A 139,200-nucleotide genomic window follows, 5' to 3' on the forward strand; every position below is an offset into this window, starting at 1 on the left:
TATATATTATTTATTCTTTCTTCCTCTCTCTACAACTACAGGTGTATGTTTAATTTATTTTCCTAAACGTTATGTACAAGTTCGTACTTTCCTCTTATTTATTATTCGTTCAAAAATGTACCACTTCATCGTAGAAATGGACTTACGATACAAGTTGTGCCCTGCCGTGATCACCGTTCTTATATATATTTTGTATTATATTTTGCATGCGCGAAACGAAGCCATCTACCGGACAATTCGACATCTGAATGTTAAAAATGATATATAACATAGACAGAATATGCAAATATTACAGTTATATAATATTGCATATTTCAGTTATATTACTGTTATATTATTATAACCAATGTATAACAGAGCAATATAAGTTTTATAACGCAGTTATATTGCAGTTACAAAGTAAATTATGCAACCTCAACATTAATAACATATAACAGTTGTTATATTACGTGTTATTTCTGTGTTATATAATAGTTATATTTTGTGTTTACTGGGTTACTGTCTTGTAAATGGATGTAAAATAAAAGTTTTTTATTGTTATCTGATTGGACATGTTGGAATAATTAATTATTCATTATTTTGATATATTGGATTGTAACAAAAGTTCGTAGCGTTATTTTAATGAAATTCCAAGAGAAAATTATTATAAATATATGCATAAATATTTATTAAATTCAAATACATATGCGTCGTCTTGTTCTACTAACGTTTGTCATCTTTGTGGTAGCTTTATAATTCCATTTTTTTCAGACACACACCTTGTCATCCTTTTTTTTATTAAAAAGATTAAACAACGCAACGGAGTTTTGTTACAATCCAATGATTATTTGAAGCATACAATTATTAACACAACAAATTTTCAAAAGGGAATGTATAATTTATAAAGTAGAGATAAATTGCCAATTTATATTTACACGATGTTAATATTCTGCTGAGTGGGTTTATTTATTTTTATTATTTATGACTCAAACTCGAAATGTCGGCAAGCCGACGAACATGTAACTATCAAGGTCTTTGAATCAATTATATTTTTTATGTATTGTATTTTTAAATATAACTCGAGACATTCCATACATTTGCACAGTAATCGTCAAATTTAAATTTTCATACAACATTAAATTCAATACATATTATGATCTCGATATTTTAGTAATTTGAGATTATACTTCAATATTTGTAAGTAATCTGATCAACAGTTGAACATACTTTATCCAATTGTAACAACTTCAATTAATTCACAATTTACTTGTCAATGACAAAGGATTAAACATATGTATTTAAAAAACAACTTTATTCTGATGACAATGTTTACAATATTGCTGAATACAGATGCGGTCTAAGTTGAAACGCTACAACATAAAGATCTGATAAATAGAACGTTTAGGATCTATTAGGTCTCTCCCATGTGTATTATAGAGCGCGTGAAGACGTTTAGCAACGCTCTGTTACTTTCAGAATAACGGTAGTCTAGCTAAAGGTGCTAGCTGTCGGTGGAAAAGCTTGAACGAGGATTCTACAAATTCGCCATGGGTCTATCCTTGGGTCGCTAAACGCTAAACGATGTGTGCATATTACGTACACGCAGGTTTCCGAACCGCAAGGATATTAGGGGTGGCGGAGGGTCGTCGTGTGACGAATCCGTTGATTTGCCGTGAACGTCCTGGAAGTAGAACCCGAGATAATTGCGGAACACGTCTCAATCCATTTCCATTTAGCGCATCGCGATATTATATACCCTCGCAGGTATCGCGTCTATGATCTCTTTATTAATAGATCAGAGAGTCTATAAATATCAAAGTTCTATCACGAGATAATTATTTATCAAAATGTACGATAGCTATCGTATAATTGTTCATTATTTTCCATCATTCCATTATTTTCCACACCATAATTTCTATGAAATTATGTCACGTTTGCTGATTATCCAAATTGTAATGCGTTATACTTGATATTCTTAATTTATTCAAGAAAGATATGCACTTTCCAAGAGACGTGAATAAAATTAAGAGACAAATAAAAAAATGTTCTGAGACGGAATGTCAAGAATCACATCAAAGCACCTGCGGAAAAGGCTGAAAAGCGATATCCCGCGACTAAATTTGCACGGCACTTTTCTGCCATCGGTCAGAAGGGTTGTTCGGCCTTATAAAGCAAATGTGCTACTTCACAATCGTGTCAAAGTGACCGGCATTCGCTGTCGGGTATTTGTAGCGGTTTCCTGACTTAACGTGAACATTTCCATACGTTTGTTCGTTAGAAAATGCTCGTAGTCCTGGCAACCAACGCGATGGTCGCAGATGTATCGAGATGGCTAACGCATGATTCTGCACAAGCGAACAGGAAATTTTTGCTAGTTCTAGAAATAATTTAAAAATGTTAAGAAATTAATCGAGCCTTCTAGACATAATAAATTATATATATTATTTACATTTATGATTTATTTACAGTTCAATTAATATTAATTATTTTATTTTCTATTAATTCCTCTATTAATATTATTAATATACTATTCATTCCTATTCTAAAAATAGGTAAATATTTTTTATATTAATCTGTAAAAACATGAGAGAAAGAGAGAGAGAGAGAGAGGTGTGATAAAAATACGAGACAACCCCCAAGAAAGTCATGGGGGAAGAGGTATTACGATCTCATATTAATGCTCGCGGACACATATGCCCTACAGAGTGTGAATCCGTGAAGAATGCCACGTTCTCTCGTGCTGGAGAACATCAAAAGGAAAGACTGAGGTCGATCAAAGGAAGAGAAAGAGCATATTCGAGAGAAAAGACAGGAGAAAGAGAGAAACCCTCTCTTTTGGTGCCGGGCACGGGCCATCTGGCAGAACGATCTTTTATTATGGTATCTATCCTCCCGTGGCCCTTCGAATGAGGATGGAAGATTCACTGACGCGGAAGTTGGATCTTTGATTAATGGACGACGAGATAAACCGCATCGATTTCCCGATCGATATCGACAGCGAAAGTGTTGACATTAGAGGCATTATGATTGTTTTGCCTTCCACTAATCTTCGTTCATTTAAATAACATTGATTTTATTTCCTAAGCACCTAAGGAAAAAGTTGTATGTACGTACGCAGTTACTCTCTTTTCGGTGAAATTTCTTTTATGAAAAATACAATCTTGTGCAAGATTTATTTTATAACGAAGAATAACGTTTCTGCGGTGCGCAGCGTAAGCGGCGTGTCACGTCATGTCAGCAGCTCACGTTACGTCACGCGCAATTGTCTGGTGGCTGCAGGATGGTCGGATGACTGGCTGACACTCTCTGGGAGTATCGCACCCCATACTCATACGGGGTATCTACGGGAGAGCCAGGGTGAGCCCCATAATAGCCCTCGACCAGGTCCCACCCTCTTGGCAAACAGAAATGCCTTGAAAGTGTGCACGACCGCAGAGTCGCCGCCCCTCGCATGGCGGGGCGAAATTTGATTATGCCCCTTCCACGTGGATGAACCCGGTGAGATTCATCGGCGGGTACCCGCCAATGATTTATGCTGCTTTTTTCTCCTTACCGCAACGCACGCGAGACAAGTTGTCTTTGTCGTCTTCGACTCCCGTGTGTGCCTGCGTGAATTTCTGTCATTTTTCGTCACTGTGTCACGAAGAATGCTTCAAAGCAGAAATAATTCTATTGTTTCTCTTATTTTTACTGGCTGTCATTTTGGAGCTTCTTATTTGCAGCATATCAACGTTATCGCTGAAGTTACGAAAATGCTGTTCTATCAAAGATACTCGCAACTTGCGAGTTAACTTACAAAGCTTACTTTGTAATAAATTTATATATATTATTTACATTTATGATTTATTTACAGTTCAATAATATTAATAATTTGATTTTCTATTACTTTCTACTCTAAAAGTAGATAGATATCAAGCGACGCGGTAGCGTCACGATGCCAAGTACATAAAAAAACAAGGTTCCGAACAATGAGCATCACTGCATAGACGTCGAACGTTGCCAAATTCATTGCATACATGTCGAGCGCTACCGCATAGCTTTATCCGGAATTTCACGTCACACAAACTTTCGATTAAAATATCTCAGGAACTACAGCCTTATTTAAAAATCTAACACTTTTATAATATAATGTGGATGCAAGCTACCGAGTGCGACCAATTCGAATAAGATTAGTGCAGTCAATCCTGAGATATTGTAATCGTATGCTAGAATTGTGACGTTGCGTTTTTCTTGTTCAGATTATTCAGGTTCAGACTCACGTACGTATGTTCGCACGCACCGAGCAAAGCGATTTTGTCCCTCAAGGTGCGTTCACATATGCACGACTTACTTAATTTATTAGGAATTAAAAATGATTTTGATATATGAGAAATGTTTTATTTTAATATAAATAAATAAAAATATAAATTGCAAAAATTATAAAAAGTTTAAATGTAATTATTTTAAATTCAACGACGCGGTAGCGCCACGATGTTAAGTAGATAAAAAAATACATTAAACTACGCAAAATTCAAGCGATCCGATATAATAATGCTACAAATCTGTTAAATAAAGATTTATTTTGCAAGTTTAACTTGAAATTATTAAAACACTAAAAAAAACCTCACAAAGGTGAAGAAATGCGCCAAGTACATAAAAAGTCCCAACTTATATACAACAAAAAGTTTAACAAAATATTTATTATAAAAATCAAAACTAAATATGAAATCAATTGCTAACTAATCAAGTACTTAGAAGCAATTCAGTTTGAGTATTTTATTTAAATATTTCTCATGCATGTTCTCTTATCGCATGACGACATTGAAGTACTTGGCGTGCCCGGGTCGCATTAAAATATACAAAACTGTCCTACCTATAATCTGTACTTTACATGTAACTTATTTTTATCGACTACTGAAAAGAGATATTTATAATCACTTTGCTAGTCTGTACAACTATAAATGTGTTTATTTTAATATTTCCAACTAAAAAGATTAGTGAGTCATTATTGAAAACCAAGATACAAGATAGAGTACAAAGCAAGATACTGTTACTTAAATTTATAAGAATTTTGTAAGACATGTCCAATGTGACCCGGGTACGCCAAGTACTTCAATGTCGTCATGCGATAATAGAGTATGCATAAGAAATATTTAGATAAAATACTCAAACTGAATTGCTTCTAAGTACTTGATTAGTTAACAATTGATTTCATATTTAGTTTTGATTTTTATAATAAATATTTTGTTACACTTTTGATATGATAGCTTGTCACGAGACCATTCCTTTCATATGCTACCGCATGCTATCGTGACTGAACAGAATCTGGTATCTCTGATTAAACCTATATAATCGAATTTGTGTTTTTCATGAATTACCCCTCCCTCCCGGGGTCCCGCGTTTTAAAACGCTCCAAAAATTAAAAAAGGAAAAGATGGACATAAAGATTAAGAATTATCATCGAAGAAATAGTAAGAACATGCTATTATTACTTACGAGAGAATACTTCTAGTATACGCCATCTAGCGTCAGAAAGTGGGTTTTAGTAAGATTCTATATCTTCTTAGCTTCCAATTCGTTCGTGTTCCAATTAGGTTTTTGTTGTAAACATTTATTATAGATGCATTAATTTGTATTTATAAATGGATGCTTTAAGTTAAAATAAGCATATTACGCAAACTTATAAAATCTGATATATTAAAACTCATCATTGTATCGCGAGGGATAAAATATAAATATGCAACATTAAATGTACATTTTACATTTTTAGAAATACATTTTTAGATTTTTCAAAGGTAGCCAAGTACTTCAATGTCGTCATGTGCGATAAGAGAGTATGCATGAGAAATATTTAGATAAAATACTCAAACTGAATTACTTCTAGGTACTTGGCTAGTTAACAATTGATTTCATATTTAGTTTTGATTTTTATAATAAATATTTTTTTAAACTTTTTGTTGCGTGCAAGTTGGGATTTTTTAATGTACTTGGTGTAGTTTTTTCACCTTTGTGAAGTTTTTTAAGTGGGATATGTTAATCTGTCAAAAACATGAGAGAGAGAAAGAGCAATGTGATAAAAAATTAAGACGACCCCCAACAAGTCATGAAAGGCTTTCTTTGACAATGTATTGTGATATAATATTGAACAATGAAATATTAAGTGCGGCGTACACGTTGTCGCATCATATTCGTTGGAACACTCTTGTATAATTTTTTGCCGATTGTGAGCACAATACCGTTCCAAACCACACCAATCCGCGAGGAAAATGTGCTCTCAATATATTCAGTAGAATTGGGCAGAATCTGCGATATTTGTACGTACCTGATCCATCATCGCCTGATCCATCGGTCAATTGACGGATGCACAATGGAACTTCAGGAAGCGATAGAAAACGAAAGCGGTGCACCCACGATCGCTCATGTTTTTTGTTCTGTTTTTTATTTCAATCGAAATAGATCAATTTCTGGCGATTTATGTATAATACGCAAAACTACCACGCAAAAAGCACCGATTTGATGGATATCTTATTGTTAGCACACCATTTTTTAACACGTGCCCTTGATTAAGCGTGTCGTTCCTTTCTTTTCTTAATTTTCCTTTGGCTGAGATTATTAAAACAAAGTAAACCATTATCGATATTAATATCGATAATATTTTCGAATTGCTTACAAATGTAAATCGCAATGTAATTGATGTAATTGATATATATATATATATATATATATATATATATATTTATCATAGAATATACTTATAAAATTATATTATATTATAAAAAATATAAAATATATTTCTATATTATAAAACATTTATAATATAGAAACGTTGACTCAAGCCATCAGCGCTTTCGCATAAATCGAGAATTTCAGAGATGGCAAATAACGGCAAGTGAAAGAGGTTCCGATGTTATTGGTTCGCAAAGATCCACGATGTATCATTACAATAGTTGAGCCAACAACACATGCCTTCGTTTCGCTTGTTGCTGGAGACGCAACTCAACGTTGACGCACGAATGCCGATAGTCGTAACTGGTGTTGTGACCACTTCCGTCGCCCGAAGTAAGACGGATCGGAAAGCCCTCATGAAGGAAGATCTAGGTAACTTTGAGGACCGATCGATCCATCATCAAGCTGACACAAACTTTGCGTCTAAACGCGAAGCGTACACGAGAGGAGAAGGGAAGTATGCTGCGCGCAGAATTTCCAAGGCGTCTCTCAACTCTTTTCGACCGCAAAAGCCAGCCAAAGCTTGTCGTCAGATTGGTAGGTCCGGGAAACAATGATATGAGAAAACAGGAGAAAAAATATAGACGCAACGTTCGTACAAGGTAAAAATTGGAGATTTGGGAGGTTGAAATTAAAGACCAAAAAAGTTCGTACAAAAAAAAGAAAGTAATAGCGTAGACGTATTTTATTCGGATTCATCGGGATGTAGACGATGAAGCTAACCGTTTTCGGGAAAAACCTGAACCGGAGTTTACAGTTTCTAAAGCCCGTATTAAGTCCGTTTTAGACTATACAATATATTGCGCTAGATTTGACGCAATTTTTAAAGCCAGAAATATTGCAGAATATCATACACAAATTGCAAACAAAGCAAAAACATGAATTTCGTAAATTGCATAAGATTTTGAAAACGATCGCGCACAAATTACCGACAAAAATACTATTTTCTATATGTTACTCACGTACAATGACGTTTTATAGATAATCGGCAAGGAAAACTTTATGTACGAATTTATGACGGACATAAAGATAAAAAGAGACAAAAATAGATAAAAGAAGGAATAATACAAATCGTGATAAAAAGCAATATAGAATAACCAAAGAAAATGGTAATAATATCTTTAAATGATAATGCAACATATAAATACGAATGATTTTCCACTAAACTCCCACACAGTAGACAGGAGTGGATAGCTGTCCAGGTAACGATCAGGAAAGGTAACATGGTAGGATTTTTCAATTTACTATCTCTTGCCATATTGGCAGGAGTCTTTATTAGCGCAAATGCGGTAGACTACTGCAACCTTGCGTCATGTTCCGACGTTGGCGAGGTTCACACGATGTGCCAGTATCCCGTAAGTATATAAATATGCATTTATACAATTTTATAAATATATGCCGACGTCAAGCATTATATATCTACGTCGATTTACATCGTGTATTATATACTTAATTGTTTCTATATTGTTAAAGTCATCAGAACCAGGGCCAAAGTGCCAGCAAGCGCATGATGTGGGTCTGACCGATTCTGAAAAGAAGTTCATAGTGAAAAAGCATAATGAATTGAGGCAAAGAGTTGCGAGCGGTCAAGAGACAAGAGGAAGTCCTGGCCCACAACCACCAGCGTCTAACATGCAAGACTTGGTAAGATTAAAAATTAAAAATCAAATGACACACTCGCACATCTTGATTACTTTCTTAGGAACAAATAAGTTCTGTAAAAACGCGAGGAGCTTAAACTCTGCAACTGTTTATTCTGCGACAATTATTCTGTATGAATAATTGTTTTACATGTATTTTCTTGCAGACTTGGGATGACGAATTGGCAACAATTGCGCAAAGGTGGGCTAATTAATGCACTTACGATCATGATGGTTGCAACAACGTAGGTAAGTAGTAATCTATGCAAGCACATTTATATATTTAAAAATTACACGAAAGATACGCTTTATTTATTAATAAATAATGAATATCATGGCAGAAAGATACCAAGTCGGCCAAAACATAGCCAGAACTTCCACTACAGGAAAGGAAGCGCCAGGCATAGATAGAATGATCAATGCATGGTACAATGAAGTAGCCCTGTTTAATAATGCTGACGTTTCTCCATTCAAGTAAGTACTTCAAAAATATTCAATATTATAATTATATTAACTTTTTACATATTGCTTTCTACATTGACTATGCATATAATATACAATTTAATTCAATTATATTGTATATATTATCTTTATATAAATATATATTCAATCTTTATATAAATATATATTCAATCTTTATATAATCTTTATATAATATTTCAAGTATACTGTATATACATATCATCTTTTTTGTCGTGCGAGATAATTTGTACGCATATTACAAAATGGGAAGATATTTGCACGCAATTATTATAATATATTAGCATTGATTAATATATGTAGCATTGATTAAAAAAATTACCAGTTTCTCAAGAATGCATTCATGAAAAAGTTGAAAAAGTATATAATGTATTTGTAGATACTTCGAGGAGACTGGTCATTATACTCAAATGCTCTGGGCTGATACGGTCACGATAGGTTGTGGATGAATAAAGTACAAGAACGAAAGAGGCTGGGAGACGAATTTCCTGGTCTGCAACTATGGTCCAATTGGAAACTGGAAAGGCAAGAAAATGTATGAAATCAGACAGTAAATCTGCCTAACAACACATTAACCAGCGATGATGAATATACATTTTATGTGTTGAAACGCGTTATAATGTATGTATGTAGATATGTCATTCTCTTTTATTGTCTTATATTTCGAAAATCACGTTACAATACAAAGAAAAAAGTAAAAGAATATTGTGAAATATAATTAAGTACAAAATGTGTAGATCATACCAACAATATAAAACGGATATAAATAAAACTATGCATTCTAAAAATTGCACATACTCTACCTCAATAAAATAAATGTATACTTCACACTCTTCCGCGTTTCTTACAATTCTAAAGCCCGTTTTACGCAAGGTTCGCGCAATATGTACTTGTATGTGTACTTTTATGTGTACTTGTACTTGTATGAACATATGTAACAAAACGAATAATACAGAGACGAGTAGCGAGGCGATTATCATAACGTTACACTAATCATAAACAAACAAGTAACAAAAGTTTGTTCTTTTTCTAAGTTTTTTTTGCACTAGTGTAGGCAGCTAAAATGAACAAATGTATATACTTCTTGTATTAATGCAGACAGTTCAAAAGAATAGATCTCGAAATGTACAAATCATAGCGCATACGAGCAGACCAAAAATTGCTCAGGAATAGAACACATTTTCAATACTTGCACAATTTACGAAACACATGCAATTTGTTTGCAATTTGTGTATGATATTCTGCAATATTTCTTGCTTTAAAAATTGCGTCCAATCTTGCGCAATATATTGCATAGTCTAAAACGGGCTTATTGTGAAACAAAGAAGTTGGCGTGCCATCGCGCCATTGTCAATTTCAAAAAGTTCACTTATTTCAAAAAGTTTGCCTCATAATCTGGATAAATAGGCAAGCGACGAAAACAAGTGCGGACATACACAGAGACAGACAGTTAGACAAAGATACAGAAGTGTGCAAGCTGCGTATACCGAGTGAACGATAGCGAGCGATAATCTGTGATTTCCCGACGCATGTATACTGAACTGAATTATATCGATTACAAATTAAAAGTGACGGTAGTCTTATCGGTTTCAGTATACTGGTGGACCATTCTGTGCGTGTGTATGAAGGAAATAGAAAAATAAAGAATCCTTACAACTCCTCTACAATAGCATCTCCTATAATATAGTAAAAATTTTTTAGGAAAAGAAGTTGTTTTATATTGAAAAAATGAATTACTTGTAGAATAGAGTAGTCTTTATTGATTCCTCTCAGAGTTACAATACTTCCGCTTTCCTTTCTTACATTATCTTATTTTACTTTAATTCTAGTCTCTTACCTCTACTTAATCCTTAAATCTTTAAATCCTTAAATCTATGTAATCCTTAAATACTTAATACTTAAATCTACTTATACTTAAACCTATTTCTTATCTTCAGCGAATTACTTGCATAAGTCGTAATAAACGCGGCACCATGGGGAACTTGTACGATTGCACTCGGGCAACGAGATCGTCGCAAAACGGGCGGCGATGATGTCGCGACGAATGCGACAAAGGGCACAGGCCGGTATCAATGGCCCCTGACCGGTTTTGTAGAAACATCGTTTTGACAGAAGAAGAGTGTCGTCACAGTTGGTAGAAGCGAGACGGCCGATGGATGAGAGGAGGGTGGGTGGTGTAGATCGGTGAACGCAACCTTCCGTTTCTCGAGGGTAGCGCGACTCTTCTCTCTGTCTCTTTCTCCCTTCCTCTTCGAGTGTTACAATAAATCAACGACGTGCTTTTGCGAAGCTCCACCCTCGGGGACCTTTGCCGTATATAGGCAGTATATCCCATACATGATGCGACACCCCGTATTACAGTCCGACTCTGACTGTCCTGGTCCTCATTGTGTCTAAAGTGGCCTGTCCTTCGATCTCGGGGAACGGATCAGCTTCATAAACAATTTATTCTCTCAACTATAAACGATCCGCGTCGGACGAGATAATCGGCGAAATTAAACAGCAGTAAGTATAATATATATAATTATATACATAACAATTATTATAATTGTTTGAAAATAATTTTTGTCTTAGTCAACAGAAACTATCATTGTCATAATATTTTCCTTGTATTATTATTAATATTTATTTATATATGAAATTAAGGAAATATTAAAAATATTCAGAACACACAGATGGAGACAAAAATGCTTTATTAAAAATAATAGTAAATATTATTTATAATATTACGTCGTATAGTAAACTGCATTACACGAGGGATACATTATTCCACCATGTTCTCCCACGCTTGCGGGAGAATCGCCGAGAATCGCAACCCTTCCGCGACCAATAACAATCAACGTCGATACCAAATTTCGTGTTACGGGCGTGCCCAGTGAGAATAGGTCAAAGAAAGCGGCATGTTCGAGCGAACGGGGTTGGTAAGCCTCGCGATCCTTCAATATATCGTTCACTCATATCGGTTCTGCATCGAACTTTCCCTGCCCGTGATCCGCATTGACTTTCCACGCCGATCGTCCGTATCCCTCCCTCCAGCCGCACTCGTGCTCCCTCATGACAAAAGGGGCGAGAGCCCCGTGGCCGCAGCGACCGATTAATTCACTACAAAGGGGCTGCGTATCGCGCATCGAGCCCCTCGACAGGCCCCTCTAAACCCACCTTCGGCCCTACTGCCAAGAGTGTCTTTGCACTTATCCTTCTCCCACCGACGCTTTTTGGGGGACGAACCAACTCTCCCTTCCTGAAGAGGATTGGTTCGTCCCCCATAGGCCGTCGGCAGTGGGAAATATTTCTATATAAGCTTGGGGTGAGCTTAGATTCCCGTGTTCAGTGAGTTTTGGATGGTCCACTACACTGTCGTGCCGATTGTGCCATCCACGAACGAGCGGTCATCGTCAAGTCTAACGCGGAAGCAGCCGGAGAGTATTCGTCGCCAAGTGATCCTCCGCCAACAAGAAGATGTCCGAGCTGAGGACCAACGTCTTCTTCCGACCTTGGCACATGCCGGAGAACGAGGCCTCCGGAATTGTAACCGTCGACAACACGCTCGACAGCGTGCCGTACAGCAAGCAGGAGGACGACAACGAGAGTGTCGTATCTTCGACGACGTCGACGGCCTCGACAGTCTCGACCATCGTGGAGATACCAGAGAAGTATGACGACTGTCTCTCGGACCAGGATACGGCAGACTCGACGTCATCGGACGTCGCTCGCTGCACGAGAATGCGTCGGCGGGGGAGCGAGTCCTCCGACGACGTAGCGACCAGCACCACACCTTCCTTCGAGGATGTCGAGAGTAGCGTGCAAGGTGCAACCAACAGATCACGTGTCTTCCGTTCACGACGACGATCAGCCGACGCAAAGATTTCTCGGGACTCGAGGGAGTACAATGGCTCTACCGACGCTTGTTCGCTGAAGTATCTCTCGTCGCTCCACGAACTTCCAAGGACGTCGGAGAACTTTGCGTCAAGAGGCGAGAGGACTTATTCGATGGCAGTCGCAAGCACGGATGTCGCGGGACCCTCATCGGTTGCGCACTCGATGATCCCCGAGTTGTACTATGGTTTTCCCGAATTTCATCCTGGGATCCATCCCGGAGTTCATCCCGGGATACATCCCGGCGTCCAGTCGGGAATCCATCCTGGGATTCAACCGGGGATCCATCCCGCAATCCTTCCAGCGGGATTCTACACGCGTTCCATGGAGGAGGCGGTGCAGATGGTGCATCGGCAGGACGCCGCGGTCAAGCAGATGAAAAAGATGCGCCCGAAGAAATTTCGCTGTCAGTACTGCGACGTCGCGTTCAGCAACAACGGCCAGCTCAAGGGACACGTTCGGATACACACTGGTTAGTTGAAGTTCTCGCGGGTATCTACATTAATAATATACTAACTGATATATACGAACAAGAACAGATAGCGATACCTTGACAATATTTTGAAGCGCTTATTCTGTAAGGCAGAAGAAATGCTTCAAGCGTATCTCTCTTCAGACATGATTTTCATTTATGAATCCTTTTTTCTCCAATTAGCTTCACTCTTCTCCTCAATTTTTTTTTATTATCTTATCAAGATATATTCACTTCGTCGCAAATCACTTGCAACCGTTAATCACATCGATAAATTATATGACACGCACAAATGAGCAAATAAAAATATAACATTCCTTTTCATCATTACAGGTGAGAGACCGTTCAAGTGCGACGTTGAATCCTGCGGAAAGTCCTTCACCAGGAACGAGGAACTGACACGACACAAGCGGATTCACACTGGTGTTCGACCTCATTCTTGCGTCGTCTGCGGCAAACGATTCGGGCGCAAGGATCACTTGAAGAAGCACACGAGGACTCACGAAGTACGCGATCCGTATCGTCTCTCGGCGGCGGCGCTAGACATGTTAGCTCTGAGCCATCCATTTCAGCAAGCTGCTGGGCTCGCACCGTACGTCTACCAGATTTGATGCCGCGACATCATGGTATCTGACTGAAATCGCTCTACTTATTAGATTTCAGATTTCTGTGACATTCACCATAGATAACTGCATAGTTATCTCATGTACATATGATGTATATAAAACATTCGATCGACATATTACGGAATATTACATGCGCTGTATTTTATGTACCCAAAATATGGCGCCCTGATTGCCTTGAGAGCTTTAAATCGCATTTAAGTATTTTTGATATGATCATTTACACATGGAGAAATATTTCTTACAAGTCAATTTTCTTACAGTGAAAAATAAAATGTTAAAGTCGGGAGTTTGTCATGTTTTTACCAAACGCTCGTGTCACTTTTGCCTCTCGATTGCACGCATCTTCTTATGATATGACACTAACATAGTATAATGTAGAATAATGTAAATACTTACACATAAAATGTATAAATATTCATAAGATGTAAAATGTGTAAAGAATGTATATATTTTATTATATTTATTATTATTATATTTGTTACATTTGACGAATTATTGTTATAATTATATATGAAATAAAGATTTATAATATTATAAATTAATACCTCATTGGCTCTCGAACATTTACTGCGTATCTATCCTGCGTCGAGTTTAGCAATAATATCACAAATATTTCAAATGTTTCTATATTTATATATAATTTCGTTTTTCTATTTAATTAGCACTCATTTAATTAACATATATAAATTACATGTAAATATACGGTATATCTTGCACGAATGTAAATTTAAATCAAGCTGTAATGTGCGTTCATCATCACTGCCATCAGAACCACCACCATTTTCCCGGCGATTGAATTCAAGATGGCGTCACCAGTCGCGTCAATTGCAACCCCTCGCGAGTAATAGAGAATCCCCCTTGCCCGTTTCTACGGAGCGTTGCAAAGGACGCAGGGGGAACAACGGTGGGTTGCGCCCTTTCGCCCTCGGGAACGCACGGTTACCACACGCCTGTCTGCGTGCTCTTTTTCCGCCTGTTTTTTCATTACAATACGTTTTTATGGGATGTTCCGCGGTTGCGTATGAATCTGTGATTCTGGGGAAGCACGAAAGGGTGGCGCTCACGTAAATGAAAAAATTAAAAAGATCGAGGGTAATTAATTTTCTCACAAATGTTCACATGTTTTAATCTGAATAATTCAAAACGTATGGTTTATGAAATATTCAGTTTTTAATGTGAAATGTTAATTCCACATTAACAAAGTCCAAATAAGAGTCAGTCGAAATGTAATCCTGATGAAGAAAATTCATATGTTTTCCTGATTTTTAATTCGCCAAACAACTATGTACTTCCCTCACAGAATTTGTATTCGTTGACAGTGACTTCATACTAGGATAGCGACAGCTATTAGGCGGATATTAAAATAATTATAAAATAATATTTCAGCTGAGTTCCGAGTAGCTATTACAAGCGACCGATACTCGCGACATGGTATTCGCGAGTCCAGAGGAAAGCTGTAGGAAATATATTGATCATGGTATAGTACACACAGCATGATATAATAGACACACGTAACAATTAATTCATTTTACATTATAAATAGAAAAATGATACGCGTAAGAGACATGCTGCATCTTGACTTTAATACGTAAAGCTCAAAGGAGCTCATGTCAGTCGGAACAACTGACTTGTCTTGTGTGGACAAATACAACGGCGGCAAATGACGTCTTCCTTTGCGTCAAACGGTTTAAATATCCCAGATATACACACACCAGTGAGCAACGAGTATGAATGTGTGCGAATTAGGAGCAGCGCGCCAGATTAGACGGTGACGTTAACTTTCGTCCGAGATTTAACGATCCAGACACAGTCCTGACCAGCGAAATCGGATAATCCGAGAGTCGCTGCGGTAACTTGGCGTTAAGCGAGCTTTAACTTCCGCTCGAGACGTAGCGCGGATAAAATCGCGGCCGAGTGAGATTGAATAAGCCCAGGGCTGATGCGGTAGCTTAGCGTTAAGTGCGCCAGATTCTCACACGGAGAGTTTCGGTAGCAATCCGGGTAGCGGAAACCCCGCTGGGGCATTCGTCGGAGCTCGTTGACACCCTCCTGCCGTTCTACAGATATATGACCGCGAGCCCTCTACAGTTCTTTCTCTAGAGCACGAATCTCTGTCTATCTCACACTTTCTCCTCCCCCTTTTTCTCTTTCTCTTTTTCTCCTTGTCTTTCTCTCTTCATTTACCATCCTGGGCTACGACGTCTTCTCGAGGGTGCGAAACTTCGTTACATTTCGGACATTTTCTGTCCTTAATATTTTAATTTTCATACTTGTATGGAGAAGACACTCTTTATTAAAATGTAATTGTTAAAGAAAAGCATTAAAATTATTCTATATAATTCCAAGTTTGAATATTTCTTTTCGCATATCAATATTTCTCTTTCTTGTTTCTCTTGAATCTCTTATTTTCTCTTCTTTTTCTATCCTGTTTTCTGTCACCCTTCTCAGGTAGCTTTCCCTCTATCCCGCCTGTTGCAATCCTTATTACTGAAGGGTGCCTTTGCCTCCGTAACGGAGGCTAAACGATTGCTTAAACGCGCCTGGATTACAGCCCGAATACGCCTACCTTAATCTCAGATTACACTGGCAGTCTGTCATTATTAAGCCGTTTGACACGAAAGGAGACGTTTGTCGTTTCTCACATAAGACAAGCCGGTTGTTCCGGCTCCCTTGGGCCAAAGAGGCTTCACATATATTAAACTCAAGATGCATCGCATCTCTTACGTGTATCATTTTTCTATTTATAAAATGAATTAATTGTTACATGTACCCATTACATATCATGCTGTGTACTATGATCAACCTACATGTGTATTTCCTACAGCTTTCACCCAGACTCGCGAATACCGGTCGCGAGTATCGGTCGCTTGTAATCGCTACCGGAACTCGGCTGGAATTTTATTTTACAACCGTCTCAATGCCCGCCTAATAGCTGTTGCTATCCTGGTACGAAGTCACTGTCAACGAATACAAATTCTTCCGTTCCTTCGCCGTTCATTCTTCCCGTGTCTGCTAAGGTAGACGCGCGTCCAAACATCACCTGCACGCGGATACGCCGAGCGTGTCATAGCTCGCGTCCCTCGCGCAGAATGATGCGCGCTGCGGGTGGGCCTGTATATCGGAATGTTTGCCCGCGTCATTGTTGCACGTCCGACACTCGATACGTTCTCTCCCCTGCCGATCCGGTTTTAAAAAGCGTTTAGAGCCCCTAATAGAGAGAAAAGGAGATCCGGCCATCCACCCTCCCGCCTTACGCGATATCCCGTCCGGATCGCGCTTTCTCAGGTGTGCCCGGGGTTGAGTGCGTCCTCGCAATCACCGGGGTAACCCCCGGGCACACCCGGGGCGCCGCTGACTTTCTGATGTATGAATCGCTGGTATCCATTCGCAATTCTCTGCCCGACGACGTTGTGTCTCCGCGCGATGAATGCGCATTGATGCTCCTTCGTCGTTGCGCGTTTCTGAAAGGCTCGGACCGCTCGCAGGACAGCTAAGCTAAGCTGCCTGGGGAGACGAGTAGTTTGTATATGATAGAAGGTACGACCCGTGTAATTCGTTAATTGAAGGAGCTAACGGCCGACCAGGTTACGAACGTCATCGCGAAATGTCGCAAACGTATAGAATTGTAAGAAATGCGGAAGAGTGTGAAGTATAGATTTGTTTTTTGGAGTAGGGTATGTGCAATTTTTACGTAGATTTTTATAATGCATTGTTTTATTTATATATCGTTTTACATTGTTGGTATGATATACACATTTTGTACATACTTGATTATATTTCGTAATACTTTTTTCCTTTTTTCTTAGTATTGTAACAAATTTGAATTAAATTTAGAAATATAAGCCAAGAGGATGACATATCTACATACATACATTATAACCCGTTTCAACAAATAAAAAGCGTATTCATCATCGCTGGTCAATGTGTTGTTAGGCAGATTTACTGTCTGATTTCATACATTTTCTTGCCTTTCCAGTTTCCAGATGGACCATAGTTGCAGACAAAGAAATTCGTGTCCCAGCCTCTCTCGTTCTTGTACTTTATTCGGCCGCAACCTATCTTGGCCGTAGTAGCCCAGACCATTTGAGTATAATGAGCAGTGTCCATGGAGAACCTACAAATACATTGTTTTATTTTAAAAATATTTCAATAATGCATTCTTGAGAAACTTGAAATTTTTTTAATCAATGCTACAATAATATATTATAATAATTGCATGCAAATATCTTTTCCATCTTGTAATATGAGTACAAACTATCTCGCACGACAAAAAAGATGATATGTATATACAGTATAATTGAAATATTATATAAAGATTATACAAAGATTAAATATATATTTATATAAAGATAATATATACAATATAATTGAATTATAAGTGAATTAAATTGTATACTGCATGCATAGTCAATGTAGAAAGCAAGATGTAAAAAGTTTATATAATTATAATATTGAATATTTGTGAAGTACTTACTGATATGAAGAAACTAGAGAATTATCAAACAGTGCTACTTCATTGTACCAGTCATCGATCATTTCACCTACACCGGCCGGTTCCATTCCTGTAGCAGAACTTCTGGCTATGTTTTGGCCGACTTGGTATCTTTCTGCCATGGTATTCATTATTTATTAATACATAAAGCGTACCTTTGATGTAATTTTTAAATATGTAAATGTGCTTGCATACATTACTACTTACCTACGTTCTTGCACTTATCATGCTTGTAAATGCATTGATTAGCCCACCTTTGCGCAATTGTTGCCAATTCGTCATCCCAAGTCTGCAAGAAAGTACATATAAAAAAAATTATTCATACAGAATAATTGTCGCAGAATAAATAGTTGCAGAGTTTAAGCTCCTCGCGTTTTTACAGAACTTATTTGTTCCTAAGAAAGTAATCAAGATGTGCGAGTGTGTCATTTGATTTTTTAATTTTTAATCTTACCAAGTCTTGCATGTTAGACGCTGGTGGTTGTGGGCCAGGACTTCCTCTTGTCTCTTGACCGCTAGCAACTCTTTGCCTCAATTCATTATGCTTTCTCACTATCAAGTCCTTTTCAGAATTGGTCAGACCCGCATCATGCGCTTGCTGGCAGTTTGGCCCTGGTGCTGATGACTTTAACAGTACAGAAACAATTAAATATGTAATACACGATGTAAATCGATGTAGGCATGTAATGCTCGATGTATGTTGGCATATATTTATAAAATATATTGTAATTGTATAAATTCATATTTATATACTTACGGTATACGCGCACATCGTGTGCATCTTGCCGCGACATGACGCAAGGTTGCAGTAGTTTACTGCATTTGCGCTAATAAAGACTCCTGCCAATACGGCAAGAGATAGTAAATTGAAAAATCTTGTCATGTTACTTTTCCTGATCGTTACCTAGACGGCTACCCCTCTCTACTGTGTGGAAGTTTAATGGAAAATCATTCGTATTTATATGTTGCATTATCATTCGAAGATATTATTATCATTTTCTTTGATTATTCTATATTGTTTTTTATCACGATTTGTATTATTTTTTCTCTTATCCACTTCTACCTCTTTTTATTTTTATTCCCGTCATAAATTGGTACATAATGTTTTCCTTGCCGATTATCTATAAAACGTCATTGTACGTGACTAACAGTAGAAAACAGTAGAAAAGAGTTTTTATCGCTAATTTGTGCGCGACCGTAAATTTTGTTTAGTAGCTCTTTAACAAAATATTAGTGTATAATAAATTAATTTAAATGAATGCACATGTATCATTATTTTTTTATGCTAGTAATTCCAGAAAACAAGATGTATTTTATCATGTTTTAAAACATAATGATTTTACGTGATAATTATAGAGACTGGTGGTAATTATAAAGAATAACTTTATATCGTTATTTTCTTTACATTAGAATATTTCTCACTTGTGTAGTTATTATTTCTCACTTGTTTATTATTACCTTTGCAATTCTCTCTCTGTATCATTTACTTTTACATAAGATTTTATATCTTATCTAATAAAACAAGATACGATGAATACGATGGTGATTACGAAGGCGGAAGTAATAAAATGTATTTGGACGTGCATTTATGCATTAGAAATAAAAGATTTTATTTGTTAAAACATAAAACATTATCGTGAGTAACGTGTGAGTACAAATAATATTATAGTTAATTCTTATATGATAACAAGTGTATGCTCTTATCAGCTAATAATTAAAATTTATTGCTGATCTATTTCACTTTTCGGGAAAAATGTGGACTTTAAGGAGCTAAACTGTTATTGTAATAATGAACGCTACAGTAAAAGTATTAACAATAAGATACACCGTAGTAAACCAGAATGCTTATAATCCCTGATTTATTTATTTATATTTTAATCTTGAGTTATATGTTTAACACACATATTACGTATGTACAAAAATCTTTCTCTTGTTTGATCTCTCTTTAGTTCTTAGTAGCCTACACACTATCGATGTCGACTGACATAAATAGACAAGATTACTTTCTGATTTCGTAAACTGCTTCACCAAGATAGTTTCCAGCCTTACCATAGTTACAAATGAAGTAATGGTTATTCCAGCCGGATCCCGTATACTTGATGCGGCCACAACCGATCTTGGTCGTCTTAGCCCAGACAATTTGCGTGTAGTGTCCCACGCCATTGATGGACCTGTAAATTTACGGATTGATTTATTAGAAACACGCGTGAGTATAATATTCAATATGTGGAATTCAGGTGCAACTGCAAAAATTGTAATATTTTAAATACTTACGTAAGTCTCCAGACTTGGCGATTGTCGAACAGAGCTACCTCATCGTACCACATTTGGATCATGTCCTCCACGGGGCTGTTGTTCGGTCCTGAATTCATGGTAATGGCCATGTTCTGTCCAACCGCGAATCTTTCTGCGATCAGAAATTCGTTTGGTTTGAAAAAGAAACATTACATAAATAGCGATTACAGAAGTGACAATATAAATAATTACTTACGCACGTTTCTGCACACATCGTGTCCCGGTTGGCATTGGTTGACCCATCTTTGTGCAATCATTGCCAATTCATTATCCCAAGTCTAAAGGAAATGTACAAATTGTTAACAGAATTTTATTATATTTTTGAATATTTCAGAATCTATTGTAATCACGATTTTATTGATTATCGTGAATAATTAATTATACAAAACTGAGATAGATACGGGATCAATTATTTTATTCGATCTATTAGCACGTGATAATATTTGTTGCAACTTATAATCAAAATAAAATATAATAATTTATACCAAATCCGGCATATAAGCTGCTGGTGGTTGCGGCCCGTTTATTCCTCTGGTTTCCTTGCCCGACGCGACTTTTTGCCTCAGTTCATTATGTTTCTTTACTATACGGGCTTTCTCATCATCGGTCAGACCATTGTCTCTCCAATTGCTGCACATTGGTCCCGGATTAGGATACTATGACATAACATCAAATTTAATTAATGTCAAAACAGATCAAATATATCAAATATCAAAGCAAAATATACATATTAAATCTGTAAAAATCGCAATATGTAAAAAATATTTTGAAATTCATATCGCGTGTGAAGACGTGAAAGCGATTGTAGCGTCATATAATTCATCAATTGCTGTCTTTTGCTGCAAACATTTTCAATTATGCAATCAAGTATGTCAATAGAAGCCAGTAGAAGCATGGTACGTTCTTCAGTATTACGCGAAAATTTGGAAAATTATTTTATTTATCATATCAAAAACTTCATTTACGACTGTTGATATATTAATATACTATTTAATACTTACGGGATACCTGCACATTGTATGCATATTGGGGCATGACTCTAAACTGCAGTAGTCGACCGCGGTTGCGCTCACGAACACTGCCGCGATTATAGCAAGGCAGAAGACACTACAGCTTCCTGCCATGATTCTGTCTTGACTGTTTTCGAATCTGCAATCGTCTACTTTAGTGACTCCTTGCCAACTGCTGACAAGTTCAACGGAACAGCTAATTTATATGCCGCTCGTTATCAGTTAACGCCATTATCACGATAATTACCATAATACATTACGCGATTCGCTCATTTGTTCGCAGTTTGTATAAATATTCCTTTTTTTATTTGACTCCTAACCATCATTATTGTACGTGATTTTGTTAAGAAAACATTATTGCGTTAATAAAATTCTATAAATACTAGATTATCAGCGCTATTACAGGTATCATGTAATGTTTATTAAAAGGCGAGAATTCTATTAATGAATTACGAGAGATTTTCTATTATAAAGATGTATATACACATTCTTTTTTTCTTTTCTCTCTTTTTCACACACTTTTATTTTTACAAATATTAAAAATGTATAATAATTGTGCTCAGATCTATATTTAAATATAACGATGTTATATTTTTTATTTTGTTATACTATTGTAATATTATTGTAATATTCTAAATACAAAATATAACAGAGAATATAATATGTACATCTTGATATATCAAGCTTTGCAATATATAATGTTGATGCTATTATATAAATCGCAAAAAGATTGTAAATGCTTTAAAGCTGACTTCTCTTTGTTTTCGAGATTATGGCTCAAAGCGGAAACGGAATACGTTAGAAAAGGAAATAGATATTATTCAGAAACTTATTATGAAAACATTTGAATGGCTATACATAATCATAAGCAGTCGCTAAGCTCAACTGTACTCTATTTAAGTAGTTGTCTAGTTGTTTTTGACATACGGTTTTATAATGGCATTACATAATTACGCATAAGTGTGCTATTAGAGGCCACTTTGGCGTACATCATTGAGGTTTGCATGTGATCGTATGGGATGCTCGATAAATAGTATCAGCTCCAAGATAGCGAGGAAAAGATTTTCGCAAAAATAAAGACAATTCCATACGATGGAATAAATTTTTTTTATTTATTGCGTGATGTGCAGGAATAACGATTGTGAACGTAAGAACAGTATGGCTATTGATATTGCGCTATTAATATTTGCGTGATTGCGTGAGCTATTGGATGATCAGAAACATCTATTACGTGACCTTAGAATCTCTTTATGTAACAGTGTATATTATCTGATATCAGTGTATATCTGATGAAACCAATTAATACCGTTATTCGATATTATGTAATCTTTAGAAAAACAAGACAACATATTATTGCAATCGAGATTATTCTGATGTGAGTTTCGCATTAGAATCTTGATAACACACTCGTTCTCAATACCTAATGTTCACAAAGATCCATATTTTACTCTTACTCTACTTAGTAAGTTCCATATATTAAATATATTAAATTATAATAAATGAATAGTTTTATAGGAATAAAGAGAGGTAGCACATTACTTTTATCTAGACGGTCCAAAGAATTTTTCATGAAACAATAAGAGAATAAGTGAATGATATAATAAGAGAAACTTGTATATATTATATCGATTTCTGTTACAATTACTGACACCCATGATAATGCATAATTGTTAGCGAAAACACGTGTCACATATCAAAATGACCTTTACCAACCGCCTCGTGCAGTATTACGCAATTGCACAATGTGTCTTGCAATTAATACTTATAAAATGTTATGTTAAACACACATAATTATTTAATGATTGATATGTTCATGTACGGCAAGTAAATATTTTCTCTCGTGCGGCAGATATCGGGTTTATTTTGCTTGCTGAATGTTAACCACCACCAATCGTTGCTTTATTTCCTTCCCTGCTTATCTCTACACCTGTACTAATGTTTAGGGGATCGTTATAATGAAATTTATTATTAAAAAATATGTGTCACACACATTTTACTCATATGTAGTGGAAGCGAAATCAGCAAATATTAATTATATATGTATACATCTGATGTAAATAATTGATAAAGTTTTTTGTAGTAAAAAAATTAAAAAGGACTGCAGCAGGTCGATTTTACAATTTATCAACACGCGGTTATGTGCTACGTTATATTTCCCAGAAAATTTCCCATCAAAAAATATTGGGAGATATACATACAAATTAGATACTATTTTTTTACATTTTATTACCTTGGAATTTGATCGTCTCAAGTGGATGTCAATAAAAATGGAAATAATGATATATATACATGATTATGTAACGTATATTAGATTTAGATTACGTAGATTAGATTTAGATAACGTATATTAGACGTGTATTAGATAATTGCAATCTACTAACATAAGATAAAAGTAATCTTCTTCAAATTATCTCACTTTGAGATTATTTTAATATATTATTTAATATTTAATATATATTATATTATTAAAATTATTTAATATAAAAGTTTATTGTATTTCTGTGCGGTCTCCTAACCGCATGTTAATTTATAATATAATATAAAATGTTACAATTCCCTTGTTACATCAGACAATTCCTACTGCTGAAATCACACGTTCCTCATTTAAATCCGAGCATTAACACATTCGTGACCGTAAATCACGATTAGATCAATAGAGAAATTGCGTTTCTCGAAATCTTCGGCTTATCATTATACGCGCCAAAGAAACAGAATGCCCCAAAAACGGCTTGATTTCGAGCCGCGCACTTCACTGAGAGAAATCATCTTTTTTTTTTCTCTATCCACCCTCTTTCCTATTCTTCCGAGACTGTCGGGCGTCAAAAAATGAGGGCCTTAGTGGGCGGGTGGCTATTCGGATCACCAAAGAGGGATGAATGGAAGCCAGAAGTCCATTCACGCGCGCACCTGACTCCACGCTCCGAGTCGTGAGAATCATCCCGGAGATCTTTCAAGATCTCTTTCTTCCGCGCTCGACATCGTGGACGCTCCGCACGAATATCTTCGGGAAAAAAAGTGTGATGCACAGCGATTTTCTCCGCGGCGACGTTTCTCAGGATGCCCTTCGATTGCGATCCACGTTGCCAGATCTTACGTGCATCGCACGTAATGTTAACAAGGAAAATGTGCAGAAAAATTCGAGCGACTCGCGCAGGATATCGATTTTTCATTTCTTTTTTAATTTTAATTACTATGGCCGGTATTCATAGTCGAATCTTATATTTAAGACCGTCTTAAGTTTATCTGAATATGCTGTATGGATCATTTCATTGGCTATGGAGTATCTGAAGATACACTTAAGACGGTCTTAAATATAAAATTCGACTATGAATACCGGCCTATCAAATTCATTCTGGACAATATATCATAATTACGTATGCAAATCTAAGATTTAGTTAATGAACTCGATTATATGAAATCTCCCGAAACACACGGTGGACATATGGAATTAAAAAAAAAGAATGGAATTGATAAAAAGTTACATTTACTTAAGATTATGCGAGAGCGGGCAAGTGGGGGGATCGTTTCAAAAAGAGTAACGTTCAGCACCTGTCGCGCTGTTTCGTACAAACTTACACGTCCCTCCTATTCTGCGTCGATATACCTGTTCCAAGACGAATTCAGTACACGCATCGAAGAATCCAGCACAGCCGCTGACTACTGGATTCTCAGTTCCTTATTCTAGCACGTTCCGGAAATTCAATTCGACGCGCATTAATAATTATCTGCACCTCGCTGGAAGTCTAAGAGAGATCGCTCTCGTGAGAATATAATGGATCTTATTATACTCCTTCCTGGAGTCCATGTGGAAAATGATGATGCAGCCATTGTCCGTTTTGTATCTCTCACGCAGGCAATGGAAATAGAAAATTATTATCTCACTCTAATTTGCGCGAGATCTCAGTCGCAAGTTCCTGTGCAGTAATATAAAAAATATTATTAATTTATTATTGCAATTGCCATAATTGGAATCGAAATTAGTAGAACAGTTTTACATACTTGATTTTTATCTTTTTAATCTCGTTGTTACTTTTCTTTTTCATGCTTTTACTTATCATCGATTTTATTCAGAAATATATTAGTGTGATATCATTATATACGCAGATGACAGAATGATAAATGAGATTAAATATAAAAGATATTGAGAGAAAACGATTTTACATCGTGTTATCCCAAATTGATTCCTCCTTGTCATTCTCCTCATAAGTATCTAAGTTCATATTTTTCTAACATTTCGTGTTCCTCTAATCCTTCATGTGCCTCCAATTTCCCGTGCTTCTCCAATTCCTCCGGTTTCTCCAAATCTTTACGAAGCTTCTTATCCTCCCGCGGCAGCCAAGGTCGCGGTGCCCGGAACTCAAGATCGATCTTCTGCTTCTTATCGCTGTTATCGCCGTACTTTCTGATCCTCAACACGAATATATTTGGATTCTTTTCAAGATCGAGCGGCCGTTTCTCCCTCGATCTGTCGTTTCTCGCTGCAGGATCGTCGCCATCTTTCGCATCCGCCTGAGGATACAGCGTCACCGTGCGACATCCAGTCTCCTCGCAGATCTTCTCTGTCGATGATGTGGCTCCTCGTGGAACGCGATGGAGCTCCAAACTACCCTCGGCCATGTCGAACGCGACACCGTCGTCGCACTTCTTCAAGCTTAACGTCGATTCTTCATCCGCGCGCTGACCGATGCACTCGCACGGGGGATCGTACTCTTGTCTCATCGGCTCCTTGTGCATCCTGACGATCACGCGATTGTCATTGATGACAGCTTCGATCTCCTTGTACGGTTGTCTCTTCCTCACGATCTCCGACACGATTCTGTCGCTTCCAGTCTCCTTCGCGTTTGACACTCTGATTCCTCTCGACTTTGACTCGCCATTGCCCCTCGGACGTCGCTCGCTGATGATCTTCTGTGATTCGCGAGTTGAGACAGCTGGTTGTACTTTTGGATACTGTGTGCTGAGTGGACGCGGACAGCAGGGTGAACAGGGTGCTCCTAATTCAACTGGTTCAGCGATCGATGAGGGTACAGGGCAGCCGCACTTGTGAGTCGCCACGATCATCCTTGTTGTTTCTGTTGTCTTACGTGTGTGGATTACGAGATTGATCAGGTATCATGATGCCACGAGCAAATTTGTAGCACGCTCAAATCGGATTATCCAAATGGTGACATGCTGTTGACCGTGGTTGATTGTTGTTGACAGATTTGTCGGGAACGGAGGAATCCGTGAGGCCGCGACGTGAATTGTTTTTCGATGCGCAATGAAATATGTCGGATGTGCTGAAGAAAATCGATTTAAGTCAATCGCATGCAGCAGCACAACTGCAACGTCACAAAAATGGGGAATTAAATAAATAGTTTAATTTTCATCATCTTTCAAATCTCAATCTGCTGGCGAAAATGCATTTTTCTCGCGACAAAGGTAAATTGGCTATCAAGTAAATTAATAAAAATGAATATAAAAAAGGATGAATTTGCTCAAATTCAAAACTAAGAATAAAAATTTACTGTCATGCCTAAGGAGATAATTTTTAATGAAACGTAAAGACACCTATTTAATGTAAAAACATTTTGAAATGTTTCGAGAAGCTGTATGCCTCTGTCCATCAGTATCCCAACCGTCGTCGCATTTGCCACTCGCCGAGGATGTTTGTCCAAAATATTACCAAGAGATTGGAGCAGAGATGATTAGCAATCAGCTAATCATTCGACTAGAGAAGGATAGGAACAGAAAACGGAAAAAGAAGCTGGAGGAATGGGATCCGCCTTGCGACTGCGTGGAGATTCAAAGACCAACGAGCAAAACAGGCCCCAAGATCATCAATGCAGATTACGACGACCGCATTGTGTTCCGCGTTCACTGGGCATCTCGTTTTCCAAAAGAGGATCCTGCTTACAGATCGCAAACTATCGCCTACAAGGTTCGTTCAGGGGCAAATATATAACTTTTATATTTTTTTATGTGCATGTAAAACATAGTAGCAGGCCAATCTGTAAATTTGCGGAATAACGAAGAAAACGTTTAGTCATTCTCTCAAAATTGCCAAACCAATGTCATTAAAAAAAATGTCATTCTGTAGATCGACTCGTGCAGGGAAAAAGAGGGCAGCCATCAGTGCAAGACTATCACGGTTTACCCTCAATTTATCTCCGGTTCTCAAGAAGTGTATAGTGATCACATAACCGAGGGTAATCAAGACATCTTCTTACTGAGGATAAAAAAGAAAGCAGAATATTCCGAACAGAGCAATAGAAACGTCGAGCTTGAAGTGAGAACACCGAAACCACCAACGCCAACGTCATCGCCTGCAATTGCACCGCCGCAACCAGTTCGCGATTTGGTTGTGGAACATGTTGTAGAAAATGAAGAACCGAGTGAGAATACAGACGACAAACTGGATGAGAAGCCGGTGAAGAAAAGTAAAACACAGCCAAAGAGAAAAAAGAAAAAAAAGCAATTGCCGATTTAAAAGTAATAATGCTTCTCTTTCCTTATATTATGTAAATTATATCAGATAACTAAAAATAAGAATCCGATGTCACACTACAAAATTATGCAAAATATGCGAAAAATATAAAGTATCATCATTTTAACATCATTATACATTCTTGTAACGTTATTATACTTTTTTATGCTTCATATTTTATATTTCTATAATTTTCCGTGCTTTGTGTACGCTTTTGCAATATGTAATTATGCTTAGCGGTAGCGATAAATGGCGATCCATGAATCAGCGCGATTCGGAATTCTTCCTAGGAATTCTGCGCAAAAGCATGAGTATCATGACTCTAAATAGATCCTTCGGTAGCCGATGACATCCCGAAAGCAAGGCTAGCGCTTTGTCAATAACCGTGCGGACTCGCCAATGAAGTGCACAAACTGTCGCACGTCGGATAGGCGTGAATGCGTGAAAATGCAAAGGCTCAGCGTGCGCCTGATTCATTGATCGGCCGACCGGCCGTGCAAAACTGCTTCGTTACGGCCGACCAGATGAGTTTTCCCGTTCGGGACCATTTGCTTTGGACTCCTTTGCTTCGCCTAAATGGATCATCGACGTCGAGCCTCAATGAATCCCGCGACGATCGATGACGACGGCGAAGGGAGTCGGCATTGTTGAATTCTCTACTGCATTATCGTAATTGCTTTAACTCCTTCCTCGGCCATTGTGTCGGCAACATTTTGACGATTGCCAAAGCCAAGCTTTAGTTCGTCTACTGAAGAATAAGAGGAAGGCTACGGTGATTTCTCGCGTGTCCACATTTATGATCCCTCTAATCTTGCAATCATTGTAAATCACCCTCGTGATTAGGTTAATCAGTTATCGGGTTATTAGGTATCGGGGATATACACGTGGAAACACATACGGCAAGAAATATTTTTGCACTTTAAGCCCGTTTTAGACTATGCAATATATTGCACAAGATTTGACGCAATGTTTCAAGCAAGAAATATTGCAGAATATCATACACAAATTGCAAGCAAATTGCATGTGTTTCGTAAATTGCGCAAGATATTGAAAACGTGCTCTATTCCTGAGCAAGTTTTTCTCTGCTGGCATGCGCCATGGTACGTTTCGAGATCTGTTCTTTTTAGCTGAACTGTCTGCATTAATACAAAAAGTATATACATCTGTTCGTTTTAGCTGCTTGCACTAGTGCAGAAAGAATCTCGAAAAAGAACAAACTTTTGTTACCTACTTATTTGTTTATGACTAGTGCAAGTTTGTTTATGATAATCGCCTCGCTACTCGCCTCTGTATTATTCGTTTTATTACATATGTTCCTATTAATAAGCATGCTATTCCTACACAGAAAACAGTAAGTGTCAAATCAAAACTTATATACTCAAATTAACGCGTTCATTGTTTCGTATATACGCAACAATCTATAATCTTCTTAAAAGAATTTAATAAGCTTAAATTTCAACTATATTATAGTCTTATTTTAATATTATAATTGCCACCTCAAGAATACAGTATAAGTTTAACATTATAATCTTTGATTTAAAAATATGTTATTTTTTATATCTAACATTGTTTCCTCTTCATTCAAGAAAATTATTCTTAAATAATAAGACTATCTATATTTTTCTTGATTGAATTATATAAAATTGCTTTTTTCAATCAAGTTTTCTTCGTTTAACGTAATATAATTTTAGTTGAAGATTACTACATTGAAACTAAAGATAGTTTTAAAACAAGTACTTTTTTTCCGTGTACATAGCTGATACATTCTCCATGGAGAATATACAGGGTGTCCCGGGTTTTAACCGACAAACTGCGGGAGCATATTCTACTAGTGGAAATAAGAAAAAATTCTTATATCGAGTTTGCTTAGAAATGCTTTATTACAAAGTTATAAACCAATATTGAAAAGACATATCAGATAAGTAACAACGGAATATAGTGTAGAATTTGGAAGGTCGAAGATGTTTATGTTACGTGTATTCACATGTATTCATGTTCACTATGTTCAAACGATTCAGTATGATTGTTACTTTCACAACAGTAGCTGTTAGATTTCAATCGTCGTGTGAACTAGTAATTACTATCAGAATGCCAAAAGTGTTTTCAAATGGGGAATACACTGATATTCATTTCGTGTACGGATTCTGTGACGGAAATGCACGAGCTGCCGTACGAGAGTATCAACGTAGATTTCCTAACAGGAGAGTACCAGGTAGATTTAAAGCAACGAATTACTAATTCAGTTACTGAGATGCAAGAAAATTTTCAGGAATGTCGTACTGTAACAAATTCTGTACTACGTCGATGTCTAGCTTGTATCGATGTGCAAGGACAACATTTTGAAATGCGTCACTAAATCATTGCGTAGATAATTTTTATTTTTGTGAAAAAATCCGTTGTTACTTATCTCATATTTCTTTTCAATATTGGTTTATAACTTTGTAATAAAGCATTTCTAAGCAAACTCGATATAAGAATTTTTTCTTATTTCCACTAGTAGAATATGCTCCCGCAGTTTGTCGGTTAAAACCCGGGACACCCTGTATATGGAGAATATTGCATGAATCTTGTGTCAAATAAAATGTACAGCATAAAACACAATACAATTTAACGGCAAGCAATTCTTGCAGCAAGAAATTGCGTCAAATCTAGCGCAATATATTGCATAATCTAAAACGGACTTTACGAATAAGAGCCGGAATACATAATGTGTAATGCGTATATTCAATCTAGTTTTACGACTCTTTTCTTTTTTTTGGTGTTGCTTTGTCTAGTACAGCATTCCTTGCTCCATGAAAAATGCGTTTCTCGTTTCGAATGCACCATCCAATAAAAGTACGATGCAAATGCGACGCCATCGAGTTTATTTCGCGCGGTGTCAAATCGCTGGCGTGTCGCTTCGTGCGGCTTTAGGAGTACTCGAGAAATTTCAACTGTCCCCATATTTCCTCGGCATTGTCAGCGATCCTCTCGAGGCCGTCACAGTCGATGGATCCCGTGTGTAATCCCGCGAACGTCGTCCAAGATGTCGGCCGAAGGCATCTATCTGACGTATAGAGCTTAAACGCGCACAATGGTGGATGGATGTCGCGCGATTATCGGCGTATATAGAGGGTGGAAAGGGGGCAGTGGGGTTGCACAATGCGTAGACGCGGGGTAAGAAAATGCGTGGGCGGTTACGTAATCGCTGAATGGCGTGGGAGTTCATAAAGGTGTCGTTCGCGTTCTGTGTGGTCGCGTTTAAGGGCGGCGACAATGGGGTGGGCCAATAAATTAGGACGCCACGAGGGAAGGACACGTTCTCTCGATACACACACGCGGGAAAACAGCGTGGCCGAGCACGGTCGCGGCAGTCTCGGCGGTCTCGGCTGAAAAGCTACTCGTTTTTCCTGGCTCCGGCTAAAGAGGAGCCTGCGGTCGCAGATGAATGGGACGACAAGTGACCGCGATATTATATACACGTATACGTGAAACGCTTCTCGAGCCAAGGAGATACTTGACACGCGGAGACCAGACGTCTTCGAGGTGAAAGAGCGGCGATAATTCACCGACCACTTGAAAACACGCGTGAAATCGAAACTTTCGCACGGTGAACAGAAGAATTTTGATAAATCTTTATTATAGCGGACAACATATATCAAGGTCATCGGCGAGGTGTCCGCTACAGTAAAGATTTATACAGATATTTTATATGTAAAGTATAATAGAAAATCTAAATTTATTACGCATATATGTATATAAAATATTTTATACGTAAAGTGTAATAGAAAATGTAATTTGTATTACACATATACATATATAAAATATTTGTTTTTTTTCATGCGTAATATTCTTTACTTTCTGTTGCAGCTGTAAGAATATTGTAATTAAATACATTATAAAACTCCACACTTCCGAAATAATATTGGAATCATATAACTCAGAGACGTACATGCTAAATGATCAGCTCGCGCGATCTTTTTACCTGCTGATCCGCATCAGCCCGCGTGCGATCATTCCATTATGCTAAACCGCGTTTTAGGGCATTGCGAAAGCTGTCGCACCGGGAGTGCCGTATTTTCGCAAGTGCAATCAATCAAGGACTGAGAGGAGGAGGAGAGTCAGGAAGAGCATGAACGATGCAAAATCGAGCGGAAGGTGAGTCTACAAATCTTTCGGATGCCTGTCGAATTACTGTCGAGAAGAATTACATTTGATCATTTAATTGGCGCGGATATCGTGTAGTAAAAGAAACGCGAGCGAGTAACGCGATCAAGTACTTTATATCGAGTGTATTTTTTGCATCGTATCAGGCATACGCAATTGTACAATTATGATATTTAATAAAAGAATTTGTTCCATTGTTGCATATACTTTTTACATTTTTGCACCTGTACGCTCAGGCATTCGAGAGACAAAGAGAAAGAATTTTTGATATGCGAATGTAGAAAACATTTTTCATTTCTCCGTAACTCAGTGATAACATCGTTAAATCAGCCCTTCATTTCGTCGTGAATCGCTGAATTTAAAGTCGCAAGCTACACGTTTTCCGTTAATAGCGCTAATTGTCGCCGACAATTGTGCGGAGGGATAAATAAATCAGCAGGTAAGTTCGCCACAGGTGGTAGTGCTTGATCGTGCAGGGTGGTCCGTCGATTCCTCGCATTGTGGTATCGAAAATCGCAACCGCGGCAGCTTGATCCGAGATAAACCAGAGAGGGGTAGGGGGAAAAAGCCGTAATATCATCATTATATTATGTCACAGATGCGCGCATCGAGGGATCTCGAGACTAACGTTTTTATATTGTGGTTACGGCGCCATTGTGCATCCCTCCGTCCACAAAAGGTCCCAGGAGGACCCCCGCGGAGAAAAGACCTACGACATAGTGGGGTTGCTGATTGGCCGGTTCCCCTGTCAACAGCTATGGTAAATCTGTACGTACTTCCTGCATATCTTCCCTTTCCGACCTCTAGTCGTCACCTGCCAACTCTGCAACGAAACGTTTTCGTCAAGTCTGGTTGCGGATTTACAAGTTATTTAATGAAAGTTCTTTCGTAAATTAATTATTACAAGCTATTAATTTATTAGGACGATCCGGTGTGAATGTTGCTGCGCTTTTAATGCGATTGAAAATGTCAAGATTTTAATCGAATTTGCATAAATAGCCATGTTATGTTGTTGAAATCAGGCATGCAAAAATTATTTGGTTCATTTTCAAAGAAGGTTTACATAAATTAGTAGCGGTGGTGGTGCGCAATGCGAAGAAACCGGATTGGATAAATTATCTCTGCAATCGGCGAGGGAAGATACTAGCGAATCATGCTGGAACCACTGATAGTTCTGACAGTGCTGAATTGTATTTTCATGTTCAGTTCTACCGTCACAACCTGCGCATTATGGTAATTATTTATTATTTATAAAATTGCTTTCTCAATTTTGCCGTAGACAGATCTCTTGGTATTATTTCCATTATACGCATCAACGATAATTATGTTTTGATGACAACATCAGGTGGCAACATCAGAAGCATCGTTGTTGCGCAAAAGTGGATGTTACCCAACAGAAATCTGGTTCTAAGAGATCGAAAAGTTATACTTTTGGAGCCGTCAAGAAATCAAGAAAACCAAAGATCAACGGTCACGTAGAGATCAAGTCTGTGAACGATAGTCCCAAGCAGAAAGATGAAAGAAGCCCGAAGAGAAGGTCCAAGAAAAAGTTGCCATATCTGGCAGAATATCAAAAGAGAAGAGAAGAGAAGATGTTAACGTCGTCGTAATTGCATTTTATTCTCTGTTATTCCTCTTTTCCTACTCTATTTTCGCAATAAGTAATATATTTTTTATTATTCTCGCAATTCACCGTTTAATAAACGTGCGTTTTAGGGGCGGACTGGAAGCAAGGAGGCTCGAAGAGAAGACAAAGCTGTCGGAAGCTTCGCAGACAGTAAACGACACGAAATCGACAATCGTGATGGAATTCTCGACGGTCCAGAAGGTCGTGCAAATCGTCGATAATGATTCTGAGATTAATCCACCGCGAGTATCTCTCAAGGATGTCATCAGTCGGAAGAACACGGCGAAGAACAAGAAATGCAATGATAATGTTGAGCAGAGTTTCGTGACCAACGGCAACAGTTTCATGGTCACCGGCAAAAATTCCTGATAAACAATTACGAAACGACAGATTAATAAAATCGGACGATGCAAACTTGTCGCACGCATGTAAAATGTCAAATTCTACAATTATAGTATAATTTTAAAATAATGTGTAAAGAAGCAATGTGTGTAATGCTCGACGTATTCCGCTCGTCTTGCATCCATTTTAATGCACAAGTGCAAATGTGAGCAAACAGCTGCTCCCAACAAACACTATACGATACCTCAGAGGCAACACGCGCTTCCGCTCAATAAACAATTGTTCAACAATCGTTCGTCATTGGTTTTACTGAGGAAACCATTCATTATCATCTCACGATACTTTTATTTTGCTTGCACATTCCACTCGGTTCGCGATTCTCGGAAACGAACAAAAGGTCTTGAAATATTCAAGATCTTCTACAGATGCGATACTCGCTGCTGTCTGCTCTGAGGACGGCGTTGTCGCTCTTCCTGCCCAAGGAATCACCCGACCCCGCAAGGATGTTGCAACCATCCGCGCATCTGACTCCGCTGCATGTCGGCGAAATTGTTTCGTCCTCCTTCAAGCTTCCTCGATGGGATCCTCTTATTCGACTGCACGTTTTCTCCTCGCAACGAGATCGGCGTCCTCGTCGGTCTTCGCGATTGCGTTCAGAGCGTGAACGGTCCTTGAATCTCCGTCGTGCATGAACTGCGTCAGCTTTCCCGCATCTCGGAAAATCACGCGAGTGTGCCTCCCGATTGCGCTTCCGAGCTGGCTTTCCGCGTATGCAGCACTCGCTCGAATCCGCCTTCCGAAGGTTCCTCGAGAAATTTGGAAAACTAAGAGAAGGAAGAGACATACAATCTATCTTACAGGCAAGCGCAAGATATGACAATTACGCTTAAGCTATGCGCGATTCGTAATTCGTATATTTGTGAATGGTGTGGAGGGAAAATTTGTCGATTCCTTATGTGCGATTCGCCATTCGTATTCGCTAGCCGAGCGGTTTTTTGGCGAAACTTAAAGGAATCATTATGCGAATCATTATGAATCAATCCATTCGAATTATGAATGATACACTACGAATCGCGAATTACGAATCACGCATAGTCTGGCGCTAGCTTTAGCGTCCTTATCGACTAGTTTGTGGACCACTCATGAATCAGCTCGTACCATACCGAAAAGAGGATGCACCAGATGCATGCTATGCAAGCGGTGTTGCATATAGTAATGCAGTCCACCATCGCGCGAATTGATGGCAACTTGGCATTTTGTGGCACTTCAGGACGACGTTGGCGAGTCTTCTAACAGCGCTATAAATTTGATTTTTTTTTCTCCTGGAAAAAAACGACAATGGGATTTTTTATAATGCAGCTGTCAATAATAGTGTCAACGTCACGAACTGACTGCACGATGACAATGAAGTATGCACATGCAAAAGCAAAACGAGTGACAACTCGTCGTTTTAAACGACCATCGGTTATTGTGTAAGAATATCACGACAGATGGATCCGCAAATCTTGCGGAGATCGTAACGTTCAAAGCGCGCTCGTCAAACATAAGCTCAAAGTTCAGCAAAAATTTCTATTTGTGTAATCTATGTAATATTCATATCAGGGACTAAGATCATTATTCTGTAGATAATATTAGATTTATTAAATTTTCTGCTGTAGTTGATGTTGATAACAATTAATTATTAACAAATATGCGGAAGGCATATAATAATAATTATAACTATCGTAGAAATAATTTAGAAGTACCTAAAAAATAAATTATGTACATATACGTGTCTGTAATTGTATTGGATCTTAAAATTATATAAAAATGTGAATTTTTAGAATACATTTGCATTTATAAATGTTTTAGTGTTTTCCCAATAACTGGGATATTGTTTGAAACACGCCGAATACAGCCACGCATCGCAGCTATTTTTTTCCTGACGATTCTTGCATAATTGATCGTGCACTCACGGTTATACGAATTTTACGACTGCTCGGGCAGCATAAAGTCTATGGCCTTTACAATATTTATACCGAAACTTATAATTTCGTAGACATTCCCGCAACCGGATGCAACGATTACTTTAATCGCAAACTGCGCGCTACCGCTGGAAAGTTCATGGATATGATTCAAATAAACAGTTGCGGATGATAATCGCGATTTCGATCCACTTTGTGAGTTGATAATTAACTTGATTATATATGACTGTAAAGCATTTAACAACATTAAACAAAATTCCTTCGTAATTCCTATTATCCTTCTTCAGCTAATACATAATTCATTCCTCAAGTAAATTTATTCGTCCAGGCTAACAACCTTTAGCTAATAACCTTTGGTTCCTTAAAATCCGGAAAGAGTACGAAGGTGAGATTAAGATGAAGCTCGAAATATCGAATAAGAGCTAGTGACAGTTTCATCTAATAAATATTAATGAAATCGATCGAATCGATTCTCCGAGAAGCTTGCCGCGACACGCTACTTTCGTACGAAATATACGTCGATATATCGCAACCCGGTCACGTCAGTTCAGTTTCGTTACGAAAACGTCGGGGCCGGTGTATACCAGCGATCTGTGTTCCCTGCTCGATGTCCATGGTGTATTATGTGTATTGGTATTACACGGCGTGTGTAAGACGTAAAGGTTCTTCCTGTACGAGATACGTTACGTATGATGTCCCCGTGGTGGGGAACCTGGTGTACTACTAAGCTCGAGGAAGAGAGGAACCGCATTCTGTTCCGAGTAGATGGATATCCTGAGTGACAGGAACCGCGGAAGGCTCTCCTCGATCGTCGAGCTCGGCTGCGCGGTGCGATTTTTTACGAACCGGTGAACTTGCGTGATCCACTGTCCACTGTTCGTCACGGCGAGCAAGCAAGTATGAGAATTTCTTAAATTAATCCTTTTTATATTGATCTTTTAGCTCGTGGTTGATTGCACGGAAAACATTGAAATTGATTTAAATTGCAATCGCAAATATACGTTACATAAGTTACAGGCTACAACTGCAATTAAAATAATGTAGTGTCATTTACAGACTTTTTTGATGGAAAATTATTGTTTACTTATCGTTATTATCTTTTTAGTCAAATATTTTAAGGATTAAATTATGGAAGGATTTTATTCTAAAAATTAATTAATCTTAATGAGCTTTATTATAAGATAGCTGAGGTTTTATTTTTTAAATAACTTTAAATGAATCTCTTTAAATATCTTTTAATTTAATTAAATACCTTTAAATCAATAAAGCTTAAATGATTAAAAAGTTATTAATGGAGACTTAAATGAGAAAAAGGAGTCTCTGATTTAAACTCAATATCGTGCAAATTAATGAAACAGCGAGATTTCAAATATCGATGTTCTCTTTCTTTATGAATATTATTTAATCTGATAACAATAATGAAGAGCATTCGATCGATCGAATAAACTACTCGGTATTCTACGAGCAGATCAACTTTCGAAAAAGATGCGTGTTCGAAATTTAGGAATAATTAGAAATGAGGTCGCTTGCAAGATCGAATTCACCTCACGTTCGCGTTCTCTCTTTTTTGAGGTTTCGCTTTACTTCCGGCGCTCCTTAGGCAAATATTTCGAAGATAAACACTATGTCAAACTAAGAATGAGCACTTTGATATTTGCGATAAATGATAAATTAGAGTAATTAGACAATATACGATTAATGTGCAATATACGTAGCTTTGTGTATAAAATGATGAATTAAATACAAAAGGAAAAAAAATGAACTCACGAATGTTAGCAACAGAATCTGGAAAATATTACATATTTTCTAATTCAATTATTGTATGTATTTTTTTCTAATATTTGTAAAAATCTGTTTAAAGCAAAGTCTGTGTTTATCATATGACACTCGGAATTTCCAAATATTTGTTCGCTAAAATAAGAAAATCATGCTTCGTGGACTTACGAGCTAATACTAACTTTATATATGGAAAAGTGCAAAAGTAAACGAAAAATGTAATTTCGCACCGTCTGGCAAACACATTGATGACGAAAGAAACCGTGTACTTTTAGACATAAGAGTTGTGACAGCAAAATCCATCGTTGTAAGTTATCTTATAGTTTCCTGCAGATTTTGCTAAAAAACTTTTTAAGCTAGTTTTTTCTATTTTCTGCACAATATTTCACTATACTATAACATCTACATGTTACACCAAATTTAACGGTCCTCGCATCAAAGCTAGACAACAATATTCATTTGGTTGTTCTAGAAAACTATGACGTTACTACCACCAACGGCCGCGCAACAAAAGCGCATGGATAAGGAACTTCCATCTGATCCAGAAATGAGGAAACAAGATGTCAGAGCGCTCCGAGAATGGCTCTCCAAACAGCCGCATCTGCCAAATTGCATGGGTTCGTTTATAATCTACTCGTATCGTCAAAAATAGAAACTCTTAGTTTGAGCAAAAATAAAATGATATACTTGGAAATAAATCAATTTTAAATTAAACAGAGAAAGAGAGAGAGAGAGGGAAAGAGAAGAACTTGCTATTCTATTTTATATAAAGAACCATAAATTGAGGCTTTATTCTTTACAGACAACGACAAATTGGAAAGATTCCTTTACGGTTGCAAGAACAGCATTGAGAGGTGTAAATTGATCCTGGAAAGATACTACAGCGTCCGGACATCCCTGCCAGAATTTTTCGCAGTCCGCGATCCGCTGTCTCGGGACATTCAAGATTGCGTCGACAACATGTAAATAAATCTTACGTTTTTCTATATATAATCTAAAATAAAACATTCCACGAAATAGTGTAAAAATAACTTATCAAAACATCTTGCGCAATTTTATAAAGAACGAGTTCGGTCCAAGTTCTCTCATCGTTATTTATTTATTAGAGACTACTTCGTTCTGCCATCGTTGACTGAAGAGGGATACCGCGTCACCATTTTACGAATGCGTGAAACTGACCCAGACAAGTTCTCGTTGCAAGCAATATGTAGACGTGTCTTAATGGTGCTTGATATTCGTTTGATGGAGGAATCCTGCCTGTCCAACATCATGGTCATTGATCTGAAAGTACAAACTTGCGAAACTGTCATCATGTATATCTACATATACTTTGGCGTCCTTTATTAGGATTCATTTAATTATGCATCTCATGAATTGATCACACTAAAATCATAATTACTTATACATTCGATGTTCCATGACAGGTCTATTGGTATGTTAATGAAGTTTAAATGTCAAGCCTCGTAATCAATCATTTGATACACAGATTCGTGCCGGCGTGCGTCATCTCTTACATTATTAAACATTTCCAGTTTCTTATTTTGATTTTAAAAGTGTGCATGAATTATTTTATTAAATAATAATATGCTTGAGGCTACTCTATCTCTCGTCTCTTCTATCCTATTTTGATTCCAACAAAATATGCATCTTGCTTTTTACATTCATATATTTCAAAAATATAATTTTCATTTACATGAGTTAATTGCAGATAATTAAAATCTGAATAAAATTATGCAAGGCTGCATAATAAACGCAAATTCTATTATAGTAAAGAAAATTAAAGCAATGGCATAAAATTATCAAAGAACGTTTTTCATTTTCATTACTTCTTTTTCTATCCTTTTTGTTTCTTTTCTAGGGATGCAGCGCAGCTCATTTTGCAAAATTCAGTCCAACGCATTCCATCGTAAGACGAGCGATGTTGGCGGTGCAAGATAGCATGCCTTTCCGCTTGTTCAGCGTTCACTACCTCCATGCACCATCGTTCATCACCAACATCATTAACGTATTTTATCCGTTTCTAAAAGAAAAATTGATCGAGAAGGTATCAAGAAATATAAAATTAAGAATTGAAATAAAATAATAAACACAATCTGAGAATGGATTTCTTATACTTGTAGTTTCACATCCATAATGGAGGCGGGGAGGAATTACACGCTTACATGGATAAAGACATACTTCCCAACGAATGGGGTGGCAAAGCAGGCACTTTTCGAGAACTAAATGGTAAATATGATCTCTTTTTCATTTCGTGTCATCAATTTCTTTGCCGTTTTATTGTGAAATTTTGACATTATGCATACACATAACGCATCTGAGCAATATCACGAGAATGAAATCCAACTAATAACATTAGTTCTTTTTTTGACGTCAGTAGGATTCGCGCACAGATTGTTTGATATATAATATTACTTCTTACACACACGCAGCTGCATGGAGAGAGAAAATTGAGAAGAACAGAGATTGGTTTCTGCGAGAGGAGAAACTCAGCCGTATAGATGAGAAGGCTCGGTTACCGGAATCGAAGCCGTCCTGCCTCGTAATGGAACTCGAAGGAATCCAGGGTTCATTCCGAAAATTGAATATTGATTAATATTACTCTCACTGCCGAGACCATAAGCTTCGGTAAACCGAAGCTTTCATTTCCACGGCTGTCCTTTAATTCGATTAAAGCATGATCAACATGCAGTTTTCGTAGAAATGTATTTTCAATGTGTTCTTGAAAAAGAGACTCGGCAAGAGAGAGAGAGAGATCAATTTATTATTTAGGAATTTAGCTCAATATCTTTGGTGAAAGCAACTCTTGCACACAATTATTAGCAAAGTTTTATTTCTATTTATCAAGTTTGTATATATATATATTTTTTAAAGTTAATTGTTCTATATTATTTTATTATCCAACGAACAAACTTACTCTTGTCGTTATTTCGTGATACCACTCTCAAGATAGCGCCACGTAATACTTTGATGCTTGTCGTTATCAGATACGTGCTAAGATCTTGATCTGGCGGGTATCAAGCAAACGCGTGATCTTCTTTTATGAATCGCGACGATACATATTTACATTTATATTTATATAATTCAAAATAATCTGTAAAAGCGAGATAGTGACAAAGTATTCTTAAATGTACTGTATTATTAGTTAAGAACATAATGCACGCAAATGTAGGAATAAAACGCAAAAAATGTTAAATCAATGCTCTGCGCTCTGCAGAATATCAGAAGTGGCACGCACGAGACATCAATAGACGATTTCAGTTTTTAACATGACCTCAATGTACAAACGTGTCACGAACGGGCGATAATACGAAACGGAATTGTGCAATTTTCAGTAAAAACTGTAATTCCTGCATTATCACATAAAACATCTGCACACACAAAAAAATAAGAAAAAATCGCGCGCCGTAATTTGTATGACCTAGATATGATTATCGATGTGATGGTGGGCGTCTAATCGCCTCGTGCTAGGTTGGCGGTTAAATCAATTTATTCCGGCTTGCCGATACACTTTATACAACGTAACAGAGGTCGTAAAGCGCATTTATGCCTCTCGTTATAAGCTCGTTTACACACGTGCTCGCGTACGCATACGCTCGCGAGGCGAGAAAAATAATGTTGGCGCCGCTTGATATATTCGCGTCCGATATATGCTCAGTCTCATTGTCAGTTAATCGTCCAGATTTATTTACGCTCTCAGTTATGATGGACGGCGCGTCTGGTCGGTGAAAAATAGCGACGGAGAAGATTCCAAAGTAAAGTAGCATTTTTACGCGTCGCGGAAGTGTCGTCCGATTACGTTATTTATGATGCGACTGCTACACGTGTCTCCTAATTGCGGTAGAAATGCACATTGCGAGAGAAAAGAATTATCATACGTGATACGGAAGGCCGCGGCGAACTAACGACGTCTGAAGGCAAGTTTGCCTTCGCGGCCGCGATACACAACGATGCGCGTTGGCTTCTTTCGTCCTCGCTCGACGGACTTAATAAGTTAATGATGCCCGACGATGCCTACGATGTGCATCGAATAATACCTTCGTTGAATCTGCTTTGATTCCTCATGTCGAATGCGACGCTGGTATCGCTTGTTTGTGTCGCTTGTGCGCTGCCAGAAACAGCGGTACCAATTTGAGGCCGCGCAACGTACGCACACGTACCCGGCTGCTGCCATGTGTGCGTACGTTGCGCGGCCTCAAATTGGCACCAGTGGCCAGAAACCCAGTCATCTTACGCTTAACATTGTCGCGTCGTCCATGTATGAGTGACGCGTGAATTTCCGTATGTATGGGTCCATGTATGGCTGCACATGATGATTTCAATGACTTTGTATATGGTAGTTTAATAAGTTTGTATATCATGATTTTTTAATAACTTTGTTACCACATGGTTGGGTCCGAATTCATACCGAAGTAGAATAATTAATAAAATTTTATTAATTATTTCTAGATAATATTGAAATATTATCTAGAATATGGAATATTATTATATTGTATTGAATAATAATAAAATAAAATATTCAATAAAATTATTCACTATTATCTAGAAATAATTAATAAAATTATATTAATTATTTCTAGATAATATTGAATAATAATAAAATAAAATATCATTTATAATACATACATATATATTAATGAAAGAAAATTAATATCGTTGTTATTTGGCTGGGCGCAGTCCAAGCGTTAAATCGCGTCTGGTCGCGTCTGACTTCTTCCACTGCTCACGCCTCGTTCTCCTTCAACGCTGGTTCTCCTCATCCTCCTGGTGCCACGGGGATGCCAATATTCGGGGACGTTGCCAATATCTTCTCCGGCACAATTTAATCAGGGAGGTGCGCGGATGTGGACGTGTGTTTGCGTGCCGCCTTCGCAGGTCTATTGTTGATTGTCTTTTGTTTAACCACTTGGCGCCTATTCCGACCCATCTCGCGTATCCGTCTCTCCTTTATCTTGACGTATCGCCACGTTAACGCGCTATCAGATGTAACTTTCAGGGCGACAGCCGGCGACAGTCGCTGCTTTTTATTAATCGTATTGTTCCGTTTCATTGTATCGCTGTTCGTCACGGCCGATCCATCATGCTCATTCGTAATTGAATGGATATACGTAACTGCATGCGAAGACAGCCTCTATAATTGCCCGGGCAATTCTACGTACGTGCGCACGCCGCGAAGTCTCGATCTGCGGTACTTCTTGCTGCGCAACATGAAGAATCTTCAACTGCAACGCAATAAAGACCTAGACCTGACGTATAAATAAAAAATAACGCGCATACACACACACGTACACATATACGTACACAGAAGCTGCGCCGTCGCGGAATTGGACGACGCGCAAAGTATCGCGATTCGAATTTCAGCGCGAGCGAGAGCATTCATCGCGCGATTAACGGAAGATAAACAAGTCAATTTTCCATGCAAACGACGCAACGTTCGCCGTGCGTATACGTTCGCCGTTGCGCATTTTTTTCAAGACTAATCGCACGCATTATAATAGCGCGGCCGCTAATAGTTATCGGATATCAATGAGGCGCGTCTGGTCGTAAATCTCTGTCGTACGGAAAAAATTGTTAAGCACTGCACATATGTATATAAATATACCCAACGTCGTTGTTTACACCGCGGTTATATAAGCGTCCAAGTGGCCGATCGATCGGCGATGTTATACGTATGCACTTTTGCTATTAACAGGAAATTGTCAAGGGCCATCGGAGTGCGTGGTGGAGACGCAGAGAGACGAAGAGGAACCGGTCGGGATTTTTATTTCCCCATAAAAATGATAAAGGGGATCTGGGGGAGAGGGCGGCCACGTGAATAATCAAGGCAGAAAGGACCAGAGTCGTGCACTTATTACGTGCAAAAATGAAAATCACACGTTGCAAACGTATTATGATGCAATGCACGTTTACGGAATTTCCGCTGGAGTGAATTCCGCCAGCTGTTTCGCGATGCAAACGGACGACGCTGTCTATTAATAGTCACAGACATTGAGACGTGGCGCATGCAATATTGTCCCAGCTCTGCCTCTCTCTCTCTCTCTTTAGCTCTGGCTGCCGGTTGCATTTTGCAACGTGTCGGAAAACGCAGTCCCGTTGACAAAAACATGCGTTATCGTCATCGGTATATCGGTATCATAATGTACATAACGCGCGACGGGCGACCATGGATTACTTATCAATGAGCCGCGTGTTTGTTTCCCGTCGTTGCAGAGTCAACGCATTTAAGGCGCCGGCTCCAACGTCGCGATTTCAGTTGCAGCTGATATTCCCAAGCGAGGGAATCCCGCGCGGCCTGGCTCGGCGTGAAGAGAAAAACAAAAGAACATAAGAGAGAGAGAGAGAGAGAGGGAGGGAGAAAGAGGATACACCAACTTGAGGCTACGTGGGTGGATGCTGCACGTTGCATTTGATTGCCCCACGGAGTGTTTGTCGCCGTTGCTCGTTGGTACGTGTAAGTACATAAGAGGACACGCGATCGTCATTACACGCGTGTCCGCGTAATTTCGCGTGTCCGACTTCCGGGCGGCGAGGCGCATCGCCGTTACGTAACGTGTAATTCGTGCGCCGATCGCACAGCTGCGTACGTACGTAAGTACGTGCGTGTTATGTGTCTTGTCGTCGGTATACGCACACACGCGCGCGCGCACACGACGCCGCCGTTGGCGATTAATTAATCGGTTAAATACCACCGTTCGCGCGGATGCGCACCGCGCGCAATTGCCATCGCGCGAGGCCGTCAATTTTGCAGCGGAAGGAATGATCGTCCGCACGCAGTTCGAAGAACCTGCGGAAACGTTCCCGCGCTATTAAGATCTCGCTCGCTCGGAGTAGCATCCGCGATTTCAGCGGAAACTTGAGTGACTCTTGAAGTCTCCACTTCGCGAGAAGATGATAAATTCATCGATTGTCCTACTGACGATTGTAAGATTCGATTGTTACCCCGGCGCGGAGGGTATCAGCGGTGGTGCACGTGACGATTGCGATTGATCCCGTTTGCGTCGCAGCGGGTTGTAATTGAGCGCGAGTTTCCGCGTCAATCAATCGGCGACCGACGTGACACGCGCTTACGCACGTCGCCGTTAAATTGCTGAAACCTCACAAGAACGTTTTATTGTCCGGCTATTATGCATCCGCGAGCGTGACCGCCGTGACAATTAACGGGGTGGCTGGGACGGGTGGTGGCGGGCACCGCGCGCACAAACCCCGCTCTGCCGCACGCCACAGTGCGGCGGCAGCAAGGTGGATTGATTTTTCGCCCCCTGACGTCACGACGAATCCAGCATGCGCATGATGGTTAAACGCGGCGCCGATATCGGCACCGGTGCACGCTCCCGTGTTGCCTGCTGTACCAAATGGGGATGAAATTTGTTGCTTTACGCTTTGTTGCTTCGTGAGGACCGAAACCTGTCGTCCATTGGCAGCAAACAGTATTTGTTTTGCATCGTGTCTCTAATTAGTATTGAAGAAGACGATGCTGGCGATATATCGCGAGACAAATCAGCAATCTGCCTCATTGCGGTCGATCAGTTTGATCGTTTAAGAAATGGGGATAATTGATGCTTAACCCTTTGCCTGTAAACGTTTTTATGGCACCTTTATCCTGTAAACGGGGGTCATTTACGTCCACCTCATTACAAAATAGGTTAAACTGTTTTAAAAAATCTGAAACAATTCGTATAGTTATATTGACTCTTCTATTTTGTAAATCAATCGGAAAACCAAGTAAAAAATAGTTTGTTTAAACAATGTGTTTATGTAAACAAAGTAAAACACGGAAAACGTACTATTTTGTTTAAAAAATTATAATTTGGGGACAAATTATCGAAATAAAAAAAATCAAACGGGAAATTAAAGCGTAAGGATAATACTTTCAATAAAAAAATATTGCAATATGGCACAATAAAAAAAAGCTTAATTTTTGAGCATGAAAAAAGCATTTTTAAAACATTTGTTTAAGCATGCAAATACAAGTATTTTACAAGAAAATCAATACTTTTTTATTTTAATGTTATTTTATTCACAAAAATAGTTTGAGTAAAAAATATTTACATATAAAAATTGTTGATATGAGAAAAAATAATTATTAAAATAATTATGTTTTACTGCTAAAAAGTGTACTTACACTAAAGATTTTGTCTTGAAACTTATTTTCTAATAATATATATTACAAATCTTTATAAAAAATGTAAAAAGAGTTGATGAAAAAGTCACTCACCTACACACTTGGTATACGTTAACTGTAAACGAGGGTCGTTTACGTCCAGACGCAATTCGAACTGCTTGCTATACTGGCTGTATGTGGACTAAGCTTACTAAACTTGGGGAGTGTGTACACTTTCTGGATACAATTTTACACGACATAGTCCAAGGCGGCTCCCTTCCTCCGTTTTTAAGGTATCGAAGATAGTCGCTTTCGGCCGGACACAAACGACCCCCGTTTACAGGCAAAGGGTTAATATTTGCATATAAAGAAAGCAGTGGCATATTTATATAATCGAGTAGAATCTATTTAAAACGATACGTATTTATATCTTCTTCTATATTTTTTGTAATTGATCTCAAGATTTATGTCGATCGATACTATATCGCTGACGTAGAAATCGTTTTTCAATATTAATTAGCAATTACGCGCCACTTGAATTTTCCAAGAAGTTAACGTGAAATTGAAAAAAAAGATTGATATACATTATGTAAACAACTAACAATACTACATGCATATGTCTCTGTGTGTGTATGCAAAAAATGAGAATGATTAGATGAATGATTATACCGGAAACAAATGCCAGCTTATCGTTCCATTTGAGCTCGATGGGACTGTTCGGAGATCCATCCAGCAAATTTCATTGACGGTGATCAAACCCTTTAAGTGTGATTAACAGCTATTGGCTGTTACCGACAAGTAATAGATATAGAACGGTCATATAACAGTGGGGAAGGGAGAGGAGGAGTCTGACGCATGCAGAATACATAGCGCGGCGAATCCCAATATGAGTGTTCGAGGCCGTCTTCCACGTATCTCCTTTTTTTACGAAAAAGCAACTATGCAGGGAAGAGCAGAGCTAGCAGTAAATGCGGCATTACCAGAACCATTTATTTGATTACAAAGCAATTTCCAAGAGAAACGGAACAAATGAAGAGCAACGAGCAATAAAGAGCAATGAAGAGGATCCAAAGATTATCGTGGAAGAGGACAAGTTTAACGAGAAGAACTCGCTTATGGAAATGAACGAGAGGCGTCATCGTGAACTCGAAGGGACAAGCGAGAGGGGCAGGACGCATTTATAAAATATAACATTAACCATGCTGGTTCGGCGGGACGGGCAAGGGCGGAGAAAGGGCGAAGCGGGCAACGAGAGCGGGCGCACGGGTGGTTGAGGCTCGGGGGCGCGGAGGAGCGTCGGGGTCACGGCGGGTTCATTCAGCGGCGTGCAGTTGGCCGGGTCGGACCCGTCTTGTCAACCGTCGTCGTGTCTCTCCCCGTCTCTTTCTTTTTTCTCCTTTGCGATTGTACCGCACCCGCTCTGTTCTCTCTCTCCGTCCACCGGCGCGGCGCGACGTGCGCGCTGGGAGGGACAGAGAGAAGCACCCCCCCATTCTCCCTACTACCCTGAACCTACCACATACGTTTCCCTCATTGTGCATATCGTCCCCGTCGCTCCTGCCGACGGCCACCGGGGCAGCATCGAGCGAGACACCCGTCGACGACGACGTCGACGACGACCACGGCGACCGATATTTCCGTCTCACCCCTTGCGATCTGGCGACTGAGCCTGATACCAACGCCGCCGAGGTCTGTTCACGGTTGTTCACGGCGCAGTACTCCACGTGTCACGAGGTACGAGACACGTGCTCGTGACGATGGCACCACGTCCGTGCATCCTCGTTGCCCACCTGGCCGAGGCACGAAGGTAGCGCGCGGTGGCGACAACGTCAGCACCAGGCGCGGCGGTGGTGGCGGCGACGGCTTCGATCGACTGGCAGACCTCGTAAACGGAGGTAGGTCAACTCGAACTGGCGCTCGGGCGGCCAGTCGTTGACAGGTGGTGCGCGGGTTAGCTCGACGCGCGCGAGAGAGTACGAATTTTCCCTGGTCAACGTAGCCGCGCCTGTCACCGCGAGCGGAGACTCGCGTGTGTCGATTCGAGCGGATCCTCGGGCCGTCGGTGCGCAGACCTCGTGGCTCGTGCGTGCGAGACAGCAGGGGTGGCGAGAGAATCATACCGGAGAGACGGACTGGGAGAGGGTAGGGATCGTAGAGGGGTGGATGATGCGTTGCGAGGCCGACTTAAAGGGATGAAAGTGGCACGATCCTGACCGTGACGATTAATCGCGATCGCGCCAGATCGGGGAACCTTGCAGAACGAACGCGGGAGCGAATCGTGAAGCTCCGCTCGGTGAAGCTCCGCGGCGCGTGGCCTCCGTCCGGAAACGGGAGCGAGGTCGTCGGGAGCGACCGGGAGAATCCTCATCCGCGAGGGATCCGCGAGTTCACCGAGACAGGGTCGGGGGAGACGATCAAGCGCGCCGTTGATCGAGGTCAGGTCAGGCGCGCAGGTCAGAGGTCCGATCCAGAGTACGGTCCCGCTCCGGAGTACGCGGGCGCTTCCTTCCTCCGGCCGTCTCGGTGGAATGCCCCTCCTCGCTCGCTCGCCCTGCCAGGACGTCAGCTGGAACTTGCGTGGAACGTCCTGGTTGCGCGATGTGCCGCCGCTGCAGCTTCTAGTCCGTCGCCGCGCTCCGATAGACGACGGCGGCCGAAGACGGCAGAGACGCAGCAGCGCCGATAGCTAGGCGATCTCCTCGTCGTCTCGCGATTCGCGACGTGGTGCAGTCTGCTCCTGTCCCCGGCTCTGCTCCCCTTGGAAGGAGAGAAAGCACCTGCCCTCGCCGCAGGAAAGGGAAACGTTCGCCCGAATACGCCCCATCGCCAACAGGCGGGAGAGTGCACGCGGGTAATTTTTCGTGCGTCGACTGCGTGTGGGCTTTGCCTCCTCTCGTTTCTCTTTCTCTCTCTCTCTCTCTCTCTCTGTCTCTCTTTGGCTACGCAGTCGAGATTGTTACATATATATATATACGTGCATATTGCCCCCAGAGTATACACACACATACATATATACATCTTTCGCCTTACTCGTGCTACCTCGCCAATCTCGTCGCGTGTACTCGCGTAGCATGCGTCAGCGTCAGCCGGAGTGAGCGAACCGGCGTGCGACTGTCATCGCGAGAGCGGAGTCCCATTCGCAGTGCGGTTCTCGTGCAATTTCGCCGGTGTCGAGCTGCGGTGTCCCACGAGCGATCGTCGAGCCGAGAGTGCACGTCGCGGGACAGAGACGTCAGCGGTGTCGAGAGACGCATCACGTAAATTGATCACGAGTAAGTCCACCGCGCCTCGTCGCCAGAACGGCAGTCGACGTCGACGTCGACGTCCGAGTCGTCATCATTGTTCTTTCGTGGTATCATCGCGGATTGTCGCGATCGCCCCAGCCGGAGATAGTGATTTTTCCGAGAGGCTCCATCGCGGGATGCTGCCTCTCTTCGCGCTTCTCTGCTGCGACACGCCGTTTCGAGAAAAAGCAGACGATGGTCATGAAGCAAAGCGAGCTTTGCTGCGAGTTGCTGCGCTCGGTGTCGGTACGTTTTATCATCGCGTGGCTGTTGACTATCATTCCACCTATTTATCCATCTCTCTCTCTCTCTCTCTGCTTCTACTTCTCTCTTTCTCTCTTGTTATCTCTGTCCTCCCCTCTCTTTTCTTTCTCTATCTGTCCTTCTCCGTCTACCTCCCGGTCTCGCTTTGAACTTATATAAGAGAGCACTGTCTGCAGTACGAGTACGAGCGTCCGCGCCGCGATCCAGAGGCGAGCCTCGTCCTCGCAGCACCCTGGCCTTGCGGATGTTGATGCCTGGCTCGCGGCTGGCATTAATATCGACGCAACGTACGTACACATTATGCGTACCTGCACCACGCGTTCTATAGCGTACACAACGCATCATCGACGCGTACCTCACGCACACACGCGGTCCGGTTGTTGAGTGAGTTACCACCTCCTGCCTCTCGCTGTCGCGAGTGGTCAATATATTCCCGTCGCGGCATTATGCTCGTTGTCGCTCCGGTAACTCCATCGCACTCTCACAATGCTCTTGCACATTGTAGATCTATCCTCATCGTTATCCCTCCCCCTCCCCCTTCCCCCGGAACGCACGCGCTTGAATCTACATATCAAGCGCGCCTTTCCGGTCTACATGCTCGCGAGGTCACGATTGGCAGCTTCTTCGGCAGCGAGCATCCACGAGGAACGCGCAGGGTGCCGATGGCCAGAGATCGGAACTCGACCGTCGACCCAAAGCCGCGCGGCATAGTTAAAGATTGATTTATCTCTGTCCACCCTCGGAACGTTGTCGTGTCGCTCATTGGCGTTGCGTGGTGTCGCAATCATTCGCCCTAACAACCGCGTCGATTGCCGCCGCCTGTGTCGTGATATTTAAGCGGCGCGTGCCGTTAACGCTTGATGCTATCGTTGCGCCTCGAACTCCGATAGCGGTTTCTGATACTGGAAACTGCGACAATCACGAAAGCGATAGCGAGGAGCGAGACCAGCTCAAAGCGGAAACGCGGGAAAGACAGATAGAGGCATCGCGTTAGCATCGACAGATACACTTGACGCGATGCGACGGGCATTTCCGGCGGCGATATGAAACGTGACTCCGGTTCCGCTTCGCCGTGCTTCGTGTACTGTTCATGAAGGAGGCGGGTCTTCTCGTGACCGCGCGTGCTCTTGCAGCACGATGCGACGTGATTGCACACTCGCGCGAGTCCACGCCGCAGTTTCGCGATTAGCCGCTGAAAGAGGTCGGCAATAAGAACACCGTTTACTTAATTAATGCGGCCGACGAACGGACGGACGGACGGACAGATAGATAGATGGACTGATGGACGCTCGGCCGTTGCGCGGCTCGTTGACCCCGCGTGCAATTCTTGGACTTGGACGGCCCTTCGCCCGGATTGATTTGCACCGCTCGGCACGACGGCTTCGACTCGAGAGACGAAGGAGGCGAAGAAGACGACCAATAACGACGGGATCGAATCGAGTGAACTGCTCTTCGGAGACGCATAATGGAGAAACGCGCGGAGGGTAGCAGTACGTTGAACCTCGTACCGCCGCCTATTCGACCTTTTTTTTTCTCCTGGCGATAACGACGACGGCGACGGCGACGGCGGCGGTCCTCTTCTACTTGCTCGCTTGTGGCTGACCTCCCCGTGACCCGCGTTCTGCAATGCGTCAGCAACGATGTCTACGCGTCGCAATGCACGGCTTCTACCGCTGCCGCGGCGTATCTACACAGCTCGCTCTCGCAGCACGTTCTACATCCGTTCTACGTCTGTCCTTCTCGCTCTCTCGATCTATGTCTCTGTCTCTTTCTCTCTCTCTCTCTCTCTCTCTCTCTCTCTCTCTCTCTCTCTCCCGACCGCGGCACATTAGGGTACATTAGACGTTATATATGCCTCAGCATTTACCAGATGCATTCTCTAGAAGCGTACTCAGATAATCACGTGTCATGATTGTCCGTGGAGGAGGCTACGTCAAACAATGACTGACAGCTGGCAGTTTACGTGTGTCAATATGAATAATGCTACACGCATGTCAGGATACATGCGTGTTGGTACGACAGGCAGAATTTCACGGTGAAGAAATTGATAAAGAATATTATATAGAGGAGTTATGTACATGTAAATACAAAATCCTGACTTTTCATTTAAGATAAAAATTATTTTTTCACGCGGAATTTTTGTAAGAAAAGTTTTGTAAAATGTAAAAAAAAATTTAGTATATATATGTTAAACATTTTATGATACAGAAAAGTTTGTATTGAAACGGAGTTCTCAGCAATCTAAACTGATTACAAAAGTCGATTTTAATTTGCAAATTGACGATTCATAATAGAGCGGAAGGAGCTGTCTATGCACCGCGTATTATCTTGACTTCACGAGCCGAGCGGTTCGAATCGTAATACGGCTCGTAATATGCCGGATTACACACGGAAAGTGCAGTACTAACAACCCCGATGGGAGAAATTTCCATTCGATTGGATCCTAAAATATCGCTCGCCACGGCAAATTGCACATTTGGTCGTCATCTATTTATCCATTTAATATGCCGTTATAGCTCGGCATAAGTCGTTCGACAAGGGAAACGATTATGCTCACAGATCGTGCGATATCTAAAAATACGAGGTCAGATTGACATGCGAAGCAAGTTGTACTAATTATCCCGCAGTGTTCGATCGATATTTTTACATAGGAGAGCTTTTGCTGAGCGATACGAGACCAGATACGAGGCGAACACGAGTATATACACACACACAAGTGCGCGCGCGCGCTCCATCCCCAATTCGTTTTCATCGATACGTTCTACAGCGCAGCCGATTTTCTGAATGAACAGCGGGGTTGGCGAGGGCTCACTGCAAATTCTATTTCATGAAAGTAGGTCTCGTCCAAAGACACTTCCCGGAAAACGTCAGCGAAACAAGCGGACTATTATTGAGCGACGAGGCTTTCGATTTTCGCGTCGTGACTCAGTGAATATTGCGCTTTGCATACCCCGAGTGGTTGTCACCCAGCATTATCGACATGTTTCCTCTAGACGCACAGCATTATCGTAACAAGCGGATATTATAACATTATATCCACCGTGTCGACTGATGTAGCGCACGTTACCTTGGGGCCTGACACGAGAAAGTCGCGGGAAACTAATTCAACTTTTCTTACTACGTAGCTCTTGCTTGTCTACCGTGTTTGACAACACCACGTCTGCGGCCGCACTGATCGAACCGGATAAATTGCTGATAGTCGAAGAAGATTGCAAATAAATGAGATTTTACTTTGATTATTTAATTAATAAAATCTGTATTCTGTATATCTACTTGTCCCACGTGCTTCTTTATTATCGATATCATTCGATTGATAGTAATGATTTATAAAAGAATAGTATTGTAAATGCTAGAGACTCTACTATAGATCGCAAATGGGTACGAATTCAGAGACTAAATGTCTCGACAGACTTCAAATTGATCGTTATTCGAGTTTACGCGTTCCTCAGTTCTCGGGCAAATCGAACGGCATTTAATATTGAATTCAGACTTCACCTAACGTCAACTGAATATTTAAGCAATATATATGTATGTACATGTATAATATACATGTCTATCTTTCGATGTGCATGTTAGCACGTGCAGAGCGTGTTCTCAATGGTTCATCCAAACGTACATACATATACAGGGTGTCCCGGGTTTTAACCGACAAACTGCGGGAGCATATTCTACTAGTGGAAATAAGAAAAAATTCTTATATCGAGTTTGCTTAGAAATGCTTTATTACAAAGTTATAAACCAATATTGAAAAGAAATATGAGATAAGTAACAACGGAACATAGTGTAGAATTTGGAAGGTCGAAGATGTTTATGTTACGTGTATTCACATGTATTCATGTTCACTATGTTCAAACGATTCAGTATGATTGTTACTTTCACAACAGTAGCTGTTAGATTTCAATCGTCGTGTGAACTAGCAATTACTATCAGAATGCTAAAAGTGTTTTCAAATGAGGAATACACTGATATTCATTTCGTGTATGGGCTCATAATAATCCACATACTACCAGAAAAAGAAACTTTCAACACGAATTTCGATGTAATGTTTGGATGGGTATGCTTCATGACCGGCTTATTGGTCCGTTCTTTTTACCTGACCGATTGAATGGAGAATCTTTTCGAAGATTCCTATCAAACGATTTACCAATTTTGATGGAAAATGTGTCACTGCAGTTTCGCCAAAACAGCTGGATACAGTTAGACGGTTGTCCATCGCACTATGCTAGACAAGTTAGAAACTGGTTAGATGAACATTATGCTCATAGGTAGATTGGTCGAGGAGGACCGGTTTTCTGGCCTCCAAGATCGCCCGATTTAACGCCTCTTGATTTTTATGTATGGGGAACTTTAAAAAATACAGTTTACAGTACAGAAGTAATCTCGCTTGAAGATTTAAAGCAACGAATTACTAATTCAGTTACTGAGATGCAACAAAATTTTCAGGAATGTCGTACTATAACAAATTCTGTACTACGTCGATGTCTAGCTTGTATCGATGTGCAAGGACAACATTTTGAAATGCGTCACTAAATCATTGCGTACATAATTTTTATTTTTGTGAAAAAATCCGTTGTTACTTATCTCATATTTCTTTTCAATATTGGTTTATAACTTTGTAATAAAGCATTTCTAAGCAAACTCGATATAAGAATTTTTTCTTATTTCCACTAGTAGAATATACTCCCGCAGTTTGTCGGTTAAAACCCGGGACACCCTGTATATACATCTGAATGTAGTGATAAACGATCAATTTATTTTGCGCAGAGACCGAAGCTAGGGAAGCGCGAAGTAAAAGTCAACGAGAAGTTGAATGGAAATTCATGGCGAGTTTTAGCGTAGCGTACTGCTAGCCGAAGAGAATGAAGTTCATCGAGCGACGACGACTTTGAGAATGAATCAGCCGGGAGTGCTATAAGCTCGCGAGTTCGTTCAGGGTTAAGGTAATATGGGACTGTGCTTGAGGTTGCGAAGGTTTCATTCTAAATATAGAATGCGCTTTGTAGGGTCAAATCAATAGATACATCATGTATATATCTGGAATGCCTAAACGTTTCGTAGATTCTCATTCCCCGAGGGCCTGCCTAAAATACGCACACACCGACGCGTTTTTCGTGAATACGTACAATCCTGCAATCTCTATAATTGGTGAAGTTATCATTTGAGTTTGACGTGACGGATAATGCCCGCAATTGTACCTTATTTTCGGCACGAATATGACTTCCTCTCCCTCTCCTCCACCTTCGATCGCGCCCCGTAATATGATCGGGGATACGTCAGACTCGAGGGAGAGTCTCGATTATGCGTTAAGATGTTTTTTTGATGGAACATATTGAGACGGCTATCTAGTTATTCTATACGATCAATCTTTAATTGAACTCCATTCGTAACAATTATGAATTATTCATATTATTGTCTTATATCTGTCCTCCAAATTGTTGGATAAGCTCTGCGTCAAGTGACTATAATAACGGCTAAATAATTCATATAACACAAACGCGATATGAATAGCAGCTAATCGTACATCGGTATACTTAAAGTATATTTAACACTAAACAATAACTATAGCAACGTAGCATTCTCGCGTATTTTCTACATCTTAAGCTTGTCCAGTAAAGAGCTTTATTATCGCGATTTGCTCAAAGAAAGTTAGAGGGAGAGGGAAGAAGAACGTGTGTCACTCTCAGTTACGGAAGAGCGGAACATTATCAGATCGGTTCGCGTTATCGCTCTCGAGAGTACAGAAATCTGTCAAGTAGATAAACATCCATTGTGCATTGACGTATCGCTTCCCTGTTAGTTTTAGCACATATCTTATCAGCGGCAAGCTCGAGGACGTCGTGTTCCAGTCCGGGTGTCGGATGTGGTGCACGCACTTGGTGGCTGCGGAAACGACAGCGGTAGCATCATCCGCGCCGGGGATAGCGATCGAGAACTCGAGCGATCTGGCAGGTGAGAGGGCATATTGCATGAAAAGGGGTGACTGCCGGTGATGGACAATGAGCAACCGCACCAGGAACTGGTCAAGTGCGTGGTCGTGGGCGACACGGCAGTCGGAAAGACCAGACTGATCTGCGCCAGGGCCTGCAACAAGCACGTGTCACTGTCGCAGCTCCTGACCACACACGTGCCCACAGTCTGGGCTATCGACCAGTATCGGATTTACAAAGATGTGAGTTCACGCTCAATTACGTCTCTGCGTACCATTTTCTGCATTCCTTCGCGATCTCGCTTAACGCTTCGTTGTATAATTGTCAATTATCAATTTAAATCAAAGACTTGTTTCATGTTGTGGTAGACAATGTGACTTATGTACTTTAGAAATTACCAGAAAATTTAGGATTATTTTTAATGTTGTCGATTATGGCATCTCTTTTTTTTCTATGACCGAGAAGCTTTATTAATAGCTTCTCCTTTAGAGTGTTCTTGAATAACGTGATGTAATATGTTATTGTGTCATTCATACACGTGTCAGGTGTTGGAACGATCATGGGAGGTAGTAGACAACGTAAATGTGTCGCTACGTCTCTGGGACACATTCGGCGATCACGAGAAGGATCGACGTTTCGCATACGGCAGGTAAGATCGGTCATCGGTATTTTACGCGAAGCGGTATTAATCAAATGGGTCTCGTCAGGTCCGACGTCGTGTTACTATGCTTCTCCATAACCAACCCCGTTTCCTTGCGAAACTGCAAGGTAATGTGGTATCCCGAGATAAGGAGGTTCTGCCCGCAGACACCAGTCCTGTTGGTCGGATGCAAAAACGATCTGCGGTACATGTATCGGGACGAGACTTATCTCAGTTACTTCCGCGACCGCAGTCCTTTTGTAAGGTGAGTTGTTTCTTTCTGCAAGAGATGTGTGTTAAATTAAAAATCGAAAAATCAAAATGTCTCGAAATAATAGTCTTCTAAACGGTAGAACTTCAATTTTTTAATCTTTTAATTTAACTTCAACATTTTTAATCTTTTTAAGTTTCTGATTTTTTCAAGTCTCAAGATTTATTGGTCTCCATTTCTTTCTGAGCGCAACGAAAAATTAGAAAACTCGATGAAAACAATAAATTAGTTACTTCAGTGGACTAGAGTCTTTCTTTGGACACACGAAATTTCTGGGTAGGCTCAAAGCTGACTTTTTAGTTTCGTATGAAACCCATTCAATCGCATCGATGCTCCTTCAACGATAGCTAGAGTTTACCGAAGTGTACCAAAGTATTGATTTCAGCGAGTCTTCGCAAGTTCCTCAAGAGTTACCGGAATTTTCTCTTTCGCCGGCAAAAAATATTCATTATGACGAGCTTATGCGACATCGCGGTATATGAAATTTATGACGGCACTGCGAGATCGATTGAAAAGCTTAAAATTTCCGATGGTCGAGTAATCGGGTCGAGCCAAAATTAACCGCGCTTTGACATACGGCGATTACTCCCTCGGGAGAGAGCCTTCAGAAGTTCCTCGTGGCTTTCAGCGAGCCTTTCTCTTATATAACTGTGTAGCAGGATGACTTCATTTCTATTCTACACCTATCTTGTTAATAACGTTTGTTAAATTATGTGACGTGTTATGACAATTATCAATATAATACTTACTATGATCGTCTTTATTATTTAATTTTTTAATATTAGCTAAAATTAATTTTTTTTAATTAAATTCTCGTTATTCTTACAGGGCTACGAGAAAGAGCGACCTGGTGATGCCGGATCAGGCGCGGGCGGTGGCGCGAGAGCTTGGCGTGTGCTATTACGAGACAAGCGTTTTCACTTATTACGGTGTAAACGAGGTGTTTGAAAATTCGATACGCGCCGCCTTGATCGCACGTCGCCAACAACGCTTCTGGATGACGAATTTGAAAAGGGTGCAAAGACCTCTCTTGCAGGTAACAATACGTACGACACTGCGTAATAAACTGATTTTGTTGTGAGAAATTTCCTAACATATTGTTCTCAAAATGTGCAATCGTTTTAAACATTTTGCATTTAAAAAGATAAATTTCACTTTCTCATTAAATTTAACAAAGGCTTGACTCGTTTTCCTCGCGATAACAAATTATAACGGTTTCGTTCAACAGGCGCCATTCTGTCCACCGAAACCGGTACCGCCGGAAGTGTGCCTGGCTGCGAGTACCTATGAGGAGAACATGAAGAGTCTATGGACCAGGCCGGTCCACACGGACGTCACTCTGATCGCCGGCAATTGCACGTTCTTGGCTCACCGGTGCTTGCTCGCCGCTGCGTCGCCCACGTTCCATCGGCTGTTCTCAGTGGAACTCGCCCATGAACTGACGCCACGTAGCTCCAGCGAGTCCAGCATGGTATATGCCAGCTCTATCAGGTTCGGAGGTAGTAACAGGATAACACAATAACACATGTTTCCCTTACTGTCTGGTCAAGGTGAGCACTTTCGGAGAGGCCACCGTCGGTGACTTCAACGACGATACCGAGTGCCTAATTCGTATCGATCAAAGCAAACCCGCAAAGTGAGTTGATCCTTCCTCTCGTATGTTTACTCCTGCATCAGTTAACTCTTTATTTGGCAAGTCGCAGCTAACACGAGACACCATCTAACGTCACCGTTGCAGATCAAAGCACTAACGCATTTAAGTGTCGCTTGGGATTGCCTTTAACGAGGGTGAAGTGGTACGTGCTATTAATACGCTTTCGTCATACGTAAACCCTGTCCACAACACAGTAATTGTTGCTTGGGAGTATTATTGCCAAATAAAGAGTTAAGTGCAGCCCCCCTTCTTAGCCTTTGCACGGTCTTTTTCAATGTCGGCACTTATTCCACTTGTAGTAGCGACGGAACGGAGTTTGCGTTATTTGCGTTATACTAAAAAGCGTTTGTACATATTTCTTATCTCTCGACGGAGCGACATACTCGGCGAAGACAAACCAAGTCGTATACGTTTGCAGAGTCTGGGAACAACTTAAGCGACGATCGAGTTTTCAAGTACTGCCGACGATGGATAATCAGAGGAAGACTAACGGCGCGACCAGAGAGCTGAATCATCCTGCCTTCCAAAATATTCGTATATGTCTGGTGAGTATTTTTTATCAGAAGCGAGATCGTTGACGCGGATGAATCACGATTGATACACTTGGAACACCTGTTTGTAGACTGAGAACGCGAACGGGGTGCAGCAGCCGATGACGGTGGTCACGCTGTCGAAGCTGATCACGCCACAGGCGATGCAGCAGTGTTTGCAATTCATTTACACGGGCAGCTTGGATAAACGGTATCACGATCTGCAAGTACGTTGGGTCGGTAGAAATTGTCATAAGAGGAGAGGTACAATACATTCGAGAACGTAAGGAGACTCCCTCGTTTCTTTGCCACGGAAGATACACGCGCAAGAAAGCGGAACGGTAAAAGCCATCGGTGAATCGAATGGCAATTGGATGGAGAGTGATCCATCTCGTAGGCTTATGAGATTTAGGTAGAATTTCAGCGAGTAGTTATAATACGTCTTCCAGTTTGCGCGACTAGACCTTTCGATCATTCAGTATATATTAATATGGTAACAATATATATATATATACCGTGCGAATATATATTTCCTTTCGAGATTTCGTAAAGTACTGAGAAATCGCGATCAGTTGCGAGTACTCCTGACATTACCGCGTTTCTTTTCTCTTTTGTTCTGTGATAAGCCACAGTGTGATACATGTATGATCTTCCCTTAAGAGCGCGAGCTAAAAATCGCAAGTTGTTGCAGAGTATACAGTAACTAACGCGGATCTATTCTTTCAGACAGCTCCTATCGGGCTTCTACTGGTTAGTACAAAGCGAAATGCGTTTGAAAATTTGGCAGTCGCATCAATACATACGTACACGTTACATGCGCACGCACGCACGCACATAGTAGCCTCATCTAGCTCTGATCTGTCCCGCGACTTCAAAGACTTCAATTGTCAAATCATGTGTCATCATACGAGCATGCACTTTTCTAACTGCGACTTGTGTGACTTCTTCTAGAACAAGATCGATGCACTCACGATAATTAGTCGTTCATTTCTCCGCTATGAAATGTCGAAATTAAACTGAGATACTAAAAACAATTATTAACTCAAATCAATGTCAAGAGAGCCGTTAAAATCTGTCTAATTGCGTCCAAACTTGTTTATGTATCTCAAAAACTCTTAACTCGCGTTCTCCGCAGAAACGTCTTTATCTGTTTACAACATTGTTCAATTTGTCGAATGATCACGTCAATCTTCAGTGTTTAGTTAATAGGCCATGCTCATTAAGCTTATAGTTCGTGAATCATCGCTACCGTAGTGTCCGTTCAACTGTTGGCATCATCGAACGGGGAGATCCTTGAGGGAACGACGCACGATCGATCTCGGTCGAGATTGTGGAGTTGCATGGATAACGCTTCCAATCGTTCTCATCGACATACTAGAATCATTGCCTAAGTAGGATAGGACCTCTAGCGCGGCCCGGAAGCGGTCAGATCTTTTTTTTTCTGTCGATCATTCTACGTTTTGAACAAAAGTCGCGCGACAATGCACTCGGGTAACCCCGTGATTTTGCTTGCCCTTGCAGGAGATCAGGCAAGCAGCCGAATTCCTCGAGTTACCACAGTTACTCATGGTACTTGGTAGCATACAGACGCGGGAGCAGTTCGTCAATAGCGATCTCAATAACCGGTGGAAGCAGGTAATCAGGCAGCGGCTGGAGGACATTTGTCTGGAGCAAGGTGGGTCCATCGATCGTCATTAAAGTAATGAGGTGCGATGAGGTGAGCATTGCGAACTCTCGATCGTAATTTCGATGGCATGTTCAGGTCTGTTCGCCGACGTGATGTTCGAACTGGACGATGGCAGCGTACCGGCACACAAAGCGATTCTCACTGCCCGATGCGACGTGATGAAAGCCATGTTCTCCGGCGATTTTCGCGAAAGCAGCGCAAAAGTCGTAAGTGTGTTTTGTCATTCCTATAATTCTCGATTTTAATTTGTTAGAGACGGCTGCAGTTCAATGTAATTTAACACAAACTAGTTTATATTGCAATATGATTCGTGAACTATTGATACATTAATATTTGATACATTTCAACAATAGATAGTCTTTCCTGGGGTACGGGAGTACACATTCCACAAGTTGCTTTGCTACCTTTACACTGACGAGGTGCCGGCAATTTCTTCGGCCAGATGTCTGAATCTGCTGGAACTGGCCAACAGGCTCTGTCTTCAACGATTGGTGAATCTAGTCGAGAGCAGAGTGATCGAGGATCTTGAGCGGCTTTCGCAAAACGAAGGGAAAGAGGCCATCGAAAACTGCCTGAGGCTGTTGGAGCCGTGCAAGGTCGGTTTCCTTCACGGTTTCGTTCGCATCAACCTATATTTCTCTATCAATTAAAATATCATAAATTATTATCAACGATATATCATGAAACGATAGCAACCCGTTAAACACTCGATTACGATTTACAGCTGCATAATGCTGATCAGCTGGCCGATTGGTGCATGAATCATCTTTGCGTAAACTATAATAAGCTGTGCAAAATGTCACCTCGCAACGTGCGATTGCTTCATCCGGAGAACCAGGAATATCTGAACGAGCACCGATGGCCACCAGTCTGGTACGTAACGTCACGACTGTTCCTTTCACTCGATATTAAACTGCAAAATATACTGATTTTATGTACCTAACATTCTTTGTATGCTATCAATTCAAGATCAGAATTATTTTCTTTGCCATTACGTGAATAAACGACCTCGCATTATTCCAAGCTGCTTAATTGTTACGTCCGGCCTTGATAGCGTTGCGATTCGCTCGGCAGGTACTTGAAGGACTACGATTACTACCAGAAGTGTCTGGCGGAACAGGATCGCGAAAACAAGCCGACGCTGAAGCGGAACCGCAACCAGTCCGGCTGTCTGTGTTTCTCAGGCTCGAGCAAGGCCAGACGGGAGGGTAACGCCGGAAACGGCGGTGGCGCGACGTCGACGACGTCGAACGAGGCGCCCGCGGATCGGCCGCTTTTCGATGCCTCCACCGAATCCGGCGAGCAAGCCGTATGACAGGAACCAAGCGGCCTCAGCCGCTCCGTCAGATTCATCCTGGTCCTACCTGTGCTCATGGTCTTCATATGCACTATTTTTACCATTTTGATACTGCTACAGATTTATACTTAAGCGGACCGCAGACACACCCCGATGAGACTACGCGTAAACGCACGTGACACGCGTAAGTATACACGCATACACACACGCAGACACACAGAACACGCGACAGAATACGTATACGTACGAGGGAAGCACGAGGATCTACGCGTACGCACGATGTCGATGATCACGCGACGAGATCCCCCATACGGGGGATGCATCCGGCTTTAGCCCGCATCGCGGTCGAGTCTCGAGTTCTACTCCCGATCTTGCGTATGTACGTGATTTCCTTTCTTTGGTCTTTTTTCTTCTAAGGGAGCCAATCTCCGCGCCGTGCACTTTCGAAAGCGCGAAGCCAAAAGGATTCCAGATCCTCGCGAGCGTCCGCGAATTTTTCGTACATGCGGACTTTTGCGACTCGCAGCTCACAATCTTTACCTTCCGCAAGCGAGATATAGAATGAGGATTGTGAATTTTAGGGGAAGGGAGAGGGGGGGGGGAGAGGAATTTTGTACTTTCAATTATTGCGCTTTGATATCTCAAAGTGTGTACATTCAGAGACAAAATTGTGTGGATGCTGAGAAGCAAATAAAGATCGAATCACTTCTCTTCATTCAATTCGTATTTTTCCTTCTAGAAAATGCGGCGACACTCGATACGAACGAACATATCCATAAGCATAAGCAATCATTTCACGTATGTACAAAAACTGTATCTTCCCGAAACATCCCGAAGAAGTGGCAATATCTCTACGAAGAATGGGAAATTAAGGATAGATGCAAACGTATGATTTTGTTTCTCGTACATCAGAGGATATAGCGATTAGAGTCACCAATAATGCTGTTATATTTAATCATAGTTTTAAAATATATCTCCACGTGGGAAGTACGAAGTCATATCAAGACGTTAAGTAAGGAACACGAGGGAATCAGGAGACTAAAAGGGGATGAGAAAAGACGTAGAATAGAAATAGTTGCGTAGAATTCTTTAAAGTTAATCGACTCATACTCATTATACGACGAACGTGTACACGCAATATATTTACGAGCATCCAATAACGCCTGTTCATTTCTGCGAAGCAGGATCATCGATTAAATCAGGAAATTACAATAGATTCGATGCGTCCACTCATCGTTGTCCCTGATTGTATGTGTCTTCACAACAGAAATGTGTGATGTGACTATCACGAGTGCGCCGATGCATTTGTAACATGCGAATGTCGCCGCCCTTCGCTGATGCAAAGTCGTTTTATCGAGGAAGACCAGGCACGCGTATACGTTAGCGTCGATCGCGGTATGATCGTCCTTTTAATATAATTTCGTGCGTTCTCAGGGTGCGTTCCGAGTCGCGCATATGCGCGCATTTATCTATAATGAATGTTACGTATAATATATATAATGCGCGCTTCATGCGCGACTCGGAACGCACCCTCACAAAGACGAGCGACCATTATCGCGGCAATTATTGCGACAATCATCCGCGATCAACCGCTTGACAATTGCGGTAATTGTGCGCCTGCGATTTCTAATCTTTTTGCAAAACTGAAGCGTTGAGCAACGAGACGTGAATGTTGCCAGGTTTGACGCGAGAGCGCTGTACGCAAAAAAAAGTAGGAAAAAAAGAGAGAGGAGTACATACACAGCGCGTCGTCCAACATTGTCGTCCTGTCATCGATGCGTGTTAGACTGAAGAAACGAGCAATAGCTTTAGTTTGCTTTAGCGCAGCTGATAAGCGAAATATGATAAGTGAAACGCAGCGAATCTCAGCCTGCCAAAGTTCATCACCCTTTTTCGATTCAGTCAATCTGTTACTATCGATGCAGTTAAGCAAATGGATTGGCATTACACGACGATCATTGGCAACTGGCCAAACTGCTGTCCTGTGCGTCGTTTAAAATGGAAACCACTAAAGATTTTGGTGATAGACTTTGGGAAATCTGACCGATTTCACGCTGTTTTGCAACACAACAGTGTTGGGCATTTACGGATACGGTATCTAGGTAAACGACAGTTATTGACCACTTGAAATACGTACATGTCGAACTTGTCAAATGGTCGACTCGTGGTACTCGTTAGTAGTTATTACGTTTGATCACACACGATGAACGCGTAATTGTAATTTTGTAACGAATTTCGTACAAACAATGCAAAATGCAAGAGTTGCATTTTGATTGATAAACCGATGTAATTGGACTTTATATTAAGAGCGAGCAGAGGTATAAAGCAATACTTGTGTCTATATATCATGCGACATGACTCATCATGCTTCCTTCGCAGGAAGAAGCAATATGCCTCTCAGCGGAGATCAACGGAAGTCCAGAAAGTATAAACGAAAGCTCAGGCGAAATAGAAATTCAACAATCGAATAGTGGTCAGTAATTGTGAGTGCTTATTCTATATGTAGAATACTAAAACTGTCACCTTATAAGTAGCGCAAATTAATGTAAATTGTATAAGTTGATTCTCATATCTACGTGTAGCCTGAAAGCTGTTGTGAAGCTATCTGGAGGACGTCTATCTGGAGGTAGATTAAGGTACAACGTCTTAATCTATCACGGATGTTTCTGCAAATATCCCTGAAACATCTTTCAGACATTTGTGTTATTTAAGCAATAGCTTAAGTACACATAAAGTGATAGTTTAGATATTCTACGTCGCGATTATTATTTACTCGAGTACGCCCAAGACTGGTACATAGTCGTTTAAGAGACACGACGCGAGTACGTCATATCGCGTAAGTTTGTGCGTATTTGTACCCTTTATGAGGAATATGCGGCGACGAGTTTTGCCTCTCCTTCGTCCCATTCATGATTCATTCAAAATCTGCAATAACTTCATTGTTTTTTTTTATAATACAAAAATTTTTCTCGCCCGTAGCATCAAGGCGAGGCGACTTGCATCCATGAGATTGCATTTAATCGTTTGTTTCCGCGAATGGAGGGGTACCTGATCAGCACTAAATCACGTTAGCCGCGTCAACATATCGGTTATGATAATGAATTGCCGCTGCGACGAGATTATACGTCATTGTCACTGCGGCAATAATGAGATCTATCATAGACAGCGAGAGAGAAACGATTATGTTTGTAATGGACGTAATGTACCTAGTATTAGGATCTAGATAAGAGGCAAAGCTTCCTATTTTTTCGCCTAGGAGAAACATCTCGAGGAGAACTCATTTCGCGTTTCGGCCGGGACACAAACTTTACGTGGAATTCATCCGACTTAGCAGCTCTGATTGTTACAGTAGGGTCATAAAACGGAATCTCTGATGAAAACGATGCATGTACCATGTCCAAACAGGATTGATTCCGATTTAATTTTGCTGTGCAAAGCACGATTGGTGAAACTGTGAAGAGAGAAAAGCAGGAATCTCTATCTCTTTCCAAAATACCTTTCATTTTAATATCTTGTGGGTATATCAGATACTTTTTGTACATATACACACATAACACACACACATGTACACAAAAAAATGCGCTACATAGCCCGGTTATAACGCGCAGGTGATTGGATTAGCATAATATTGATACTAATAACAATATTAACGATAGTCGTAACATGTAATCGTTAAGCTAATCGGTGTTAAGATATTAACAATTTGATACTCGTTAGCTCCGATCATTCGCATAATCATCCTTGATATTTTTCACTTAATTCGGCCGTACCCGCAACCATGGAAAAAATAAAAAGAAAAATGAAAAAATGAAAGAGAAGCATATAAATTAAATTTATATTGTTACGAAACAGAGAGAAAGAGAAGGAAAGTTGAGGTGAAACGAGATGCACAAGGATTGAATGGATATGGAACGAAGAAAAAACGACGAAAGACGCTCGATATTGTATCATACAATTAATCGCCACGAGGTGATCTCGAAAATCAAGAACGAAAGATTTGGACTCTTCTCTTCAAACTGAGTCACTTTATTGAGAAATTTCTTTCTCACAATTCATTTAATTCACTCGTTTTTTTAAGCTAAAGCCGCTAATGTACGTTTTGTCATTATATAATACCACACACAGAGACATACAGACACACAGACACACACACACAAATACACATTTTACAAGTCGCGCTACTGCCCGATTTATAATGGAATTATTTTTAAGTGAGAAGAAGAATAGGATTTGATGTAGAATCGGACATGATGTTGTTGCGGTATATGTTCCGGCGAGGAGAATAACGTCCCACTTGTACGCTACGTCAATTTCGATGTCAATGTTGTCCTTCGTCACTCATGTATATACATATATGATAATATATTTAGCCGTAAGTGTATATTTTATACTGAAATTGGTAACGGTAAGATTAAGTGCCGTCATATTAATAGTGACGACTGGAAAACCAAAGGACTCGTGCGCGGTTTCCTTACATTTGTGTTTTCGTCAGAATACGAAAGAATAAAAGAAAGAAAGGAATGTTTTTTCCTCCGCAGGATGATTATTTCCTCGGCGTCATCAAAGCGGCATAAGGCCAGAAACTCAAATAATCGCAGTTGTTCTTTTAAACATAATATGTTTAATATTATTTAGTGGTCTATTTTAATTATTATTTTTTATTGATTTACATTTCCCTCTCATGTTGCTTCAACGACACCATAGGGATAAAAGTGTGATAAATCAACATAATAATTGAACATTGTGATTACATGATGAAGAAACAAGTAACATAAATTGAAAAATGTTATGTAGTCTATTTATGAATAATATGGCCCGACTAAGTGTTTAACCAGGAAATGGTTCAAATTTTTAAATCTCATTCAAAAACGAATCTCAAATCGCACTTGCATCTTTCAAAATGTGACTTAGGCCACTTTAAAATAAACGATTCGGTGAAAGTTATATCATTGATCTTCTTAAGAGTATTCTGAATTATGTTTACAAATGCACAAATGCGCTTATACATGCACTCTTTCTTCTACGATACAAAAAATAGGCCGAGAAGCCTTCGTGTACGTGACATATCTGTACTTTTATTTTGATTTTTGATCTGTAATTCATCTCGAATCTCTTTTTCCGCAACTCGATTTTTCTATTATTTTAAATTGTAATTAGTCCGTGATTTACAGATCTGCGTGTTTTGCAATCGCCCAATCAATCATGCTATGCATCTCTCATCAATCGGCATACGTTTCAATGCAAATCTACGAGGAAACACGCGTTTTTATAGCTATCGATGTAAGGAGGACAAGTATAACATTATCTATTAAATAAACGGCGTATCCCGTAACCATGAGCGAGAATTCAATTCAGCGATATCTTAAGCAACGCGGAACGCGAGACAAGGACGCGGAGAACATAGTCCGATAAGGATCGGCCGACAATCCACAATTAATTTCGCGCTTCTCTAATCGAACCGACTGCGACAATTCCTGTGTTTCGGTTCAGTTTGTCAGCGCGCGAATGCGAATCGTCGTTCTACGCTCATCTACCTTGAGGGGTGATAATAGTCTTCACGATATAACAGATATATATATAATACGTATATATACACAATACCACGCACTATTTTTGCGTACGGGCGTGATAACTATCTAGCAGGTATGACTGTGTTATTTGTACGAGTAATCTCTTTCAAGGCACGGGATGTCCTTCCACATCGTTCATGAATAAATAGATTTCTTTACAATACGCCATTGTTTCAATCAAGTATTTTACCAGACATCCTTTTAAGTTTTACTTGCACCTATCATGTTTATAAAACAATTTTCCGTCATATTAATAGTGACGACTGGAAAACCAAAGGATTCGTACGCGATTTCCTTAAATTAAATTTGTTTTTAATTTAAATTTATTTTTTATCCAAATAAGAGTTTCTTTTAGAGAATGCTAACGGATAATTATTTCTATAATATATTGTATGTATAGTTATGTAAAAGATTGCTGAACAACATGGATGATATAATGGTTAATGATAAAGTCATTTTTAAAAATATGCACTGCTTTAATAAAAGATATGAATAATTTGCGCAAGGCTGGCGATATTCCAGTTTATTTTATGAATTGTTTGTACTTACTTATGTTATTTACATTAATGTATCATAAACTCAAATATTTTTGTGTCATTACAAGCAAACGTCAGAGAGATAGAATTTAAATGTAGAAAATACATACAATCTATAAGTTAATGCATTAGATATACAAACTAAATCGGTGCTGGAAGTGTTTGCATTACAGACTTAATTTCATCATACAGATCCTTATAATCTTGATGTTCTTTTATCAGTACCATAAGACTGCCACGCTTTACGCCCATCGCTGTACCGATATCTTGTCTGGATGGAGTGAAACAATACGGAATGTTTTTATCTTCGCAGACAACAGGTAAGTGGCACATGATTTCTATGGGAAATACATCCCCCGCAAAGACAACCAAGCTGAAACGAAAACATCCATGTAAAAAAATATATATATTTTTCATATATATGTTAAAAAATACTCATTCGAAAAAATGAAGCTTACCCAGTTTCACCTTTGCGAATATGCTTTTGTACATCTTTTAAACCATTGCGTAAGTACGTTTTCTGTTTCGACGCTTTTTTTATACATTTGTAGATTTTTTTAGTTAGTTTCTTAGGTGCCATGGGTTTGGCCGTGGCGTTCGCAAATTGTAGCTTCTCTTCATAACTCATCTCAGTAGAGACGGAAGTATTCGCATCTTCCTTCTTCACGAAACTGTCGTCAACTTCCATTTCCATTTTACGTAATTACTTTCAATTTTACCAAAATTGTTTATTAATACACACGTGTCCTAACACCCCACAGTATACACAGTACGTTAGTACTTAACCTAACTTAAACTCCGATAGTGAGCATCTACCGCATGTTCAATCTGCGCGCAGCGGTGCCAATTTGAGCTTTGAGGACGCGTGGAAGAAGCCTAGAGGCACTAGAAGTAAGAGTCTGGACAATCTTGTCAAAGTTTTCATTGGCCGTAGAATGCTTTGAAGCAAAATGGCGAAACCAATCAATGCTATCACATGAATCACATCATTTCATATACACCATGAGCGCGTGGCAAGGTTTGGATTTGAGAAATAAATAACATACTACTAACACAGTATAATGATATACAGTAGGGACAAAGAGCATCGGCACCTTTGATCTTTTTCAGCCGATCCGCCATGTCTTCGGGCGGCAAGTAGCGTATCAATAATATTAGAAACCACCGCTATCAGCAAATATTTTTAATGTGTTTTCTTAAAAAAAAATTACATATTTTATAAATACATAAGTAATGCATACTTTTCTTTCTCTTTTGGAAAGCGAAAAAATGATATATTATCATCATTAATCATTGTGAAAACAATTTTGCACCGCACACACTCGATGTATTCTCTTAGACATTGTTTTTAACAAAAGCACAAAACAAACAGTACAATACAATATACGAATTTTTATGTTTGGTTATGTTTCTCTATCTATACGTGATCACAGTTACGGAGATAATGTGCGTTCTTTACTTTGAACGGGATTGGAAGCCGCCCAAGAACATGGCCGCTTGGGATGCGCAAGCAAATCTGCGCGGCTGACTCGAAAACGGGTGCTTGTCCCTACTGTATATCCTTATACTGTGCTACTAACATTGAGCTCTATAACATACTGGAGTGAGCCATCAGCTACAACAGTCAACTCGTTTTTAGTTACATTTATTGCACTTACTTTCATAAATTCTTCTATGTTAAGTGTAGAAAGTGCTACTGGTTGAACTTAAAGAAAACAAACCCGTTGTACACCACACGAGAAGGACACACATATGTTTGGTGGTAAGTCTGTCTCACTTCATATTAGTACCAGCAGAGAGAAGCCTGAGAGCGGTCACGCTCGCGTTTTAACTGTAACGCCTCAAACGTGGACATTGAAGTGATTGAAGTGATTCTGTCTTTATTGCTCACTGAATATTGAATAAAGATAGAATGACGCCGCGAGCGTTGAGAGCGTCAAGTGGAACGCATATGTCCACGTTTGAGACGTTACAGTTAAAACGCCTAGTCACTAGATATACAAAGTACCGCAATCATCCACCATTTTAGGGCCAACACGCGATGCTCAACCCAACCTATGTTCTCAACTTCTGAATGTATTGTGCGAATTGTATATAAATGTATGTTACAAATAAAAAGGACACAAGCATATAAATTAGGTTTTATTTGTTTTCCTCTTTGCGTATTATTTGCAATAAAGTTTAGTTGATCGCTTGTAAATAGTTTTTCCACATTTACATTTCTTTGTTGTAGTATACGTTGCTTTCTTTTTAATGCACTGCATTGCCGCAACGTTTTCCTCAATGTCATTTGCAAATGTTTGATTTGTTCTTTTTCACTCAGCGTATTTGCAGTGTCTGTTGTTATGTCGTCTTCGGTTGTTCCAGTATTGCTTGTTTCGGTATGCGTTACAGAATTCGTTGGTTCAGTATGCATTATTTCAGAATTGCTTCTTTCAGTATCGTTACCTACATGTATTAATTTCCATTTAAGTTAATTATATAATTTACTCAAATAATATATATTACAGTAATACATATGCGATTATAAGTAAACAACTCAAGTATTCTGCATCATCTTCTTATGTGAGTAGTATTAGAGTGTGCAACACTTACGAGATTCTAAATTCTCTACATGCTCTGCATATTTAGCCTTTTTAGCTGTTGCTTCCTCATCTGTCTCTTTTTTACGTTTTTGTAATAAAGTCGATATTGCACATGAGCGGAGCGGTTTTTTTCCATCTTGGCGAGCTTGTTCAACTTGCCCGTCGTCAAAGTGGACCTATAATATTTATTTATTTATATATTTCTAATATCTAGTTATATATAATTATTATTATTGCAATACACAATATTTCAGATATGATTATAACCTTTGACTATATACCTATGGACTGCTAATGGGCAGCCATTGTGCGATCCAAGATCTCAGCGCCACCAGGTACCAACGGCCAAACCAAGAACTAATAATCATATATTTCGTGAACATTGTTTTAAGAATATAATATTCACATTCTCTTATACTACAATATAAAACAAAATATTCATGGTCATTGTATTAATATGATTTTTTAAATGCTTTTTGAACAGTAAAATTGTTGCACTTTTCATGTTAAATTGCAAAATAACTTCAAATTCTTTTCTTACTTACAATAAAGCATTAGGTACATGAGAATGTAGTACAATAACGTATACTTGAAAGGAAAAAATTAAGAAAATAAAAACGTAATCTTAAGAGACTAGAAATCAGTTTTATTATACACTAGCATCCCCCGTCACGCGGGTTTTGCCCGCGATATTATGTGTAGAATTAAATAAAAACACATTTACCCCTTCTCACCCGTAGGGGTGAAATTTCGGAAAACTCACCCTTAGTGAGCACCTACGTACTAGTAGGAATATACCCTTAAAATTTCAAGTCGATAGATGCAGTGGTTCGGACTGCACGTTGATGAGTCAGTGAGTGGTAGTTGGCTTTTATATATATATAGATTACACTTACTGCCCTTTGAACAAAATTAGTTTCGTAAAATCTTTACGGACATATTTTACATGTAAGTTACGTGTCAATTTTTTGCCAAATCAATATAACTTTATTTTTAAATAAAACTATTATTGTTTTTATCATTTTATGTTTGTGATTTTCTAATAAATCATTATCTAATACGTGCGCGTCAAAATTGGTAAAAAGATTTTGGACATTTATATTTCTTATTACGTGCAAAGTCATTCTTTGAAATGCGTGTTTTATTTTCTATTCTATAAATATTAAATATTTTTTCTGTAGTGCTCGTTATTGTATGAGGTATGACCTCAATGATTAATCGACGTCCGTTCGTAAGTAAGTAAGGAGAAACCTTTCAGATTCAAGGATCTGTGCATCATCAACCATCGGAATTGCGGACCGATAATCGCAGAGAATTTAAGGAACCAAGTGTGAATTCTTTATTTCGAGACGATTTTTGTATTCCTGTTTTGGCTTTGTATCGTGTGATTGTACATGATTTGATACAACAATAACGAACCATTTTGTTTTCACTTAGAATTTGTCACTTATAACACCTCACATGCGTCATGAAACCACAGAACAAATGCTTCAGTCAAAGGTATATGTACGACTATTAGTTCATGGCTTGGCCGTTGGGACGTGGGTGCGCTGAGATCTTGGATCGCGTCTTTTACATTACCTAAGTGGCAACGTTAGCAGTCCATAGGTATATAGTCAAAGATTATAACTCATTAACTGTACCTCACAAATAACAACGTTTGCTGTCAATCTTCTTCCAATTAATTCTAACCATTTCTTCCGTCTTTCTTCATTTCTTTCTCCCGAGGGAATGTGAAATAATCGAAACCCTTTGTCTCTCCGATTTTTGCACCCTTGCACACAACAACTCGGCATTTCGATAGTTCGTAGTCATACACTTCTTCGCTTTCCTTAGCAGGACTCAGGTTAGAAAAGTGTACTTTATTGCACATATGTTACAAAAGTGTGCACTATGTACACTTTTTGACGCCATTTTAGGGCCAAACCCTTATACATTGAGTCTTATGGATTGCGGTACTTTGTATATCTAGTGACTTTAGTAACGCCTAGTCGCAGCGCCTCTATGTCCATAAAACGTGGACATTGAACTACATAGCCATGTCCACGAGATATCCGCGTGGTAACACGCTATGTCCACGATTCTTGGTTCTGCTCCTCGCTATGTGCACATAACAGGAGTAGATAAGGAAGGCCGATAATCATACTGTCCTTGTTTTTCTTCTATCGTGGAGATGTATCGTATGCAGCGAGCGCGGTCAAGCATGAGAATAAAAACAATGAAAAAAATGAAAACAAATATTCCCCCTTAACTCCCTATTGAAGTCGTATGGTCTGTAAGAAATATATTTCGGTATCGTGACCGCGTGTTAGCACGATGAGAGTAATAGGATGTAGGGAAGAATTTCATTATAAATCATTTTGCGATTTGTATTTATTGATTACATATTGTGTATACATGTATGTGTACACTGAGGTGCATAAATGACTTCCTTTTTCGGTGTAGATAAGTGTAGATAAGCGAAGCATACATTCGACCACGCAGATGGCGCGCTTATTTACACCATTTACACCGAAAAAGGAAGTCATTTATGCACCTCAGTGTACACACACGTGTGCGCGCGTAATTAGCTATCATTATGTGTATTATCAATATCTTCAATGTATATGATAATTTCTATAGAATATATACATAAAAAAGTATAAAGTCATTATTTCCAGGACATTATATATATATATATATATATATATAATTGACAGCGAGTGAAGGTAGGTCAGGAATGGCCTACAAAATATCTATACTCCGTCCAGCGAGAGAACGTTATTCATCTGCGCATAGGCGGGCGAAGTGGAGATAGCGTGGCGTAGTGGTGGCGTGTATAATAGCATTAAGGGGATGCTGGAGCTGCTAGTGAACTTCTTCGCGATGGTGCTGCCATCGCACAATATTTGCACAATAAAATGCTTTTTACAAACATTTGGCAATTTGTACACACAAAATCGCTGTTGAGCGGTGTTTGGACACAATTAAGGAATATGAGGATGCTTTTCGAAGTGACTTTAGAAGCGTCATAAAAGAGAATTCTGTGTTCTCCTGTATTCTAACCTCTAATCCTAAAGGAAAACACAGAATTCTCTTTTATGACGCTTCTAAAGTCATTTCGAAAAGCATCCTCATATTCCTTAATTGTGTCCAAACACCGCTCAACAGCGATTTTGTGCGTACAAATTGCCAAATTTTTGTAAAAAGCATTTTATTGTGCAAATATTGTACGATGGCAGCACCATCGCGAAGAAGTTCACTATAGCGATGGTAATTGCAGTTTCGAAAATTCTCTTTATTGCTTGTGCAGAATAAAAAATCTTTTTCCATAAATGAAGTATAGATAGAAAGAAAGTCCGCTCTACAGGACTTTATATTCAAAATGGAAAAAAGTTAGAAAAGACAAATGCAAGTTTTTAACTTTTTTTCCATTTTGAATATAAAGTCCTGTAGAGCGGGCTTTCTTTCTATCTATACTTCATTTGTGGAAAAGGATTTTTTATTTTGCACAAGCAATAAAGAGAATTTTCGAAACTGCAATTACCACCGCTATAGTGAAAAAATATTGCGGCGTAGTGAGGGGTCTCTAGGCAGGATATCTGCGCGGAACGGACGCGTTTTCGTCTGCTCCGATAATGTTCTCTCGCTGGATGGAGTATAGCCGCGCGCGCGACACGATTCTTAGAAGAACGCGAGCGACTATTGTCTTACAATTAGAAGAGATAAGCGACAATACTTTCTCGGCGTCTCATTCACGCGCTCGCGTTTCATCCCATACAGCACGGCAAGATTGCCGCAATATTGCAGCAACATTTTTCGGCAAGATTGCAACATTGCAAAACCATTGCGAAATATTGTTGCAAGAGTACTGCAAGATTGCAGCAACGGTAAAATGTCCGCTTTCAGAAATATTGCTACAAAACGTTGTAGCAATATTGCAGTAAAATATACATGCAAACTACTGTGGAAATGTGCCAATATATGGTTGAGCTGGATCTTTTGTGCCTAATAATATATTTCGCGTTAATGTATGTATATTTTTCGCTTAACAAACTATGCAATCACGTAATTAAATTTAATTATGTGATTTCTTCTAGCTTCAACTTGAGATTGCGTTTCAAGACCGATAGTAAACGGTCTTAAAACGCAGTCTCAAGTTGAATCGTAGTTTAAGCGAAGTCTAAGCGAAGACTGTACATAAATTCATGTAAAAAATATTATTAAGCACAAAAGATCCAGTCAAACGATATATTGGCACATTTACTTGATTGTTATAATAATCATAACTAACATTAATATAAATACACACATTATTTTACGTTATTTTAGATTATACACAAGTTGGCATAATAGCTTTAACACGAAGTAAAACCATTCTAGAACACATGGATCTTTTATGAAAAGTTTAAAAACCACTTAATGTATTAAGATTAACATGCCAACTTGTATGTATAATAACGCATAAGTTTATTTTATTTTAATCTTAGGGTTTGGAGATAATAGACAAATTTATATACATATATAATTAATATAAAAATGCTTTCAATCCTATGTGTATTAAAATTATTATAATAATAAACATTTTTGAATACTTACTCTAATTGAAAGTGACACACAAACACACAATAAAAGTACATGTTATTTTCACAATATTTTACAATGTTGCTGTAACGTGTTTAAACTACCCAGCAAACACAGTCATATAACAGTGATATTGCCATAATATAACAGAATGTAACACGCAATATAACATGTTCGTTACATGTAATGTATATGTTAGTTGTAATTTCCCACTCATACGAAATTGCAGTAATATAACAATAATATAACGTGTTACTAAAATGTTATTTAAATGTTATATAAATGGAATATATATTATTTATTCTTTCTTCCTCTCTCTACAACTACAGGTGTATGTTTAATTTATTTTCCTAAACGTTATGTACACGTTCGTACTTTCCTCTTATTTATTATTCGTTCAAAAATGTACCACTTCATCGTAGAAATGGACTTACGATACAAGTTGTGCTCTGCCGTGATCACCGTTCCTATATATATTTTGTATTATATTTTGCATGCGAGAAACGAAGCCATCTACCGGACAACTCGACATCTGAATGTTAAAAATGATATATAACATAGACATAATATGCAAATATTATGTCTATGACATAATATTTGCATATTATGTCTATGTTATATATCATTATATGACATAATATGCAAATATTACAGTTATATAATATCACATATTTCAGTTATATTACTGTTATATTATTATAACCAATGTATAACAGAGCAATATAACAGTTTTATAACGCAGTTATATTACAGTTACAAAGTAAATTATGCAACCTCAACATTAATAACATATAACAGTTGTTATATTACGTGTTACTTCTATGTTATATAATAGTTATATTTTGTGTTTGCTGGGTATATTGCAAATTTATGACTATACAATATTTCTGCAACATTGCACTGCAATGTGCAATATTGCAATATTGTAGCAATGTTGCTGCAAACTTTTTTGCTGTATGGGATGCTTCAACGCCGAGAAAGTATTGTCACTTATCTCTTCTAAGAAATACATGATCATCGCGCCTGCCGCTGTAATTCGATACTCGCGATATCGCGCGCGCGGCTAGACATTTTGTAGGCATTCCTGACCTACCTTCACTCGCTGTCAATTGCGTCCGCTGAATTAGCGAACTTTCTTTACTTAATTACTCGAAATTGTACGTGGTTGTTTGCAAAATGGTACGGGACTTTTTAATTCAGTTTGACGAGATCTACCTGTGGGCGAGAGGTTTTTCGTCTTATGTCAAACACCCTGTATATATATTGAATACTTTTGGGTACTTTTTGTTCAGCGTATATATGTATATATATATACATCTGTTCTTTGACAGATGTCGATATTTTTATTGATTATCGAGATGAAAGCAAACAATTATTCAACGATAAGGCGGCTCGCAGGAACGTCGCAATTTCAGCGACTCACCAGTTCCGCGAATATATTTTTCGCCAAAATCTCAGCAACCGCTAGAGACATGATTTAAAAAGCATAAATTTCTACGTACTGTGCATTTAAAGGATAACCACATTAGAATTTCACGAAAACTATATCTTCGATTATTAAGACGAGAGAGCGCGTGACGTTATCGCCTGGAGACTTTCCCGCCTTTGGTCTAATCGATAAATTTTTTATAAAGTGTATAACATACATCGGCAATTCCGCGATCGTCTAATTTGCGAGATAAGGAAACGGGCGGCGTTGGCGATAAAAACAGTTGCATAGCGTTAGAATCTCCGCGAAGAAACTGTCACGATGCCAGTCTGATGCGTGGCTTTACTGAATACCCAACGATTGATTCCGCTGTACGATCTGATTTTCGACTTGTACAGCAAGTTAGTAGTGTGATTGTGATTGTCAGTAAAGTAGTGTTGGAAACTGATTTTATTTTTTCTTTTGGTTTGTACTTTTTCTGAAATAGTGGTAATAATTTCGTGGGCCTAAGTGAGAAAGACTATTTTTCTTTGCCCTTTGTTGCGTGAATTCATTTAAAAATTCGTCAATTTAGTTGCAAAAAGGCGTTTTTTCAAAACGTTAGTAATACATTCCACAATAAAAGAATAATGAGTAATCAATGTCGTGTGGAAAGTTTTTATGATAAGTGCGCATATAAAAACTGCCGCAACGGAAGATATTCGACAGGAACGCATCTATATCGATTTCCACTTGCTTCAGATGAGAGATATCACTTGTGGATTCGCAACAGTGGTAAGCCTTTCCATTAAAACGTTTAATATAAAACGATTTATAACAAATTCTAATGTTATTGATGTAATTCCTTACATTTTCAAGTTGAATATAATACTGTATTTTCCATCGTATAAATTATTTTCGACGCGAATATCTTATTCTTGTAGCTTGTTAATGCAATTAATTTATTACTATCAATATCATGTATTGAAACAATAACAGTTTCGAATATTGGACTACAATTGTATCATAGAAACAATGCATTCATATTTTATTATCGGCAGTAATATTTATTTACTATTGTTACGACACAGTCCAGCATTGTGTCGGCCTTTATTGATGCCACGCGAGAGACGATCTCGAGCTGTCATACCTATACGTGTGTTTTCTCCTCTTCTGCTTGTTTCCCGTCGTACCGGCATTCTTCCTTTTTTACCACACGGTTGCTGCGATCAAAACCAGCTGATCAATACCGCAGGACGCATTGAAAGCTACATGAGGCTGGCACGGTCATAATAATATTAAATAATTATTACATTTATAAATAAATTAGTGCTCATAATAAAATATGTACTGCATTGATATTAATTGTTATAACATATTAATTATTAATGTAAAATATTAATGTTTTGTATCGTTATCCTGTTGCAGGAAATTCAAAACTGGAGCAATGGTCTGCCAATTCCGTTCGTCGTGCTGGCTTATGTGCAGACCACTTTAATGAAAAATGTCGTTGAATAGAATATGCATGATCTTTATCCATCGAATCATGTCCATAATGAAATAAATCGTCACGTATCTCTTTAAATATAGACAATGTGTCAATACTACAGATTCTCTAATGATGCTTTTACTATTTGGAAGGAATATGTAGTGATGAAAAGATTATATTTTGCAATTTATTATTTACTAGCATCCCCCGTTCCGGCTTCGCCCGCGATATTTATGTGTAGAATTAAATAAAAATACATTTTGCACATTCTCACTCGTTAGGGGTGGAATTTCGAAAAACCCTCCCTTATAGTGAGCACTTACGTGATAGTAGGAATATACTAGGGCTCGCTATTATACGTTTAAACGGAAACACGTTTACACGTATAATTAGCATATCCGTTCATTAGAAACGTTTTCCCGAATATACGTGTTTTAAGGTATTATACGTATAACCGGAAAACGTTTACACGTATATTAAACGTTTATCTGTTTATAATCGCGCCTTACGTATAAACATTTTTCTACAAGTAAACATTTTTCTCCACCTCTTATTTTTAATTTCATTGGCTCGTCATTGGCTTGTCATTGACGTTACACCAAGTCGACGACGACGACAGTACACCACGTCGACGACGACGACGGTGACGACAGTACACCACGTCGACGACGACGACGGTGACAACGTTGTACCACGTCGACGACGACGACAGTACACCACGTCGACGACGACGACGGTGACAACGTTGTACCACGTCGACGACGACGACGGCGATAACGTTGCACCACGTCGACGTCGACGACGACGACGACGTTACACCACGTCGACGACGACGATGTTGCACCACGTCGACGACGACGACGTTACACCATGAGGATAACACAAGCTGAAATTGATTGCATGTAGTCGATTACCGCATAATTTCAAGTTATTGACCTTCGAAGACTACTTCATATCTTCGAAGCTTCGATTCTTAATTCGTATAATAAACGTATAATAATCGTATAATAAACGTTTAAACGTTTAAACGTTTACCCATAAGTAAACGTTTTTCTGGAAATAAGTGTAAACGGATAAACGTTTAACGTTTACACGTATATTCGATAAACAAAATAAAATCAGAGCCCTAGAATATACCTTTAAAATTTCAAGTTAATAGGTGCAGTGGTTCGGGCTGCACGTTGATGAGTCAGTGAGTGAGTGAGTGGTATGGCTTATATATACAGGGTGTCCCGAGTTTTAACCGACAAACTACGGGAGCATATTCTACTAGTGGAAATAAGAAAAAATTCTTATATCGAGTTTGCCTAGAAATGCTTTATTACAAAGTTATAAACCAATATTGAAAAGAAATATGAGATAAGTAACAACGGAATATAGTGTAGAATTTGGAAGGTCGAAGATGTTTATGTTATGTGTATTCACGTGTATTCATGTTCACTATGTTGAAACGATTCAGTATGATTGTTACTTTCACAACAGTAGCTGTTAGATTTCAATCGTCGTGTGAACTAGCAATTACTATCAGAATGCCAAAAGTGTTTTCAAATGAGGAATACACTGATATTCATTTCGTGTACGGATTCTGTCACAGAAATGCACGAGCTGCCGTACGAGAGTATCAACGTAGATTTCCTAACAGGAGAGTACCAGATAGTTCTGTGTTTAGTAATACCCATTTGCAATTACGTAATTTGGGTTCATTTCGACCTATGAATGAATATGATGATGTTCGTTCAGCTCTAAGACACCGACGACGCTCGGAAAGAATCTTAAATCGCCAAAACAGCTGGATACAGTTAGACGGTTGTCCATCGCACTATGCTAGACAAGTTAGAAACTGGTTAGATGAACATTATGCTCATAGGTGGATTGGTCGAGAAGGACCGGTTTTCTGGCCTCCAAGATCGCCCGATTTAACGCCTCTTGATTTTTATTTATGGGGGGGGGATATATATTTATAAATGATATTTATTTATTTATTTAAAAAATAAAGTTTACAGTACAGAAGTAATCTCGCTTGAAGATTTAAAGCAACGAATTACTAATTCAGTTACTGAGATGCAACAAAATTTTCAGGAATGTCGTACCGTAACAAATTCTGTACTACGTCGATGTCTAGCTTGTATCGATGTGCAAGGACAACATTTTGAAATGCGTCACTAAATCATTGCGTACATAATTTTTATTTTTGTGAAAAAATCCGTTGTTACTTATTTCATATTTCTTTTCAATATTGGTTTATAACTTTGTAATAAAGCATTTCTAAGCAAACTCGATATAAGAATTTTTTCTTATTTCCACTAGTAGAATATGTTCCCGCAGTTTGTCGGTTAAAACCCGGGACACCCTGTATACAGTGCTGACAAAAAGTTCCGGAACGGTTAAAAATCTTGGAAAATAATGATTTAGTGGAAAAATGTTTCAAACAAAAAGTATAGGGCTTAAAAAAATCTATTAGATGATGATATATATTTGACCTTGGAAAGCCCGGTCATGGTCAACATAAAAATCTTAAACGGAAACCCCTATTTTTTATTACATATTCTTGTAGCTTAGCTCGAGAGCTTTTCGAAACGCTATAATAAATGTTTTTTCTCTTACGTACTTTTTGACTTATAAGGCTTGAAGGTTACACAGTACCGCCGGCATTAGAATTCCCCAAGGTGTACCGCGTGGAGGTTGCACGGTCGGATTTACACCTCTTTTGTGTGTGTGTGTGTGTGTGTGCGCGTGTGCGTGCGTGCGTGCGTATGTGTGCGTGTATGAGTGTGTGTGTCTTCATAAACTAACTTCACAAAAATAGTTTATACTCGTATGTACGAACAACGGCATTAATGCCGTTCGAAAATACGTGTGACGCACACTAAGAAAGCGCGTCACTTATAAACTTTCTCGCGTATAGGTGAGGTGTTCCGATAACTATTTTGCTCGCTCGTGTTTACCTCACCTACAACCGGCATTGTGTAAGCGACCCGATCGTTGTGTGCGATCACACGGGTATTCGGACGGCATTAATGCCGTTGTCGTACATACGAGTATAAACTATTTTTGTGAAGTTAGTTTTATGAAGACACACACACTCATACACGCACACATACGCACGCACGCACGCACACGCGCACACACACACACACACACACAAAAGAGGTGTAAATCCGACCGTGCAACCTCCACGCGGTACACCTTGGGGAATTCTAATGCCGGCGGTACTGTGTAACCTTCAAGCCTTATAAGTCAAAAAGTACGTAAGAGAAAAAACATTTATTATAGCGTTTCGAAAAGCTCTCGAGCTAAGCTACAAGAATATGTAATAAAAAATAGGGGTTTCCATTTAAGATTTTTATGTTGACCATGACCGGGCTTTCCAAGGTCATACCAAGGTTAAATATATTTCATCATCTAATAGATTTTTTTAAGCCCTATACTTTTTGTTTGAAACATTTTTCTACTAAATCATTATTTTCCAAGATTTTTAACCGTTCCGGAACTTTTTGCCAGCACTGTATAGATTTTAGAAATTGAATTTAAAATATGCTACATATATTTTCCAACCAATGCAAATAACACAAGGTATACTTAACAGATTATACTTTATAAAATATATGCACTCTTATAAAAAACTCTTATAACAACTCTTATAAAAAACAAAATCAAATATAAAATCAAATACAATTGTACTTTACTTAAGTAACATAAAGAAACGAACAGATTATAATTCTCAAAACATATGTAACTTTTATTTTGTACGGATATGCATTGCCATCGTCTTACTAGAATAATTATTATTAATATTAACTGTCAAAATAATATAAAATACCATTTCATAAAAGTTATGTTTACTTTTACAGTTAATCTTTTATTTGTTTGTCTTTTAGTAAACAATTTTCTAATATTTCATTCATATTAAATAGATTGAACGAAATATTTACCTGTCAAATAGCATAGAGTACCATTGCGCACATACAAATGTATATATATACATACATATATATATATATATATATATATATATATATATATTGGGTTGTTCGGAAAGTAATTTCGTTTTTCACAAAGAGATGTCGTTAGTCGCGTTCCTCGATACTTAACCTTACTCTAAGTGGCAAATTCGTTTTATATTTTGACAACTGACATTTCAGACGTCATTTAGTATCTTATTGTGTTGCGATCTGTCAAGTAATTGTTTTTTGGCATCACATCAAACATGGAAAATCAAAGTGAGCATTTTCGTAATATTTTGCTTTTTTACTACCGAAAGGGTAAAAATGCAGTGCAAGCGAGAAAAAAATTGTGTGCCGTGTACGGAGAAGATGTATTGAGTGAACGTCAGTGTCAGAATTGGTTTTCGAAATTTCGTACTGGAAATTTTGATTTGAAAGATGCACCACGTTCAGGTCGGCCAATTAAAGCTGATGACGAGAAAATAAAGGCTCTGGTGGATGCAAACCGTCGCATAACAACACGCGAAATTGCTGAAAAGTTAAATTTATCGAATTCGACCGTTTACGATCATTTGAAACGCCTTGGATTCGTTTCAAAGCTCGATATTTGGGTTCCACACAATTTAAAGGAAATTGACTTGATTCGACGCATTACCATCTGCGATTCATTGTTGAAACGTGAAGAAAATGAACCATTTTTGAAGCGAATCATAACTGGAGATGAAAAATGGATTGTTTACAACAATGTTAAGCGAAAACGATCATGGTCCAGGCAAGATGAACCTGCTCAATCGACATCCAAGGCAGATATTCATCAAAAGAAGATCATGCTTTCTGTATGGTGGGATTGGAAGGGAATCGTATTTTTCGAGCTACTACCAAGCAACCAGACGATTGATTCGAAAGTGTATTATCGTCAGCTGGATGAATTGGATGCTGCCATCAAGCAGAAGCGACCAGAAGTGGCGAATAGGAAAGGTGTCGTATTCCATCACGACAATGCCAGACCACACACAAGTTTGGTCACTCGCCAGAAGCTTTTACAGCTTGGATGGGATGTGCTACCACACTCACCATACTCTCCTGATCTGGCACCATCCGATTACCATTTGTTCCGGTCTCTACAAAATTCTTTGAACAATGTAAACTTCGATTCAAATGAAGGCGTCAAAAATCACTTGCTTCAATGTTTTGTCAATAAGGAGAAGGACTTCTATGAGCGTGGAATCTTAAAGTTGCCAGAAAGATAGCGAAAGGTAATGGAACAAAATGGCCAATACATCACTGAATAAAATTTATTCTAAATATGAAAAAACCGCCTTTCATTTTTCCTTGAAAAAACGAAATAACTTTCCGAACAACCCAATATATATATATATAAAAATAGCGGAAGTGTTCTCAATATGGCGGAGCCAATCAGTGATGAGTCCCTACATCGGCCACACTCTCCCTTGACCCTCTCTAGTCTATCCTACACATACACTCCACCTGCCTAAAGGACCGTCTACAGGACGGTTGTAAGATTGCAAGCAGTAAGAAGTGACCAATCGAAATCGATTATTTCAAAAACTGACCAATAGGAACTCTTACTTCTTACCCCTGATCCACAACCTTGCTTTAAAGTGGGGTCTACAATAAGAATTTAAGGCGTAAGATTTAAGAAATTGACCAATCACAGTAGATCATTCTCTTTATATTCAATTGTGATTGGTCAATTTCTTAAATCTTACGCCTTAAATTCTTATTGTAGACCCCGCTTAAGCTTGCTTTAAGCTTTAAACCGTAAGAAAATGACCAAACACAGTCGATTATTCTCTACATATTCTTCTGTGATTGGTTAATTTTCTTACGGCTTAAAGATTAAAGCAAGGTTGTGGACCAGGGGTTACTGCTTGCAATCTTACAACCGTCCTGTAGACGCTAGACGGTCCTTAAAGTTTCAACATGATGTTTCTTAGATGGCCCTATTAACACACATAAAACTGGCATATGGTTTTTCGAATTATCGAAGACGGTTGCAGTGCATGCGAGCACGGCTTCAAGCATTGTCGGTACTAGAATACAGCAATGCTCTGCAGGAAAACGCGCAGTCTTCTCCATGCCGGACTTCTAGAAGAATTAGTAGAATTATTGGAACTTCCACACAGTCATCTCGACAAAATTCGCACTGCTGCGCTACATACTCTGACGAGTATCATACACCTGGATTATTATCCGTATTTCCCTAAGTGAACATATTTTCTGTTTCGTTGGATTGTAATCTTATCACTTATTTACAGTCTTCTGAGGCATATTAATGATCTTATATGATTTTAGAAAACCTGTTTCACGGTTGAATATGATCATTGACGTCACTGGAGCCAGTTCGTACCACGGATTTCTCCCAGTTTTGGTTCGCAGTGTTCGCACTTGTATAACAACACTGACCTCGCCACAACCGTTCTGTTTGCAACTGGCAACAGCTCTGTTCAACTTTCTCTACCACCTTGCAAGTTACGAGGCAGGTGAAGAAGCCCTCGTGAGTTGTGGTATGATGGAGAGCCTGTTGAAAGTTATCAATTGGCCAGAAAGTGAATTAGAACACATAACGGTAAGATTGAAGCGAGACGCGCTCTATCTCTACTCTTTCTCTTGCAGCACGATTATTGATTTGACTAAATAATTGTTCCTTTGCAGTTAGCAACGACGGCAGTGCGTGTCATAAATTTGATAACGAACATAGATCTGCAAGGCTTCCAAACGCACGATGGACTAGCGAGCTTCATCAACCGTTTGAACATGGAAGTTAACGTATGCAGAAAAGAACAGACGTTCGAGATAGAATCGATGCTATCAGGACACGCCGCAGACCTCGCGAGAGAAATCGGTGGACAGGGAGGAGGAATCCTCGACGTCGCGACGTGGACACGAAACCTTTGACGAACGCGAAGAATCGTCCAATCCAATGGAGATCTCCGAGGACGAGAATATAAGCTTGAAGGCAGACGAGAAGAGCGAACAACAACCGGACTACTCCGCCGCGAAAACCGGCAAGACCTGCTTGCCGCAATGAACGGCTCTCCTCATATCGATGAATTTCCTGAAGAAGACGATTCGGGATCCCGCGTTTTCTGATATTATACGATACGTTATGGAGGGTACATTATCATCGTCCCTCAAGCATATTATAGTGAATACTGAATACTACGGACGGTCATTATTCCTACTCGCTATAGTCGTTGTGACCATTTATGTTTGTCACGAGTCTTCGCTACTGTCGTCGTTGCAAAATAATGGCTTGATCGATGTATTTCACAATGTACTAAAAGAAGTGAGTGCAGTGATTTGTCTAATGTCTAAAGTCTAATAGTCTAACGATAGCAAGATCAAACCATGGCGTTACACGTGTGAATCAAGAAATCTTTGAAAATAAAAAAGTAAAATAAAAGCTTAACAGGCGATTCCAACGAGCAGCAAATCTGGGTGAAGAATATATTCCCAGTGTATCGCAATTTAATAAATACCTTGTTAGGCAACTCTTGCTCGCGAGAAACTGCGCCGCGAGCGCCATCTGGTTTGTTGAAATTTTGTAAGAATTCAGTGCTTAAGTTTGTAAGTGTTTGTTTCATAAGTGTGTAATTAGAAAGTGTTTGAAATCTAATATAAATCTGTTTGACTTTCTAATAATCAAACACAAATTGTGTTTTATTTTGTTCCCGTTTAAAAATCAAACGTATACAGGGTGAATATTAATGCCTGTCCCAACCTTTTACCATGGCAGATGGATTACCGACTGCAACTCTGCGTAACCTAACGGAACATAGATGGCAGTTGCTTGGGTCGACCGTGATGTACAGGCAAGTGGAGAACGGTTCGCGACGTTGAAAGGAGAGGTTGCATTTTGACGGAGTTGGAAAAATCGTTGAAGATTTGAGGGGCTTTCTTTGTCCCGAAACTGCTTGTGAGCCGACAATAACTATTTCTATCTGTTCGGTTCTCGTCACCTTCATCTGGGCGTGCCGTATCCGATCGGCCGACGAGTCGCGGAATTATTCCTTTACCAGAGGCTAACCTCGCCCGCCATGCCGGGGGCGAGGCTATGAGAAGTAAGAAGACCAACAGTAATGGAGACGTAATGGACATCGACGATGACATCGTCGATAGTGACACGGAATTAATCAATTCCCAGCCATTTTTGGGTTTCAACGAGGAAGATAGAGGAACGGCTAAATTAATGGGTAAAAAGAGAGGAGCGCAGGACAATCCACCGGCTCAGAAAAATGTTAAACGGGCAGCGCCCCTCTCTGGCCAGAGAGTGTCCGGAGGTAATCACCAAGAGAAGGACGACGGAGCTGATGGCTTCTCAGAACATAGACTTCAACACCGCCAGGAGACTCGTTTCTCGGGATGCCTCTGGTGCCCCGAGAGATTCGGGAGGCGGAGGTGGAAAGAAACTCAGGGAGGCGGACTTTCCAATACTCCGTAGAGGCAGACGGCATCCCGTCGACCCGTCTGGGGTCTCTCCATCCGGAGCCGGCCCTTCTGGGGGACATCGCAGTTTCGCCAGTATCATCGGGGGACGGAGCGGTCAACTTCCTCATGCAAATCTTCCGGAGGAGATTGGAGACCTCGCTGCGGCAATATGTGAGAGACTGGTTTCAGCCGTTATGACGCTCTTCACTAAAAAAGACTTTTTAAGCGATTTCGTTTTTGCGTATAGAGGCACGATGCGTGGCGGGGGAGAGATGGTCGCCCCTTCCACATCCAGCGTTCAAAATGGATAAGGGTTTGTTCATACTACAGTGGAATTGTCAAGGCATTCAGCGTAAACAGACTGAATTAGGAAAGAGAGCAGTTGAATTTAATTTCATTTTACTATCTGAACTTTGGTTAAACAATGACGAACAGTTTATTTTTAAAATTTTTAACACAGTTAAAAAGCGTAGACTAGACAAGAGTGGGGGAGGAGTTGCCGTCTTCGTTCGCGCAGGCCTCCACTATCAAATTTACGACGTTATATATACAGCGAATGATAAGATCGAAGCATACGGCGTTACAATTACATGGAAATCCAAACCTCTTATTTTAGTTTCAGTATACAAGACACCCAACGTTTCCGTCTCATAGGGAGTGGGTCCGGTTCTTTTCTCAATTCCCCCATGAGTTCGTGGTGGGGGGCGACTTCAATGCCCACCATCCCTTTTGGGGGGATGCTGAAGTGTGTGCCGAGGGAAGGGGACTTTTTGACGCTATGGTGGAGGGTGATCTTTACTGTCTTAACGCTGGCTCGCCGACACGATTCGCCACCCCACACTCCCGGGCCACGACGGTAGATATAACCTTATCTAATAGTGCGAGCTTTTTGGCGGCCCACTGGGAGACGGTGGACGAGTCGTGGGGAAGCAACCATTACCCCATTAGAATCGAGATAGCGGAAGCGATTCGCGAGCGCTTGAGGTTCACCGGGACTCGACGTGTGCATACAGCTAAAACAGATTGGGAGAGAGTTCGTGAGTGCTTCGAGGCACGTAGTGGCGAGCGCGAGAAGGTGATACTCGATTCTTCTTTGGACACACAAACCAAATTTGCGACGGTCTTAAGTCTGTTAAGGGATTGCGTTCAGAGTCATACCCCCCCTCCGCGAAGACGCGGCCCGGGCGCACGCACTAATACGAGAGCCAATACATGGTGGGACGACGAGTGCGAGAAGCTTCTTAGATTGCGGAGGGCAGCATTTCTGAAATATAAACAATGTTCTTCCTTTGACAATTTTATCAGTTATAAACGGGCAAACGAAATAGCGAAAGGCACTTTTAGGAGAAAGAAGAGGCAGTCCTTCTTAACATCTTATGAGTCCTTTAATAGGACTACGAACCTTCGTTACGTCTGGCAAAAGGTTAAAACTTTAAACGGTAGTCTTAATAGAAAAGAGTCAACTAACTCATATTCGTCTGCTTCAGAGGTGGTGGTTCAGCGCCAGATTGAGGATCTTTATCCCCCATGGTGCGCCCCCGGCCCTTCGGTTTTGTGCTGGATTCTTCATCGAGTGAATTCTTATTCTCTTATGAGGAAGTTGCTCAGGTTATCCGGACGGTTCCAACGAAGTCCGCTCCGGGACCGGACGGACTAGATTACCATTTTTACCAGATGCTACCCCCGTCAGCAATTTCGTACTTGCTTAACCTGTTTAATGAGATTCTATTGAAGGGCGTTTTTCCCTCGGACTGGAATAGGTTCAATGTTTTCTTTATCCCTAAGAAGGAGTCGGAGAAATTCCGTCCTATCTCAATGGCTCAATGCTCTCTTAAGATTTTAGAGAGGCTTATTAATAATCGCCTGTATAGATGGTTAGAGAGACACCGTCTTCTCCCTAAAAGTCAGTTCGGATTCAGGAGTAACAGATCTTGTCAGGATAACTTGGCTATTCTCACTTCAGACGTAGAGCTTAATTGGTGTCAAGGTAGAGAGACAGGCGCGGTTTTTTTGGACATAAAAGGAGCCTACGATAACGTCCTGTGGGACATCCTTATAGAAAAGCTGAAGCGGTTAGGCGTCCCCCCATCTATATTCAATTTATTTATAATCTAGTTTCTAAGCGGGAGATCCACTTTGTTTTCAATGGCGTTGACTGTATGCAAACTGCGAATAAAGGCCTCTCCCAGGGCTGCGTTTTGAGCCCCATTTTGTACACGATATATGTAATAGACTTAGAGGTCCAGTTGATAAATTTTCCTTTGATTAGGACTCTTCAATTCGCGGATGTTTGTTTCTATACGGCCGGTGGAAATAGGCGCGAGTTATTGCGTCAGCTGGAGGAATGTATAGAGGCGGTGGCGATATGGCTCGAGGGTCTCGGGTTAGACTTGGCTCTCCAGAAGACACAATTTTGCATTTTTGGTAAATCTATAACCGGGGTGTTGCCAGCTATCAGAATTCGGAGCTGCACGGTTCGGGCCGGTTCGCAGGTAGAATTCCTCGGGCTGACACTACAGAATAATTAAAAATGGAACGGGCAAGTAGAGAAGGCTTGCGGTCGTAGTGCGAAGGTTCTGAAACTTATCAGTTTTTTGAGATCGACTTGGTGGGGTTCCGGTTCAGCCCTGCTGCTTCAAATTTACAGGAGTCTTTTGCGGTCGCGCTTGGATTACAGCTCTTTTCTCTGGTGTAATTTACCGCGATGCTTAGAAGTGAAAATAAGGACTCTTCAGAACCGAGCTCTTCAGACCTCCATGGGTTATAGGAAGAGCACTCCTCTTAATGTAATATGCGCGGAGGCATGCGAGCCACTTTTCAAGGACAGAGCTACTTACCTAGGGATATGTTATATAGGTAGGACATTAAGTGACCCGGAGCATGCTCTTATTCCTATCTTGGAGCGACTGCAGGAATTCCGGGATAATCCGGTGAATGTCTTGAGGCGTCAGGTTCCACTGATTAGTATTGGTTTTAACGGTTGGACCCGTTACGCTCACCTGGTGCACCCTTCGAGTGTGCCCTTGCATTGCCACTTCCCTCAGCATCTGGAGACGCTCGCTCCGAGCGTCTCATTCGAGGAGGGCGAAATTCTCAGGCGGGACGCGTGCCCATCTGGGCTATTTGGGAAGTTGTTTCCTCGGTCCGTAAATCAGACTTGTATGTTCACGGATGGCTCCAAATCGGATGGATTACCTTTCGCGGGGTATGCGGTCTTCGACGAGTCTGCTGACCGGTGTTTTCGGTACCGGACCTCGCACGGCACCACAATTTTTACTTGCGAAGCCATGGCTATCCTTAAGGTTCTCCGACTGTTTTGAGAGTCTTCGGAGCGAGAGCGTCTTCTCTTTTCTGACTCCAGAAGCGTTTTGGAATCGCTCAGCCAGTGTAGGAACAGGAGAAAGAATAGAAATCACCTTATTTGGGAAATTCTGGACGAGATAAGTAACATTGAGCGGGAGGGGGGACAGGTTCAGTTGTACTGGATTCCGGCACACATGGGCATCTCCCCGAACGAGAGGGTGGACCGTGAGGCCAAAGAGGCAGTTTTCTCGGGAGTGGACAGTGAGTTTCTTCTCCCGAGTGGTGACTTTAGAACTCTATGGAGGAAGGATATGTATAGTGGCCTGCATGCGTGGGCGTGTGAGGTTGGTAACCAGGAGACCTACTATTTAAAAAATTTTTTGTGAACAGACGGAAACCTTGGTTCCACGGGCTTCATCTTAACAGAAGAAGTATTGTATCTATTAATAGACTTAGGGCCAATCATACGTCCCTGGCGGAGAGCTTGTGGCACCACGACATTGTTAATTCGCCAATTTGTGAATGTGCAAGGGCTCAGCAGACGACTAACCATGTGTTTTGGCAGTGTTCTTTGTTTGACCAAGAGCGTGCAGCCCTGTCTGCCGTAATTCGCAGCCAATACCGATGCGGTCCCTTGTGCGTGGAACAAGCCCTCTGCGACTCTAACCGTGTTATAGTAGACGCGATAGCAGAGTTTATTTCGACAATAACTCTGAATATTTGAGCGTGCAAAGTGCAGTGATATACGTTGTGCTGTATCTATAGTCGTTGGTTAGCACTAGTATATACAGGGTCCGCCACTTAAATCCGGACATGAAAATGTTTTCTCGAAAAAGTCGTGTATTACAGAAAATATATAGAGATACAAATAAATTCTTTTATAGTTAAGGTGAGGGATCTTTTCTGAGTTTTTTCACTCAATGTAGCCGCCCTGCGCCTCGATCACCGCCTTGATCTTGATTCAAAAGCGCGAGCACGCCGTCTGTAATTACGTCCGGTCCATTTTCGCGAATGCCGCTTCAATAGCGGCCTGGAGGGAGGCCACGTTGGGGTGTCTGGTTTTGTTAGTAACCCTCTCGACTACGCCCCACACGTAGTAGTCGAGAGGATTCAGGTCGGGACTATTGGAAGGCCAGAAATCCTTCGACCAAAACATATCGACATTGTCGGAGAGCCAGTTTTGCACTAAATGACTCGTGTGAGCGGGTGCGTAGTCTTGTTGAAATATGTACGGCCTCCCAGAGGCCACAGTTTCCATCCACCCCCAAGACGGCCGCCAATTTTGTGAGTGAGGTCCCTGGATCTTTCGAAATGAGGTCTTGTGCTTTTCGAATGAGTTCCGGAGTCCGTATCGCCTTCTCCCTTACGTGTATCTTTCTCGCCGGAGTGCCGGAATCCACCTCGGACTCCTCTGAGGCCGCATACCTCTGGACAATGTCATAAACCGTCGATCTGGGATATCTGAAAAACTTGATGATTTCACTTGGCGTCCTTCCGGCGCGAACACCTTCAATAACTGCTGCTCTCCGGTTATATTCCGACATCGACCTGAACGACTCGGCCATTTCGAGGTTATTAACGTCTTACCCACATCTCTGACTTACTTTTACGCCATCTGACACCCACTGCTGCACTCTTATATAGCGGGAATTTCAAATTTAAATTTGTCCGGATTTAAGTGGCGGACCTTGTATGTTCGTTTATTTTTTGTTATTGCGTTAGGTAATTTTACAGTTATATTCATTTTCTGTTTATTCGAATATTTATACGTACGTTCTGTTTGTTTGCTTTCCCTTTTGAGGGTCTTTTTGTGCCCATATATTCTTGCAAGTAGATATTAGTAACTCAGTTCCATTGATATAATTGCTGTAAAGAACACAGGCCCTATTGTTACGGGTTTCGTTTGGCATCGCGCGAATGCGTATATGCAGTTTGTAAATCCGACGAATCGAAAATGCCAAGAACTGTGCCTTGCGGTAGTAATGCGTCGACTCTGCCGGATCGGGTCAATCGTGAAGGGCGCGCGTTCCCGTCTCATCGGCGAGGTAGAAAACGTGGAGCGCTGCAATAGTCCCAACTCATCGTCGTTGCAAAAAGCTTCCGTTATAGAATATAGAGCGCAAGTAGAGGAGGGGGCAGGGGGGCGTATCGCGGAATGGCTTATTCGTCAGGTGACGGAGTACGCTTTTTCGAGGCAAACCGTGATATGCCGTCCTGTCTTTCCCGCGGCTGGGTATGCGATACGATGACCGGTTATTGGGATGTTCATGCATGTCGAGGGATCAAGCGTTGAGCGAAGGTGGCTTGAAGTGGAATTCGTGGTCGCGCGGCATGCGCCGCACATGAGTGGAAATCTAGTGTCTTTTTTCATGGAGGCGGTGGGTTGGGATCCTGCGTGCCATGCGGTGGGCTTTGTTGGTACGATTGTCGGGGCTTGCCGCGGAGCGTGTGGGGTCTCAGCTATGTCGTAGTTTTAGCGCGAGACCAGCTGTAGTTTTCGGTCGATACTATAAGTCCACATATTGTAACCGCTGGCCGGATGGCGATGCCAAGGCCCTCTCTTTTTATACAATAAAAAAAAATGTACAGGCAAGTTACAATTATATTCAAATTACAGATTCTCGCACGGAGAAAAATAATATAGATTCACATATATATTAAAATAGTATATTTAATTAAAATAATATATTTAATCAAAAATACTACTGCTAAACTAGTAATTTGTTTAGCTGTAAGAATAAAATAATTTATATTCTATTAAATATGTTATGCTGTAACATTCAATAATTTTAATAATTTTTATAATAGCAAAATTATGTTTTTTGTGCGTATTATTGAAAGTAGTAATAAACGTATAAAATAATATTATATGCAGTGTAGATGTAATGACGTAAAAAAGTAACATAAAAGTAAAAATTGTTTGCATGTATTTATAAATGCAAAAAACTTTTAATAAAACAGTGGACTCCACATCACCCTTGAGGTTCCACTAATGGTGCGTTAGGTTGTTTAACGTGGACCTTCGCCTGGAGCCATATAACACATAATAATAACAATGTAACAGTAACAACGTAACAATCACAATAGCTTATTTGAGCATGTGCTCAAAGTGGGCTCCTTCCATCTCCTCAGAAAGTAGAGTCCTGTTCAAGATTGCCTTACGTACCCGGCGCAAGATCTGTGGACTTATCATACTGCAATCGACTTAAATATGACTCTAGCATATCTGTTGGAGTCTTACATATGATAACTATTATTTTTCTCCGTGCGAGAATCTGTAATTTGAATATAATTTTAACTTGCCTGTATATCATGGGCTGCGTTCGAAAACACTACCCGAGTGCCCCAGTGTATCATTTTATCCTTGTTGTTCAGCGAATAAACAACAAGGATAAAATGATACACTGGGGCACTCGAGTGATGTTTTCGAACGCAGCCATGGTCGTGTAGCGAGCGTATTATTTATTTGATTGTTATGCTACATTTAAGGCAGTTTTAACGCACGAGGAACTATTAAAACACTTCGGTTTAGGTGAAAACATATAAAGATGCAGACTTTATTTAATACAGACTAGAACTGATTAATTAATGCACATGTGACTTATAGCGCGAGCAATTAGCTTCTCTTTGTTCTCTGATTCCTCCCAAGGCTCTCCATCTCGGTATTCGTGCTGCCCTCTCATTGGTCGGGCTAGTTCTGCCTTGTACTCCTTAGATGCCGCCACAGTCGACCCAAGCAACTGCCATCTATGTTCCGTTAGGTTACGCAGAGTTGCAGTCGGTAATCCATCTGCCATGGTAAAAGGTTGGGACAGGCATTAATATGTACCTGAGTAAAAGTGTAGAAGTGTAATTATAGAAAACAGCTGTAGAGGAGCTAGTAGTATGCGACTGTCGTTGCATTGCGTTTGAGATAGTTGGAGGAATATCGTGTACGTACGCCACGACTCGATGTAAGAGAATTGAGACCGCGATAGTACGCGTAAAATATATTTTAGTTTGACGTGATACTATCAACAATTTACAAGTAAACAGAAGATGCTGCTAAATTTTTGTGATCCTCATTTGCGGTCGGAGATCAAGTGCAGTACCATCAGCACAGAGGGACATGAAGTGACCAACTTGATAAGCGAGCCTTGCAAAGGATTCCTCGCGTATTCCTGCATCAGACCACCGGTTCACATAGACATCACGTTTCTCTGTAACGTATGGATAAATCACATAATAATTTGGCCAACTGTCGGCTCACAGAAGTCATCAGGGTTCCAGCTTTATTCCAAGAGTACTGACTCCGATGTCGTCCCATATACCTTATTATCTACTGGATTCCTGGGCCCATCTGATGATGGATTACTGTTCCACTCAGCTCACGTCGATCCTAAGGAGATCTCTGTACCAAAAACTTTCTTAAAGCGTTGTATTAGGAGCTCTAGGCAAAATTTGACTGCTTATATTCATAGTGTACGTCTAACGATATGCAAGACAGAGAACTCGGTACCAGCGTTAGGCAACCTTGAAATATGGGGAACTGTATCACCACGTTGCGGAAAGGATGTTGTAGCAAGTGTGTATGCTTTGTTGTCGAATTATCAAGCAGCATCGCCATTGCCATCACCTGAACATAAAATTAATATCAGAGATTCTGCAAGCACTCAGGAAGAGAAGCACAAGAAGTGTGTTTATACATATAATTTATCACATGTAAAGTGACTAGATGTTCCGAATTATGCAGGACTATCCCAGATTTGAATTGTTTGTCCCGCATTGAAAACTGTCCAGCAAAAAGGTTCCGGATTGGACATGTAACCTTTTTAATATTTTTGCAGTGACAAAAATTTAATATTATTCTTTATATTGATTATATGGTCATATTTATAGTTATTTTTGATATTGATGTACATAGTCATTTTTTGTGTTGATGCTGTTATTTTCTATACAGTTAATTTTTTGTTATGGAAATAAGAATGTTTTTAATTTTTTTAAATTTATCAGAAATGTTTTTTTGTAATTTTTATATTAATAACGCATAAAAAGATTGATCCAAGACATTTAGAAGACATTGTGATAATGCACAATTAAATAAACTAAGAAAATGATGTCCTTACAAACATGTTTGTTCCACATTCCACCATAAAATATCTAGTCACTCGAGTCACATGTAAAATATTGATTATTACAATTACGGATTTGATTTCTGGGATTGTATTTCAGAGATAAAAATATAAAAAAAAACATAGTTATAACTTGAAATCCAATTGTAATAATCAATAGCACAGAAACCTCAAGTTTTTAAAATATTGATTGCTAACAAAAATATATTTCTAGGCAAAAAGATATAGCAATCTCCAGGTTGGAAATTCCTGAAAGCTTCTTAGATTCAATCACATGGGAGCTGATGACGCAACCGATTACGCTGCCTAGTGGCAATGTAATAGATCAAACTACTTTAGAGAAACATGGACAAAATGAAGCAATTTGGGGTAGACCATTGTCGGATCCATTCACTGGCATTCCATTTAGTGAGCACCGTAAACCCGTGATGGCAACTGCCTTGAAGTACAGAATTGACGAGTTCTTACTAAGAAATGGTGACTCGGAAGAAATAAAAAATATACCAAGAGTCTTGGGCCATAATTCGACCTCGGCCATCGTGGGAGACAGAAGAATAATTGAGATTCCCAAATGCGTGTTAAGTGAGAACTCGGTAAAGAGGACTGCGAAAGATGCGAAGCTACATGCACGCGAACAAACAACGACTGGTGATACCTTGGAACGTTTGCAACAACCGAAGAGATATTGCCATCGACTACCAGCAGTTGTCACAGGTCCCAAACAATCCACTGCCAAGATTACAGCAAGGTCAAAAGAAGTGAAAGAAATTTCAAATTCTTTTAAGCCACTTTACAAGAAATCTTATAGTGATAATAAGAACGATGAATCAGAAACATTAGCAGCCAATACTGACAACTCTTTAGATGACAGCAAAGAGTTTCCATTGCCAAATATTAAACGCTTTAATGCGCCAGAGAAAGTAGAACTGCATAATATGTCTGGCTATTGCAAGTGTTGTAACAACAATATTTTATATAGACTGCCGTGTAAACATGTGATATGCAGGAAGGTATTATTATCTGTCAAAGATAATCGGTGTAATTCTTGTGGATTTGTTTATAAAGTAAGCGAGATTGAACGAGTTCATGGAGTAATATTTTAAGTAGACAATTAAGTAGATAATAATAGTAAAATATTAAAAACATGTATATTGACAAGAATACATAATTATATAAATGTTAGATTTTTTAACATTTTTTACTCCAAATTTTTTTGTATGCACAGTGTAAACATATAAAATATACTATTATTAATACATTGAATTGTTAAATCAATATTAAATATAATTTCCAGTGTAATTGATAATAGATTTGTTCATACTGTTTGGCACGCACAATACAATTTACATCCATGTACAGTTGACAATGAAATATATATAAATAATATCTATAAAAATGTCTTTTTATCTCTTAATATACATGTACAGTATATATTATATGATCACTTACAAGTAAAAATTTAGACAAGCTGCATTTTGATTTAGACATTCTTCCAAGAAATAATAAACAATAAATTATATATGCATCTTATATAATTTATATATGGTCATTTAATTCATATATGCAGTCTGCATTCATAATAAATTTGTACATAATAAATAATAAATCTTTTATAAAATAAACGTTGTACAGTGTGTTCCGATAAAAATGATAGAAATATATATTCTTAAGCAACAAAACTCCTGGAATCTACATTACTTTGGGTATTTAAAAATCGATTTAGTTTGCATCGTAATACTGCTTTCGTGTAAGCTTTACGCGTTCGAACAATTCTCGAATTTACGAATACCCAAAAGACACATTGAATTCGATATACATATTGTACGATATTCGGAACGTTTCCTCAGTCATTGCACTTAATTATAAATTAATTAAACTGTAAATTTAATCACTTTATTATAAAACAGCAAACCCGGAGCCTTGATTCTGTCGCTTGGCAATGTTGAATAGCGACAGTAAGTAATTACGAGTATCCGGGCAAACGTAAAACGTAAGCGTATGTTCTGGATGTGGGGATGTTCTCTCGAAAGTATCCGACTGTCTGTCACTGTTGGTTGAAACACTGGCCAAACCGGTGCTGCTAGTCCGCACGTATTCTTCGACTCGCGCTCTCATTTCTTGATTCATCTTGGAAAAAAATGGAAAAAAATTACATCAGATTTGCATGATTTCCTTAGAGAATGTTACGTTCATGAAGAATCTGTTTTACCTCGTGCTCAGCTGGCGACAACGGTCGGCTAGATTGCGTCGCGGCCGGTGGACAATATAAGCACAACATCGTTGATTCCGTGATATGATCGACGCTTGTCAGTTCCTTCAGCGAGAATATCCGTTCCACACTATCTTCTGCCATGTTAACCAGCAGTAAAGCTTGTCGGGTGAGGACGAGCGTTACTGCGCGATTACTGCCCTGATGGATTACGTAGTCTGCGCTGGTTACGTGAAGAATACTGTCATGACTGTGATCGAGCAAAGGTGATAGACGCCAGGTATACCGCACGGACGTGCTATTATTGCCGGTGGTGTATTGCACGATTGGTCTTTGGCGTGGCTATAACAATGTTCGAAAATCAGATTGCGATGGATCAAGTTGCGATACAAAATTATACTGGAACTGGGAAACGTTTAGATTTACCATAGGCAACGGATTCCACCCAGCTCCTTGTAGCAAGCCCTGACCTGTAAGTGCAACCAATTCTGCGGCACCGCTCAGTGGTTTAGTAACCACACCGACCAAACCGAGTCCGACTCCGGTGACTAAACTTTTGGTTGTCGCTTCGCCTGACCACGCTTGTTGCAGAGGATGATGTGCCAAGCCAGCCACAGCCGCTGATTAATAATTAATAGTTAGCATATTGCAAACGGGAAGCAGCATTCTGAAATATAATTACCAAGTAAGCTCATTCCGAAACCAGTCAATCCTTGATAGAGTCCTTGCGCCATGCCTTGAGGACGCATTCTGCGCGATTCTTCTTGTCGCTGAAGATGTTCCTCATCCAACGTCAAACGATCCAGGTTTCGTGCGACGCTAGATGCTAATTTCGTGACAGAATTCACAGTACCTGCGTAGAGTTTCAAACAGTTCGAATTATCTGCTTCAAATACTTGATATAATGGAGATAAAATTAGTTTCCATACCTGCTGTGACGTGTTTCATTAGACTAGCTGATCCGTGTGTGATCCCAACAATAAAACCCCAAGGACCTTGTAGCAATCCTTGAAATGGTAGAGAAACGAAGTCTCTGAGACCGGATCCGAGTGCTTGAGCCAAACCTCCTGGAGATCCGAGTATCTCCAATGATCCAACCACCCAACCTGTGACATACCAAACAAACATGTAGGTTTAGCTTCGTTACTTCATTATTAACATTATTAATAAGTATTTGTGTACGAATGACTGACCTGCCCCAAATATTGCTCCAGATAAGTAATGCATAATAAGCGCATTGCCAAGTCTGTAAGGAGTGGTCAACAGATTTTTCCTCTCAAAGGTACCGAAGTATAACGGAGAATGATCCAGGGCGACGTAGAGCCGCACGGAAGTATGAACACTCAACAGAATTGACAACGGTTCTATCACAAAATTTTGTAGTCTCAACGGTTTGCTCAAAATCTTGGAATCGATCATAATGTAGTCCGGAATGTGCACTGCGTTTGACACAGCTATCGTTTGTATTTTTTTAGGACTGTCGCCCAGTACCAAACGTGGTGGTATCATCGACGTTGCATAATCCAATAATTGCGTTATGTACGTGTCCTCGATGTACGCGCTGATGGGCGCAATTTTCATACGATACTCCTTCGAGGCTGTAACAGAAATATGCGATATTATATTTGTGGACTCTAGACAACATAATTCTTGGTTGAATAAGAGATATTATTTATTACTGACATTTTTTTATTATAAATATATTTCATATAATGGATATGTACAAATACGTACCTATTATATTTCCGTTTACTTCCCAGATATACTCGATGGTTATCAAAGAATCTTGTTTGATTTTCTCCATATTCGACATTAAACAATTACTGCTATGAAATACCACTTCTCTATTTGGCAATGGGTTCTGGCTTATTAACACTACAGGAAAGTCAAAACCTCCCTGATCGAATAATTGATTATCTAACTGGAGATCGCCAATATAACAACACATATTGATGAATCTAGCTCTTGAATTTATGGTAACGACCAAATCCGTCATAGACAGACTCGCGACTTCGATTCTTTGTGCGTTTTCATTGATGTCGTGAAGAATAATGATTGTACAAGTACGCAGGTAAACCGTTACAGAGCCTTCTTTAGGATTAGAATTGACGTCGCTGGTGGGCCTCAATCGATTTTCATCAGTGTAAGTTTTAGTATTCGTGATATTCGGAATTAATTGCTTTGAACTCGATGCCGAGACAATTCCTTCCGTTGATAGCATATCCTCCTGGGCAGAAAAGAAACTCGTCAATGATGTCGCGCTATTCGAGCTTTGCACGTGCAATGATAGTTTCTCTTCTTCCGGCCTACGCGATGAAGAAGGGTACGTTGTGTACGTTGCATCGTAATCTTTTGCCAGATTCTTTTTTCGTTGCAGCCTGCTTCTAATATCTTGAGCCGATATTTCAATTTGGGAGATAGGTACGATACTTATGAGAGTGGTGTAGCAGAGGCTCTGCATTATGAGCTTCACATCACCATACGAGGGTAGTCGCAGATACTGATCCATTGGCGTAGATGACAACGCGGACAGGTTTACGCCTCTTGACCATTTTAAATTCCCTTTCCCTACCACTTGATCGTTTTGCACGGTGGAGAACAACAGCACATTCGACGCACTCGGGATAGCAGTGTCAGGCAGTCTATTACTGACGCAAGGCAGCGAGTAGTGAAACGTGCCTCCGCTGTCAACCTCGCATATCCACGTGAAATGAGCGCTGTCCGATAATATCTCATTTCCGCTCTCATCAGCTTGACCTAGCAGGATCTTAAAGCCGCAAGCGTTCTCGATCAGTAACTGTGGATGGTCATCGCTGTGTATCACGATAAACGTGATGCCTTTGTCTTCTTGCGTCGTCACGATAACTGGCATAGAGGAGGAACCGTTTGGAATGGCGACGGATTTCCGGCTCATAGGCTGATCCACTCGGATCGGACAGGACCATCTGTGACCGAGGCTGAGGGATATGTACAGCATGAGCGGCTCGACATTGCTATCCGTGTACAACGTGTACCACTGCACGATTGGCGTACCCTGCTTTTGATCCTCAGACGGTAGAATGTTCAGACTGCACGGAGTGAGATCGTGGGGCAGCTGCAGATCACTCGCCTGCTCGTGCACCGCGAGCGTAGCCACGCACAACTCCTGAGATGTCAGATTTGCGATCACGTGGCTACTCGTAATCCGCACCAGACGCATGTCCTCGTACATGGAGGAATTAATGCTCAATATGGAGACGCTTGTGCCGCAATCCACGAACGTTTTAATGTTCCCTTCCAACGGTATAAGGCCGCAGATTCGGGGCATGTAGAAGCTCTGGCTCCAGTCTAGTCGCGCCAACTGCAACGTCTGGGACGTATAGTAAGTGTCACCGATTCCAACGCCTACGTGAAAGGTGCCCTCCAATTTGGGAGGTGTGACTATGCCGTAGTGAGGAATCTGGCAGAGCTCCGTATCCTCTGACACTAACGAGATGTGACAACCTAGTGAGTTCATTACGAAGCACCACGGTTGCAGCTCCAGCAATAATGTACTGGAGACCAACCCTGCATCTTGATACTTCACTTGCACGTGCGTCTGTGGCTGCTCTGCAGATATCCACTCTTCCGTGTCGTCACCTTGGAACGGCCACTTCATCTCATCTTTCCTGTCCCTGAGATCTTGCAGAATCTTGTCGATGTCCTCGACCTCAGGTCGCCTAAAGAATTTCCGTTGATCCACGGAACTGTACGAAAGTGGCACATAAGGATTCGACGCGGAGACACCAGATTCCAACTGAAACGTTAGCTGATGGAAATGCTCGAATGTACCCGGACAATATAATTGCTGACGCTCACCACGACCGTTCACCGTCGTGCTCGATGACGTTTTTAACGACGGTGTTTCCATCTGAACCCTTGCTGGTACTGGTAAGTGAGATCGAATCATATAAAGAGGGCTCAATACGGCAAGAATCTTTACTTTGTCTTGTATCACCTGCGTTACTATCCGCACCCAGATGCTCAGAAACTGACCGCGTTCCTGCAGCGGAACTTTCACGAGCCAGGGCTGGCCCCACTTAACGTTAGGTTGCAGAGGTATGTCTCCAGTCCAAGACAAATGCGTCAAGTTTGTGAAACGTAGCCGCATAGCCATTTTCCTGTTATTTTCGAGCACAATAGATGATGGGAAGCTTTTGCTTGGTATGGGATACACCTCCTTCGAAACAGTTACTTGAGAGCCGACTTCGGCCTCGTATTTCACCAGCCGCATCTCGAAATTGTCAATTAATTGATTGGCAATCACGAGTTGCCCCGAAAACGTTACGAGTTTCTGTGTTGCGGAGAATGACGTGACGTTCACGAAAATTATTGTATTAGCTGTCGGATTGTTGAATTCCACCACTTGAATTCCATCCTTGTTAACGGGAAAAGGTCGACTCCACACCCACGCGTTTTCTTCAATTGATATACGTATCATCTGGTTACCGATTTGCCGCCACGAGTAGAAATTACACTGCCTACTTTCCAGAAGTATATTATCTCCGGTTCCACTTTGACCAAATCTGATGGAGATGTTACTGTCGTTGGCGATCACGTAGCGCGTTAGAACAATTACGTTTTTCTCCTCCTCGTCGAAAGATGCTAGCCACAAATGGGCGGAAACCGCGAGCGTGTGTGTTATCGCTGGCCCCAATTTCAGCGTGAACGGATTGCATGTCAGCGACGCGTCCACCTTGTCCGATAACGACAATTGAAATCTGCCCTCCAGGGCATCTAGCACTTCTTGCATAGTTAAGTGACTGTAATCTAGCACGTGCATGCTCAGAGTACCGTTGATATCCAGCAGCATGGAGTTATCCTTCCATTTGTTAAATACCAGGACGGCTCCTTTTTGCTCCAGGGACATGAAACATTGTATTTCGGGGATTCTCCCATTCAGGGTATACCTATCCAACGGTGGCGGCAAACTGTTATACACAGTCGTGTCGATATGATTATACAGAGACACGTGGAGCACGCCGACATTTAAGGCGATCTGTACATTCGGTATTATCAAAGAATTGAAGTAGGAATCGATGCGTAGACAGGCCGCGAGAGCACGTGCAGAAACGATGCTCTTGGAGAGCGGTCGCTTGCTGTTGGATAAAATAATTACACGCCACACGCAGGCTACCGCGCGCGCTGGCGCTTTCTCTGGCAGATCCAATCGGTAGGAATTCGTCTCCGACAGGTAGAACTCAGCGTAACGCTGATACGACATGTGACTGTCGCTCCAGTACTCGAGAACACAAGGAATTTTGCCGATGTAACTGTTGTCGACATCTGCGGCCTGCAATGCGATGAATGAAAGTGTCGTTTTAGTATTTGAGACTACAGAAAGAGAAAATTGTATTGAATATCTATGTACTACGTCTGATTGTATTCAATAAAAGTAGTATTTCAGTAGTGAGTATCAAGTACTGACTTACTTCAAATGGAACAGGAGATATATGTATCCTTGTTAACGTTCGCGGTTGCGGATATCTCCAAGCCATCGCTTGCTGAGGATAAGCAAAAAATACTACCTGCAAATAAAACCTTTGCTATTTTTCTGTTTTAATCTGAACACATTTGCAAATAATTTGCAACAACTAACTTGATACGGAAAAGGTAGCTCGTCCGCAGTGCCATCGACAAACTGAAACGCGCCTGCCTTTAGATCGTCCTTGTAATGTTGCTCGGTCGACAGCACAAGTTGCTTCTCATCTTTATTCTCGCTCGCAGAGAATGAAGCGAGTTCTCTCAAGAGCAACTGACAATCTTGGATGACCATTTTCATAATTTTGATCTGATCTGGTCCAAAATCAAGGTACAGGCTCTCACTATCTGCCTGTATTTGTATCTGAGGTATAATTTCGCTGCTGTATGAAGATTCCCAAAGCAGACAAGTTGTCACGTTGCAACACCATGGATTTAATAACACTTTGATATTGCCATTTAAGATCGCAGACACAATGAAGGAATCTATAGATAGGTTTGAATATATTCTGTCTGGTCTCAGAAGTGTTGACAGATTTCCGCTTAACGATGCCAAACTGCTAATAATTTCTGCCCCGGAATCAGTCTTTAAGGATAGCACGATTTGTTTTGTACTTAGATTTAAATCAGGTACACTGATTTTCTTCGATTTCGGTACTGCTGAATTTTGCGAATCCATATTCGCAGCATCTGCTTCTTCTACAGGCACTTGCGTAATTCCACCATCAATAAAACACGACAGCACCTAATATAATATTGAATTGTTAGAAATGTATTACAAATACATACTCGGAATTTTTCCTGTAATACCTTATTTCTTATGTTAGAAAGTTGGTGAAACCGTGACAAGGAAAAATATATTTTCGTTGGTCGTCCCATTTCAATGAAAAATTGACGATTTTTGCCGAGAATCGTTTCAGATTTTATTGTCGCAAAAGAAGGCGGGATACCCGTGTCCGGATGTGGATCACCGTGCTTTGTTTCTATCATGTAAACTTTGAAGTCCTTCTCAGTCGGAATCGCACTTAGATTTTGCACATCACCAAGTGCAATCGTTATATCGAAACACGATATCTACAAATTACATAATAACGTCAATTAAAACAGAAAGTATACATTAAGCAATTGAGTTCATAATACTTTAACGTATTATTTAACATGTAATAATATAATAATAATTTAACATATTAACTTTTACAAATGAATTATATGCATACTTGTATCTTTTTCGATAAATGTTGTTGCGAGAAATATATATTCGGCTGATTAATCATTAGGTAAAGCAATGGTTGTTTCACATTATCGTTATCATCTTCGCTATCAGTCCTATCCGTATCCTGAAAATAATATTTTTATAATAAATAATTGAAATGTATTATAATTAAATATGATAATCAAATAATATATTAGTTAATCCATGCGACTATATACTACTCACTATGTCATCTTGTAAATCAAGACACGTGCTTTGAACTTCATACAAAATGAATGTTATTTTTCCACAATTCACTAGAAATTCAAAAGGTGAAAGTATCATGGATTCAGCAACTGTGGCCCTTCCCTAGCACAAGAAAATGATTGTTCTTGAAGTGGATCGCGAAATGGATCATGAAACTTTACTTGACAAGTCAATATGACAACTTACAATTACTGTTGAATGCATGCTGGACATTTCAAAATCGACCCCACTATCTTTAGTCAAATCTAGATCTGAATCATTTGACGTCTGTTTCAACCAGCTAATAGGTTTAATGCTTTGGGATCCTGAAGTGAATCTTTGAATTGTATTAGTAGAATCGTTTATATCTTCTGCCTTCTCGAAACTTTCCGACAGCAACGTTACAAACTCATCATTGAGAGCTGATATTAATTTAATTTGATCTAAATTTATTGTTAGTTCTATGTCCGTGATGCAGTTCACCTCTACAGCACTTCCGCAGACTATTGTGTCCGCTTTGAACGTAATAGCTGGTGCGATAATCAAGCAAAGATCGAACCTAAAGTTGGATATTAAAATCAGTATACTGTAATTACTCCGATACGCAAGTTGCAGTTTCATTTACACATGTTAATTACGTACTTTGTTAATACGGGTGACGTAGAAAAATATGGATCCAGGCTGCTCCCATTGCCGAGTTTATTCCACTCCAATGCGGGATTCTCGTTCATCGTATACAGATATGATTGAGACATTCTCTGAAAATAATGTGCGTTCAAGAAATTTTGTGAAATTTTAAAGAATATATCAAGTATTGAAATGTGCCTCATTGAAATTTTAAGAAAACGATATGATATTGATGATGAACCTTGTTGATGCTTAATTGATAATTTTTCCATGTGGTGGTGTATGCACACACTCCTTTGACGCTAATTTGATACTGACGATCCTCCACAGCCGAACCTGGTACGTTTAATATATTTGCTTGTGCAGCTAGCTGATATATATCAGTGCGTAAGGGGGTTCTGCAAATTGGATTCTCCGCATCCGGTGTGATACGAATCCCATCCAACTATAAATATCAATGAGTAATCTTAAGTACTGTTCGTAAAAATAATGATCGAGAAAAACAATGTTGTACAACCTGAACCATCAGTAGATCGTGCTGTAATTTATTCGTGTCAGTCAAGGCTGGCATCATGAGTCGAAAACCTTTGAACTCCAAATGTATCAATGGTAAAGATTCATTATTCAGATTCGTTATACCATCTAATGGTGTTGCTGTGCTTTTACCACGAGCGACGTCCGTGCTTTTCTCAATTGATGAACCGAGGCATGCAAAAGGCTTTATTAATTGGGTATACCTGCTGATTACGCTGAGTGGTAAGATCACATCGACCATTTGCATTTTGATCAGTATTTCCGAAATGTAGTTGCTCGTGGACAATGCAGAATCGATCAGCAGTTCTTTCTAAACGTTCCAGTATTTTGGAAGATTATTATCAAGTTTTGTAAAAATAATTTAAACACGGCTAAATGATTCAGTGGTGTCCTACCTTTTGAGGTTTGTAACGTTTATGAGTACCCCAACGTGTGTACACGTTCCCCGATTTCGCCCTGGTAAGTGTGAAACTCAAGAAACCGGAATCATCACCTTTTTCTATGTTGTCCTCTCTTCCGCAGAGTACCAGGCCAGCATATTCGCCGATATCCCAATTTAGTGCATGTGGAGCCCTATTAAACCACAAAAAAGTAAGTACAAGCGTGTCAAAAATTATCGCAATAATTTAAACAATTTTTAAGAATTTTGCTTCGCTAAAATTCGTATATAAAATATGTAGAAATTTATTTCAGAGAAATGCAGTTTTACCTAATATAATGGAATACCGTAGCTGTTGTTATTTTACTTTTCAGTTGCATATAAATCGATTGCAGGTCTAAAGATGTTATGATATCTTCCAGTTCTAGTATCAATTTTAATGAAGATGTGTCTGCCTGTCCCATAATATACAATTTAACTGCTATTTTTGTTATGGTCCACTGAATCCACGCTGTCACGATTAAACCATCTTTTTCTGTTAAGAATTATGTATTAATTAAGAAGAAAAATAAATCAAAACAGCGAATGTATTTTGCTTACCACATCCTTGATCATCCTTCGAAGTAGACATAGTTGAATTGGTGGTCGTGTCTTCCTGATACATTATTTGAGTTGGAGTGGACGGAGTTTGAGGTATGACAGGGAGAATTGGCGCTTCGTTGTTCATCTGTGGTATAATTGCGTTGTCCTCCTGAGAGTCACACAGAGTACGTAATACCTTTATGATATTTAATGCTATATTGCTCATAAAAATGACCTGAAATTATCATGTTAATAAATAATAAATGTTTTCGAATCGGCGTATTCACTTAGCGTCTCTATATTATATTAATATTAATCGAATGTATAAATTGAGGTTTGTAATAATTCATACCTGTTCTTCCGAGAGTGAAATAATAATAGGAGAATTATCAATATGTACACAGACACTTAGGGCAGTAAGCACGTTTGACTGAGTTGCAGCTGTCTTGGTAGTAAGAGCCACCGTAGCATTTAACGTGACTTTTTTTATGAAATTCTTCTGTACCTGTTGTTGCAATGTGTAACAGTGAAAGTCGATAAGACTTAATGTCCATGGAAAACTTTGTATTCCTGAAAAAGGTGACACTAATTAATTGTACTACGTTGTAACAGCAACGATTTACTGTGTGAATCATGAGACTAGACTTACGATAGGTCCATATGGGCTCTGGCAATCTAACAGGAAGATTCTGCAGATGTGGGCTAAGCAAATCAGCATTCAGATTGGACGAATGTATAAGAAGACTTGGCAACTTGATTATCATTATTTGTAGAGCGTGATCTTCTACGATGGCTCTGTCTTTAGCTTGTTCTATGCCTTGTAACATTCATTTATTATTTTTTACAGCTTATGATAATAATTTGATTATTTCTAGCCTATCGGTTTTAAAAGGCGACGTTTGCTTTGATTTCCGCGGTTTTGTTTTGTATTACTGAAACACTTACCATCAGCTCCAATGCCACTCATCGTGTCAGATGGTATGTAAATGATAATGTGTCCTATGTAACCACTTAGTACAAGACTGCACCACCACGAATACGACTCTGCTAATCTGATCAATAATCCAGATTTCTGTAAATTGTACCACACATCCTTTATTCCTCTTAAACTCTATATAATCAGCATGTGTTACGTAAAATGACGTCATCAGCAATCATTCGCTGCATTACATAAATATAAAATATACTTGTAAATGATTTGAATACCTGTTGGTCGCCTTCCGTTTTACATTCATCTTTCCTCTGCGCCTCATCATTTCGTAACGTCTTTGACTTTTCCGTCACAGCTCTCCTCTTCTCTTTGTCCGATGAACTGTGCACGCTCTCGTGCAAACTCGGGAATGTCTTCTTCCGCGTAGCTGTGTCGGACGATGTCCCTTCGGTGATCAACTGTTGGCTGTCTGAACGTAGAACATGTACGCTTCCCAATTTGTGATGAGCAGCACGATACTCCAGCCACTCGAGGAAGAGTGGATCCATTGAAGCTCTGATCTCGGCTACTTTAAACGAAACAAGCGGCGGGTACGTCTGTAGCTCGAGTTTCTTAGGAAACTGTATCACAGCAGACAGAAGCGGTACATTCACTGCATCACTGCAAATTAAAACAATCTAGTTAGTAAAATAATTTCTCTTCGTGCACACGTTATTAACGTTATTAAATGTACAGACCTGCCGTCACGATTCTCTGGACCCGAAAGGATAAAGGCTTGTTGGGAATCGTTTAGAGCAAATATTTTAACAGATCCTACATTCATCTTGCTTGATACTATGACTGAAGATGAGACGTTCTTGCAATTGATATTTTCTATGTATAATTCTAGATACACTGGACCTGCGACGTGCGAAGGAAATTTCATAGTTTAATTCAGAATTGTAACATAAAAGATTTATAAAGTGCTCTCACGTACTTTTTTCCTGGCAGGCATCGTTGAAAAGAGTAGAAGACACGAGTGGATTCGTTGTATCTTCAGGATTAAAAACAGAAGTTACTATAGACGTAGCGGCCAACAATTTTGCCTTAGTTCCCGTGATGGTAATACTGTCTGATTGGAAAGAGTACGATTTCTGAATCATGTCCACGTCCCGCCAGTATTGAGGATACAACAATGTCTTGGAAGTAGCGTCTACCGAATAAGGCATTACTATTGAAGTATCACAGGTCTTTGTCAAGTGAAGTTGACTTTTTGCTCCAATCACCTGTACAAAGATTAAAGATACTAGACTAGGTGTAGATGTCAAGATAATATTGCATACGCAAAACTGTACTCACTTGTATGTCAGTGATCACATGGCACTGAGGAAACATTTCTGGTGGTAGTTCTGTCAATTTTGATGCGCAAGCTACAAGTCTGAACGGATACATAGGCTGAATTATTGTAGCGACCGCTTCATCGCATTCGATGCTCACGAAAGGATCATCTGTAAGAGCCGGCGACAGCGGAGTAGTCTGAAAAGGCGCATTATTCATGAATTTAACAAAGTAACGAGGAAACTTAATAGAGATACTCTACCCGCGCTTCGACAATTTTGCGTTGTCGCGGCATTCCTGTAACGTAATGATCTGCTAGCTGCAGTTGCAGCGACGCCCTTTTCAAAATCAACCTTGTTTCTGTCATCGATACGTTCTCCCTAAGCGCTTCGTACTCTTCCAATGTAACCGGAGGCAGCTCATCGATAAGAGGATCTGCAATTGAGAAATTTTTATGTTTTAGTTAATATTAGATTAGAATTGAACAGGAAGTACATTCAGTATTGTCGATACTGTATTCACCTGGTTTTATTACGAGGTAGGGATCATAATCGTATTTTGCTGCAGCTTGCTTGATGGTGTCAACACGATGAAAAATACCGGAGCATAATCTGATTGTCAAGTCTCCTGCTAGATACCTAATTACCCTGCGTTCTTGAAAATTGCTGCGAAAAATGAGTAGTTTATGTAAAAACTTCTGTTTTATGTTGCGTTTTACATGTACTTCGCGAGATTTTTTAGATACCTGTATTCAAAGCTTGGTCCAAGCTCAAGCAATTTTTCCGGCGTTATATCGTCGGGCAGTTCGACAAAATAAGTGTAATCCATCACTGCTGCTGGACATCTTTCCAACAATTTTTCAACTAAAGAGAATAAATTTCATTACTTTCTTGAAACTATGCATGTCTTTAATGATTATTATTGTACCTGAGACCGTCGTCAAATGGTTATCTACTCCTTGCTTGTACTCTCTCTTCTTCCCTTTGTTCTCAATCGCTTCATCATCGAACAATGAATCTTTCAAGTAGTCAATATTCAAGCTCCCAGCTGTTACGTAAAGAGGCGGCTATAATAATAATTTACTTCTCAGATATATCATTCATTCCCGTACCTGAAGACAGTAACTGATCTACGTTTTACCTGTACACCATCAACAACTTCTAAATGCCCACAACTGCACGTCCCCCGCGGATAGAGCTGTATGCATGTCACTCCGACTTGGAAGGTAGTCATCGCGATTCCTTGAATTAAAGTATCTATCACGACTCCGTTCAACTGAAGCGATAAAAACGATTTGTACCTAAGTTTCCGAGATTTATAAAATAACTGCTCTTTCACACTTTCAACAATCTGCAAAAAAATGTATACAATCTAATTAATTATCTGCAAGTTGATTACAATGCGAAAAAATATTTTCTGTTCATCGTGTCATACCTTAAATGTTAAAGTAGCATCGTCTATATAAACGCCTAAGTGTACAATGTGACCAGAATATGCCAGTTGTTGCTCAGCGGACCAGTCGTGATCAACCGGCAGAAAGGACGATACCATGTCCCAAGCCCACCCGCCCCACCCGACTGCATCTGCGGAAGTGCCTGCTACCTGATTCGTGTCGTCTGAAACGTTAATATTATATGTATTCCCAACATCACAGACTGTTTACATAAAAAACAATTTCCACGACGCCGAACCTTGTATAACGTCTTCCTTCTCATCCATAGTGATGGAAGATTTCTCTCTGCTCGGTGGGAATTGTTTCGTTTGTAATGCCATCACTAAAGTCGCCAGTCTCAGCAGCATCGGTACTTGCTGCTCGGTCATGCTGAATTCCATCTTTTCGCAATGAAGATCGAGTCTCGTGATGGACGCCCTCTTCGAGGTATTGCTGTGATAGTTTATAATCATACGGATTGTCATCGAGCAGCGATATAGGACGGGATCCTATGTCAATTAATAGCCAAGATTAGTTTCTTCTTGAATCAAGTCTTCGCTTAAGATATTTATTATTTTAAATTTTTTATTTAATTTTAATCATAAGCATGATCTTCAAAGCTTCTCGAGGTACATGTAAGAGACGTATCTCAAGATTTGAGCTGATGTGTACCTGATATATTTCTATCTTTCCCGACGCATCCATCTTATCCAAGCACAACGTCAAATCTTGAATAGTAATGACTTTCCTAAGCATTACCTCTTGAGTGTTTACTTCTAAACATTAACAACAAGATGTATTGAGATGTTTTTCGTCATAACTATGATTTTTATTCATATGTTGGTAACGTAAGAATATCTTTTTGCTCGATAATTATGCATCAAAATACGTACCAGCAAACGCTGGCTCCCATTTATTATCAACAGTATGCATGCTTAAAAATCTGACATTTACGCTAAGTACAATATCTTCCTCCACATATTTCAAGATGAGATTATTGCAGTTGATGGTAATATTATTAATGACTTTTGTAACTATGCTTTTTATGTATCCAGGTGGCGCTTCCTCTCTACAATAAAAAAAATAGAAAGCATTATTTTATCTGTATTATTTATTATAATAAATAATAAATAATAAACGATAATATAAGCGAAATATACACAAAAAGATACTTACTGCACAATCTCCTTTGTCTTCTGTAGTATCGCCGTATTAGTTTCTGCGTTATTTTCATCTTTCAATTTCAAAATACACTCTGTAAACAGAAACAAATGTGTGATTACGTTTTATGGAATAAAATGTGGAATATTAAGTAGAATTATAGAGTATCGATATGTACCTATAGTATTAATGGTAACAACTATTGGCTCAGATGTAATTTTCACCCAAGGAACATGTATCAGCAGTTCGTGTATGTGGCCACTGACAAAGACAAATGGAAGATTAAGTTGCTCCTCCAAAACTTCTAGCCGTAAATCTAAATTTTGAAACGATGCATCTCCACCCCACAGGGATACCTGAAAGGAACGTTCTTTTTTTTAAAAAAATATGAATCTTATTGCAAAGTGTCTCACGTCTTACTAAATTAATACTTTGACATGAAGAACAATCATCCTGCGATATCAAAATAATACAAAAATTCTTTATTTATATAAATATGACTGTTAATTTATACATATAATTTTAGTGTATATAACATTCTTTGCTTGTTCTAAGCATCTGTTAGACACATCAATTTATTACATAAATAATTATTTTATATAAAATAATAGAGTAAAAGAAGAAATATATATAATAAAAACTTATGACAGCAACAATATAAATCAAGTAAAATTGTTCCGCTTACCTGTGATTGTTCTGGCTTAAAATTTTTTACATATTTTTCTACGTAACTGAGGATCACTGGTGTTATATAGGATTCCAATTTAAACATTGTGTTTGGTAGAATAGAACATCTAACATATTTTTGTAAACTTCTTTAATTGAAAATGTTATAAGCTGTTTTATGAAGATCTTTGTCTCTGCTTTCTCATACTAGTAAGTAATGTTTCATCTCTTTCAACATGCAATAATTCTAAATAAATAGTCTATCTAATCTTGCTAGGGCCTTATGCAGATTCATGTAGATTCTGAAAATTATAGAAAATTGTTCTACATGAGTTATATTAATATTAACAAAACTATTAAATACATAATACATCACGTTAAACAAACTTTTTGTTTAGTAAATACACATTGACATATAAAATTATGTGCTATCAAAAAATGACATATTACAAAATTTCAATCTGTCCACAATATATCAAATGCAGAAAAAATTATGCAAAAATTAATTAAATGTTTGATACGCTTAAATTCATCGTAATTTACTGAAAGTTTCCACCCTTATGCTTAATTTTCTTATTTACTCGTACAGTACTCACAGAGGAAAAAGAAACGGGATAAATTTATGACAAAAAGTTTCAAAGAAGACGAATTTATTTGTAATCAAAGGTTTCCAGTGAACGACATTCACATTTCATCAAAAGGCAATCCAAGGAAACATGATCCGAATATAATGAGCAATCAGCGAACGTAATTTTCAGAGGCACAGCTGATCACACCTGCCAGAAATGAGCCACGCAACTTGTGCAAAAATATGTCGAGTAACGGTTACAGCCGCGAACACATTCCTCGTCACGAACACAACAAACACGGGAACAGGGATTCTGATTCTACCGGATTCTGTTTTTGATTTGAAACCTCCGAAATCGTGTCTATTTTGCAATTTGTCTACTCGAAGACTACTCCTGTTAACCTCTTCACGACATACTGTTCGCACCTCGCCGCACACTCCTGCGATGACAGCTCTACGGCGCATGCGTGAATAAAGCCTTCCTGAAGGCTGTTGCATTTTTGAGTCCCTGTACAAAACCTGAATTATTTCTAAAATTCTCGTTATATTTCTAACATTCATTAATTCATCACTGGAATTTATGTGTGTGTGTGTGTGTGTAAAATTAGGAAATGTGTAGGTGCGTGTTTTCATTCATATTTAAGAAATTGTAATCCGTTGTTGAAAATAATTAAAATCATTTCTGATCTAATATTGAGACGTATTACTATTTTACATTTCAATAAAAAAACAGTAGAGGCTCATAGCGGACGATTTGCAAACTATAGAATAATAAGAATAATGATAAGAATAATAAGAATAATAAGAATAATGATAAGAATAATAAGAATAATAAGAATAATGATAAGAATAATAAGAATAATAAGAATAATGATAAGAATAATAAGAATAATAAGAATAATGATAAGCGGCCAGTTCAAATCTATTCTACATGACGGTTGCCATACTACAGGCGCCCTGATATTGACCACTGACATGCGTTGACACACGTTTTTCTCAAAACGACTTTTTCCAAACTTGCGCGGTGTAGCATAAAATATTCAACCAAATCAATTTAGCTCGTATGTAGATTAATATAGTCCTTTCTAAATAATCCTATTTAGTTGATGATATTATTTATTACAATAATTGTTATCGCATAATTAAAACACAAATTTTTTGTTAAAATCACAAATTTTGAAAGTCCCATATGTTTCTCAATTTTGCATTGTTTTTAATGAAATTAGGTTTACTTAGGCATTATAAAAAACATATAATTCATCTTATTTTTCGCGATTTACTTAGGGCTCTCCCTTAATACAATATAATAAAATTATTCTAAAAATACTTTATGATGTTCATTTATTTATTTATTTGCCTCGTTTTATACGCATGATTTCCGATCAATGTGCGAGGAACTGTCAGTATTAAGTGTGTCCTATCGTAATCATAGTTATATTTTTCTTCGAGTTTTGCAAACATTTTCTACGTATATATTGGCATTTGCAACTTATCTTGCTTTGCAACAATGACAAACACGTACCCCACATCGCGGGATTACACGAAGCCGGCTATTGACCAACGAATCGCCGAGTTGGTGAAGAGAAGAATCGGTGCACGAGAAGATTTACCCACGGAAAGTACAAAAGAACGACTTGTAAGCACTTTGACGAGTTCAATACTTTTATGGATGTCCTATGTGACATGTATTTTTTCCTGAGGCATCGTTTGACAATATTTATAATGTAAATGAATACAAATATTTATAGAAAATAATTCGGGAGTTTAATTTAACGTTTATTACTGAAGGGAGGCCCATGATGAATACATAAAAGAAATACGCAACAGTTTGTAAAAAAATTACATGACTAAAAGATTTGCCTGATATAGACCTTTTTATTTTAGACAAAATTCAAGGAGATTCGTAATGCCAGGCAAGGATTATTGAAAATTACACACCGACATGTCCTAGAGATGGTAGCATACATTTTAAACACGGATGTTGAGACACTCGAAGAAGGAGTTCTCGACAAAGATGAATACGTGAATGTATTTAGTAGTTTCTTCGTCGATGGTGGAAGAGAAGCGATCGTTATACATTTTCAGCCTATGAGTCCTCCGGTATTTGGTAATAATTGACATAGTTATGTGCATTAATTCAAAATATAAGTTAATCGTATCTGTGACAAGCAATAAGAAAATAACAGTTACTGTATTCTTAATTTCAATATTTATTATCGGTTTTTATTACACAGTAATATTACGTATATATTACATATAAAATTACGTAATCTCAGAATCTGGACGATGGACGCCGCAACTGAGCAAAGAACAATATGTTACACGCTGCTGCATAACGGATGGTACCACCGAAGAGTTTTCAGGCAAATGCGTGATAGTTTATCGATTAAAGTCAAATCTCGAGTTTGGCGTAAAGCAGTTACTTGACGTAAGTAAAAATTTCAGTTAAAAAATAAAGTGTCGTAAAGTCAAAGTCATGTCAAAGTTACATCGCGCGAATTCTCCAGACACGAATTTATAAAATATAAATTACTTTTATTATATTTAATTTTTATACTTTACCGTTATAATCTTTTTTCGATTTTATATTCAAAATTCTTCTGCTATTTTTATATTTTATGCAGGAAACGTATTACGCTTATGCCGAGGTCGATTCCACGTCAAAGAGTGCGCTGGCGGGTATATCTGATTTAATCTCGCGTTTACACGTACGAACATTAACTGCTAACACGCAGTGGGGAGAGTTGTCGAAAAGTGAAACTGGAGAAAAGATCAAAGACGATTTTATAGGCGATTTTAAAGATTTCTGTGAATTTCTCAGTAGTAAGCGCAATTTTCTATTCAATTATTACGCGTATATTTTGCTCTATGTGGGCTAATCTCCCATTCCTATTATAGTGACGAAGATAGATCTGGAAAATGTTATATGCTTCCAAATTAATTGGGACCTTTATCAGAAATGTTTGGCGCTGCTGGAAAATATCAAAGAGAGTCTTCATAAACCGAGCGTTATTGAAGCGGTGGAAGCTGACGTTCAAATATGGATGAAACTGATGGAGCGGGTGCGATTTTAAATAATATCTCTGAGCGCAGATAGAAATTTCGTAATTTTATGAAATGTTTTCAGGCTGTTGTTGAGAGTCAACAATTGCGCAGGGAAACTGAAACCGTGGGACCGTCCGCGGAACTTGCATACTGGCGGAGATTACTCGCACGGTTTTCCTCGATAATAAATCACATAAAATCTGCTTACACTCAGTCGTTTATACAGCTGTTAACGGAGGCGAAATCAAAACTCATCATGGTATAAGACATATATAAATTTGTGGTTCTTTTCCTAGGAAATAAAATTTTACGGAGTGAAATGATGCAATAAAAATGCACAATGTTGCAAAGTAGAAAGTATTTCAGTAGAGAAAATTTATTAATCTTTTTTCAAGAAATGGAAGGAACTGGAAGAGCATGTTATAATGATACATATCCTGTCGCAAGATAACGTGAAGTATCTATACGGCTTAGAAAAATTTACGCATCCGTTATATAGATTAGATCCAACGAAGATAGGAGATTACTTACCCGCGCTCATGTATGCCATAAGAATGATTTATGTTACGTCGCGATTTTTCAATACGAGGAAGATGGTAACCGCGATCTACGTAAAGGTATTTTTCTGAGATTATTTGAAATTATTCAACAATCAGAATTAGAATCACTAAAGTAATACTTACATAATATTGTTCGAACGAAACAGATAACGAATCAAATGATATTAGCGTGTAAAGCGTATTTGACAGAGAATGGAAAATTGAGTATTTGGGATGAATCGAAATGTACCATGATATCCAAAATAAAGGTAAGAATAAAGCAACAAGAAGCTGGATAAAATTCCATCGCAATATTTTATTATGTCAATTACTTTTATTGAAGAAATTATTTCTATCTATTCTATTACTCCAATTATTTAATCAGAAATCTACAATCTTGTCTTGCAGGATTGCATTAAATTATGCGATACGTATCATGATTGTTACGACGGGATGTGCAAGAGGGTTGAAGAATCTCCGGAGGAGAAGCCGTTTGAGCTATCCGAAATGTACGTTTTCGGCAAGTTTGGCACATTTAAGACGAGAATAATAAAAGTAAGTCCACGATAACCATGCAGAGTTACGTAAATACCTTGTCTCTCATTTGCTACGTGCGACGTAGATCATGGACATCCTCGAAGCAGCGCGGATGTACTCCATCCTGCACAGTTCGACCGTAGAAGGAATCGATACGTACGCGGAAAAATATTCAAATTACTTCAAAACGATTTCGTCGCAGACGTACGATCCTCTGGATCACAGGAAACCGTACTTTGACGCCGATTACGATGAATTCAAAAAGAACATAGCGGAGACCGATCTGGAGCTCAGGACGTTCTTTCACAATTGCGTTTCTCTCGTGCCAAATATAACGCAGGCTTTATGGTTGATAGATAGGTAGCGTTTCTATAAATCTTTGTTTAATTATTCCAAGCCAATTAAGCCGAGCGAGAACGATAATCACATTGTGCATTACGCTTCCACAGATTCCAAAAATTAAATCTCAAGCAACTGAGGATTGATAGAAAGTGCTCTGAGCTTATCACGATGTTCGAACGAGAGATCGAGGACGTTCGCGATAGATATAACGAAGACAGATCTGATCTACCAATACCAAGGAACATTCCACCCATCGTTGGTAGGATTCTGTGGATTCGCCAGTTGTATAAACGCATCGAAGTTCCTATGAACATGTTTCGATCGCACCAGAGAGTACTCGCGCACGAGCCTATGCAAAAGTGCATAAAAATATATAATGCACTTGTCAGTGTGTTTATTCATTACGAATTAATATATCACAAAGCGTGGTACGACGCGGCCAATATTGTGAGTTTAAACTATTATTTGTTGAATTAATCGTTACATGTACATTGGTCGGATATAAAGCTGTCATATCTTTTGTGTGACTATATTATAATTTGAAAAATAGTTTATAAACCATTTGTAAATGTTAGGTTCGTCTGGCATTATCATCGCCCATACTCGTGCGTCATCCGAAAACAAACAAGTACTGTTTAAATTTCGATTCTTACATATACGAGGTGATACGCGAATCAGAACACATGTCGAAGTTCGAATTGGAAGTACCGGAGTTTATTCAGATCTTAATTTTCTGCAAGGAGAAAATATTCTCGTCTTACGAGACAGTAAAGGAGCTGCTTAAAAGAAATGATGCTCTTAGGTATATAAAAGAGAGAATTTAATTAATAATTATCTCTGCTACATAATAATTATCATTACATAAATATATCTAGCCACTTATCATATTGTTGCCTGCAGAAAATCAATCCCAATCGTATTTTTAAATTTAATGAAGATTGCGCTCATCGATCTCGAGATTGCTTTTCAACCCTGTCTATCAGTAATTACGTGGTCCTCGTTAAAGCTTCCAAAGGTGTGCGGTAAGATAAAAGAAGCGATTGAAAATGCGCAAATATTTATCAAGGAGGTGAAAGATATGAAGGAAGCGAGAGTAGACGAGGTATTCGAGTCTATTGCGAAAACGACCTTATTAGAGCTGGAGAATCCGAAAAGTCCAGAACAACTTTTAGCCGATACTATAGCTTCTAGAAATAAAATAGCAGTTGACTTGGAGATCAAATCGGCGGCGGCGGAAAAGACTGTTATCATGATCATTAATAAATTTATGGATGTCGAAACCGACCCCGCTGTGCAGGACGTTAAATATAACTGGTTGGATCTTGAAAAGGTGCACAAACAAGTAGGATCCGAAACCAGATTGATACAGGCACCATACGAGCCAGGTATTGCGCTTTTTTAAAATATAATTTAAATTTAAAAGATATAATATAAATTTTATATACATTTCGTACAATTAACATACAATTGACTTGATCAAATGTAGGTTTTGCTCCTATCGAAAGAACGAATAAAGTTAATATACATCGAATTCACAACGATTGCATGGAGCTGTTTGCGTATTTCAATCATAAACTAATAGAAGCCTTAGTGAAATGCACTAAAAATTCTTTGGATTTATTAAAAAAGAAAGCAACTATTATGAGGTATTTTAGTTATACTAAAACATGCTTTTTTGCACGACTCGTTAAAACATAAATGTATTTATTATAGCGTATTAGTTCGAGACATTTCATTAGAACCGGAGACTCCAATTATGGTGACACACTTTGTTTTGCAAATACCAAATATCATAATTATTCCATCGATAGAAGACTTACAAAATTATTTCGGCAAAGTTATAACGAGCATCATGGAAATGCATAAAAGTGTGATTGTGTGGGGCCAACGATATTCGACAGATACTCAAGTCAAATCGCCTGGTAATATAAACAATAATACAATGTGTGAAAAGAATATTCTAAATATTAAATATTAAATAATAAATGTATTTAACAATATTATTAAACCAATACACTTTTTTTAGCAATATTTATATTTATATTCTATTATGCATTTTAAGGAATTTTAATTTGTTCTTTTTCAAAACTATTAGCGTGCAGAGAAAGAATAAATAAACTAATTTAACATATTTTTTTATTTTAAGCAGGTGACAACACTTCACTCAACAGCTATTTTCAAAGTGTGTCCGATCATAAGGAGATAATTCGCAGCACTATGAGCTTACAAGGTTTGATATTAATCCTGAGAGATGATGTCTCCAAAGTTGGCAACGTATGGAGATTTATTATAATATTTAATTTAATATAATGCGTGCAACATAGCTATTGCGGTACGTTATATTAACATAATTATTTATCAACGATAGTCGTATTTACGGTACTCCTACATATGGGCGGAAAATAGAAATGAAATTATACAAGCGTTTGTCGACTCTAAGCCTCTCATACAAGAAATCAAGGAGAAGTTTATGGAATATGAAGACTTGCTGACGGAAATCCAAAATTTACCCGCGCGACACGTACTCGGTCCTCTTCAAATCGATACAGGTTTGTGAAAATAACGCTATTGTATTATTTTCGGTAAGCGTATCTTGTACACTTATACAAAATTATAATACTAATAATATTTAATATTTATTAATAATTATAATACTAATTATATTAATATTTAATTTTAAAATACACAAAAAATATTGTTTTTGGGAATATTACAAATGTTTTACTTTGCAGATAAATTAAAATTGGCATTCTCCATTGAAGCAGTGGCGTGGATGAAATCGTTGGGTGTCATGTTATCGAATAAATACAAAGAAAAATTACAAAACATTATAGATTACATTAACGAAAAGAACAAAGTTCTATCTAGAAATATCAAAGATTTGGAGGACGTTAGAGTTGCGATGAAGTGCTTGGCAGAAATACGAGATGACTTTATATCGTTGGATATGGAACTAATTCTGATCGAAGAAACTTATACATTGATGGGAAAATTTAATATCGATATTTTGAAAGAAGATCAAGATATAGTAGACGGGTTGAGATATAATTTTAGCAATATGCTTCAGATGGTATTTTATAATTTTTATTTATTCGTATTTAATATCTCTTGATATATTTTGTTAGCTATATCCCATTTTTCAGGCAAAACAAGTTCAAGCAGTTATATGTGAGATGCAAGAACCGTTGAAGAAGGAACTCACTGATGGAGTTGCAGTTCTCAGAACAGATGTGGCCGAGTTCGACATTGATTTTGAGCTTAGTGGTCCAATGGTCGAAGGAATACCTGCAAAAGAAGCCAGTGAACGGTAATGTTTCAATAATAATATGCAAAAATTTTGAAAAGAAACAATAACATAATTTTTTGTTAACTATCGCTATTATATTTCAAGGCTCATCTTGTTCCAAGCGCGCTTCGATGAATTATGGGAGGGATACGAAACTCTCAGCAGTGGTGAAAGCTTATTCGGCATCGAAGTGACGGAGTACCCAGTTCTGCATCAGAGAAAAAGAGAAATTAATTTATTGCAGAAATTGTACACGTTGTATTTGCAAGTTATGCGCACCATTGACAGCTACTATGATATCCCATGGTCCGAGATTGACATCGAGTCGATCATAACCGAACTGGCCGATTTCCAAAACAGGTAAGATTGAGTGTATGATTGAGTTTGAAATCTGATGATTAATTTCGTGAATAATTTAGTAGATTAAATAGAACTATGAAATTTTTACAATATAGTAACTGCGATTTGATTACAGATGCCGACGATTACCTAAAGCTATGAGAGAATGGCCGGCTTACATTGATTTGAAGAAGAAAATCGACGATTTTAATGAGATGTGTCCGTTACTAGAGATGATGGCGAACAAAGCCATGAAAGATAGGCACTGGGAAAGATTGTCCAAGCTGTGTCAATACTTCTTTGATGTAGAGTCGGAAACTTTCACGCTAGCGAACGTCATGCAGGCGCCTTTACTAAAATATAAAGATGATGTAGAGGTAAATTTAGCCTTCAAAATTATTTATATAGGGTAAACTGGGGTAAGATGGCCATAGTTTTTTAAAATGCAAGAAACATACATTTATTTTTGTTATTTTTTAATAGTATTAAGCATATTATGATCACTGCTTAAAGCACATAATACTATCAAAATTAAAGAGAAAATAATTATTAGAAATTTTATGTTATCAAAATATTACAACATAACCATTGGCCATTTTATCTGACTTTTAGGGAAAAGATGGCCATATTACAGGACAATTAGCTATACATATAATTTCACATATTTATTTTATTTTGACAACATTTATTTTGAACTGAACTCTTATACATAACTAAACAAAACGCATAATGTTTTAATACATAAATAAACAAAAAAACTTATAAATATACAATATAATTATATATTGTAGGCGAGTAGCTTTTCGCCTCGCAATTCGTGCGGACTTATGTTAGCTTCGGTAGCGCGCGAGCTAATTCATACAGACGTGTCGCGACGAGCCGCGACATCCCTTCCACCAATGTACCAGCGAATAATAAGCAGTTATTCACCTAATTGGCTAACGCCGAACAGTGACCGGTACCAATACCGATATACAGGGTGTCCGAAATAAAGTGACTTAGACGGAAAGTACAGGTAGATAGAAGTAAACCGAGAAAAAAAGTCAAATACTATTTTTCGAAATTCGCAATAGTTATTAAGTTATTAACATATACGTCTGAGCCAATAAACGCGCTGAAAGCGTTAGGCCGGACTCGGGAGATAGAGCGAGAGGCGGAGTCAAGAAGAATGGGGCGAGGGGGGAACCGCGAGCAACTCGCGAGTCGCGGCGCGTGACATATGATACCGCGCCGAGAATCTATTATGTATTTGTGCTTTCCGTACATTGCCGACGAAGAAACAATTTTCCAGTGCGGTGTTTTTAATAGCAAGGAAATGATACGTTATCATTTCCACACCACCTAACGGTAGATAGCTCGGTGCGTTTTTTTATAGTGATTTCCCCGGTAGGCCTAATCCACTCTCATTATTTAATTCGATTAATTTAATTGAATTGTTCGAAATGTCGTCCTCTTTCTCGTACGCAGAGGTCGGCTCTTCGTACAATATCGCGTATGGCACGGTGCGTCTCAAGTTTTGTACAACGCGAAAAATTGTACGATATGTTGGATAATATCGCTGTTTAGCACTTCGAACACCTCGAATACCTCAAACCGAGATTCCCGCGAGCCATCAGGCAGCAAACAATGTTCGTGTTTTGTCTACAGTTGCTGAAAGTCAATTGAAAGTCATGTTCTGCCTACACGATATTTTCGCACGATATTTTCTTGTACAGTCGTGTATAAGTCTCGTGTTCAAGATATTCAAAGTGTTCGAGGTGTTAGACAGCGACGATGCGATATACTACGGAAGAGTATACGAATATGATAGTGGCTTATGAACTAGCAGGCGAAAATGCGCGTCTCGCGGCTCGGATTTATGCCTAACGATTTCCTGGGCGTGCATATTATCCAACATCTCGTACAATTTTTCGCACTGTACAACAATTGCGTGAAACAGGGTGTCTCGTGCATAATACGAGAGGAATTCCAGTGCGTCGTGTTCGAGCCGACCTCTGCGTACGAGAAAGGGGACGACATTTCGAACAATTCAATTAAATTAATCGAATTAAATAATGAGAGTGGATTAGGCCTACTGAGGAAATCACTATAAAAAAACGCACCGAGCTATCTACCGCTAGGTGGTGTGGAAATGATAACGTATCATTTCCTTGCTATTAAAAACACCGCGCTGGAAAATTATTGTTTCCTCATCGGCAATGTACGGAAAGCACAAATACATAATAGATTCTCGGCGCGGTATCATATGTCACGCGCCGCGACTCGCGAGTTGCTCGCGGTTCCCCCCTCGCCCCATTCTTCTTGACTCCGCCTCTCGCTCTATCTCCCGAGTCCGGCCTAACGCTTTCAGCGCGTTTATTGGCTCAGACGTATATGTTAATAACTTAATAACTATTGCGAATTTCGAAAAATAGTATTTGACTTTTTTTCTCGGTTTACTTCTATCTACCTGTACTTTCCGTCTGAGTCACTTTATTTCGGACACCCTGTATAAGAAAGCGCAGCGAGCGTTCGGGGCAATTGTTACTGAAATCCGTCACGCCGATGATTTACTTTTCGTCGGAAGCGCGCACGTGCTGTTTACCCGCTCGTGTCGTTGATCGCTTTTGTCGTTGTAAGTTCGGTACCGGAGTACCGGACCCAAGTCGAGCGATAATGAAGTTATTATATATTCGACCATCCTCGATCAGAAGTGTTATTATTCCATAACAGTCGTTCTCCAAATGAGATTCGACTACTAGTACTAATTCTACTACAATATTATATTGCACATTTCAAAATTATAATCTTTATTTTTGGAAACAAAATAAATGTTTCTATAATTAAAAAAAACAATATTACTTATTTAGTTCTTAATTAGTATTATTAGTATAGTAAGCCATCTTACCCAAATTGTGAGGAAAAGATGGCCATAGTATTTATAAATAAATAGTAATAACGACAATACAAATTATAGGTCAATTTACAATTTACAAACCTTTATTATGAATCTAATGTTGATTACGGCAGCTTAACTAAAATTTATTTCACGTTATAGCAGCTTTTAGTAGAAAAGACACATGAAAAGCTTTGCAGACAGTCGAAAGTAAAAACATTATATATTATTCACAATATTGTTATTTCGAATAGTATATGTTAACTGTATTAACTACTCTAAATATTAATTATCTTTGAGATTGACTATCAAAACGCACTATTTAACAATTATTGGAGAAATTACAGCCTATGGCCATCTTTTCCGTATGGCTACCATACCCCAGTTTACTCTATATATGTGTGTGTCAATTTGTATTAAAAATTTGTATGCTTTCTGTATAGAACGTATTAAATGTAAACTAAAATACGTAACATTTTCATGAACATTGTGTGCTACAGGACATATGTATTAGCGCAGTGAAGGAACTGGATATCGAAACTAAGTTGAAGCAGATAATTGCAGATTGGGCGGTTGTAAATTTGCAATTCGCCTCGTTCAAGCAGAGAGGCGAGTTACTGCTGAAAGGTGTCGAGACGGCTGAGATAATAGCGCAACTCGAGGACAGCTTAATGATCATAAGTTCCTTACTGGCGAATCGGTACTGACTGGATATACGATTAAGCCTGAAATTATTTAGTTCCTAATGATACACATACTCGTTCAATATTACGCAGTTACAACGTACCATTTAAGAAGGAGATTCAGCTGTGGCAAACTAAGCTTAGCAACACGTCGGAGATATTAGCGAAATGGTTAATTGTACAGAACTTGTGGGCTTATCTCGAGGCGGTATTCATCGGCGGCGATATATCGAAGCAATTGCCTACCGAAGCGAAACGTTTCAACGTAAAATTTCCCAGTAAAAAAATCGCTGTGGCTTTGTAATGGAAAAATAATCGAATTATTCCTTATACTTTAGGCTATCGATAAGTCCTGGGTCAAGCTCATGCTTCGCGCGCACGAGAAATTGAATGCGGTAGAAACGTGCACCGAGGATGAGACTATGAGTCAGTTTTTGCCTCATTTGCTGGAGCAATTGGAGTCATGCCAGAAATCCCTCAGCGGGTATACATATTATTGGCACTATAATGCAACTGTCATGCTCGAACTGTCAAGTGTAATCAACGAATTCTTTGAACGCAGCTATCTGGAAACTAAGCGAGTTATCTTCCCGAGGTTCTGCTTCATATCAGATCCCACTCTGTTGGAGATACTTGGGCAAGCAGCGGATTGCCACACGATACAGAATTATCTCGACGGATTTTTCGACAATATTGCAAAGGTACTTTGCACAAAACACATCCAAAAAAGTAAAATTATTAAAGTTATAAGGAAAATATACATATATATTAATATATGTAATATATGCAGGGTGTCCCAGACCTACCGAATCACTGCTTCAGGGCAGACTCCTGACGTCATTCTGAGTCGAAAGTTCCTCTGGCAAAATGTCGAGGGTAGCGTAGTTTCGGCGCTATAAAAGGTTGAAGATATCCTATCCATGTGCAGAATTTTCCCGCGTTCAAGGACGGTGGGTCGAAGTGGCCCCGCGCATCGCGCACACTTCAACTCGATCGAACTACTTCATGGATCAGAGTCAAATCCGAAGACCTCGCCGGTCAGTTCACACGCTTCTCCGCGATCGGTCCGTCTTTTCTCGTCGATCATACTGCCGATGTCGCAGAAAGTCGAACGCGAGAAATTCCAGCGCACGCGGAAGTGCGTTTAACGAAATATACATGAATAAATGGATCGATCGCGGAGAAGCGTGTGAACTGGCCGGCGAGGTCTTCGGATTTGACTTTGATCCATGAAATAGTTCGATTGAATTGAAGTGTGTGCGATGCGCAGGGCCACTTCGATCCACCGTCCCTGAACGCGGGAAAATTCTATACATGGATAGGATATCTTCAACCTTTTATAGCGCCGAAACTACGCCACCCTCGACATTTTGCAAGAGGAACTTTCGTCTCAGAATGACCTCAGGAGTCTACCCTGAAGCGGTGATTCGGTAGGTCTGGGACACCTTGTATATATGTATTGGGTCGTCTGGAAAGTTCGTGCCGATTTTTAATAGATGGCGTTGGAACATGTCTGAATATATATCAACGTTATTGAAAACATACGATTTATATACATATGCTTAAAGGTGACATTTCAACGCATCTTTAGGAAAAAAGTTGTTTGAGATAAATTGATTCGTGTCAGTTTTGTACTCTTTTGAAGATGGAAGAAAACAAAGAACATTTTAGACACTTGATGCTTTTCTATTACCGGAAAGGCAAAAATGCCTCACAAGCAACAAATTCGATATGTTCTGTTTACGGAGAAGGCGCTTTAGCTGAAAGAACCGTACGTAAGTGGTTCGCTAAGTTTAGAGCTGGTGATTTTAACCTTAAAGACCAAGAACGCTCGGGCAGACCCTCTACTACTGATGATGACCAAATCAAGACACTGATCGAGAATAACCCACGCTACACGACACGTGAATTAGCAGAGATACTGAAAATATCGAAAACCACTGTCCATGATCAATGTAGTGAAGCTTGGTTACGTAAGTCGCTATGATGTATGGGTTCCGCATAATTTGGCCGAAAAAATTTAATGGATCGCATTTCCATCTGCGACTTGCTGTACAAGCGCAACGAAAACGTACCATTTTAGAAGCAATTAGTGACGGGTGACGAAAAATGGATCATTTACAACAATGTAGAACGAAAAAGATCCTGGGATAAGCGAAATGAACCAGCATTAACCACTCCGAAAGCCGGCCTTCATCCAAAAAAAGTCATGCTCTGTGTCTGGTGGGATTGGAAAGGAATCCTATATTATGTGCTTCTACCACACAACCAAACGATAAATGCAGATAAGTACTGCTCGCAACTGGACGAATTAAAGACAGCGATTCAGGAAAAACGTTCAGAATTAGCTAATAGGAAGGGCGTCGCGTTCCATCAGGACAATGCCAGACCTCATGTTTCTTTGACTACCCGACAAAAATTGTTGGAGTTTGGCTGGGATGTGCTACCTCACCCACCGTATTCACCAGACATTGCACCTTCAGACTTTCACTTATTTAGGTCTGTGCAAAATTCTCTTAGCGGCAAGAACTTCAACTCTTTGATCGACATAAAAAACCACCTTGAGGAGTTTTTCGCCGAGAAACCTAAGAAGTTCTGGGAGAATGGAATCTTCCAGTTGCGTGAAAGATGGACAAAAGTTGTGAAACAAAACGATGCATACATAAGTCAATAAATATTTATCGACATAAAAAAATGTTGCCTTTGAATTTTCCTTCAAAATCGGCACGAACTTTCCGGACGACCTAATATAAACATATACAGGGTTTACCAAAAGTATGGAAACCCTTAAATTTTACGAAAACTATGCATTTCAGAAAAATCTGTTTCAGACAAAAGTTGTAGGGGTGCAAGTAACGCATTACATAGCAATATCAATATGACCTTGAAGAGTGTTGTCACGGTCACATGAAGGTCACCTTCAATTTCTTAAATGAAAACCCCCATTTTTTATTGAATATTTTTGTAGCTTATCTCGAGAGCTTTTCAAAACACTACAATAAATTACATATTTATTAAGTACTTTTCGAGTTATGGAGCTTGAAATTTGCGGTATCGCCGGCATTAGCATTACTTAAAAATAATAATCAGGTGGAATTGAATCCCTTCCTGAGGGTCCAATAGAAGCCTCCAATGATTCAATTGCCCTCTCCTCCTCTTCCCCTGACCCTCTCCTATATCGATATTTCGATGGGGTATAAAACGCCAGGGTGTACAGTATTATTTTCTCGCGCATCATCACGCAGGTAGGGTGATAGCATCCAAAGTAGAATACTCTCTGCTTCTGCCGAAGAAATTTTGTATTATAATTTTTAATTTTTAATCTTTTTAATTCGCAAATTAATAAATTAAAAATTAATCGTTTGACTAAAAGCACATTGTCGGAGCGTGAAAGAATCACTCATGATACGCGGATGGGGTGATAAGGAATGATCGTTCACTGAAGTCGTTCGATTATTTAACGACACGTTTCCAAATCGTCAAATTAATAAATCCACTGTTTTGAAAACAATATGGTGTTTTCAAAAAACTGCTAGTGTAAAAAGTCACTTAAGTCAGACAAGCCATCATCTGCAAGTAATGACGATAAACTTGATGTTCTGCAAAGTTTATTGAAAATCCCCATATATCTGCTAATAGAGCAGCACAAGCTCACGACATTGCTCCCATGTCCGTACATAGAATTTTAAGAAAAAATAAATTACATCTATACAGACTGCAGTATGTTCAAGAATTGCAAGACGGAAATAAACTTTTGTCTGAAACATTTTTTTCTAAAATGTAGAGTTTCCGTAAAATTTAAGAGTTTCCATACTTTTGATAAATCTTGTATGTATACCAAATCGTTATCCTAGTAACACAAAAACAAAAAGGAATCGCCGAACTTCGCATGTCTACGACAGTATGCCGCGATTTGATTGTCGACAAGTCAAAGTTACTCCTTGTCGGAGACTTCATAAACTGCTACGGCCTTTTATAACAAAAGATGTAAAAAAAAAAAGATGCGTGCCAACGTCACACGGTGTTCCCAAGCGGTCACCCATCCAAGTACTAACCGTGCCCAACGTTGCTTGACTTCAGTGATCGGACGAGAACTGGTACTTTCAACGTGGTATGGATGTTGGCTGATGATGCTTCTTGTCCATTTCACAGAAGTATGGATGACTGTTACATGATAGGAAAAAGAAAAGAAAGTGTGCCAACGTCACACGGTATTCCCAAGCGGTCACCCATCCAAGTACTAACCGTGCCCAACGCTGCTTGACTTCAGTGATCGGACGAGAACTGGTACTTTCAACGTGGTATGGATGTTGGCTGATGATGCTTCTTGTCCATTTCACAGAAGTATAGATGACTGTTACATGATAGGAAAAAAAAAAGAAAGTGTGCCAACGTCACACGGTGTTCCCAAGCGGTCACCCATCCAAGTACTAACCGTGCCCAACGCTGCTTGACTTCAGTGATCGGACGAGAACTGGTACTTTCAACGTGGTATGGATGTTGGCTGATGATGATTCTTGTCCATTCCACAGAAGTGTGGATGACCTTTAAATGAGAAAAAACAGAAAAAAGTGTGCCAACGTCATACGATGTTCCCAAGCAATCATCCAAGTACTAACCGTGCCCAACGTTGCTTGACTTCAGTGATGGGACGAGAACTTTATTATACTTTATTATAGTGTTGTAAAAAGCTCTCGAGATAAGCTACAAGAATATGTAATAAAAAATGGGGGTTTTCATTTAAGAAATTCAAGGTGACCTTCATGTGACCTTAACAACACTCTTCAAGGTCGTACTGATATTGTTATGTAATGGGTTACTTGAAACCCTACAACTTTTGTCTGAAACAGTTTTTTCTAAACTGCATAGTGTTCGTAAAATTTAAGGGTTTCCATACTTTTGGTAAGCCCTATATATTATAAATTAAAAATAATTTTGCAAACTAAATGCACCTCTACATTTCTTTTCAACACGAAAATCATTATTACGCTTTCTACATTAATCTTGCGTTTGGTATTTCTATTTTCACATGTAAATTAACTACATGTTATTCTTTGTATGCAGCTAGCGTTTGCTGAAAAGGAATACGAAAAGATTGTAGCGATGTATTCGCGGGAAAATGAAAAGATAGAACTGGAAAAATCAGTCATTTGCGTAGGAGGAATGGAGAACTGGGTGAACACTTTGCTAACGGTCCACCAACAATCCGTTGGCGCGGTGATTTCGCTGGGCTTGCAATCATTACGTACACCCGAATTCGACATTCTGTCATTGATAGAGAACTCCGTTTTACAAGTACCACTACATACGTAGGAGATATATCATAAAGGAGAATCGCAGCTCAGCATAAATCCCAATCGTGGATTCGCTTCTTGCAGGTTGGCTTATTAGCGCTGCAAGTTTTGTGGACGCGCGACTCCGAAATAGCGGTGACGATGGCAAAACGCGACAGGACGATAATGAAACGGACCAATCAGTGGTTCCTGGACCTCCTGAACAGCCTCATAGGAATAACCGTGAAGGATCTCACGAAGTACGCCAGGGTGAAATACGAGGCTCTCATAACGATACACGTGCATCAGAGGTATCGACTGCGCACATTTTATCTTCAACCGCACGATTCGCGATAACGATGTTACTTGTTATTGAATCAAGTTCGTTAAAGGAGGAATGCGGAAATATTTTTAGGGATATATTCGACGAGTTGTGTCGCCTCAGGATTCGTAGCATACACGATTTCGAGTGGCTGAAGCAGTGTCGATTCTACTACGATGAAGATTCGGAGGAGGTGCCGATCAGAATCACCGACGTGGAGTTTGTTTATCAGAATGAATTCCTGGGTTGCACAGACCGACTTGCGATTACACCACTCACAGACAGGTGTTACATAACACTTGCCCAGGCCGTAGGTGCGTAATACGTTCGCGGGAGGGATAATACGAAAGTGGTTTTTGCTATTTACATCTTTATCTCGTTTTCTATTTTCGCGGATATCCTGTATTCTCAGGGATGAATTTCGGTGGAGCTCCTGCAGGACCCGCTGGTACCGGTAAAACGGAAACTACGAAGGACATGGGGAAAGCATTGGGGAAATACGTTGTCGTTTTTAATTGTTCCGATCAGATGGATTTTCGTGGCTTAGGTAGAATATTTAAGGGACTCGCGCAATCTGGCAGCTGGGGGTGCTTTGACGAGTTCAATCGGATCGATCTACCGGTGTTATCCGTAGCTGCGCAGCAAATAGCCATTGTACTTAATGCAAGAAAGGAGAAAAAGACGACTTTCTTGTTTAGGTATAAATAATTCCGACGCAACATGTATTATTCGGTATACAAAATGGATTTTTTATTCGTTAACAAAATGTGTTTTATATCTACGAAAAAAATTAAATTGTTTTATTTACTCAGCGATGGCGAGACGTACAAGCTCAATTACGAGTTCGGGATAATTATTACAATGAATCCCGGGTACGCGGGCCGGCAGGAGTTGCCGGAGAATCTGAAGATACAATTTAGAAGCGTGGCTATGATGATTCCTGACAGACAAGTACATTAAAAAATTTATACATGCATTCCCCTTTGTACGCGAGATAAGCCATGCTTCCCGTAACAAATTCAATTTTTTCTTTATTTAGATTATAATGCGGGTGAAACTCGCGGCGTGCGGCTTCAAAGAGAACGTGGTGCTGGCGCGAAAATTTTTCATGTTATACAAATTATGCGAGGAGCAGCTCAGCAAACAAGTGCATTATGATTTCGGATTAAGAAATATCTTGTCGTGTCTGCGTACGCTTGGCGCGCAGAGACGCGCTAACCCCGGCGACTCCGAGGAAACCACTCTTATGAGAGTATTACGGTAAACGCAATTTTGCGTTTTTTCTATTTGCTCTCTTGAATAATTATTTAAGCGAGATTACTTAAATATTTATACATAGAACGAAATTGTTCTAAACACCTCGCGTAAATTGTTTTAGCGATATGAATCTGTCTAAATTAGTGGATGAAGATGAACCCTTGTTCATGTCGCTAATTGAAGATATGTTTCCGGGGATAAAGTTAACAACTCAAGCGTACAAAGAATTGCAGAAAGCCATAGCTAACGCGACAGCTGCTCTTGGCATAATGAATCACAGCGAATGGAATCTGAAAACTGTACAGGTACGTGTGTATTCGATATTAACCCTAGCTTCCCACACAGGGGGTGCCTGAAACCCTAAGTAAAATAAAGTACTTCATGATTTTTTAATGAATAACCTTTTTTCACAAGCAAATATTTTACAAACTATCTTCTTTTTGAAATTTTCCTATACATAGGCATATTCCTTGATGTGTGGCGTATCGATGGAAAAAAACTGACTTAAAAGCAGTTAATTGTTTCTTATATGTTTAACTAAATGTTCGACGTGGGGTAGCCTGTACTCCAATGTGGAAAGCCCGTGAAAATTGAAAGAGTTGGAAGCTAGGGTTAATATATATTCATAAATTTTGTACAGCTAATTACTATAATATAATTAGTTATTATTGAAAAACGAAATAAATTATTATTGAAAAAAAAGAAATAACGATCATGATGTTTGTAGTTATACGAGACATCGCTGGTTCGTCACGGTCTCATGGTCCTCGGACCAACGGGATCTGGTAAAACGCGATGTATGTGGACGCTCATGAGAGCTCTGACTGAGATGGGCTTACCGCATAAGGAAATTAGAATGAATCCAAAAGTCAGTGCTCGTTAACGATGATCCTTCATTACATCAAGTACAGATAACATAGAGAAAGAATGAAATTCTCTCGATTTAATTAATATTAGATAAGGTTTAATATGTAAAATCATATCCGCGTTACAATTAGTATTAATATTATATATATTTATATACTTTTAATTAATTAAATTTAATTAATTAATTAAATTAAATAAAAAATAGGCGATAACTGCATCCCAAATGTTCGGAAGACTCGACGTTGCTACGAACGACTGGACGGATGGCATATTCTCCATCATATGGCGAAGGTCCACTCAAACCAAAAAGACGGAGAACCTGTGGATGGTATTGGACGGCCCGGTCGATGCGGTGTGGATCGAAAATCTGAATTCCGTCCTGGACGACAATAAAACGTTGACGCTGGCAAACGGCGATCGCATTATAATGGCACCGAACGCCAAACTGGTGTTTGAGCCCGATAATGTGGATAACGCGTCTCCAGCGACCATATCGCGCATGGGTATGGTCTTCTTCAGTGCTTCTGTGTTGCAATGGACTCCGATTTTAGAGGTAATATGGATGCAAATTGCGCTAATGATATTTTCCACAACGCGGAGAATAATTTTAACATTGCGATAAATTTCTAACGAGTAGAGCTGGCTCAAAACATGTTCCCCTAACGAGGCTGAAGTACTACGTACGTTGTTCCGTAAAATATACGGCGACGCTCATACGTTCGTCCAGACGAAGCTTCAAACTAAAATGACGCTTTTAGAAGCGCTTTATATCCGACAATGCATTGACTTATTGGAAGGTTTGAATGTCGGGAATTCTGATCCAACAAGTAAGTATAAAATTCTCTCTTCAACTTTTATTTCTTTGTTTTCTTTTTTTCTTTATCGGATTATTTCTTTATTGAAAATATCTGTGCAATATCAATGTCACAAACAACAGACATTTTTATCAAGTTATATTTGTTAAATTTTTTATCTTTGTACATTCTTTCCGATGTACAAATCTTCTTAGATTTCTATGTATGGAGATTTTCCAATGGTTTTAATAATGTTTATGCAATAGTAACTACAAATTGGATGATTCTATATTCCGTCTTACATTATTCTATCTTATTGTACGCCGATGTTGAACGGAATGTTTACCGAGTATCTCATTCAAGTCGTTCTTTGCAGAGGTACTACCTGTGCATCATATCGAGAAGCTTTTCCTGTTTTCCCTCATGTGGAGCCTGGGTGCGGTATTAGAGCTCGATGGTCGACTGGCGTTACAGGAATACCTTGTGAATCACGAATCGAACTGTAACTGGCCGAAATACGCAGTTCGTATGACAATTTTATAACACTATTCGTTGAATCGGGATGATGCAACATTCGCACACTCTAAAAATATTTTCGGTTTACAGGAAGACGAAACTATCTTTGAATATCTGGTATCGGAGGACGGAAAATGGATACATTGGATTAAAATGGTACCAGAATTCGAATATCCATCTGATCGTATCCTGGAATATTATACCATTCTCGTTCCTAACGTCGATAATACGAGAACGTTATTTTTAATCGACATTATAGCGAAGCAAGAGAAAGCGGTACTTTTGATAGGCAAGCGGACTAATATAATTTCATAAATTAACTGTTTTACGGTTTGAATATGTCAATCAAACATTTTTTTCTGACATTAATTACGTAATTTGCATGCACACATGAATTACGCAACAGGAGAACAAGGTACCGCGAAAACCGTGATAATGAAAAGTTACATGTCCAAGCACGATCCTGAGTATCATTTGAACAAGTTTTTCAATTTTTCCTCAGCGTCCACGCCCAATATGGTTCAGGTAACGTACAATAATCTCATTAACAATTAGAAACGATCGAAATTTTTCCTATTCGTGTTATGTCGGATTACCCCGTTGCGCAAATCTTTGTAAATCGATCCCGTCACTCAGCGCGTGTTCGAGAGCTACGTGGAAAAGCGGGTGGGTACTACTTACGGTCCCGCCGGCGGCCGGAAAATGACCATTTTCATTGACGATATAAATATGCCGGACATCAACGAATGGGGCGATCAAATTACGAACGAGGTCGTACGTCAGCTAATGGAGTACAAAGGATTCTATTCGCTGGATAAACCAGGCGATTTTTGCACTATGCAAGATATTATGTTACTCGCCGCGATGATCCATCCGGGCGGCGGGCGAAACGATATCCCACCACGGCTGAAGCGGCAGTTCAACATTTTCAACTGCACCCTGCCGTCCAACAGATCTATGGACACGATTTTCAGTAGGGAATAATAATTCGACAAAGCTACAACGAACGCAAATAATTTGTTTAACGCGAACTGCGACGGTCGCAGGTGCCATCGGTCAAGGCTACTTCTGCACCACGAGATTCTCCGAGGACATCGTGAACTTCCTGCCGAGACTCGTACCGCTCACTCGAATACTGTGGCAGCGGACCAAGATGAAGATGCTACCGACCCCGGCGAAGTTTCATTACGTCTTCAATCTGCGCGATCTGTCTCGCATCTGGGAGGGGATCCTCAGGATAGAAAGAGCCGAGTGCGAGTCCATCACGAGCTTGTTGAAATTATGGGAGCACGAATGCACGCGGGTGATAGCTGATCGGTTCGTTTTATACAATCGTTGCATCTGCAATTACAAGATAGAAACTAGAAATGCATTCCATTTGCGATTACTGTAATTGCTGTGCAATAATTGATGCGTGGGAAGTCATTTGTACTTCATTCTCGTAGCTTCACTACCGCCGCCGATAAAGAGTGGTTCCAGAACACGTTGAGGCGAACCGCAGAGAAGATCCTGGGCCCCGACTTCCAACATTATTCCCCGATTGAGACGTACTTCGTCAACTTCTTGCGCGAGCCCCCGGAACCGACGGGCGACGAGCCGGAAGACTTCGTGTTGGAGGCACCCAAGATTTACGAGGAAATACCGAGGTACGCCAACTCGCGCGTATCTTGTATCTTGAACGTGGTGAAACAGAGCCGCAACAGTATTGTATTTCTACTTATCACTATTCGCAGTTACGAAATCGTGATCGAGAAGGTCCAGCAAAATATGGAGCAATTTAATGAATACATACGTGGCATGCGTCTCGATCTGGTTTTCTTCCACGATGCTCTGGTGCACTTGATGCGAATATCGAGAATACTTGGGGTTCCCAGAGGTAATGCGATGCTGGTAGGTGTGGGAGGTTCCGGCAAGCAGAGCCTGACGCGATTGGCGTCCTTTATTGCGGGCTTTAATTTCTTCCAGATAACGCTGACTAGGCGAGTACTAAAGTTTATGAAATGTTTAGATTTTATCAACAACACAATAAGGCGTTAGATCTAATTTCCGTTCTTTGTTTTATATTGGAATTTATATCATAACTTTTTTATTATCACATTAGATCAATAAATTACGTGATTATTTTTTAGAATTTATAACGTGGCTAGCTTGATGGACGATTTGCGAAGATTGTATCGCATCGCCGGCACAGGGAACAGAGGCCTCACTTTCATCTTCACCGACAACGAGATAAAAGAGGAAGCATTTCTGGAATATATAAATAACGTGCTAAGCGTTGGCGAAGTAGCCAATCTCTTTCCAAAGGACGAACTCGACGATATCTTGACGATCGTCACGCCGATGATGAAAAAGGATGATCCTCGACGTCCGCCCACGCAAGACAATCTTTATGATTATTTCATATCGCGAGCAAGGAATAATTTGCACATAGTTTTATGTTTCTCGCCAGTGAGTTTCTTTTTTTATTGTCGATATCGGCAAACCGTGATTATTATTTTCGTTAGTCGATCATGGATCATTGTGAATGATTATTTATGCAGGTCGGTGGAAAGTTCAGATCGCGGTCGCTCAAATTTCCTGGTCTCATATCCGGTTGTACAATGAACTGGTTCTTGAGATGGCCGAAGGACGCATTGTACGCGGTCGGCGAACATTTTCTGGAGACGTATAAAGTCGTATGCAGTCCGGAAGTAAAACAGCAGTTGATGCAAGTCGTAGGCGACATTCAAGACGACGTGAATAACACTTGTGCGGAATATTTCGATAGGTTTGCATTCTTTTGCTATAAATTTACTATATTTTGGTATATAATACATAAATATATAAATGTAGTATATAAATATATAATGCCCTATGCATTAAGTTACTATATTCTCATTGACATTTCTCGAGTTCCCGATTTCGTCTGTGCAAAATCATTACATAATTCAATTTTTACAAATATAGATTTCGGCGTCAAGTATACGTAACACCGAAATCATTCTTAACATTTCTCGACAACTATAAAGCACTATACAAGCAACATTTGGATAACATTAATACACTCGCTTCTCGCATGAGCAACGGTTTGAACAAATTGATTGACGCCGCAGCTCAGGTTGATGTCTTACGAAAGGAATTAGAAAGAAATCAAGAAGAGATTGCGGAAAAGAATGTCCAAGTTGAAGCCGTGAGTAGCTTCATAAAATCTTTCTCTCGCTCTCGCTTCCGTCTTATATCTGAGTATCAGTACATAACAACATAACACTTTTAGATACTGGTTAACGTGAACGAGAAGAAGATGGAGGCCGAGAATGTGAGAGCAAAAGTGCAAATGTCGAAAGACGAGGCGGAAGCGATTCTGGAAGTGATTGCGAAAGACAAGGCAGTAGCGGAAGAAAAGCTGAAGGCTGCAGAGCCTGCTTTACTAGAAGCGGAAGCTGCATTACAGGTACTGCGATCATATTATCGATAATATTATCAATAACATATGCAATAATATATGCGATAATACGATAATATTATCGACATTTGTTAATGGAAATATTCATCGTAATCTTTATGCTTCAGACCATAAAGCCGGTAGACATCGCAACTGTTCGTAAGTTAGCTAAGCCGCCGTACTTGATCATGCTCATAATGGACTGCGTTCTCATTCTGTTCGGGCGGAAATTGGAACCAGTCAAACCCGACTACGAGCATCAATTTTTAATACCCTCGTGGTCGGAATCGTTAAAGGTAACGCTCTACTCATGCTCCCGCCATCCATTTCCATGCTAATGGACATCGTCGAGGAGACACGCGCCTTATTTTGGGTTCATCTTGCGTTTCTTCGCAGGTCATGGCTGACGCGAGATTCTTGCATAATTTACAACATTTCCCCAAGGACAACATCAATGCCGAAACGGTGGACTTGATGATGCCGTACCTGAATTATCACATGTACACCTACGAGGCCGCGTTACAAGCCTGCGGGAACGTTGCGGGTCTTATACAGTGGACCATCTCTATGGTCACTTTTTATGGAATAAATAAAGATGTGCTGCCGTTAAAGGTATCCTCTTCTTATTAATAAACATTGCTGCAAAATAAAAAGAGCCGATGTCGCCTCGTGGTGACGTCACGCGCACTGAACCTGTCTCAATTTCCATTTAGAAAAATAATTTAATGAGATACTAAAAATTGTGTAAACAAAATAATAATCTTACAGGCAAATCTTGCTGTGCAAGAGAACAAATACGAGAAAGCCAATAAAAATTTACTCGTAGCGGAAAAGATATTGAAGGAGAAAGACGATGACCTACAAGCGGTGCAAAGCGAGTTTGATGCCGTGATGCGGGAACGACAAGTACGGTATTAATTATACAATAATGTTGTATCAAATAATATTCATTGTATGTCTTATTTTTTTGTTATTAGATAATAATCGATCAAGCTGCGATTTGCCAAGCAAAAATGGATATGGCGACCGCTATGATCGAAGGATTATCTGGAGAACGAGTAAGATGGACGGAGCAATTAGTCATGTTTAAGTCGGAAATAGATCGCCTTGTCGGCGACGTGTTAGTGTTAACGGGATTTCTTTCTTATTGCGGGTCGTTTAATCAAGAATTCCGAGTTCTCTTGCAGAGAAAGTGGTTCGACTTCATACAAGACAGAAAGATCCCGATTTCCGTTACCGTAAATATCGTTAATGCATTAACAGACACAGCCACGGTAAGTACACACTGGAATACATTAGCGTATATTATAAACAATATAATTGCGAAATTGTATTGTGTGTATGAGAAAACAAATGCTCAATTCGCCGTAGATTGGCGACTGGAGTTTACAAGGATTGCCGACCGATGAATTATCGGTCCAAAATGGAATCATTGTAACGAAAGCGACGAGATATCCACTTCTGATCGACCCGCAATTGCAAGGCAAAACGTGGATTAAAAATAAAGAAACGGAATTCAACTTACAGGTACAATAATAAAAAAACAGAATTATAATATATCTCCTAAAATTTATTTAATACATTTTAATGTATTTTTTCCAGATTACGTGGTTCACGCATAAATACTTCAGAAATCATCTAGAAGATTGTGTGTCAATAGGGCGACCGTTGCTGATAGAAGACGTGGAGGAGGAGATAGATCCAATATTAGATAATTTATTGGAAAAGAATTTTATAAAAATAGGAACTTCTTTAAAGGTAAAGGAATATTTTAAATCAAATTTTGTATCCTCGTTTCAACGCGTTTATTGTTACGTAGGTCAAAATTGGTGACAAAGAAGTGGACGTAAGCAGGGATTTCAGGTTTTACATCACGACAAAGTTGCCGAATCCGTTTTACACGCCTGAAATATTTGCGCGAACAGCTATAATCGACTTCACCGTTACGATGAAAGGTGAAATTAGAGTTTCGCATGATATTTTATGAACTTATCTTTTTTAATCACAATTTTCTTCAGTCCATCGCACTTGGATTACCTTATTTGTGCAGGTCTGGAGGACCAACTTTTAGGGAGAGTCATTTTAACGGAGAGGAAGGAATTGGAGACGGAAAAGAAGCAATTAATTGCTGACGTAACCGCGAATAAAAGAAAAATTAAAGAATTGGAGGAAAATCTTTTACATAAATTGGCAACCGTGCAGGTATGCTCTCTTCTTTATTAATTAAAGAACTCGGAAAAACACGAAAAATTAATAATATCATTTCTGTAATGTGTTCCCTTCTCTCTTACTTTTCATCAAAGGGCCCTTTGATCGAAGACGTCGAATTAATGTCGGTATTAAATATCACGAAGCAGACAGCGGCGGACGTAACTGAGAAGCTGAGTAGCGCGAAAGATACGGAATTGAAGATCGATACGGCACGTGAAGAATTCCGACCTGTCGCGACACGTGGCAGCGTTTTGTATTTCTTAATATGCGACATGCCGCACGTCAATTGCATGTACCAAACGTCCCTCGTTCAATTCTTAGAGCGATTTGATATCTCCATGGCTAGGTAAGTACTCCCTGCATAATGACGTATGTCTCACATTACGAGGAGGACATTCCTAAAAGGAAATCGCGGGCGTTGATCCCGTTTTGTCAAAATGTATTTTGGAAGGGAATATTTTTTTTATCAGATCCGAGAAGAGTCCAGTCAATCAGAGACGAATAAATCACATTATTGAATATTTGACATACGATGTGTTCAAATATAAAGCGCGCGGGCTTTACGAGATACACAAGTACATGTTCATTCTGCTGATGACGCTAAAAATCGACCTACAACGCGGCAGCATCACGCACGAGGAGTTTCAGTATCTCATTAAAGGCGGCGCGGCATTGGACTTAAAAGCTGTCGAGCCGAAATCCTGCAAGTGGATTACGGATGTGACATGGCTTAATCTAGTTGCACTCTCGTCATTACGACAGTTTCAGTATATCGTGTCTCAAGTACCCGCCTCCGAGAAAGTTTGGAAGCATTGGTTCGACAAGGACGCGCCGGAGGAGGAAATTATCCCCGACGGTTACAACACTTTGGACGCATTTCGCCGATTGCTCCTAATAAGGTAATCCTTCACTGTATCCTCGCGACTTGACTGCTGTCTTGGCACGACACAAAAAAACAATAAGTCTATATTTAAAATGCAAATTCACACGAAAATCGAAATTGATAGATTGCATTCGCCTAGACACAATTCTCGTTAAACT

At 39.5% G+C, this 139,200-nt stretch overlaps 16 protein-coding genes, 1 long non-coding RNA gene, 3 other non-coding genes and 1 pseudogene across 32 annotated transcripts in view; 10 read left to right on the forward strand and 11 right to left on the reverse strand.

Moving 5' to 3' along the window:
- The first annotated feature begins 7,852 nt into the window (after positions 1-7,852).
- LOC105278933 lies at positions 7,853-9,594 on the forward strand (annotated as a pseudogene).
- Positions 9,595-13,004: 3,410 nt separating this feature from the next.
- LOC105278944 (zinc finger protein 436) lies at positions 13,005-13,763 on the forward strand. Its single transcript, XM_011338409.2, has 2 exons — positions 13,005-13,152; positions 13,486-13,763. The coding sequence occupies exons 1-2, from the start codon at positions 13,005-13,007 to the stop codon at positions 13,761-13,763; spliced, it is 426 nt and encodes a 141-aa protein (XP_011336711.2).
- Positions 13,764-17,474: 3,711 nt separating this feature from the next.
- On the reverse strand, positions 17,475-19,212 carry LOC105278932 (venom allergen 3). The gene is made up of 5 exons (XM_011338396.3): positions 19,028-19,212; positions 18,725-18,895; positions 18,478-18,559; positions 18,253-18,385; positions 17,475-17,892 (listed from the first exon to the last, which is right to left on the reverse strand). Exons 1-5 carry the CDS (start codon positions 19,151-19,153, stop codon positions 17,718-17,720), a joined length of 687 nt encoding a protein of 228 aa, XP_011336698.2. The 5' UTR covers positions 19,154-19,212; the 3' UTR covers positions 17,475-17,717.
- A 643-nt stretch (positions 19,213-19,855) lies between these two features.
- LOC105278931 (venom allergen 3) lies at positions 19,856-21,751 on the reverse strand. The gene is made up of 5 exons (XM_011338395.3): positions 21,567-21,751; positions 21,051-21,221; positions 20,762-20,843; positions 20,545-20,677; positions 19,856-20,441 (listed from the first exon to the last, which is right to left on the reverse strand). The coding sequence occupies exons 1-5, from the start codon at positions 21,687-21,689 to the stop codon at positions 20,270-20,272; spliced, it is 681 nt and encodes a 226-aa protein (XP_011336697.1). The 5' UTR covers positions 21,690-21,751; the 3' UTR covers positions 19,856-20,269.
- A 3,165-nt stretch (positions 21,752-24,916) lies between these two features.
- LOC113561458 lies at positions 24,917-26,654 on the reverse strand. Its single transcript, XM_026967786.1, has one exon. It carries the CDS (start codon positions 26,634-26,636, stop codon positions 25,776-25,778), a length of 861 nt encoding a protein of 286 aa, XP_026823587.1. The 5' UTR covers positions 26,637-26,654; the 3' UTR covers positions 24,917-25,775.
- On the forward strand, positions 26,592-28,211 carry LOC105278930. The gene is made up of 3 exons (XM_026967787.1): positions 26,592-26,684; positions 26,778-27,495; positions 27,655-28,211. Exons 2-3 carry the CDS (start codon positions 27,151-27,153, stop codon positions 28,042-28,044), a joined length of 735 nt encoding a protein of 244 aa, XP_026823588.1. The 5' UTR covers positions 26,592-26,684; positions 26,778-27,150; the 3' UTR covers positions 28,045-28,211.
- Positions 28,212-31,817: 3,606 nt separating this feature from the next.
- LOC105278923 lies at positions 31,818-34,449 on the forward strand. 2 transcript variants are annotated; one of them, XM_020031491.2, is made up of 4 exons: positions 31,818-32,178; positions 32,786-33,420; positions 33,533-33,793; positions 33,904-34,449. In XM_020031491.2, the coding sequence occupies exons 2-4, from the start codon at positions 33,341-33,343 to the stop codon at positions 34,181-34,183; spliced, it is 621 nt and encodes a 206-aa protein (XP_019887050.1). In that variant the 5' UTR covers positions 31,818-32,178; positions 32,786-33,340; the 3' UTR covers positions 34,184-34,449. The 2 variants fall into 2 exon arrangements, with proteins under 2 accessions (XP_019887050.1, XP_019887049.1); XM_020031490.2 differs by having other exon boundaries at positions 31,818-33,420.
- Positions 34,450-34,484: 35 nt separating this feature from the next.
- On the reverse strand, positions 34,485-44,014 carry LOC105278924. Of its 4 annotated transcripts, none has more exons than XR_003406226.1 (4): positions 43,195-44,014; positions 42,520-43,133; positions 35,315-35,478; positions 34,485-34,980 (listed from the first exon to the last, which is right to left on the reverse strand). XR_003406226.1 is itself a non-coding variant. In XM_020031493.2 (2 exons), the coding sequence occupies exons 1-2, from the start codon at positions 35,383-35,385 to the stop codon at positions 34,566-34,568; spliced, it is 486 nt and encodes a 161-aa protein (XP_019887052.1). In that variant the 5' UTR covers positions 35,386-35,433; the 3' UTR covers positions 34,485-34,565. The 4 variants fall into 4 exon arrangements, 1 of the variants encoding a protein (XP_019887052.1); XR_003406225.1 differs by having other exon boundaries at positions 42,520-43,115; positions 43,195-43,308; XR_003406224.1 differs by having other exon boundaries at positions 42,520-44,014.
- Positions 36,928-41,281, forward strand: LOC105278926 (alpha-tocopherol transfer protein-like). Its single transcript, XM_011338380.3, has 7 exons — positions 36,928-37,017; positions 38,369-38,513; positions 38,699-38,858; positions 39,003-39,183; positions 39,755-39,940; positions 40,017-40,122; positions 40,326-41,281. The coding sequence occupies exons 2-7, from the start codon at positions 38,375-38,377 to the stop codon at positions 40,487-40,489; spliced, it is 936 nt and encodes a 311-aa protein (XP_011336682.1). The 5' UTR covers positions 36,928-37,017; positions 38,369-38,374; the 3' UTR covers positions 40,490-41,281.
- Positions 44,015-44,249: 235 nt separating the features above from the next.
- On the forward strand, positions 44,250-67,281 carry LOC105278927 (rho-related BTB domain-containing protein 1). Of its 9 annotated transcripts, none has more exons than XM_011338384.3 (16): positions 47,912-48,845; positions 48,986-49,524; positions 55,340-55,711; positions 56,015-56,118; positions 56,177-56,374; positions 57,209-57,416; positions 57,609-57,851; positions 57,931-58,016; positions 58,453-58,579; positions 58,657-58,791; positions 59,291-59,314; positions 60,086-60,239; positions 60,327-60,457; positions 60,605-60,847; positions 60,976-61,124; positions 61,326-67,281. In XM_011338384.3, the coding sequence occupies exons 3-16, from the start codon at positions 55,532-55,534 to the stop codon at positions 61,564-61,566; spliced, it is 2,223 nt and encodes a 740-aa protein (XP_011336686.1). In that variant the 5' UTR covers positions 47,912-48,845; positions 48,986-49,524; positions 55,340-55,531; the 3' UTR covers positions 61,567-67,281. The 9 variants fall into 9 exon arrangements, 8 of the variants coding, with proteins under 8 accessions (XP_011336689.1, XP_011336688.1, XP_011336691.1 ...); XM_011338385.3 differs by having other exon boundaries at positions 48,986-49,266; XM_011338387.3 differs by lacking the exons at positions 47,912-48,845; positions 48,986-49,524 and adding an exon at positions 44,250-44,338.
- Positions 67,282-67,573: 292 nt separating this feature from the next.
- LOC105278922 (H/ACA ribonucleoprotein complex subunit 2-like protein) lies at positions 67,574-68,625 on the reverse strand. Its single transcript, XM_011338373.3, has 2 exons — positions 68,113-68,625; positions 67,574-68,027 (listed from the first exon to the last, which is right to left on the reverse strand). Exons 1-2 carry the CDS (start codon positions 68,346-68,348, stop codon positions 67,796-67,798), a joined length of 468 nt encoding a protein of 155 aa, XP_011336675.1. The 5' UTR covers positions 68,349-68,625; the 3' UTR covers positions 67,574-67,795.
- A 1,013-nt stretch (positions 68,626-69,638) lies between these two features.
- On the reverse strand, positions 69,639-72,208 carry LOC105278921. The gene is made up of 3 exons (XM_026967985.1): positions 71,883-72,208; positions 70,250-70,415; positions 69,639-70,102 (listed from the first exon to the last, which is right to left on the reverse strand). Exons 1-3 carry the CDS (start codon positions 72,033-72,035, stop codon positions 69,639-69,641), a joined length of 783 nt encoding a protein of 260 aa, XP_026823786.1. The 5' UTR covers positions 72,036-72,208.
- Positions 72,209-83,307: 11,099 nt separating this feature from the next.
- On the forward strand, positions 83,308-85,066 carry LOC105282892 (E3 ubiquitin-protein ligase HUWE1-like). Its single transcript, XM_011345201.3, has 3 exons — positions 83,308-83,871; positions 83,960-84,233; positions 84,320-85,066. The coding sequence occupies exons 1-3, from the start codon at positions 83,711-83,713 to the stop codon at positions 84,560-84,562; spliced, it is 678 nt and encodes a 225-aa protein (XP_011343503.1). The 5' UTR covers positions 83,308-83,710; the 3' UTR covers positions 84,563-85,066.
- Positions 85,067-85,353: 287 nt separating this feature from the next.
- On the forward strand, positions 85,354-90,283 carry LOC113563584. The gene is made up of 2 exons (XM_026975311.1): positions 85,354-86,266; positions 86,343-90,283. Exon 2 carries the CDS (start codon positions 86,874-86,876, stop codon positions 87,750-87,752), a length of 879 nt encoding a protein of 292 aa, XP_026831112.1. The 5' UTR covers positions 85,354-86,266; positions 86,343-86,873; the 3' UTR covers positions 87,753-90,283.
- Positions 90,284-93,254: 2,971 nt separating this feature from the next.
- LOC105282893 (RING finger protein 37) lies at positions 93,255-95,899 on the forward strand. Its single transcript, XM_011345202.3, has 2 exons — positions 93,255-94,071; positions 94,724-95,899. The coding sequence occupies exons 1-2, from the start codon at positions 93,437-93,439 to the stop codon at positions 95,610-95,612; spliced, it is 1,524 nt and encodes a 507-aa protein (XP_011343504.2). The 5' UTR covers positions 93,255-93,436; the 3' UTR covers positions 95,613-95,899.
- A 1-nt stretch (position 95,900) lies between these two features.
- On the reverse strand, positions 95,901-111,464 carry LOC105282895 (vacuolar protein sorting-associated protein 13B). The gene is made up of 38 exons (XM_011345204.3): positions 111,304-111,464; positions 110,797-110,974; positions 110,634-110,712; positions 110,351-110,526; positions 110,130-110,233; positions 109,717-109,966; positions 109,460-109,641; positions 109,166-109,375; positions 108,953-109,091; positions 108,771-108,888; positions 108,548-108,690; positions 108,288-108,460; positions 108,047-108,223; positions 107,685-107,973; positions 107,446-107,608; positions 106,984-107,368; positions 106,723-106,849; positions 106,427-106,594; positions 106,130-106,347; positions 105,796-106,012; positions 105,526-105,730; positions 105,212-105,389; positions 104,800-105,126; positions 104,524-104,727; positions 104,298-104,413; positions 103,863-104,214; positions 103,656-103,778; positions 103,435-103,554; positions 103,028-103,291; positions 102,336-102,962; positions 102,169-102,264; positions 98,453-102,029; positions 97,912-98,316; positions 97,648-97,824; positions 97,401-97,571; positions 97,145-97,338; positions 96,719-97,060; positions 95,901-96,636 (listed from the first exon to the last, which is right to left on the reverse strand). Exons 1-38 carry the CDS (start codon positions 111,388-111,390, stop codon positions 96,406-96,408), a joined length of 11,292 nt encoding a protein of 3,763 aa, XP_011343506.2. The 5' UTR covers positions 111,391-111,464; the 3' UTR covers positions 95,901-96,405.
- A 1,895-nt stretch (positions 111,465-113,359) lies between these two features.
- LOC105282894 (dynein heavy chain 8, axonemal) overlaps positions 113,360-139,200 on the forward strand; it is a 29,293-nt gene continuing 3,452 nt past the window's right edge. Inside the window, exons 1-55 of the mRNA XM_026975529.1 lie at positions 113,360-113,488; positions 113,737-113,959; positions 114,129-114,280; positions 114,477-114,675; positions 114,751-114,914; positions 114,980-115,156; positions 115,293-115,514; positions 115,604-115,705; positions 115,845-115,991; positions 116,176-116,333; positions 116,423-116,607; positions 117,299-117,700; positions 117,802-117,961; positions 118,029-118,237; positions 118,465-118,589; positions 118,684-118,864; positions 119,048-119,385; positions 119,459-119,622; positions 119,707-119,961; positions 120,077-120,317; positions 123,316-123,515; positions 123,592-123,763; positions 123,837-123,982; positions 124,061-124,199; positions 128,563-128,793; positions 128,877-129,041; positions 129,167-129,407; positions 129,506-129,791; positions 129,906-130,044; positions 130,133-130,353; positions 130,472-130,655; positions 131,078-131,218; positions 131,423-131,770; positions 131,855-132,044; positions 132,388-132,533; positions 132,618-132,816; positions 132,934-133,052; positions 133,164-133,500; positions 133,574-133,844; positions 133,973-134,173; positions 134,261-134,445; positions 134,671-134,975; positions 135,068-135,294; positions 135,474-135,696; positions 135,781-135,957; positions 136,077-136,244; positions 136,345-136,560; positions 136,717-136,854; positions 136,926-137,222; positions 137,320-137,475; positions 137,551-137,706; positions 137,768-137,903; positions 137,999-138,150; positions 138,252-138,505; positions 138,630-139,058. Of these exons, the coding sequence (XP_026831330.1) occupies positions 113,360-113,488; positions 113,737-113,959; positions 114,129-114,280; positions 114,477-114,675; positions 114,751-114,914; positions 114,980-115,156; positions 115,293-115,514; positions 115,604-115,705; positions 115,845-115,991; positions 116,176-116,333; positions 116,423-116,607; positions 117,299-117,700; positions 117,802-117,961; positions 118,029-118,237; positions 118,465-118,589; positions 118,684-118,864; positions 119,048-119,385; positions 119,459-119,622; positions 119,707-119,961; positions 120,077-120,317; positions 123,316-123,515; positions 123,592-123,763; positions 123,837-123,982; positions 124,061-124,199; positions 128,563-128,793; positions 128,877-129,041; positions 129,167-129,407; positions 129,506-129,791; positions 129,906-130,044; positions 130,133-130,353; positions 130,472-130,655; positions 131,078-131,218; positions 131,423-131,770; positions 131,855-132,044; positions 132,388-132,533; positions 132,618-132,816; positions 132,934-133,052; positions 133,164-133,500; positions 133,574-133,844; positions 133,973-134,173; positions 134,261-134,445; positions 134,671-134,975; positions 135,068-135,294; positions 135,474-135,696; positions 135,781-135,957; positions 136,077-136,244; positions 136,345-136,560; positions 136,717-136,854; positions 136,926-137,222; positions 137,320-137,475; positions 137,551-137,706; positions 137,768-137,903; positions 137,999-138,150; positions 138,252-138,505; positions 138,630-139,058 (11,228 nt within the window). The remainder of the gene's footprint in view (positions 113,489-113,736; positions 113,960-114,128; positions 114,281-114,476; positions 114,676-114,750; positions 114,915-114,979; positions 115,157-115,292; positions 115,515-115,603; positions 115,706-115,844; positions 115,992-116,175; positions 116,334-116,422; positions 116,608-117,298; positions 117,701-117,801; positions 117,962-118,028; positions 118,238-118,464; positions 118,590-118,683; positions 118,865-119,047; positions 119,386-119,458; positions 119,623-119,706; positions 119,962-120,076; positions 120,318-123,315; positions 123,516-123,591; positions 123,764-123,836; positions 123,983-124,060; positions 124,200-128,562; positions 128,794-128,876; positions 129,042-129,166; positions 129,408-129,505; positions 129,792-129,905; positions 130,045-130,132; positions 130,354-130,471; positions 130,656-131,077; positions 131,219-131,422; positions 131,771-131,854; positions 132,045-132,387; positions 132,534-132,617; positions 132,817-132,933; positions 133,053-133,163; positions 133,501-133,573; positions 133,845-133,972; positions 134,174-134,260; positions 134,446-134,670; positions 134,976-135,067; positions 135,295-135,473; positions 135,697-135,780; positions 135,958-136,076; positions 136,245-136,344; positions 136,561-136,716; positions 136,855-136,925; positions 137,223-137,319; positions 137,476-137,550; positions 137,707-137,767; positions 137,904-137,998; positions 138,151-138,251; positions 138,506-138,629; positions 139,059-139,200) is intronic.
- On the reverse strand, positions 119,609-120,213 carry LOC113563640. The gene is made up of 3 exons (XR_003407561.1): positions 120,120-120,213; positions 119,881-119,941; positions 119,609-119,809 (listed from the first exon to the last, which is right to left on the reverse strand). It is a non-coding gene; the product is annotated as an uncharacterized LOC113563640 (long non-coding RNA).
- On the reverse strand, positions 127,505-127,623 carry LOC113561542. The gene has a single exon (XR_003406258.1). It is a non-coding gene; the product is annotated as a 5S ribosomal RNA (ribosomal RNA).
- LOC113561558 lies at positions 127,695-127,813 on the reverse strand. Its single transcript, XR_003406273.1, has one exon. It is a non-coding gene; the product is annotated as a 5S ribosomal RNA (ribosomal RNA).
- On the reverse strand, positions 127,885-128,003 carry LOC113561563. Its single transcript, XR_003406278.1, has one exon. It is a non-coding gene; the product is annotated as a 5S ribosomal RNA (ribosomal RNA).

The sequence above is a fragment of the Ooceraea biroi genome, chromosome 2, assembly GCF_003672135.1.
Source record: "Ooceraea biroi isolate clonal line C1 chromosome 2, Obir_v5.4, whole genome shotgun sequence".
Lineage (NCBI taxonomy): Eukaryota > Metazoa > Arthropoda > Insecta > Hymenoptera > Formicidae > Ooceraea > Ooceraea biroi.

What these genes read in the sequence shown, in the direction of transcription:
- LOC105278944 (XM_011338409.2), top strand. Translation starts at nt 13,005, where the DNA reads ATGGAGGAGGCGGTGCAGATGGTGCATCGGCAGGACGCCGCGGTCAAG. An exon ending in ACACGTTCGGATACACACTG is followed by an intron (nt 13,153 to 13,485) that starts GTTAGTTGAAGT and finishes TCATCATTACAG; the next exon opens with GTGAGAGACCGTTCAAGTGC.
- LOC105278932 (XM_011338396.3), bottom strand. Translation starts at nt 19,153, where the DNA reads ATGACAAGATTTTTCAATTTACTATCTCTTGCCGTATTGGCAGGAGTC. An exon ending in ACACGATGTGCGCGTATACC is followed by an intron (nt 18,896 to 19,027) that starts GTAAGTATATAA and finishes GTACTGTTAAAG; the next exon opens with TCATCAGCACCAGGGCCAAA. An exon ending in CGTCTAACATGCAAGACTTG is followed by an intron (nt 18,560 to 18,724) that starts GTAAGATTAAAA and finishes ACTTTCTTGCAG; the next exon opens with ACTTGGGATGACGAATTGGC.
- LOC105278931 (XM_011338395.3), bottom strand. Translation starts at nt 21,689, where the DNA reads ATGGCAGGAAGCTGTAGTGTCTTCTGCCTTGCTATAATCGCGGCAGTG. An exon ending in ATACAATGTGCAGGTATCCC is followed by an intron (nt 21,222 to 21,566) that starts GTAAGTATTAAA and finishes GTTATGTCATAG; the next exon opens with TATCCTAATCCGGGACCAAT. An exon ending in CGATGTGTGCAGAAACGTGC is followed by an intron (nt 20,678 to 20,761) that starts GTAAGTAATTAT and finishes TTCTGATCGCAG; the next exon opens with AAAGATTCGCGGTTGGACAG.
- LOC113561458 (XM_026967786.1), bottom strand. Translation starts at nt 26,636, where the DNA reads ATGATCGTGGCGACTCACAAGTGCGGCTGCCCTGTACCCTCATCGATC.
- LOC105278930 (XM_026967787.1), top strand. Translation starts at nt 27,151, where the DNA reads ATGTTTCGAGAAGCTGTATGCCTCTGTCCATCAGTATCCCAACCGTCG. An exon ending in CGCAAACTATCGCCTACAAG is followed by an intron (nt 27,496 to 27,654) that starts GTTCGTTCAGGG and finishes GTCATTCTGTAG; the next exon opens with ATCGACTCGTGCAGGGAAAA.
- LOC105278923 (XM_020031490.2), top strand. Translation starts at nt 33,341, where the DNA reads ATGCTGGAACCACTGATAGTTCTGACAGTGCTGAATTGTATTTTCATG. An exon ending in GTCACAACCTGCGCATTATG is followed by an intron (nt 33,421 to 33,532) that starts GTAATTATTTAT and finishes TGACAACATCAG; the next exon opens with GTGGCAACATCAGAAGCATC. An exon ending in GAGAAGATGTTAACGTCGTC is followed by an intron (nt 33,794 to 33,903) that starts GTAATTGCATTT and finishes CGTGCGTTTTAG; the next exon opens with GGGCGGACTGGAAGCAAGGA.
- LOC105278924 (XM_020031493.2), bottom strand. Translation starts at nt 35,385, where the DNA reads ATGGTGGACTGCATTACTATATGCAACACCGCTTGCATAGCATGCATC. An exon ending in TGCATCCTCTTTTCGGTATG is followed by an intron (nt 34,981 to 35,314) that starts GTACGAGCTGAT and finishes TCCTTCTCTTAG; the next exon opens with TTTTCCAAATTTCTCGAGGA.
- LOC105278926 (XM_011338380.3), top strand. Translation starts at nt 38,375, where the DNA reads ATGACGTTACTACCACCAACGGCCGCGCAACAAAAGCGCATGGATAAG. An exon ending in CAAGATTGCGTCGACAACAT is followed by an intron (nt 38,859 to 39,002) that starts GTAAATAAATCT and finishes TTTATTTATTAG; the next exon opens with AGACTACTTCGTTCTGCCAT. An exon ending in CACTTTTCGAGAACTAAATG is followed by an intron (nt 40,123 to 40,325) that starts GTAAATATGATC and finishes ACACACACGCAG; the next exon opens with CTGCATGGAGAGAGAAAATT.
- LOC105278927 (XM_011338387.3), top strand. Translation starts at nt 55,532, where the DNA reads ATGGACAATGAGCAACCGCACCAGGAACTGGTCAAGTGCGTGGTCGTG. An exon ending in GCGAAAGCAGCGCAAAAGTC is followed by an intron (nt 60,458 to 60,604) that starts GTAAGTGTGTTT and finishes TTTCAACAATAG; the next exon opens with ATAGTCTTTCCTGGGGTACG. An exon ending in GGCTGTTGGAGCCGTGCAAG is followed by an intron (nt 60,848 to 60,975) that starts GTCGGTTTCCTT and finishes TACGATTTACAG; the next exon opens with CTGCATAATGCTGATCAGCT.
- LOC105278922 (XM_011338373.3), bottom strand. Translation starts at nt 68,348, where the DNA reads ATGGAAATGGAAGTTGACGACAGTTTCGTGAAGAAGGAAGATGCGAAT. An exon ending in ATTCGCAAAGGTGAAACTGG is followed by an intron (nt 68,028 to 68,112) that starts GTAAGCTTCATT and finishes TTTTCGTTTCAG; the next exon opens with CTTGGTTGTCTTTGCGGGGG.
- LOC105278921 (XM_026967985.1), bottom strand. Translation starts at nt 72,035, where the DNA reads ATGCCGAGTTGTTGTGTGCAAGGGTGCAAAAATCGGAGAGACAAAGGG. An exon ending in CAAACGTTGTTATTTGTGAG is followed by an intron (nt 70,416 to 71,882) that starts GTACAGTTAATG and finishes TAAATATTATAG; the next exon opens with GTCCACTTTGACGACGGGCA. An exon ending in TGTAGAGAATTTAGAATCTC is followed by an intron (nt 70,103 to 70,249) that starts GTAAGTGTTGCA and finishes TAATACATGTAG; the next exon opens with GTAACGATACTGAAAGAAGC.
- LOC105282892 (XM_011345201.3), top strand. Translation starts at nt 83,711, where the DNA reads ATGCTCTGCAGGAAAACGCGCAGTCTTCTCCATGCCGGACTTCTAGAA. An exon ending in TATTATCCGTATTTCCCTAA is followed by an intron (nt 83,872 to 83,959) that starts GTGAACATATTT and finishes ATATGATTTTAG; the next exon opens with AAAACCTGTTTCACGGTTGA. An exon ending in GTGAATTAGAACACATAACG is followed by an intron (nt 84,234 to 84,319) that starts GTAAGATTGAAG and finishes GTTCCTTTGCAG; the next exon opens with TTAGCAACGACGGCAGTGCG.
- LOC113563584 (XM_026975311.1), top strand. Translation starts at nt 86,874, where the DNA reads ATGGTGGAGGGTGATCTTTACTGTCTTAACGCTGGCTCGCCGACACGA.
- LOC105282893 (XM_011345202.3), top strand. Translation starts at nt 93,437, where the DNA reads ATGCTGCTAAATTTTTGTGATCCTCATTTGCGGTCGGAGATCAAGTGC. An exon ending in CAGGAAGAGAAGCACAAGAA is followed by an intron (nt 94,072 to 94,723) that starts GTGTGTTTATAC and finishes ATATATTTCTAG; the next exon opens with GCAAAAAGATATAGCAATCT.
- LOC105282895 (XM_011345204.3), bottom strand. Translation starts at nt 111,390, where the DNA reads ATGTTTAAATTGGAATCCTATATAACACCAGTGATCCTCAGTTACGTA. An exon ending in TGGAGCAATATTTGGGGCAG is followed by an intron (nt 97,825 to 97,911) that starts GTCAGTCATTCG and finishes GGTATGTCACAG; the next exon opens with GTTGGGTGGTTGGATCATTG. An exon ending in TGTCGCCAGCTGAGCACGAG is followed by an intron (nt 96,637 to 96,718) that starts GTAAAACAGATT and finishes TTTTTTTCCAAG; the next exon opens with ATGAATCAAGAAATGAGAGC.